Raw genomic sequence first — 121,442 nt, 5'->3', positions numbered from 1 at the left:
TACTGGCCTGTGTTTGTATAACTATCAAACATATTTCTCATAAATTGCACCAATCACAATAAAACACATCAAAGGAAGACATTTATATAGAAAATACGAATAACGTGACTAAACTAAACCTGGTTTTAGTTCTTGTCGATAACATCAAACCAGTGTGGTGCCCATCCGGACCGGCTTCACAACATCCTCTTTCTCTGCCACCATGACATCATCTGTACCCTCCAAGACGCCCCGAATACTGACCGACCCAGGAAATGAGGCTACGATCCTGGAATGTGAGAGGGAAGAGGGCGGATGAATGTCCCCCTCTTCCTCCCACCGCCCCTTTACCCTTTTGTCCATCACCCTTGAAGTCTTTCCTCTGAGTAGAACAAGGAGCTCCTTTCTCCTGTTCCTCCCCGGCTTTCCTCCATGACTGACGGATCTCTTAAGGACCCAGTCGTCCAGTGAAGTCACTGTGGGTACTGTTACGGCCCCTGGCCTCTTGAGGCTGTGCAGGCTCCCTTTTGTTATGCAGGTTCAGCTGTGAGAGCACATCTTCCTGATTGGCTGCCTGGTGGCTGTAGGAAAGCAGCTACACCATTGGACCAGCAGAGGATTGTCAAGTCAATCAGACGTTGATGAGGCTCACCTGCACCATATAAAAGGCTCCTAAATTCATTCCTCTAGGGGGGCAGCTATTTTGAAGAGGTTCTGTGAAGCTGCCTCCTCTCTTTTTTTTTGGTGGTTGCAACTACTTTAAGCTAGCTTGGTCTTTGTTTGTTCTTGTTTGTTCAGTTTAGTTACTTTGACTTTGCTCCAGTTAAATATGAGTTAGAAGCCGGTGTTTGGGAGGCTGCGTGCTTCCCGCAGCCTCTCCTTTGCATGTGGTTTCTTTTCTTTGTGTTGTTTCCTTTTGTGGTTTGTTTTGAGTTTACTTTAAACTGACTTGTTTGGATTTTTTTTAACTTTAATTTGCTCCTGACATTATTGAGTTTGTTAATCCCTCTCTTTTTTTTGCATTAATTGGGTTAAATTGTATTGTTTTGTGAAACTTTATTTTGTAATAAATCATTTTTACTTTACACTGTCGCTCCAGACTCATTTTATGTTACTGCCCCTGGACCCCTAGACCTTGGGGGCGTAACATAATTGGGGGCTTGTCCAGGATCCCTCGTTAAGGAGGATCCCTATGTCTGGAGTGTTTGGAATTAAAAGAGGAACATTTTGGGTTGTCTGTATCCACTAATTATGTCAGTACCATTTAATCTGGAGCACTTTTTAGCTAACCCCTCCTTTGAGCTTATACATAGCTGCCGCAAGTGTGAATTGCTGCAAATTGTGGAGCACTTTAAGCTGCAGGTCCCAAAACAGGTCCTTAAACGTGACCTAAAGGCTCTGGTAGTGGGCAGGTTGATGGAGACTGGTGTGATCAAAGAGCCTGATCTGCCTGAGGCTGCTGCAGTGCCAAGCCATAAGGCCTTGTCTGTGGAGGACCTCAAGGATGGTTCTAGTGTGGAGGTAGGAGTGAGTGAACGGGGAAAGACACCTCGTACACTCCCTCGCTATGACCCACTGTCTTCTGTGAGCTCAGAAGGACGAGATGGAGCTCGTTTGAAGGTACGGTTGGCACGTCTGCAGATGGAGGCTGAGGAAAAGGCCCAGGATAGAAAAGCTCAGCTGGAGCTTGAGATCAGGAGGCTGGAAATAGAGGCAGAGAAAGCTATACAGCTGCGCAAACTTGAGCTGGAGGCCCAGACTCAAGCGCCTTCTGCCTCTGTCACACCAAGTTCCACCTCCATGTCTGCTACGCCATTCGACATCAGTAAGTGCATTTCTTTAGTACCTGCTTTCAGAGAATCTGAGGTTGATTCATACTTTGCAGCATTTGAACGCATCGCTGGCGCTTTGCAATGGCCTAGGGAAACCTGGCCTCTTTTGTTACAATGTAAGTTTTCTGGTAAAGCTCAAGAGGTGTTGGCAGCGCTTCCGTTAAAGGATAGCTTGGATTATGATCTGGTTAAGGCTGCTGTCTTACAAGCTTATGAATTGGTCCCAGAAGCTTATAGACAGAAGTTTCGACAGCAAAAGAAAACTGCAGGACAAACACATGTTGAGTTTGCCAGAGAGAAGGGCATTCTCTTTGATAAGTGGTGTGCCACATCGAAGGCTAACAATTATGATGCCTTACGTGAGCTAATATTGTTGGAAGATTTTAAAAAGTGCATTCCTGATCGGGTGGTGTTGTATTTAAATGAACAGAAGGTGACCACTCTTGCATCTGCTGCTGTTCTTGCCGATGAGTATGTGCTTACCCATAAGTCATCATTCATTGTTAATGAAAAGTCACATGTTAGCTCTGTGCCACAGTTTCCATTGGTTAAACCCACAGTTCCAAAGGAAAGCCGTGAGTGTTTCTATTGTCACAAACCTGGACATGTCATTGCTGATTGTTTAGCTTTAAAACACAAATCGCAGCCAAATTCTGAACAAACTAAAGGTGTTGGTTTTGTGAAAAAAGAACCCCGTAATAAGAGCACTGGTTGTGGTGGCAAATTACCTGATCCTTGTTTTGAACCATTCATTTTTGATGGCTTGATCTCACTTGCATCTGATCCCTCTGATTTAAAACCAGTTCACATCTTGAGAGACACTGGATGTTCCCAATCAATCATTCTCTCAAATGTTTTGCCTTTCTCGTCTGAAAGTGCGTGTGGATACAATTCTGTTCTGAGGGGGATAGAGATGGGCTATGCTCCACGACCAGTCCACAGAGTTTATCTAAAATCAAAACTTGTCACCGGGTGTTTCCCTATTGCTGTATGCCCAGAGTTACCCATAGATGGGGTGGCTATGCTAATGGGGAACGACATTGCTGGAGGTTTAGTACTTCCAAGTCTGGAGGTTTTAGATAATCCTTTAAACCAGACAACCCCAGACTCACTAGACTCTGGGCTGTATCCAGCCTGTGTGGTCACCCGTGCACAGGCACGCAAAGACTCGGATATTTCAATTTCTGATTCTGTTTTGATGTCTCCATTTTCTAGCGAGGGTGATGCACAACCCAAAAGTAACAGCATTTCGTTACTTCCAGATTTGGGGGAGCTGGAGGAGCCTGGTCCACTCTGGGAGGAAGCATCCCTCCCCCTGACCAGACAACATTTGTCATCTGCTCAACAAGCTGATGAGACATTACAAAGATGTTTCAAGCAGGTGGTAAGTGCTGAACAAGCCAATAAAGAGAAGCAAGCTTTCACTGTGGAACAGGGTGTGTTAATGCGTCAATGGTCTTCATCAGATGCCGGCAGCTTAGACTGGGGTAAGGTTAAACAGATTGTTATACCAGCCGCATATAGACAGAAGGTCCTGTCTCTGGCTCATGAAAGCCAGTGGTCCGGTCACTTGGGTGTTACCAAGACATACCAACTTCTGTTAAAGCACTTCTTCTGGCCTGGTATGAAACAAGATGTTTCCAGGTTTTGTCGCAGTTGTCATGTGTGTCAAATTGCTGGTAAACCTAACCAGGTAATACCCCCTGCTCCACTGTGCCCTATTCCGGTGATGGACCAACCATTTGACCATGTAATAGTAGACTGTGTTGGACCTTTGCCCAGGACAACAGGTGGAAATCAATATTTACTCACAATTATGTGTACTGCCACACGATTCCCTGAAGCCATCCCGTTGAATAAAATTACAGCGAAGTCTGTGGTTAAAGCTTTGACAAAGTTCTTTTCTGTGTTTGGTTTACCAAAAACACTACAAACAGATCAAGGAACAAATTTTCAGTCAAAGTTGTTCAAGCAGGTAGCTCAAACCTTAAACATTAGGCACGTTGTTTCATCGGCTTACCACCCAGAATCTCAAGGTGCTTTGGAACGATGGCATCAGACTTTAAAGTCAATGCTGCGTAAGTACTGTCTGGAAACTGGGAAAAGCTGGGATGAGGGGGTTCCATTTGTATTGTTTGCTGCTAGGGAGGCAGGTCAAGAATCCCTTGGTTTCAGTCCAGCTGAATTAGTATTTGGTCACACCCCCCGTGGCCCTTTAAGAGCGTTAAAAGAATCTTTCTTGGTTCCTGCGGAAGGTTCTAAAAAAAGTGTGACCAAGTATGTGCAAGCCTTTCGTGAGCGCCTAAGCCAAGCTAATGTGCTAGCAAAAAAACATCTAGCTGACTCCCAGAGAAGGATGAAGCATCGTTATGATAAAACATCCGTCAAAAGAGTTTTTCAAGTAGGAAATCAGGTTGTTGCACTTCTACCTATTACTGGTTCGGCCTTATCCGCCAGGTTCGATGGGCCTTATGAAGTTCTGGAGAGAATAGGGGAGCATGATTATGTCATTGGTACCCCAAATCGGCGGCGCAAGACTCGCGTCTGCCATGTGAACATGCTTAAGTTGTACCACTCCCGATCTGCTCCAGAACCTAATGGGGTGTGCGCCCCAATTGTAGTTGCAACTTCACTAGAAGTAGATGAGTCAGACAATGTTGATGGTTTAAGGGTGAATTATCCCATCTGTTCAAGTCCTCGCCTCCCAAACTCAGAAATGCTAAAATCTCTGGCGAGCCAGCTTGACCACTTATCCCCTGAACAGCAAAAAGAGATAATGGACCTAATCAGTGAGTACACATGTTTGTTCAATGATGTACCAACACGTACAACAGTGCTAGAACATGACATAGATGTTCAAAGTGCAAAGCCAATCAAACAGCATCCTTACCGTGCTAATCCCACAAAACGTTCGCTAATGAGACAGGAAATTGAGTACCTGCTTGAGCATGGTCTAGCCAAACCTAGTCAAAGTCCCTGGAGCTCACCCTGTTTGTTAGAGACCAAGTCAGATGGTTCACCACGCTTTATCACAGACTTTCGCAAGGTAAACTCTGTCACTGTACCTGATGCCTATCCTCTCCCTAGGATTGAGGACTGTGTAGATAATATTGGAGCTGCAAAATATGTTACAAAATTGGATCTTCTCAAGGGTTATTGGCAAGTCCCCTTGACTGAAAGGGCTTCCAACATTTCAGCTTTTGTGACCCCAGATAACTTTTTGCAGTACACGGTTATGGCATTTGGTATGTGTAATGCCCCTGCTACTTTTCAGAGGCTGATAAACATAGTACTGCGTGGCATCTCCAACTGCAGTGCTTATTTAGACGATCTGGTGGTATATACTGAAACCTGGTGGGAACATTTGCAAACACTATATCGAGTATTTCATAGTTTGGCCCAAGCTTCCTTGACCCTTAATCTGGCAAAGTGTGAATTTGGCAAGGCCACTGTAACATATTTAGGCAGAGAGGTAGGCCGAGGGCAAGTCCGTCCCCTCAATGCTAAAGTTGTGGCAATTAATGGGTATCCCACACCCAAAACACGACGTGAGCTGCGTAGATTTCTGGGCATGGTTGGCTATTATCGGAACTTTTGCAGAAACTTCTCTTCAGTAGTTCAACCGTTAACCAATCTACTTAGCCCAAAGACTGACTTTGTTTGGTCAGATGAATGCCAAGATGCTTTTGAGAGGGCCAAATCTCTTCTTTGCCACACACCAGTACTTGCTGCACCTGATCTGACCCGACCTTTCAAACTGGAGGTGGATGCCAGCGCTGTCGGGGCTGGTGCGGTGCTAATACAGGAAGATTTGGAGGGTTTAGATCATCCTGTTTGCTACTTCTCCCGAAAGTTTAACAAGCATCAACTAAATTATTCCACCATTGAAAAAGAAACCCTGGCTCTGTTGTTGGCTCTTCAGCACTTCCATGTTTACCTTGGGTCCAGTAGTTTGCCGATTGATGTATTTACTGATCATAATCCATTAGTATTTCTGTCACGCATGTACAACCACAATCAGCGCCTTATGCGGTGGGCATTATTGCTACAAGAATACAAACTCAACATTCGACACAAGAAAGGAACAGAAAATGTTCTTGCAGATGGCCTTTCCAGGTTGTGAGTATGCTTCTTTTGTTGTTGTTTTTTTTCTTGCACTAAGTATTTACAAAACATGGTTTTGTAATTTAAGGGGGGGAGTGTTACGGCCCCTGGCCTCTTGAGGCTGTGCAGGCTCCCTTTTGTTATGCAGGTTCAGCTGTGAGAGCACATCTTCCTGATTGGCTGCCTGGTGGCTGTAGGAAAGCAGCTACACCATTGGACCAGCAGAGGATTGTCAAGTCAATCAGACGTTGATGAGGCTCACCTGCACCATATAAAAGGCTCCTAAATTCATTCCTCTAGGGGGGCAGCTATTTTGAAGAGGTTCTGTGAAGCTGCCTCCTCTCTTTTTTTTTGGTGGTTGCAACTACTTTAAGCTAGCTTGGTCTTTGTTTGTTCTTGTTTGTTCAGTTTAGTTACTTTGACTTTGCTCCAGTTAAATATGAGTTAGAAGCCGGTGTTTGGGAGGCTGCGTGCTTCCCGCAGCCTCTCCTTTGCATGTGGTTTCTTTTCTTTGTGTTGTTTCCTTTTGTGGTTTGTTTTGAGTTTACTTTAAACTGACTTGTTTGGATTTTTTTTAACTTTAATTTGCTCCTGACATTATTGAGTTTGTTAATCCCTCTCTTTTTTTTGCATTAATTGGGTTAAATTGTATTGTTTTGTGAAACTTTATTTTGTAATCATTTTTACTTTACACTGTCGCTCCAGACTCATTTTATGTTACTGCCCCTGGACCCCTAGACCTTGGGGGCGTAACAGTACTTAGCAAGAAAAGTGTAGCGAGGGACCAAATAAAGACTTCCCCATTCCACCCCCTTAGATATCCTACTATTAGGAATTAAGAATAAAAAAAGTTCACAAATATATTAATCTGTTAACGGTGTAACCACTTACCTGCAAAAGGACGTTGGAAGACAAACATTTGGCTTTAGTGCAACTTGTCATAGCTTAATCCCTCATTCTCAAGGGTGACCAATACAGAGCCTTCCAAAGCTATTCACACACTTTGAACTTTTCCGCTTTGCATCACTGTACAAGTTTTTACTTGAATATATTTAAGTGGCAAAGATGAGATCAAAGTAGTGCCCAAGTATGAAGTAGAAGGAAGACGAAAAATGTCCACAAAAAAAAAAAAATCTGAGAAGTTTAACTAACCACTGCAGCTCAGTGACATTGGATTGTGAACATTCAGGTGGAGCAATTGTCAAGTCTACCTCACAATTCTCAGCTCTAAACTTTGACTGGGCCATTCTAACATGAATATGCGTTGGTATCGACCGTCCCAATGTAGCTGCCACACCGTCTGGCCTTTTGCCACCTCTGACGAGAATTCGCTCTCTTTATCTTAATCCATCTTCCCTTTAAGTCTGATGAGCTTCCGTCAGACTTAAAGGGACTTAACACGATGTGGGGAAGATTTTATATTAGGAATGATGCGTTCTGGCTGATGTGCAGTTTAAAAAGTGAAAGTTTGTTCTCTACTAGCCATAATGCCTTCTTTCTTTCATATTAGTTGTGCTGTCAACGTGGCTTGTGGCAAATTGAACATGAGGCTCCTCATGGCTTCTTTTTGTCACTCTTCCGTTCTGAAAAAGTTCAAGGTGTATGAGTGCTTTAGCAAGGCACTGTGTTTGGTTTTAGATTCTTTTAACGATATACAAGAGACTACAATACAGGAATGTTTTGAAGTAGTTACAGTACCTTTCACAGTAAAACACCAGAGTGTCATTAAGTTCTTGTGTAAAGGTAACACGATGCAGAACAAGGACACAGTGCATGTCTGTGTGGCTTACAGGGATCACACCAGTACAAAAACATCAGAAATTCAAGTTTGGATGGTTGTGTGATGAAACTACACACTGAAATCAGAGTTAGATTAAACTAAAAAATATTTTCCCCAATGATGATGTATTGTGATAAATAGTAAAGTGATACTTTTGGTTGTATTTTTTTGTGAAGTTAGAAAACAAACAGAGTTGATGAGGTGCGTCAGTGCTGGGTCTCCACCTCCACCACGGTCCAGTCTCCGGCTGGGGAGCTGCCCCGGCTGTCTGGGGAGTAACTGCTGACGGAGGTCACTGTAGCCGTAGGAGGGCTGAACTGTGGAGGAAGGTTGGGCCACATGCTGCTTTTCAGCGGGCTTAGGGTTCCCCCAGTCCCTACGGGTAGGAGCAGGAGCGGGGGGCACCCTCCATCGCTGGACAGCATCAGGGACTGGTTGATGAGCTGCTGGACTATGTCCACCTTCTTGTTCCATTCCAGGTCGTGTGGAGCCACCTGACGCGGGGGCCTCTGGAAGCCCTGAGATACGGCTTGGGAAGGCAGCAGCCTCCTCCGTCCCACCAGAACGTTCCTGTTCGGCTCCCCCCTGACCTCGTCCTCCTCGTCACTGGTTTCCATGGCTTCGTAGATGGTGCAGAGGCCAGACGACGGGGACAGCATCACGCCGGTCGGGCTCCTCCTCAGCTGCTGCTGCTGCTGGATCTGCTTCTGCTGCATGCGGTACTGGTGCTCCAGCTCCAGCTGCCACTGCAGAACCTGCCTGCGGTGACGGTGCTCCTGCTGCTGTTGCTGCAGCTGAAGCTGGAGCAGCTCTCGGCGCTGCTTCTCCAGCTGCTTCTGCTGCTCCAGCCTGAGCCGCTCCTCCTCCAGCCACTGCCTCTTCTGTCTCTCCTGCTCCTGACGGTGCTGCTCCATCCTCCTCAGCTGCTCTTCAATTATGTAGCTGCTCTCAGTGCTGGATTTGGGCGCTAAAGGAGGGGGTGCGATTCTGGAGAAATGCTCCGCTAGTGCTGGATCGATGGGTCTCCTGTTACCCGGCACCAATGCCAAGTAGTGGCCGTTGGCTATTGGAATACCAGGAAAGTGGTTCTGGTTGCGGTTGTCTTCCTGAGTGCATGTTTGCCACTTGTAGTCTTCATCCACTTCAGAGGGCTTTGCGTCTCCTGTGAGACAGTGAGGGTCACTTGAAGCATCTAGCAGAGATGCATGCATCAAACAGAACAGGTGGTGGTGGAACAAGGGGGCCGAGGAGAAGTTGGACATGAGGGAAGAGGTATAAATGTGAACAGAAAGAGGGGTTTATAAAATGTAACTTCCTTAAAGATACCATAAACCATATTGTTTAAAAATTAATCAATGTTTTAGCATGGGCAGTTGGCATGACTTGTTGCTCTCTGAAGACGGTTTGTCAAATAATTTGATGGACGACAATACCAGCAATACAAAGAACCACCGAGGAATAAAACAGATGTGTGAAAAACAACACAGGGGATAAAACAGATCAATGGGTTTAAGATTTCAAAATATGACAAAACCCAAACCTCCCAGTTCAATGTGTCAACTATATACCTAATTTACCGTCTGAAGTCAAATCTATATTTGATGCTTTGAAGCGGGCAAGAGCCAAATGTCATTAGAAGGTTGTAAGGTGACAAGCCAAAAAAGCAGAAGGGTGTGAATACATCTGCAAGGCACTCCCATCACTAGTGCATTAAGTTCAGCTCAAGGGGATGTTTGGACGAGAGTTGGAACAAGGTTCACGGTCTTAATGAGCTAGAGTGGGCAGGTCAGAGGAAATGTTTGTGCTTTAACACTTGAATGTGTTCCACAGGCCTAAACACAGAGGATGTGGTCCTACTTACCAGTTTGCTGGATAGGAATAACACTCAAACTGGTAGCAACTTGTTAGGAGGAGTTGCTACCATATTAAACACAAAGCTTTTAACGAGAGCGGTGTCGTTCTTCAATTTTTGAGAGCTGATGGCCCTAAATGGATCAATATTTACTTCTGGAGTTGTACTCTTGATTGAACGTTAACAGTAGACTGAACATATTTACAACATAAACTAGTGGTGTTGAAGTAGAACTAAATGTGACACTACAAGAAGAAGACATTATTCCCTGTAAGGATGATAGATAAGCCACTGTGATTCCTCTTTATTACCTCTTGGATTTGGCCAAAATTCCATTTCAGATACACCATTGTATCATGTTGCATTGCTTCCTGTTTATCCGTTATTCCCAGATGAAAAACAGAGGATACCAGGGGGAGGGAATCTCGTTGCACAAACACCACTTTACAAACACACACGGCCACTGGAACACAAGGACACAAAGTTCAGGCATGCTGGGCCCATTGGGAAAGTAAGAAACAGGAACAAAATGCCTTGCAATGATGTTTTAATGGAATTTTGAAAGATAACCTAGTGTCGAACCTTTCAGTTCTGAACATGTCTACTGTTGAACTGTTTCAAACTTCAGGTATTACAGAGTGTTTTTTGTTAGTTAAACATGCAATATACTGTTGAAATAGTAAACCAAAAGCTTGCTATGAAAATGCTCAAGTATAAAGCTAAACTGTGGTAGCCATGTAAGGTAATGCAGGGTTTTATTAAATAATGCGCTACTCGTTATCCTCTTAAGACACAAAATGATGAGCCAACAAAAGGCCTGAAGAAAACCTGAAGCAGATACTGGAAGTGACTGCACCTTAACAACCTATGCAAATACAATAAGCATAGAACCTCTTGAAGCACACGTATACGACGCCACCGACTGCAATCTAACTAGGGCTGTCCCAAATACAGTTTTTGAGGCTTCAAACCTTTATTGAAAATGATCTGGAGTCAGTGGTGGTTCTTGATATGGAGCGATGTGGCTCTTCACCCAGGGCAGCATTTACCAATCAGAAAAACATGTTCCAAGAGAGAGTTTTCTATTGCTTTGTGCAACATCCAGGTAGTGGGTTATTACAGAAATGGGTATCTGATTAATACCAATCTGGAACTAAATTAAGGATAATTTCACGATTCTTAAAAGAACGTATAATTCCTTTAATTAGCTCTAGGTAAAAATGATCAAACCTGAACTCAATTATTCTGTTGATATAGTACAGATTAGATCAAAATTTCAGAACCTTTGATGCAGAGAATCTTCTCTCTCACCGGAGCGCATTAGTTGTGGTGGTGGAACTGATTACGATGCAGAGGAAAGGGGCTCGCCCAGGGTACCATTCATCCAAGAACCGCCACTGTCTGGATGCACTTATGAAAGCTTGAATTAGCAACTCACATCAACACTTGCAAGCATAAATAGCGTGATCTCAGCTTTAGTGGTATAGTACATGAAGGAAAACATAGAATCCACGTATTCAAGTCCAAATTTGGACATCAGTAATGGCGGCAAAACAACAAAGTATTTGGGTCAGCCCTAACTCTAATCCTCCCACACCTACCTCATTACAACTGTAAAGGCAAAACCAGCAGTGTTAATACCTAACCTTTATTATTAATATAGCTAAAAGTCTTGGAACAAGAACAGAAAGTTTTCAAAAGGAATATGTGACTATCGCTATAGTGCAGAACACGAAGTGTGCACACAGGGTAGGGAGGACCAGGTTCAACAAAAACAAACAAAAAAAATAACAAGGAAACAAAACAAGTAAATACAAAAAAAAAAGAAATCATTGACATTTGTTTGGTAAAAACAGTAGGATAAATACACAAAGAGTCCATATCTTTTCATCTGTTTTTTTTTTTTTTGCTCCTCTTTCTCAGTTTACAGGCCCAGTCACAATGGACCAATCAGTCAATACCCCGCAAGGGGCAACAGAATATGCAGTGTTACTTAAAAAGAACATTAGACTAGAAAAGGTAGTAGCTATGGTACATTACAGAGTTTTAGCCATACGCTCAAAACATGGACCGGAACGATAAGAAAGAGGGAGGCTTCATTTAAAAATCGCTAGTCATTTTTTTCCGTCTCCTTCGATCATTTCTCAAAAATTGTTTTCTACAATCTTGGTCTCCTTTTTTTCTGCTAAGACGTCTAACCAGAGAAGAACAAATAACGTAGGGGGAAAACGGGTAGGGTTGCAGGAAAAAGGTGCATTCCAGGGATGATAGGGGGTCTTATACGTTACCTTCCAGAAAACTATCAGTCTTATCACATATGGTGGAGAAGTACGGTGTCAGGTTGTCGGAGTCTCCACATTCCTGGTCCACCAGGTCGTCGCTGCCCTCCAGTGGATTCGCTTTCTCCCGATGATCTGCTGCGTTTCCTCCGAGCAGGAAGTGGTGGTGCTCATCCAGACTGGGAAAGTCGTCTCCCTGGTGACCCAAAGGGATCAGGTCCACGGGGTTGCCGAGCAGATCCTCGGCCAGGGCCGCAGCAGCAGATGAAGGCAGGGTCAGCTCCTTGATGAGGGAGGGGTCCTTGGCCTCCTCCGGAAGCTGCTCCTCATTCTCAAGGGAGAAGATGCCAGGGCTCTTTCCGCAGCTTTCTGCCACTGAGTGGGCATTGGAGTTGGACGTTGTGCAGTCAAAGCCATAAGATGCCACAGAATTGGCTGACTGAGGAGTAGCTCCACCTCCATCCTCTTCACCTTCTCCAATAGCTGGATCTCCTGCCTCCTCATCCTCCTCCAAAGCTGGCAAGCTACCGGTGGGAGGAGGGCTTTCCATTGCAGCCCTTTCATCCATCGTCATCGGAGCTTCTGGGTCGTTAATCTGTATCTCCCCCTCCGTGTCACTGGCCTCATCGCCGGAGGTAGACGGGGATGAAGGGACTGACGCAGGAGCTGTTGGGGGTCCGGTTCCAAGCACCTCATCAGCAGGAAGAGTCTCAGCCTCTTCCTCCTCTCCATCACCTTTCTCCAAGTGAATGCCTAGATCCTGGTCCACGTCGGGCTGAAGTGATGCCGGTACCGGGGTCTGCTGTTTATCAGAGTGGGACTCTACTCCAGAGCTGCTGTCGTAGTCACGGAGGTCCTCAGGAGTGCTCGTCTCGCTGCCGCTGTGAGCGGGCGGGGCGGTCCCAGTCGGAGTGTCGGCATGGGACATGCCTACAGCCGGAGCAGTGAAAAGGTCATGATGATGCTGGGGTATCTGCTCTGTCTGGAGGGGGAATGATGGGGCGCTACTGTCAACATACGCTTGAGCGGGAGACTGGGTTGGCGTCTCAGATTCGGCTGCATCGTGGTCTGACACGGGGCTGGGGGAGGACACAGCGAGGTGGGACACTGGTTGAGTCCAAGTATCTGAGAAGGGGTTTGTCTGGCCCCAGGAGGATGCAGGGGCAGCACTAGACAACAAACCAGAGTGGGTCAAGTTATCCAAGTGCTCTTCCTCGTTAAAGTCATCATCGACATTCCCACCACTCTCCGTCACGCCTTCGCTGTGCATTTCCACGTCTTCGTCCTCCTCTTCGTCTTGTATGTGCTCCTGGAACACTCTGTGATGCTCCTCAGCTTGCTCAGAGCTCAAGTCCATATCGTCCACCCGCTCGTCGTCCTCATCCTCCTCTTCTTCATTGGCAAGAGTTTCCACATTGGGAGAACCCATGAGATTACCGTCTCCTTCAGAGCCCCTGAGGCTGGAGTCGATCAAGGCGTCTGAGCTCTGGGTGCCCTCTAAGATGGCGGTGTGCTGAGTGCTGCTGAGGTCGGACACCCCCTGCTGCCGGCTGCTGGTGCAGCTGCTCATGTCCTCGGAGTCCATCCCAGACAGCAGGTCATCACCATGCCAACCTCCGAATGCTGACGACCGCGCCTGGAACTCATCCGAATGTTGAGAGGTACTCATGTCAGTGACCAAGGATGAAAGCTGGTGGCCTGGTCTCCTCTCTTCCTCATATTCCTCCTCCTCATCGTCATCCTCATTGATCTCCTCATCAGCCTTTTCCACCGCCTCTTCCTTTTCATGAGAAGATACAAGGTCCTTGTGAATAAAATCACCCGAAGGCAAAGCACCAAAATTGTGAGGTTGTCCAACAGCTGAAAGAGACCCTGGAGCTGTTGAGGTAGAGAGAAACAGGGCTTCCTCATCTACTGCCTCCTCCTCATCATCTTTCTCATCATCTTGTACCCCTTGAATTTCGTATCCTTGTACATTGTCCTCCTCTGCTTGGAATGTCATCACATTAAGCAACGTGTGGGGTGCCAGACCAGTAGGAGACTGGTTCCTGTTCCAGGAATCAGATGGAACATCAAAGTCCAAAAGTGAGGAGGCATTCTGGGATTCTCTAACAGGCGAGGCAGGGACTGGCGGGGAGCAAGGGGGAGACATGACAGTTGTTCCTAAGGAGGGAACCGAACTGTTGTCTTCAAATTTATAAGCGGTCATCTGAGGTGACATCCGGACACCGGTGGCTGCTTCACTTCCTTGCTCAGGAGTTTGTTCTTGAAGTTCAGGTATTGGTTCCCGCACAGGTTCAGGCGTTGGTTCTCGCAGAGGCTCGGGTGATGGATCCCGCACCTGAGCAGGCTCTGGCGTTGGTTCCCGCACAGGCTCTGGTGTTGGTTGTCGCATCTGAACGGGCTCGGGTGTTGGTTCCAGTTGCTGAACGGGCTCGGGTGTTGGTTCCCGTTGCTGAACGGGCTCGGGTGTTGGTTCCCGTTGCTGAACGGGCTCGGGTGTTGGTTCCCGTTGCTGAACGGGCTCGGGTGTTGGTTCCCGTTGCTGAACGGGCTCGGGTGTTGGTTCCCGTTGCTGAACCGGTTCGGGTGTTGGTTCCCGTTGCTGAACCGGTTCTGGTGTTGGTTCCCGTTGCTGAACCGGTTCTGGTGTTGGTTCCCGTTGCTGAACCGGTTCTGGTGTTGGTTTCCGTTGCTGAACCGGTTCTGGTGTTGGTTCCCGTTGCTGAACCGGTTCTGGTGTTGGTTTCCGTTGCTGAACCGGTTCTGGTGTTGGTTCCCGTTGCTGAACCGGTTCTGGTGTTGGTTTCCGTTGCTGAACCGGTTCTGGTGTTGGTTTCCGTTGCTGAACCGGTTCTGGTGTTGGTTTCCGCACAGGCTCTGGAGATGGTTCCCGTACAGGCTCTGGTCTTTTCTCGTCCTCTGCTTTAACAGTGGGCTCAGATGACTCCAAATCATCTTCTGGAGGAGGCTCAGACTCCTCTGGGTTTGCAAAGACAGAGGCTGCAGTAGCGATGGTTGCAGCAGCAGCAACTACTGCAGCAATTTCTTTTCCTCGCTCAATCATTGTTGCAACTTTAGGACCACGTTTGACAGGAGTAGGAGTGGTGCTTCCCACAGTCTTCTTGGGACTGGGGGCCTTATTTGTAGCCGTTTTGGTGCTTGGGGTCTTGGAGACATCCTTGGAAGGTGTGGATTTACCCTCTTGTGGCTTGGAGCGGTTTGTCATCTTTGTTTCAACAGCTTTATTTGTGGGAGGCTTTTTGGAGGCAACATCTGATTTTGTCTTGGGGGCCTCGGGTTTAGCAGGCTTCTTTGCAGGAGGGCGAGCGAGAGGGGACTCTGCAGATTTCTTGGCTGCTGGAGGGGATGGTTTGGTCACATCTGGAAAAGACAACATGAGTAGGAATTACACAATGAGTAGGGTGAAAGGGTGAATATTCTGATCAGAACCACAGGATATTATACTTTTTTCTATTTTGATACAACACTATACGGTTAAAGTCTGCACTCTGGAATTTAATTATTACATATTATGTATTATGCCTTTTATGTTAGAGCAAAAATAATTAATACATTTAATGTTTACGAATGTGTCAAATAACCAAAAATAATAGATTTGTGACCTTTTTTCATAGGGGTTGCATTTCTTGACTGTGATGCAGGAGGTTTGCCACCAGAGGGCGTAGTGGTGGTTGATTTGGGAGTAGCAGGCTTGGCGGAGGGGGCAGTTTTAGGAGTGGCAGGTTTGGATGTAGCTGTGGAGTTCTTGGGTGTGCTGACTAACTGAGAGGATCCGGTAGCTGGTCGAGATGAAGCTGCTGTGGGCCTGAGGAAACACAAAGAAGACCATTTGACATCTCTGCATGAAAATCATAGTTATTTCCACTTAGTTTCACTGATTAGATTTCCTTTTAGATCTTAACCTGTTGAACAACCCAGTCCTTCCTGTAAATATCTAAAGTTCTGTGAACGGTTTGGTTCTACCTCCCATATCTTTGACCTCGTTTCAACTATCTTGGTAATTCACCAGTACAATTTTTTATACTTAAGTCAATCCATGCTTGCAATAAAATAAAAATTATTTAAACTAAAATAATTTTATCATGCTTTTTACTTCCATTAGTCATCTTCTATGCAAACGGTTCTTCACTAAATAGAAGAAAGGCTACTAAAGTTTGATAAATCATTTGAAGAAAAATGAAACTGCACATCAGGAGGGCCTCCATCTAAAGATAATCTGCCATTAAAGCACTGACTTAGAGCCCAGTAAGACCCAGCTGACTGTTCTTGAGCCCCATTACACACTCTCATGAGAGACAGAGAAAAGCTATATGGAAGATGAATCACAACAGACCCTAGAGACGCATCCTAACCCCACAGCAATTCTGTTCTTCTGCTCAGTTGGCACTCCTCCCTCCCTCCCCACAAGGGGGAATGACTCTTGGGGCGCCATGCATCAGCCACCCTGCTCCAGCCGTCCTGGCCTAGAAGCTGGCTTGAACGTCACTTCTGAGCAAAGTAACCTACATCTAGCAGTCCTGACAAGGCTGTGGTGTGCCATCTCCTGGGTCCGCACTGCACTTACTGCCTGTTTCTAAATAAAGAAGCGAGTTCGCGCTGGCAGAAAGAGAACAGGCGACAGGAGGAAGGTAGGGAGAAGATGGCTGGGACTACATTAATTTTTAATACTAAAAGGAGAACAAAAATAACCTTTTCAAGTCCTCCCAGTTAGACACGAACACTACTCTAAAAGCAAAGCTATTGGGTTCTCCTCACATCCAGGCAAAAGCAATGGAATGCATCTAAAACCAAACAAACAGGTGGCAGGAGGCAGCTAATGCCGAAGTTCATGCAAGATTTTTACTAATGATCCATATAAGTAAGTATTAGTAGATTAGAGGCAGCATTTTTCGAGAGTTTTAGTCCTGAAAACATTATCGGTGTGTGCAGAATACCAAATTAAAAGGACTACTTTTTCTAGCATGCAGTTTGGCCCAAAGATCAATTTTCACTTACAAAAGCACTCACTGCAGTTTTCTGGCCAATAACCAATTGTTAAAAAGCCTGACCTGCCAATTCCAATTTTAGTCAATATGGATTATATTTTTGTCTGAAACATCTCTGAACACAGTCAGTCCTCCGTCATGGCAGGGCAAAAGGAGACAGTGATTTTTATACAAGATCAGTGGATAAAATCTGTTTCAATTGATCTGAACTCCCAGAATTAAGGAAATTGGTTTCGATTTATCAGTACACCCAATTTCACTTCACTGCCCCATAATGTCATTTCTTACTGACCAAGATCAGAAAGCTCAGTGAGAGAGTGAAGGGGACACTAATGACTTAAAAAATAAGAATCAGAGTAAAATGTGGGTTAATCCCAATATTGCAAATGGTCATGTTTTCCTCAAGGGCTCGATTTATTCACAATATTTATTCACTGTACATCACAACTCAGGACGTGAACCTGTAAGTGGTTGCAGAAGACTTGACACTGTGGGATAGAAGTGGCCCTTAAACATGCAACCAGAGCTAAATGGTTTTCATCAAAATGTATTTCTGCAAGTAGTAATATGAAGGCCTCTTTGTTCTATGAACAGCCCAATCAAAGTCCAGACAGAGGATCTTTATTCAGCGTCAGTTATTTTGTGCCACTAGAATTACAAAGTTAAAAATCCTAAGTTACAAGGTTAGAAGAATGAGGACAATAAGAAGATAAAAACCGGCCTCATGAGAGATGAAGGATGCTAATTGGATATTCAGGAAGAGCGATCATAATAATCTGTGCAATGAAGGGAATACAGATTATCCAGACAGGCAGGGTGACTATAACAAGCTCTGGAATTAACATGGTCACTGAGAGAAAACGGCAAGAGAAAGACACTCTTTCCTTTGGATCGTGCAAAAAAAGTTTACATGTAGCTGTGTCTTTAACCATTACCAGTGTTTGTACAACTGAAATAACCAACTAGAAAGCAAGACAAAAAAGCTGAGCAGATTACAGTGAAAAGAGTCCAGTTTAAAACACTGGGATTGTGTATTCTGAACCTTGTACCAGGTTATCTGATGAGGAGGTGAGCGATCACACAAACACCCAGCTAATGGTTCAATGTCACGGACACGGCCTCATCTTCACAGGGATATCTTCAGGTCAGATTACACCATCTGTTGTTTATACCACAAGTCCTCCACCTTTTGCTCTTGCTGCTCTTTCTGGCTAACTGGCTGTGTGGTGTGAATGCCTGATAGACTGGAGCTAGAGACCGTTATGTGCTCCTACAGCCACACCTTGAGAAAAGGTTATGTTCATTTCCCTGAATATGTTATTTTCCAATAAATATTGTTTGGAAAACTTCTTCCCAGTGTCAGTGAAGAAATTATGGAAATGTTCATTTGTTTTTTTGTGTTTGTTTTTTTTTTTGGGCGAGGGGGGGGAGGTCTTTTTCTAAGCCCTATTTGGACTTTTAAAGCTCATTTAGCACTTTCTGGTCTCATGAACAGAAAGTGCTAAATGAGGCTAATTATTAGGAACGGATGTGTAAACTTTGCTTTCAGTTGACAATTAAATGCAGGTGCAGAAGAAGAACGAAGATGTAACACAGTAACGCTCTGCTAACGGAAGCAATTAAGGACGCCGTCATCTGTGGATAAATGTTTAAAGTTTATTCAGCAATGGGAACCATCAGGACGCTAATAAAAAGAAAGCACAACTCATAGCAACGGTCTTTTGTGGAAGTCAGTTTGCTTGTGTAGTCAGAGCTAAGAGTGCTAGTAGAGAACCCTAAATCGTACAAAGATATTCATGTTATGATGACGCTTCTGCAACCATATGCAGCTCCAGGAAACCTATAATCTCATTACATTACTTTCAATCAGTTATTTCCTAATGACTCCTGAATTGGCCACAGATCATTGCAGACTGACATCTTGTGTAATCTGAGATTAGAAGAAGTTCCCCGCAACTGCTCCACAGAGCCCAAATGCAGTGATGCTTCGCTCTATAATTAAGTTCACCGTCAGCTGAGTGACTGACAAGCACCCAAGACAACGTTGTTTAAATTATGGACCTGGTTTTACCTCAGAGGGAAATCTGTCTTCATTGTTTCCATCTTACCGCAGACCTTCCATAGAGACGCACCATAAATTGAGGTTAAAGCTAATTTTGAACACAACACCCAGAAAGGCACTGGAGCTGAAAAATCATGTATTACTCAGTCAGCTAGTTGCTCCCGGCCCACTGATGCACACAGCAGAACGCTGAAAGTTCGCCTTGTTCGCCTCAGGATCCCCGACGACATTTTAGCTTAATGCAGATCTGCATGCGCGCTTTCAAAGAGCTGCATACGTACCGCTGACTTTGAACCCGGCTGCCTGCTGGGGATCCTATGTTGCCACAAAATGAGACCGAGGCAAATGAGTATGTAAAAGAAAACTAAGACTTGAGGCAGCTCCTTGCAGCAGAGACGACTATAACAACGGCAATATATTAATTCAACTGTCTAAATAATGTTTAGTACCATAAAAGTGGCTTCGTCTTTATTTAAATTGGATCGTAGAATGAAATTTTACCTGAAGTTAAATATAAGTTTAATATCAGTAGAATTAGACTTTATATTAAACTAATCATGTTTATCAGTTTAATTTATCTATAACAATGCTTTTTTAAGTAATTTTACAAAGAATATAATAGAAATTATTAGAATGCCTTATAGAAGTTTTCGTACCGCTTGAACTTATTCATATTTGTGATATTATGGAATCAAACTTTAATGTATTTCCCTTGAATTTTATGAGAAATAAACAAAAAGGGATGCACAACTATAAAGTGGAAGATTATGGACAGAATCACTTTTTTTTTTTTTTTTACACCCTCCTCTTTAGGGTTTTTTACCTCTTTAGGTAAACATGGCTTTACTGTTTGCTAGTACTGACCTATTAGGAAAATGCTAAAATTTTCTCTCTGGTTAGATATTTCTAGCAATTTGTGCACTTTCTACTAATTTGAAATCACAGATTGTAGACCGTGTTTATGTTCCCATACAGAACATTTAAAATGAGTCAGTGAATATCAATGCTATTTTGCCCAGCTTGCAATCAAATACATAGCCAATTAAAGCAAAAACTTTAAATAAAAAGAAGCATGGACAAAATGGAGACCATGACTCTTTCAATACAGCCTTTTGAAAAGTAATAATATATCTTAGCTTATTTTTAAACCATCCACTGACTTTAACTCTGAATAGAGCAGACATGTATGCTGTATGTTTCTATTCTTCTGAGAGACACTTCCACTTCAGTTATTAAAAATCTGTGGATTACTACAAACCGAATTAAAATTGGTTTTAATTCAGTTGGCAACTATGAAATGAGCAGAAATTAAATCTGAAACCAAATGTTAATCCCAAATAGAGCCCTTCCTCACTCACTCTGGATCATTTAAAATCAGTGTACTCACAGTTCAGAGTGGCTGTCCATCGCTTTTAAACCATAATGGAAAACAAACAGAGATCAACACCGTTTTTGGTCAGATTTCACTGTTTTTCTGGACTCGGCTGTTGCGGCGCGCGGAGATCTGCGTCCCTAGGTTGCAGCGGCACTCCTGCAGGTGAGAACCTGCTTAGTGTCACCTTAAATTGGTATTCTTCCAGGATTACACAGTATTTAGCTCCATCCATCTTCAGATCAACTCTGATTGGCTTCTCTAAATGGTGCATTCACAATTAGGTGCATGTTAGTTTTTCTCGACGGGGTATTTTGGGTGTAGATCAGAGAGCACCTTTTGTCGCAGGTTAGCATTGCTGCCTACATGGCAAACTGCGGAGGGGACTTCTTCTAACTTTCTTTCGACAGGGACGTTCTTCTTGCCACCCTTCCAAGGGAGCCAGGTTTATGGAGGACATGACTCAGCTCCTCTAGAGTCACCACGGGCCTCTTGGCTGCTTCATGTATTAGTTCTCTCCTTGCCCACGCAGTCAGTTTAGGTGGATGCCCATAGGCTGGTAGGTTTTCAGCTGTACCACGCTCTTTTACCATGTGACTGGTAAGAAAATCGGTTATAATAGATTGTAATTACTGGTGTGAAAGTAAAAGGGGGCTGAATTGCTTCGTTGACTTTAAATTGACAAATAAATTAGGAAAACTGTACATTAAAGTACATAATTTGTACATGTTAAGCTTATATTTTAAACAGAAATATAAAAGCATATTTTATCTAGCGGTTCCTGTCCTAAATATCTCCATTATGTCTGCGGTTCGAGTGAAACGCCCACATTGTTTTTGTCACAGCCAGAAGTGTGCCAATTCATTCCGACCTAATCCATTTAGTAATTGGCTCTGCGGCCGCATCCTGAAATAATCGCCCCGGAGCGAGACTGCGTCGCAGAGCTACTGGCCGCGCCCACAGTGGGACTGGAGATTTACTGCCTGTGCAACAAGGCATCTGCTTGACACTGGGCTGGTGAACAAGAACCCCTTCCTGCTGCTGCTTACCGGGCACTCACTGATGTCGGAGCATTACATCAACTTAATTTGTTGAATCATGAGGGCGGCATTCAATCCACTCCAATAAAAATTTATCATCCCTCAGGGACCATCAGTGGAGAAAAAGAGCATGACTAATGTAGGAACATGGGCGGCAATGTTTGCGCATTAAAGTCTGAATGCCCTGGTATCCTCTCCTCTGCAGCCGCTTTATCCTCACCTTCTTCTCTAAACTGCTTTGCATCGCTAATTTTCCTTATTCTTTCTCCCTTTTACAGCTCTCGTCCTTTCATGCAACCATTTTGATTTCAACTTGCTTCCATGTATCCAAAGGTAGACTTAAATGCCTATGTGCCGTGTGTCCAGAGAGCCAGCATGCCCGTTTGCCTCCCTCCCCCACCTTTGCCTTCCCATCATGCAGAGTATTACACCGGCAGATGAACTCATGCCCTGCATAGTAATTGGCTTCTATTCCTCTAATGCAGGTGCACCACACATCCTGCCTACAGCGCCAAAGAGCGGGAGAGTCCTTTTGTAGCCTCTGTATTGTATGAGAACCCTGCCGTCTCTGTAAGCCAGGCAGGATTTACCCCTTGAGCTCAACATAAATACCAAAAAACAGACAGAAGGCATTGAAGAAATAATCGACACAAAAGGCTTCATGTACAAAAACTGAGCTCTTATTCAAACGCAAGCCAGTAAAATCTATTTAAGGCGTAAACTCGATTAAATTAAACAAAAACCTAAAACATTAGCGAGTTGTTTTGAATCAGATTGGTACCACTTATTGAACCTGTTTGAGCCAAGCACTTTTATCTGTTAGATAACAAGAACCTGCTCTGGGTTAAATTAAATCAGCTGCACTTGCAGAGGAAGACCAAGCAAACAGAAGCTCAGAGTCCATCTTCAGTTGTCTGATAATGGCCCTGAATTAACAGCCGAGCGAGTTAGGAAAAAAAGGGCAAAATCTAATTAAAGCTGAAATTTATGGCCCTGTCAAAGTCCATGACAGGACACAAAAGCTGACGCACGTCATGCCAAGAGTGCCTTCAAGGGAGTACAGGGCTGTTTGAGGAGCCCATCAGTAGTAGTTATGTCGCTCTCTTTGGGATGTAGGTCAGCAGCAAGAAAATCCTCCTCTAGGTCTAAATATACAGCGCATCCGAAAAGTATCCACAGCACTTCGCTTTTTCCACATTCTGTTACAACCTTATTCCAAACTGTATTAACTCTTTCCAGAAAATTCTTCACAACTACCCCATTATGACAATGTGGGGGAAAAATACATTTTTAAGGTTTTGTAAAGTTATAAAAAAAACACAAAAAACCAAGAAATCACATTTACATAAGTATTCACAGCCTTTTCATACTTTGTGTTAAGCAAAGGCCGAGTAATTAACTAAATAAATCACTTGAATCACCATTATACTGTACAAAAACAGTGTGAGTGTGTGAGAGTGTGAGTGTGTGAGAGTGTGTGAGAGTGTGTGTGTGTGTGTGTGTGTGTGTGTGTGTGTGTGTGTGTGTGTGTGTCACCAGGTTGTTTTTCCTTTAAGGTGCAGGCTGACCTATACTATGTTTGCTTTGCATTTTTAGACAGTCTGTGCTTATTTTCAAGTCAGCAGTAACTGAATACTCCCCTTGGGTTGGGAGAATTCAGAAGGGTCAGTGTTGTTCCTCTGGAGCAGCTGATGCTGTTGATTAAATGGAGCCGTTTCTCTGTGTTACCGTTACGTTTGTTTATTTTAATGAGGCAATCAGCAGAGTAGCAAATAGCATCATTTTTCTGTATTTACTTATTTGATTTCTCTTCGGGGGGGAAGTACATTAACAAGTCCGCTCCATTTTCAGCCATTCAAGGCAGATTTGGTCTTAGTCTCAAACTTACTAGTCAGCATTTAAGCTACCCTAGTTTTCAAATGAGCAGACGATAATGGGACAAATACTGGAGGACCACAATAACCTTTTCAGCCGTGCGGAGTGAAATCATCGGGACAGTTTGTATGTGCTGCTCAGCTACGGTTCTGCGCTACACAACCGATTACCAACGTGACCTTGTATAATTCTGTTTAATGAGATGTTTGCACATCAACCATTGTATAAAGCAGTAATCTGAGTGTAATCTCCACAATCCAGCTGCTACACAGGGCACAAGGAGACGAGAGAGGAGGGGAGGGGGGAAGGGATTTCAAACACCCGACTCACGGTGACAGGCTGCTTAGTGCGAGTTAGAGGAGGTGCCTGCAACAATAACAAATAAAAAAAATACTTCCACATTTTCACTATAGGGTACTTCATTGTTTCATGCCAATAACTTTTATTCTGCATTTGAAAAATCATGCTGAATGATTTCTCTGTTATGACTGCAGATTTACTTCTATCTGTTCTACTACATTCAACACCTCTGATGATCTATCTAAAGTGTTTTATGGAGTTTTTGGGTAATGGCTATGAAAAGCAGCTGAAGAGTTAAAGTGGGGTGGCTATTACAGTACTTCTGAAATCTTTTTAAACTCACTGAGGACATTGAGACCTCAGCGTCCTGGTGTGAATGTAATTAAAGTGGACAACATGTTATTTGCTCACAGTTTTTGTCCGTTTTTGTAGAAATGCACAATGGCTTCTGAAATGTAACTTTCCGAAGCCGGATTGGTCTCGACCGATTACTTCCTGGGCACAAAGTTGGAAAACTCCAACTCTCTTTCTGAGCAGTTAACACATCATCATACTAAGGTGCAATTTAAATGATTACAATACGTATTTATTGTGCCATGAGGTTCTATGAGTCTTTCATTGAAACAAGTTGACGGCATATTCTAATAGAATTTTTTTTTTTTAATTTCAAACCGTGAGTGATTTGTGGGGAATTCTTAAACTTTCTCTGTTTTCTTTTTTCTTAATCGGTATCTAGTTCAACAACGTGCCAACAAACACACACAGAACAACAAAATAACATACCAGAGAGGAAAAAAAGAAGTCACTAGTTTCCCAAACAAACCAGACTCCCAAAGGCTCTATCTGATCATAACTCAGATGTGGACAAAGACTTCATTCAGACTCATGTCCTCACCTACCATCGAGCCTCCTCAGGATCTAACATCATGCACACAGTGTGACTCAGGTGAGAAACACATGTTGGTCTGATCGCCACACGAAAACAACACGCCGCCGCACAAGAGCTCACAACAAGTGTTGGGTTTAAAGAAGCAGCTCCGCTGAGAGGATTCTGTTGTTCCCCATCTCGTTTTAAGCTCCTCCCTCCAAAAACTTGTTTTATTAATAAAGCTGAATAATGCTCGCTCTGATGAAACTCTGCAAGGCATTCCTCTCAGGCTTGTTCCAACACTGACTGCCTGCTGGCCTACTTATGCCTGGCTTCTATGTGGGGGATCATTGTCCTTCGTTCCTCCAGGGAGTTCTTTCTTTAACAGAATCCTCTTTGAACCAGCAGCCAAATTCAAGCTTTTTCAACCGACTGCTGTTTACTGCAATGATTGTCAGTCTCTCAGCCAATGAAATTGGATGATTTCTATCAGAGGGGTGGATTTGTTGATTTGTAGAAGGAAAAAGTAAATTTTCCTGAATAGTGTTTGAATCATCTTTACTCTACCTGGTTGCTTTGGAAACCGGGGGTTTGTCCGTCTTGGATGAGGCAACAGAGCTAGTCTTGGTTAGAGCTGCAGAGGCGGGTTTGGAAGCTGGAGGAGACAGGGATGAGAAATTAATGTTGGGAGGACATTATTCAACAATGCAGACTTACATAGTTGCTTAAATCACAGATTTAGGTCAGGCAGATGTTTCTTTTATAGGCTGTGTTAAAGCGATCTGGGCAAAGCCTTTATTGTTCAGCAACAGTCAATTTGACATGTGTAATGTGCATAAAAATCCATGCAGTGCGTAGGTATTGTACTATTGCATATCACTAAACAATGCTTGCTTAGATAGTGCAGAAAAATGTGTGATTATACTTACAGAGCCTTGCAAAAGAAATCACACCCTTTAAAATTTTCACATCAACTCATGTTGCAAAGTAGCACAGAGCTGTGAAGTGGATGGAGTATTTATAATTTTTAGATATAGATACAAATACAGCCTATATTGTTCACTTACACTAACCATAATCGGAGTTTAAGGTAAATTTAAATTTCATAAAATGTTAAAATTGATTTCATTTTGAAAACCAACCCAGTCAGCACCTGGCTGTCTGTGAAGTTGGCTACTGAGAGCTGCCCTGGTCTCAGGAGTGAAATAAAATTAGACAGTCTAAAGTAGAGGGAGAGGAAGGATGAAAGAAATGTACCCAAGGAAGGTTGAGTTGAACACAGTTTTAGCTTAAGTCTGTGAAAACGACTCCAATGTTAATGTATGATGCAGCTGAACGATTGTAAGGTGGTTAATTGATATAGTTTAGCCCTTAAATTATGTCATTTCATGTTTCAGATATGTTTGGAGGGATTTTTTTTTTTTTAAAGTCTTACAGGAAATTCATCCACTACGCAAATATGTGCATCTTTACACAAAATCCTAATAAAAACATTCAAGTGTTTGGTTGTAATGTAACTTTTCAAGGCACTGCAACTTAAAAACAAACGACAACAAAACATCCTACAAGTTGGAATCAGCATAAAAACACAACCAACCTGGTGGCTTCTTTGCAGCAGCAGTGGATTTTACCCCATTAGCAGTACTGGATGTTGTCTTTTTGGCTGCTGCTGCTCCAGATGTTGACTTTGCGCTGTTGGTAGCAGGGAGGGTCCCTGGAGCCCTTTTCTCCCCAACTTTAGTTGCGGTCTTGGGAGTTGTTGTTGCTGCTGCCCCGATTGGTTTTTTGGTGGCGGTAGAGGTCGGGGTGCTCTTTTTATCTGCAGCAGGTGTCGTCTTCTTAACGACGCCGTTCGTCTGAGGCTTTGATGTGCCGTTCGACAGACGGGACGCGTTGGAACGTGGGCCGGACGGAGTCTTGGGTGAGCTTGTGGCGCTCAGTTTCGTCTTGGGAGTGGCCTTGTTGGTAGCCTTGGCTTTAGCGTCGCCGGAGGCCTTGGCGACCATCTTGGCAGTGGAGGTCTCCTTACCCTGATCTGCCGGCGGCTTCGCTTCACGCACATCTCCAGCTGGATGCTGCAGCATCTCCCCAGCTGGGACATCTACGAGGTTGGGCTCCGGCTCTGCGGCCGGCGCCGGCTCATTCGCTGGATCAGAATCCAATGTTTCCATTGGCTCCAGTGCTGCCGTGGCAACCCCATCCGGTTTCATCTCCCCTTCGAATGATGGTGTTCTGTCTCCGCAGGGCAAGACCGGTTGACTTGAATCTCAGAGGACAACGGCAGCTCAGGAGACTTTCTGAAGAGTGCGGGGACTAATCTGGAAAAAGAATAGAAAATATTTAGAGCAGAGTTAGACAACAACAAGACCAGGCATGAAACACGTCTGGCTTCACTATCAGGATTTGAAGGAATGTTTGTAGCTTCAGGAATCAGATAAGGCAGGTGGTGCCATTTTAACCACCACACACATAAATGTATCACATTGTACATGTGTGTGTGTGTGTGTGTATATATATATATATATATATATATATATATATATATATATATATATCAACTGGGTGTGTGTAATGTTATATAAATTACAAGCCCAATTAGTCATCTAACATTTTAAACAAAAAAAAAAACAAGTCAGTATGTTAAAATACTTTTTTTTGTAAGATTTTAACTGTATATATGATGAATCTGCAAGAGAAAGAAGACTTTTTCTCTTGCAGTGAAACTTGTAAGGCTACATTTAAGAGGTGTAAACCTGTCAGATCGATAGGTTTATGGGGCAAAAGGGGAACAACAAGACGGGCAACAAGTCTGCTACAGAACAGAACGAGCCTATTCTACAAATTGTCTGCATTGATCTCGATGCCAACTGGACTGCGGTGCTGAACAACCCCCCAGTGTGCTGCTTAAAAAGCTCAGCGACACAGTTGGCAAAAGTAGCGGTCACTGGTTGTGTTCTTGGTTTTCTGTACTAAGTGGAAGAGGAGTCACTAGTATCAAATAGTTTTCTAGGATTACAGTGCCTGGCAAGACTATTCGCGCCTTGTTAACATGTTTACATGTAAACTGTAACGTGTTTTATGTGGGAAACACATAAAGTAGAAGGAGAATCGTTTAGATTTCTAATTTTTTCTAAATAAAATTTTAAAAGTGCTTAGTGAAAGAGCACGGGAGTACAAGAAGTAAAGTACTGACTAAATTCAAGAGTGCACCACAATTTTCTGATTTTTTTGATCTGCAAAACCTTTTGCAAACCACATACCTCCTTGTTTTGACAACACAATAATATGGTACAGATGTTGATTGATTTTGTAAAATTGTGAGAAAAGCACAATAAAGTGTTTAATTGTAGTGCAACAAAGAGGAACAAAGAAGGCCATCAATACTTTTATAAAGGGAGTACATGTGTATTTACCACCAACTCAAATTTAAGACTTAAAGACCATGATGAATGGAATTTAACACCTCTGTCTCCACAGAAATGTACAAACCTCATCCAGACAACTGGTGATTTACTTCTTCAGATGAAAAAATGCTAGCTAGGTAGCAAGGGTATATTAGCAGTGAGTTGATAGTAGCCTTAATCGTCTTGAGTCACAGAAAAATGAAGATGCCTGAGTGTGACTCAAACTTTTGCCTGACAGAAAGATCCAGGAGGAAAAACAATTCACAGAGTATATGAAATTAAATAGTTCTGTCAAGACAAAATTTAAGACTTGTAATTAACGTATTCAAGGCAAACTTTTATAAAATGAATTTAAGACATTTTAAGACCTTAATTTTAGGTACATGAATATACATTGAAGACTTTATAGGATGCGCTAAACCTTGATATAGGAAGGAAAAGTTTGCAGGAAAAGAAGAATTAAAAAGAACATACAGCACATGAGAGCAAATTTAAAAAAAAAAATCAAACACTGTACGCTCTGACACATCAGAAATGGCCCAGCTGCTTCAAGTACAGCACATAGCCAGGGGAGCGTGAGGGGTAACAGGAAGCTGGCCTGTCGAAGTTTACAAACAGCTTTAGCAGCCGGCTGTGCAGGAAGTTAAGCAGCGAGACAAACACTCAGGCAATCCTGAGGCCAGCGAAGAGGAAGACGCTTGGCCTGTGGAGCCTGGGAACAGAACCGGGAAGGTGGGAATGGACGGAGGAGTGACGAGACGAGGAAAAAACAAGGCATAAAATGAGCTCACTGCTGGCTGCCTGGTCCCACTTTAAAATCCAGACATCGCGATTCCTCCTAGTTTCCACTGTCCTAAACTTGCGCACAGACTCACACTTCTATTTGGAGACGAGGACAGACATCATCTTTATTCCACCGGCTTCTTGGAAACACTCCCCCGGCACACACTTCATCGTGTTTTTGTCCCTCTTTAGTCATTCTCTGCTCATCCTCCAGACCAAATCGTATACATTTAAAGACCCTCCTTCATCCTTAACTGATCCTCCCTTTCTCCTAACTGTGTCCCCCCACCACCTCCTCTGTTTCCTTCAACCCCCCACCCACTGCCTCAGCTTTGCTTCGATCTCTCTGTTCTCTGTTTGCCACGGCGCAGATGGCTGGAGCAGCTGAGCAGGGCCAGAGGGGGAAAGAACGAAAATGAGGAGGGGAAGAAAAACAAAAAAAGGGTCCGTGTATCCCAAAAACCCACAAAGCTAGTGAAACAGGCTGCAACCAAAACACTGACTGGTAGCTACTAAGAGTGACTAATGCTAACAAACTTCCAACTTTGGAGTTAGAAGTTGAGTGCTGACTTTTCCTCTTGTTTCAAAGAGGAGAAGAAAAAAAAGGGTCCATGTATCCCAAAAACCCACACAGCTAGTGCAACAGGCTGCAACCAAAACACTGACTGGTAGCTGCTAGTGACTAATGCTAACAAATTTCCAACTTTGGAGTTAGAAGACGCTGCATGCTGACTTTTCCTCTTGTTTCAAAGAGTTCTAAAATGTACAAAGAAAATAGTGTTGGGATTTGATTAAAAGATGTATTCTTCAGATTAACTAAATGTAAAATAGCACGTTTTCAAAAAGTGTTCTAGAAAATGTTTTACTGTCTCAAACTAAACATCTCAAGTTTTTTTTCCATATTCGGGAAGGCTTAAAAGAAGTCATTTTGTTTCAAACATAATTTAGAAATGTTAACTGTAAACTGGTTGTGCTTCAGTGAGAGGATAATTCATGGTTGTAATGAGTAGGCTACATACTACCTCGGTTTTATCCAAATGACCATCACTGGCTTTTTTTCAGGTGGGGGGCGGGGAGGGGGGGGTTCGTTTTTTTTAAAGAATGTTTTTGACACTAGTGTGGCCTTTAATTGACAAAGAGGGGAAAAACATGTAGTAAAGGTACCAAGAACAGAATTCAAACTAGAGGTTTGCGATAATCCGACAAGTAAATACAGGAGAAATATCGCGGATACTGATTTCGATACTGATATCGATACTTTTCTATTGTTTGTTATATCAAGTGTCTGAATGTTAGGAGTTTTTATGTTTTTTTTTCCTCTGAAATATTTTTGCTATACTCCAGAAGAGAATTATGACAAAGTTGATGAAAAAGATAACATAATGAACAGAGAAAGTAGAACAAAAATATGTGTATTTTTTCCTAAAGAAACAATATATATATATATAAATTGAGAGCAAATCAAAATCATTTTTAGAGTGTTGAGAAACTGCAACACAAAAACGAAATAAATTTCAAGAGGGAATATGAAACTAAACAAACTGATTCGAAACTGATACCGACTTGATAGCGATATTATCTATATTTGTTGCATTTCTGACCGCAGTACAAGATCGTGTAACATACTTTTTCTGCTTTGAACTAAGCAACCTCCGCAGCTGAGAGAAAATAGGTATGCGATTATCTGCATTATGTGATATTAACCTTAGACTTTTCTGATTAATCACATGTTAATGTTTTAACATCAACAATCCTAGTATAAAAACTACATAAGCTTTAGTTAGTACAATGATGCCTTCCGTTAATATTAGCACTTCATTGTTTTACTAGGACTGCATTATAGCCATCAACGCAATGACCTAACTCAACCAGGAAATAAAACCAAGTCCGAGCCCAATTCCCTGCTCTCTCTTTAAAACTGCTCAGCTCCCGATCTTCCCACAGCAGGAGAAAGCATGTGGCCTCACTATTCATTGCTCTACTCCTCTGCAAAGTTCCAAACACTCACTGTATGTGTATGTGTGTGTAATAAATTCTGAGTGCATATATGCATGGCCAGAAGAACATTTCTGGTTCCCTTGCAAGTCTCCAGACAGCTGTGAGATTGCACTTCTCCTTGGCTCCACGTCATCAGGATAATCAGTCAGAGATGGGCAGTAAAACCAGGCAAGAATGCACATTTCTAGATGCTAAGAGTGACTCATGCTAACAAACTTCCAACTTTGGAGTTACAAGTTGTGTGCCGACTTTTCCTCTCGTTTATATTTTTTCCATTAAAAAATGAAGGCAGAACATTCAATATTAATACACTTCAGAGAGTCGATGAGATGGAAGAACTACTGTTTAGGCTCCTGCCAAAGTAAATTTCCCAAAGTTCAGTTTTGGGATTATGTCTACTGAGCTGATGTGCTACGATTCTCAAATTCCATTAAGTTGTGGTTTGATACCTTTCAGCTCTAACACTAGATTCTAGGTTTAACCATTGCTCTATTTATGGTATTTTCCTAATTCAAGCAGAAGTCCAAACTGAAATAATTTCAGCATTTCATCCTTAACTAGATCCATTAGCAGTAGGAGTGCACCAATTGAAGTTTTCTGGCCAATTACAGATTATTGATCTTGAAAAAGCCTAACCCATCACTTCATATTTTGGCCAATACCTTTTTTTTTTTTGTCTGAAATGTTTAACTATAGCAAGAAAGGAGGAGTGGGCTGACTATTAACTGCGAACGTGCAGACATGACTTAATGTTTTCAAGCAATTTCATCCAAAACTTCACCTTATGTTTGCCACCAGCAATACTAAACATTTCAGTAAAAATGTCCAAACTGTAATTCCTTTCTATTCATCTGTTGTGGGGATGAATTTGGAGGGAACCCCCATCTTTCTGACCTGTTTTTCACACCAATAGAGGAACCAAAGTGTGGGGCACGGGTTTTGTTTGCTCTCAGCAGCCTCACTGAATCAACCGTGAATTAAATGTTTTCTGGTTCACCGAAACTTGAACTGTCAGTGCTGCAGTTGGTTCTAAAGGAAGACAATGGGATTGAAGCATTTCATTTTATTATTGTGCAAATATTTGTTCAAACATTTAACAGTTTGGTATTATAGAAAAAAATATTGAAAAGGCTGACTTGGTGTGGAAAAACCCTTTATACTAGCCCAGGAGATAAAACACAAGCTGGCACTGTCAAACCATCAGGGACAGAGTGCAGTCAACGACCCAAGACATAATGTGTTATGATTCGAAACAGATGGTTTTTTCAGCCACATTAAGTTTCATTTAATAATGTTTACATTTAGTAATGTTGCTCTGCGTTTAAGACATTAATAGTCTTGATGATGAAAACATAAGCAGTACGAGTTACTACCAAGACCAGTGGGTTTAAAAGAAATGATTTCAGGTCAGCTAACAAGTAAACAGTTGCTCACAAAAATCTTTTTTTTTTTTTTTTGGCATCGCTGAAGCTTTTAGGAACAGTTACAGTGATGGACTGGAAAGTAAGTCAGCCCAGACTCAGAATGAAGTGGTTCTGCAGAGAGTAGTACAGGCAGCCAGCTCTGTTAATGCTCAGTGACAGCAAGTCAGAGTCCATCAGTCAGGGTCTGGAAAAGATTGTAGATGAGAAAGCAAAGTATGCTCAGCACTGTACAGAGAGTGACTAGCAAGAATGGATTGATTTGCATGCGTTATCAGAGTACTGCAACCAGCTAACCATTAGCATCCTTTAATGCTTTCTGTAGGCACTTAACTAAAAGGCTGGTTCACAATTTTTAATTTATCGTTTGTTTTTTCGATCACCTCTACTTCAAAATCTAAAACATTTGAACTGATCAAAGTTGAAATGGACAGTCATGACACTAAACAAATAATTCTTTTAGGAAAATTTAAGGTTAATGAAAAGTTTTTTCAATTTGAGGAAAAAAAAAATAAAATAAACATAGTGCAGCGTTTCTGCAGGTTTTACCGGCTCAAACTTAAGACTTTTTATGATCATTGTGAATGAAATTTAAGATTTGTATCACAACAGACATTTACAGGAGAAACATAGCATATTTTGCAATATGCTGTCTACAACCGTAACTCCCACGATGCCATGCTTTTTGCACAGGTTGCCAAACAATTTTGCACGTTATACATGGAACATTGTGCGTTATGTGCAGGTAACAAATGTGAGCATGTGGTTAAATTGAACATCGTCCAGTTAGCTGGCGATAAAGTTGTACTTACAACTAACGCAAAATAGCTAGTTAGGAAGGTTATATTAGTGGCTAGTTAGCCTCTAGTAGTCAAAGAACACAATGAAGATGTCTGCATGCATATAGCAAATGTCTGCTTCGCAGAAAAGCCCCATGAGAAAAAACTATATATAAAAGATACGAGATTGAGTAGACCTGCCACAAGGTATTTAAGGCTAAATTTCTTTAAAATGAATTTAAGACATTTTAAAGCCTTAATTTTAGGTACATTCATGTTTTTTAAGGGTGTGCGGACACCCTTAATAATTATGTAGCGTTCACTTCTGTATCCTGGTTTTTGTTAAGTTAGCCAAACATAATGCAACTTGGTGTCCTTTTATTTAAGTCATGTGCTCCCAGAATCCAAGCAGCATCCTACACCAAATTTCCAGCAAGCCTCAATGGTGAGCTAACTAGTAACCGAGAGCAAACAAAACTCACGCAAATACTGAGCTATGTAAACAATAAAGCTGTTGTTAGGGCACAGAATCAGGAAAGATGCAAAAGATCAAGGACTCCATCTTTTCTTTTTTTTTTTCAGCAAATGGCCGTGTGCAAATCTTCTCATCCCTGGGCCAGTGATTGTCTACATGTTCTCAATCATCACTGCTACATCGCAACTGTTGTGTTATGCTTTCACTGCCTCAGGCGCTACACGCTAATGATTGGCACGCCAACTCGGCAAGGTGAGATCATCCTCCGAGGCATCATCCCCTCCTAATACCCCCACTGGGATATAAACAAAGTGTACTTATGCTCCCACTTAGGTGAGTATCTCTGCCGCAATACATCGTTAAGGCCAGTACTGTCAGTAACTGGGAGGCATCCAGGTCTTCTGAGAGACCTCAGCCTTTCTGAGTCTATACACACAAAAGATGCAGTTCCTGAATAATCAGATCATCAGCATATTTAAATAGCAAACTAGCACTTTGACCCACTTTCTGTATTGTATAAAATGTACTGTGTGCTTATGTTAAATACCGCAGGTGGTTAGCATGAGTGAAGTGCTGAAAGGCCAATGTGAATGTGGATTTTCTACTGGTCTGATGCAAATTAGTAGAGATAAAACTTAATTTAGTATCAAATCTGTTTAAAGGCTTCACATCTAACTAGATGAGTCATTGGGTGGAAATAAAAAAAAAACCCTCTGCTTCGTCCCAGGAGAGAGTCTTCATCAAAGTCAACCAACTGACCATGAGGATGTATGAACCGCTGTTGGGGGGGGGGGGGGGAAGAGAATTCTGCTTTCAAACACAACTGTGTGCACACAGACACAGATGCATTCACTGAGCCTTCTTCTATCCCCGGGGTCTACTCTATATAAGGGAGTGATTGTGGGGGAAGGAAGCGGTGCTGATGGTGTTGGGGGTGGGGCCATTAGAGACTCCAGAAAAGACGCAAAAGAAAGAGAAAGTGAGCTTGTAAGCATGATGCAAATCCACAGGAGACAGAATTATTAAAAACTGAAGAAGTTTATTGAAAACCAGAAACATGGCTTGATGTTTGTAGGTAGAAGTTGTTTGTTACCAAGGTGTCTTTAACAAGCATGGAGTGACCTTTGACCTTGTAATTGACAAGCTTTTTGTCTCCACGAGGAGCAAACAGAAGGCACTCAGCTGACCTTTTTGTTTTTGGACACTCCTTGCTCTCCATACTCAAGATGGTGCAATGCATCATTTGTGGGATAAAGTCTATTGAAAAACTGATCAAATGAGGAAAAATGTATATAGTTTTTAAAAGTATAAACAAAGAGGAGCGTGGCAAAATATATATATATATATATATATATATATATATATATATATATATATATATATATATATATATTGCTGTCTTTCGAAACATTTTGTAACTAGCCTAGCATCAGCTGGGGTTAATAGAAGAGCCATGTTGTGATGACATCCTAAAGGAGGAGTGTAGGAAAAAAGAGCAGGTCTTTCTTAAAGAGACAGAGGCCCAATTTCAAGGCGTTAAATCACAAAGTTAAATTTTATATTTGATACTTACAGCATTTTTCTAACAACTGAAGGTAACAGTTACTTAATTGTGCTATAAAATAGCACTATACGTCTGGGAAATACATATCACTGCCCCTTTAATGTCTGTTAGACGTCATCTGATGACGTCTCAGTGGACACAAATTTGTCTGTTCAACCAATGCAACTCTCCCGTTCTGCTTTAATTATTTACTGCAGTCTAGCTTACAGAACCATCTGACATCAGTAAGTGGGCTAAAAACAAAGTGCTTTGGAGCTGATGCCATTTTTCCTGCTTACTGCGACCAGAAATGACCAAAGAAGGTGGAATGTACCCAAGCATCACTCCTCCTCGCTGCATTCGACAAAGAGGAGAATGTCACATTTAAGATGTCATTTGCTGGAATAGAGCCTCAGATTGTCTATTCAGCCTACTCCATATTACAACAGTTGTCTCAGTCACTTCTGCAGCCCATTCAGGGCTAGTTGGACTCATTTCTTCCATTTATTCAGACGTTTTGAAATGGATATTTTCGCTGAAACAATGCAAACAGTCATCGCTTTCACCGAATCTTCTGCGTTTTAATCAGAAACAAGAAAAACTCTAAAATACAAGCAGATTATTTGACTTTCCCATAAGCCTCACATTTGTTTCACCATTCCTTAGCACAAGTGAAATGATATCATTTGCAATTAAGGGTGCATTCACACCAGCCCTGTTTAATCAAACTTTATTTTGTTTTTCCTGAATATCTGGTTCGTTTGGGGAGGTGTGAATAGGCAATCAAACTCTGTTGCGAAACAAAATAGCAAACCCAGGTCTTGGTTCAGTTGAAGTGAACTCTGGTGCGGTCCGAATGGATGTGGATGCAAGTGGACCGGAGATCGCTCCAAAAGCAGGAAGTGGACTATAAAACAAATGTGCTAGTCTAGTGCTAGCAGGAGAAATGACTTGTTTCTTTTGCCAAAGACAAACAAGAAATCCTTCAACCATTAGTATCTGACAATTTTTGAAGAAGGAAGTTGTGCACGTCTTCTGAGTTTTTTGTGTCATTTCCTTGAGTAGTTCTTGCAGGACCACCACAAGCAAGAAGGTGAACAGGTTTTTTAATAATTTGGTTTAGTTTGACACAGTGCAGAGTGAAATGGAACTGCAGCAGCTGAAAATGTAACAGATGCTGCAACTTTGGTTGCCAATCGAACCAAGTCTACTGGACTATCAGGTGTGAAAACACCCTTAAGAACTTAATGTGAGTCATCATGCTGTGTGGGGTTTGTAAAAAGTTTAAGTCGTAATCTTTTCTGCATCCCTACGCAAAGTGTTTTAATAGAAAATGAACATGTTTACATTGGACATTATAAACAAGGCCACATTTAAGTTGAATTTAGAAATGCAACAAGATACAACTTAGTAAATGAAGACGGAATATAAGGCAGTATTTAGAATCAGATACTTTGCTCATATTTCTAATGGAACAGAGTTAGAAAGATAGAAATGACAGTCAGCAATGCCCCACAGCTGAATATTTCATTTAGACTAAGCCCAAAGTTGGCAAAACACCAGCAACAGACCCACAGCTGCAACAGTCACCGCTCTATTAACAAAATATGGAAAGAAAAAAAAAAGTGGTCCTCAGATGTTTGAACAGTTCAACTCATAAGTAAGCTTTCTTGTAATGAGTCACTGTTTGGAATTATTTAACAAACTTGGTGCTGCAAAACCTTTTAAAATGAATGCAACTTTGAACTGTTATCCCCCTGCACATGTGTTCCTGTTTTAGTGTAAATCACTGCCTCTGCTTTCGTTTTAACAACCAACGGCACAACTTGCCGTTGATGGCAGCTGAACGCTGAGCTCAATCCAGCTGGAGGTTGGGAGCTGCAGATGTCATTAACTCGACGGTAATCACAGTTCACACACTTCCAAAACATTCCCAGAGCTGAGGTCAGGATCCTGGCTCAGACTTCCTCCACAAAAAACCGGCAAACAAACTCTGCTGTTCCCAGTGGCGCTCGCTCACTGCACCGAGGTGGAGGCGTGACTGAGAAAGAAAGCATGAAAGAGGAAGCACTAAAGTGACAGAAAAATTAAAAATCTTCATTGTCAATTCAAACTTTTACTTCCAAAACTAACTGCCATTTTCTGTACTTTTTATTTCAACACACCAACTGTCTTTGCAGTGGTGTGCCTTTAGCATTCCCTACAAAGAAACTCACTCCTTTTAAGGCTTGAGAGGAGTTCTGTTGAAACTGGGACAACAAGAGAAGAATCTTCAGTCACCCCTTTACCTTCAAAGAATTGCACAGGGAATCCCAAAATCAGGAGTTTTTGTCAAACAAATCCATGATGCGTGTCATTTTGAATTGATAAGTACAGATTGTTTAGATAAATCAACTTCCGTTTAGGGATGAGCTGGTTACCACTACCAGGGTACAAAAATGGAGTGACAATTTTTTTTTAGAAGTTTTAAACTGCAACATGAAAAACCATTACAGACAGACCAATTACAACAGGGAGGGCCAAAGTAAGCAACACTGGATGTCACCTGCATTCCTGATTGCTTGTGGTTCCATCAACCAAAGGTGTATGGAGTGAGAGAGTAAGGCAGAACAAAGAAACTCATCGTCCTCATCATCAGTTTGCTGATAGCATATTGTGCTTCATTTCCATTTAGCACATGTTTGTGCAAATTCCAATTCCGAAAATAAATTTGCTTAATGGAAACATGCCAATCTCAAAAAGACAAACGTTTTTGTTGAATGTTTTTTTGTTGTTGTTGTTGTTAGGATCAGGTGGTTTCTCGGCCATATGGAAATGGGTTTATTTCACAAAACTGCAACGGAAACACTGTTTTGCTTCATACAAGTCATATGGTTAACGACTGCCAGAAAATACAAAGAACACACGCTTTATTTTTAAATAACTTCCTGCATGAACAAAGTTATTCATGTGTGACTTTAATTGTATTTCTTACTTATCTGAAGAATCGCAACTGCGAAATTGTGTTTTTTCGACACTAGTGGAATACTGACAAAGTTTTGTGCACGTTTGTAATGGAAACACAGCTGTCAAAATAAATGACTGCAACATGTGGTCAGAGAAGCTGGCATTAACCCTCCAGAGCCAAACATGAAAACATTACAACATCCTCAAGTGGTAATTTCAGAGATAATAGTTTCATGAAACTGAATTGTTCACAATAATTGAAAATAAATATTAGTCTACCACCAAAGTCCAAACATTGCAGGAGTCATTCGTCTCACCAACGTTACCTATCCCTCTCATTCTTATGAATGTCAAAACCAACGCACATGAACACTTAAACGTTGCGCTCCCATATTGTGGCCAGAACCTCCTCCTACCTCATGGGGATGTGCAGATTAACACACGACAGACATCGTTAACCCTGGACAAAGAGAGATGCTAATCTTGTACAGTCGGCCTCGGCTGTCCTCTAACTGTGCGGTGACACACAGAGAGGGAGAGAGTGAGGAAGGGGAAGAAGAGAGAACAAGGGAGGTGTATGTAGCCGTAACAGAGGACTCAGTATGCCCCAGAAAGGAGACAATACCACGGGGAGGCCTCGCTCCATCATCCATCCTATAACAATGGAGGATAGAGACAGAAAACGACTACAAAAAGCAGGCCCGACGCAAGTGCTACAGTCTGGCTGAACTCCACCGCCTGCAGCGACGAGCAGCAGGGCAGCGCAAAGCTCAACTCTGTGGATATTGATCGCAGTGGAGAAAGTAGGCGGCCAGTCAGGCAGACCCACAGATGGCCAGGACACGGACAGACACAGACAGAGGAAGTGCATTAGTAAGGCAGGTTCCTCTGATGCTGTTAGCTCTGTCCCTTGGGAGATAAAGGAGACAGTAATGACAAGGTTTTAGGTGGGGACAAAAGAAGGTTGAGTGGATAAAAACAGACAAGAAGGGATGGTATGGAAAAAAACTCAGCAAGATAAGAAGGTAGACTTAGGATCCAGCAGAGTGACCAAGGCTAATTTGTAACTTGAAGAGCTGCTGGATCATCTCCATAATGGGCTGTCTGCCCACAAACAAGCTCCTCTCTGGGGGTAAATGAGATCAGGCCGGGCCAGGACCAGCTGGTGGCTTGGATCAATGACACCAGACAGAGCGGATTCAGAGATGGAAGAGGTGGGCAGCAGTGGAGCATCTGGACAGGATGGCGGAAACCCGTCCGGGTGGCTCCAATGTTCCTACCAGATTGCACAGGGCGGTATGGACACCCACGTGCGGGGTACAAGAAGAAGAACAACTGAGTCCATAAGAGGATTATGTGCTTCTGTCTGAAGTGGAACAAGACACGTTCCAGATGGGATCTGATCTTTCACAGGATGTGAAACAGGTTGGGCGGTTGATCTGATCCATGCTTTGTGAGCACAGCTGGTCAGAATGCAAAACTACCTTGCCATGTCCAAACACTACTAGGATAGGCTAACAGCATCCTTAAGTGTGGAGGCTGGTACTGAAGGAAGATGACTTCAAGTTAGCCATTTTCAGCATTGGTTAAGTGTGTAAAAATTAAATCAGGAAGCAAAATTGACAAGAATAGAACTGAGTGATCAAACATGCAATCAATATCAACATCAACAATATCAATGTTGATAGTGTCACTTAAGTTCAATACAGAAAGGCATGGTATAGGAAAAGGAAAAGCTTTAATTGCTCTACCTCTCACAGCCCAACTTAGCAAGGTTGCTGACATCAACTACTCACTCACTCTGGTAAGAACCTGTTGGTTAACATGCGCAGCAGCATTTTCAAGTTGCACCCAACAATCACGGCCATACTTCACTGCTTGGAGGTCCACACTCGATTCAAAGCAGAAGTTCACCAGACGCGTCCGCACAAAGGTCAGTTTTTACAACCGCGTACTTGGCTCAAAGACTCGCACAGGAAACTGTGTGGCATGAAACAGTGTTCACATCAAACTGTTTTGATGCGACTGAGTTTATAATCCTGAGAGTCAACACAACCGGTCGGTCGCAAGAATGGGTAGTGTGACTGTGCAGAACTAACAGGTGGAAGGTGGCTACTATGGTGTAGAAGAAACAGAGCTAGGCACCCAGTTAGCTCGTCAAACTCACAGACTGTGTGAAACGAAGTGAAAATAGAACATGAGTGCAACAGATTAAGAGGAAATTGTGGTTAAAGATCACATTGCCAGTTTGGGAGTATTTTGGATATGTAGAACAAAAACAATAATCAAAAGTTATCGATATTGACATATGAAATGCTAATATCGTCTTACATTTTTCAGTCATATCGAACAGTCTTACCTACATAAAAGGAAAATGTACTTTGTAGAGAGGCGTGTTTGCTGTTCATTCAGACTGTTACGACAGAAAGCTAGACTTTGGCAGGTTCCTTTTCCATTTCAAGAACTTGAAGTTTTGGTCGTTAGTAGAGGTGTGCCGATCGATCGGTCACCGATCATAATCGGGCCGATTTTCGTGAAAAAGTGCATGATCGGTGATCGGCGATTGTCTCTTTTACCGATACCGATCACCTACTTCTCATTTCCCAACCTGCCTGTGCAGCTGGTCTCCTCTTTCCTTCACTCTGCGCAAACGCGCAACAACAAATCTTAAGCGATGTGGAACTATAACGCACTGAGTGAATGGGGAAGTTTGCTGGTGTTGCTGCGGAAAATTGAAGCACGTCAAAATGCATCAACACAACGAAGCTAATACGACATAAAAACAAAGCCATACTTGACGGAGTTTGGCTACATCGAGGCTCACTGCAGTAAAAAAGACATACGGAGGATCAGATAGCAGGTAAAGCAGCGCACAGCAACAAACACTCACCCGGATTAGCATGACGGTCAGAAAGCTAAACAAATAACCCGCAAAATTATTTGTCTTCGTGCTGCGATGTAAGACGCTGGTTCTGCTCTCCTGTTGAACCGCTGCTACGCTACAGGTAGTAATATTTCACAGACGGAGCTTCGCTTCTGCTCCACCTGGTAGTGACTCTCACACCGGACCTCTGCTTAAAGCTGCAGCATCCAACTTAAAAAAATACATTTTACATACGTATTAAAACTTCTGCTGTCCTAACATGAGACAAATAATCTCTGAAAAAATAATCGATCTCCTCCCTGTCCTGCATAATTACTCCGCTCAGTCAGAAACTGCCAATCAGAACTAGCAGTAATCAGCTAGCCGCCATGCTAACAGGAAGTTTTCATTCAGTAACTCTGGATTGTTTATTGTAATGGATCCTGTATTTGCTTTTGAATGTTAAGTTTTATACTTGAACTTTTTGGCAATGTTGAGAGGTTTTATGCCTTCATATGTTTTCAGTCTGTTAAAGATAGCACTACCAATAGCAGTACAATTTGCACAAAGCCTGTTTTGTTTAGTTTTCTTCTTGGAAAAAGTTATTAAAAACAAGTGTTTGTCTAAATTAAGGTGAATTCATGGTTCCTTTTTCCACATAATGTAACCGGTAGGGTTTATGAAAAAAAATAAATAAATAATAATTATGTGATCGGTATCGTGATCGGTATCGGTGTATCGGCCATCATGGGTGATCGGTATCGGTATCGGTATCGGCAGGAAAAAACCTGATCGGCACATCTCTAGTCGTTAGTACCAAACTGTTTTGTGGATACAAAAAAGCAGTATTCTGTCTCAGGACGGCAATTTCTACACACAGAGGGACGACAGCTGCAAAATCTATTGAATCAAAATCAATATCACAACGTTACTTTGTTACTACTCTATAACATTAATGATGTGTTTATATACACATTTCAAGTCCCAAGTAATTCAGACTCTGAGTGCTATTTTGGGTGGAAATTTTCCGCTACTGGTGTCTATACTTGGAGGATAGATAAGGAAGATAAGAAACTACATTATTCAGAAAACACGAAGAGAAACTTTGATTTGCTGCTAGCAAAATCAAGGAACATGGTCTCTGTTGTAAAATAATTATCCTCAATTTTACAGTTAAAAATACAGTGTGTCATCTCTATTACAATAGTGTGAAGGGTTGACATTGGCAGTAACAAAGTAAGGATGAGCTCTATTTTATCTGGGAGCCAAAAGTGATTCAATGGACTCAATAATCACAACCTCCAAGACTGCCCAGCAACAAAAGACTAAGCTCCACAAACGCATTATGAAGAAAAAGGAAAAAAAAAAAGAAAAAGAAATCCAGTCCAGAAGCCTAGCAACTGATCTGTGAACTGTGTTCATTATCTATGCTCCCACCAGGGGAATTTAGATTGTCCAAACACAGCAAATTACTGCAGCTGTTGCCAAACCCAATCTCCAAACTGCACCACCAGTTGCCAACTGCGTGCGTGGACAACTGTGATACCACCGACCGTGGCTACTATCAGAACCAGGAGCACAGACAACACTGGGGCTTATCTCTGCTTTATCGTCATTTTGCAAATGTAGTGTGGCGCCCAGAGCGGGTTTCCTTGAGGCGCCTATCGCCCGGACAACAGGGGAAAATTCTGCAAAAAAAAAAAAAACAGACTGTTTCTGTTGGTGTTTAGATAATCTCAAAACAAAAAACTATTGTGTGGTTTTAATGGATTAGAAGAGAGCTACAGCAATTTGTAACGATGCCAAGGAGAGCAAGAGCCCTGGGTTAAGACTGAAAAAAGCTTGATGACCAGAGGCACAAACTCGCCCCTGTCAGCGGAGTTCAGAGCTGGGGGTGGGGGATTTTATTGTGAGTCACACTCCCACCAACACCAGCCCTTAGGCTAGAGGACCGACGACACATGTGTCTATTAATGCAGCCATCATCTCTCCTCTCAGAGCCGACGCTAGGGGTCAAGAGGGCAGCTTGAGGCTAAATTAGCTATTAGCATTTAAAACGGCTCAAACATCAGAGCACATAAATCCATTTTATAAGCGGACCACTTTACAGAACACTGAAAAGCAAGTTAAATACACAAGAGAGTAAAAATTTGCATTCTCAGATGACTGATGAGTCTAATCCAAATAGTCAGACATTAATCACTTGACATAAAGAGCAACTGCTTCCAATCATGTTGAATTCCTTATGCACTGACAACGTTACAAGTCAGATCATAAAGCTCAAGCTCATGTCCAAGCATGATCAGTTTATTACTCTGGATTTTCTTTGACGAGCTAAGAGCTTTTAACCTTTTCCACTGATATTAAGTAAGAAAAGCAGAGACAGAACAGAACAGCATGCGTCTAAAACGCTAGTCAGGAAAAATTAGAGTGTTGAAAGCAAAGCACTTAGTTTATAAAGGAGGAGACTGAATGTCCCTGGACAGGAACCTCAAGAAAACATGTTTCAGGTCAAATCAACAAGTCATATCAAAATGGAGAGGAAGAAAAATGAGTCTGCAAACGCCTCAGAAAATGTGAGATGTGCATTTACTAAAAGTCCAGTAGCAATGTGTGCTTAGTCCTATACCCAGAAAGCTATGAGTGAAGTGTTGTTAGAACATAACGTCTAAGGGCGGGAGTTCTTTTCAATTCAATTTGGACATTTTATTGTTTTGAATATTACAATCACAATGAAATTCGGTATCTAACCAGAGCCGAGCAACCGCTTCATCCCCTCCCCCCCCCATGTAGAATCAATTTCACTGGTAACTTCTAAAACCCCTTTTTAAACCTCACCATGAAGCAGAAAAATTATATCCCAATATTTATATCTTTCCCACAGATTCCTTGGTCACCTTAATGTGTTTTAGTTTGATTTCCAATAAATCCTCTCTACAAACTGAACGCCTCTGGCTTTAATCCACATGCTCTAAGTAATAATTTTCCAAATAACTTCATTTCAAAACTGTGCGCCTTTTAATGGCGGCTAAACTTAATTTCAAATGATTGCATCAAGCTCGGTTCAGCCTCATCCCAGAAGCAGAGTGAGTCAGCCATTCGTTCATCCATCCTGTGGCGTGGGGATGTGGTTGGTGGTGTGAGGAGGGTGAAGGGAAGGGGGGTGCAGTCTGGCTCACCCCTGACTTAAGAGTGCTGGAGAGCCTCCAAGCCCCAGCATGGGCAGCTCTTTAAAAAAAAAAAAAAAAAAAAAAGAGCGAGAGAAAAAAAAAGCTCATCTTCGTTGCCCTGGGATGCCATTTATTCAGGATGACATCAACATCATGGTGGATCACCACATATTACCGGCCAACCCAATCTGGCTTCGCCCAGACTATTTATGCTGTTGTCTGAACTGCCGCAAGGGAACAGAACACGGCTGTGGGCCGAAGACATGAGGATCGACTCTTTTCTTCTTGTAGTTGTTCTACCATAGAAAAAGTCAAATTTTCTTCATACTCAATCACCTGGGTTTGCTTAGATTGATTCACTTTTTTTTTTACTTCTATCAAAGTACCTGAAAAACATTTTTTTAATTATATTATCAGTTCAGACCTCAAAGAAAACCCTGAAATCCTGGCACTAAACCCTGATTAGTGCACTTCTATAAGGGGTTTTTGGCTAGTACTGATTTTTTTTTTGTTTGAAATGTTGCTATATATGATGAAAAAAGTCACAAAGTTGGCAACAGTGGGGTGACTATTGTTAACTGCGAACCTATCAGTCAAACCTCTTTAAGATCGGTAGATAAGATCGGCTTCACTTGTAAATATCAGCTGATCACGGGGCTCCCAAAATTAAGGTGCATCCTTAATCTATATTTTAGAATCAGGATTTAATTAGGCTGTAAGTAGCTACTCAAGGTAATTTGAGTTGGTCTTTATGATTGGATTTTATTGATTTATATTTAATAATTAAGCTAATCTCATCAAATTTTTCCATATAAATCAGAGATGCACCACTCAGGCTTTTCTTGGCCAATGGCTAATTTCTGGCATGATTTGAGCTCTAACTTGGCTTTTTTGTCTGGTGTAGAAAGTTTTATTCTCTGGATTTTATCACAGAGAAAAAACATTTTTTTTTAGAAATATGTAATCAAATAAATATCATCCATATAGATTAAATTGTAGAGAACCTTATACAATCAAAACTATAACTCAAAAAAGAAGAGATGCGCCAATCAAGCCTTTATGACCGACACAGAGTTTCCATTTTCGATGAGTCCTGAAAGCCATTTCTGAATCCATTCCAAGGTCTATAAGCACAAAAGAAAAATGTGGTGCAAACTCTTTGATGAACATTTTTTAAATCCAAGAAAAAATTAAAGAATTACAAAATTCTTACTAAATTTTATCTGATTTTAAGTTGTCAGTTGGAACACTTATAGACAGAAAATGATTAACAAATTTACACACACAAAGATTAGAATAAAAGAAAGAAATAAAGAAACCGGATCTTAGGCATTTATTTTTGCTGATCACCAATCAAGACTAAATGTTTTCAGTCTGATTTATAACCGACTTTTTCGTCCCTATGATTTGTGTATGAATTGCACTGGTTTGTCTTTTCAAGTCCCCTGGGATGACATTTGCTGTGTTCTTTTGGAATACAACAAATCCTTGCTCACTTGCCACAAAAAAAGGTCAGGAAGGGGGAACTCCCCTAAAGCCTTAAACCACAATGGCCGATCACTTTTAGAGGGGTTGACATTAATCACCTCTGATTATTTCACAGCTGTGCGCTATTCTATTTAGAGATATTTCAGCTCCACTCTTCGGCTTTTGAAGAGGTCGTTGCCTTAACATGCTGATGGGAAAATGTTCTATGAAGAAAAAAATTAGAATTAAGACGCTGTCTGTTTATTCATTTTCACACACTGAAAAAGGAGAAAATTTGAAATCTCCCCCCTCCCCCAGAGGGGGCTGAAACATCTCTCGCTTCTCACACTACTTTTGCCCATCACAGAACAATGGGAATTCGCGATGAAGGATGGAGGAGGGGAGACAAGAAGAGGGAAAAGAGGGGGCAAAAAAAAAAAAGTTTAGGGTGAAAAGGCGGACAAAATGCTCACAAAAGGAGGGAAAATGTTTTCTACGCAAGGACAAGAAACACGTTAAAGCGATTAAATTTGTTGTACCGGTTTGTATCTAACAGGTCTGCTGGGCAGTTTAGCGAACACGCAGCCTGGCTGCCACCGCCCCACTCGAGTCACAGACACGGAGCACCTCGCCACACAAAGGCGGCATGACATCCAAAATAAAGCTTATACACATTTTATTTTACGCGTCTAACATAAATATCCATTCAAAAAAAGCAGCAACTGTAATTCAAATACTTTATACGGAGCTCAAATGTAACAGAAACGGTAATGGCGCAGACGTCTTCAACGGTCACCAGACAGGGCGTTAATTTTAAGCCACCGTTGTTTTTATTTACGGTACTCACTGTCACCGACTTTAGCACGCTAGCTAAAGCTAAAACAATCTGGGACTTACCGGATAGCGTAACTGCAAGCTAGCAAAAATCCTCTCCAGCTACGCCCAGTCAGTGTTCGCCAGTCCGCCGCCTCTCGAGTCAGAAAGTGGGGATGAAATTGTAAGATAAAGCTGGAGTGAGAGTAGGAGGGTACCGGGGGACGGCGAAGTCAAGTCGAACCGAGCCAACGGACAATGAACTTGTGAGTCGCGAGCGCCGTTTTCCCACAAGTGATGCGCGCACCCTTGAAGGAAGAAAGGAGGAGAGTGACGGTTCGCTTCACTCCACTGCACACTCACTCACGATACTGGAGCCGGTGAACGGAGGGATGGAACAGGCGGAGGAGAGGCTGGTGCATTCGCGTGCTGCTCGGAAATGTTGGCCATGTTGTATCCGGTGATACAGTTTCTTTTTTGTCAAATACCAAATTCTGTGACTCTGCAGGTTCTATATAAATAAATTCTAAGTGGGATTCTCGTTTTACTGGAACTTCATGAATGTTGTACACAGCGGAAACGTGTGTAGGGGGAAAAACAACTTAGTAGCATTTTAGGAATTTATTAGCATAATATTTTCACACTGAAAATATTATTATGATCCCATCTTTTGATTGATTTATTCAAAGAGACATCTATATTAAAAGATTTGGGGGGTTTATCGTATCTAGTGGCCAGACAGGAAAGCTGGTTGGGAGAAGGAAGACAACACGCTGTTGTTGGCAACATAAACAAACCAATAATTTAACTGGGTTCAGTGAATATTAAATAGAAAATAAATATGTGACATGTACATCTTCCCAACAGTGATGACAACATTGCCACAGTGGTGACAGAGTCATGCTGTGGGGTGACTGTGTTGAGGTATCGCATAATAAAACCTCAATAAAACGCGTTGAAGATTGCGGTTGCAATAAGACAAGACTTGCAGGAATGCACTGACTCAGCAGGGTTGACTATAAATGCATGCCACACTTCTCAGATTTTCATTTGTAAGCAGAAGAGAAAACACTTAACAACCGTGCCTGTTTGTGCCTCCAAATCTTAATGTGAACTGAAACTGGAGAAAGTGAAAAGCTCAACAGGTGTGAATACTTTTTGCAAGCCACCATATATACAGTTGTCTCTAAAATGGATAGGACATATAAACAGCAGACCATTTTCTTTTTTGCCCTGTGAAAAGAAAAAAAAAGTGTCTTTACTACGAGTCCGTGAATGGAGCATTCACCAGACAGAAGCGGCATGGCAAAATTGAAAGAGAGTGAATAGCAAATAGACGAGAAACTCTCTCTCTTTTTTCTTCTCCACTGAAAGCAACCAATCCCCTCCAGTCTGGAGGGGGTTGGGGGGATTATTCAAATCAAGGATGATGTCACCTCTTTACGAGTCACTCTACTCTCTCGTCCGAGCTTTTCCCAGTTGTCTGGTGCCCCCCGCATCCCCTCCCCCTCCCCCTCCAGGCCCCTAGAGCCCTTTATCTCGACTGTTCAAACTCTTTTCTTCCATTCTCCATGCCCCACTGCACACACACACACACACGGTGAAGCAGGGTTGCGCCGCATGCATCAAGTTGGCTGTATTGTCCGCTTTCAGTGCTACTGTCGCAGCAGAACACCCTGAATGCATCTCAAACCTGTTGATTTTTGTTGTTGTTGAAATATCATAATAATGTCTTAAAACAGGATGTGTATCTGTTTGCAAATGTTCACCATGTGCAGCTTAAAATCAAAACAAAAAAAGTGAGCTTTCAGACACAAAGACAGCAATGTGCAGAGTGTGCAGATTGTTTTTTTATTTTTTTTTGTCCTCTCCCCATCAGAGTGCAGTAGCACATGGTGTTGAATCATCTCTGCTGAATCTTTTTGTTTCTGCAGAACGCAGCTTTTCATCAGAGACTGTCTGGGTGGGCACACTGCCTGTCTGCCTGTCTGCCTGCCTGTCTGCTGCGCTGCATGCTCAGCCCCCAGCAGCCGCCTGCCGTCCCCTGTCTACATGAGCCAGGCTTTTGTGTGCTGCTCTGCTCTGGATGGGATTTTTTTTTTCTTCATGTCATGCCTGTCATCCACTCTTCATTTTCTGTCTGAATATGTAAAACGCAGCCAGAGGATGCTTTGTCTGAAGCGGGCTGATCTCAGACGTCTTTGCTCACACTCTGGAGGAATTCGCCTCCAGAAAACCTGACAATGCTGAGCATTATTTATCGATTTACCGACGACTTGTGTTCTCTGGTCTTTATTCAGGTTCTAGCCGACCACCGATTACCAATCTTTAAGAAACCATCATTTCAAATGTAAACATATATTCTAATTTTCAAAAAATAAATGTAAAGATTTCAGATTTCAGAAATTTTAAAGGAGTATTTTAAATTGGTATTATTGACTCTTTCTTGAGCTTTACATCGTTTTATGACGTTATTCCGTCAACAAAAACACACCCGAAGTGTTGCTTTCATTTTTCCATGCATGTTTGAGAAATCCTTTAATCTCCTGTGGCAACCATTCAGCTGTGCAAAACGCCTGGGTGGACGTAGCCCCGCCTTCGAGGATCAAACTCCTCCTCTGAGCTGCAGCTTCCACGCTCCTGCCTCACAGAGCAGCTCTCCCCCACTCAGTTCCTGCGGACTAGCCAGCAGCAGCTAGCAAACACCTGGAGGAACTGTGAGTCTGCTGAGCTCATTATAGGAGCTACTTCTCAGTGAAATGCTGGTAGTGATGTTGTGATGACTTCCTGAAGGCGGAGTTTCAGAAAAAGAAGGAGTTTCTTAAAGAGACAGAGGCACAATTTCAAGGAGATAAATTACGAAGTGAAATTTCTCTTAGGTCATATTTTATATATATAACATTTTTATAACAACTTAAGGTAACATAATAACTTGATTGTGCTCTAATGGCACTATGTGCCTGGAAAACACAATACCGGCCCTTTAAGCATTAATGTATGGCGCCTGTTAGTTTAGGATTCCTGTAAGCAGTGACTCAGTTTGCTTGACGATTTGCAAAATGTAAATTTTTATGTATATTTCAACAAGGCACTAAATATAGCTAGCTGAACTGTTGTAGAGGTCAAAGGGAAGTCCTCTTTGTGCGTGCGTGCAGGTGTGTGTGCAAGTAATGGAAGCTGAGAGGGAAGAAGGTGTGAACTGGGCCGTTCAGTGCCTGCTCACTAGAGACTGATGGACATATTGGCACAGGCAACCGGGAGCAACAAAGAGAGGAAGGTGGTGTTTTTCTCTCTCTCTCTCTCTTTTTTTTTTTTTTCGCCACACAGGCGGTGGTTATGGCGGCAGTGGAGACAGGAAGGGGCAGGGCACTGTACCCGGCGCGCAGTTCCCGTGTTATTTATCTCATTGGTTTTTTTTTCTACATTGCTCGGAGTCCAGCTGGGGTGGCCACAACACACACACACACACACACACAGAAATAAAAAAAAACAAAAAAAAAAACTGGGGCCTGGCGCTCAGTTAACCCTGAAAACCTGGCCTCCAGTTTTGCTCCACACATTAGTTATTTAACCAGCAGCAGATACAGATACAGATACAGGCACGCTCTCCTTGGGTTTCATTTATTCCGGCATGAAGAGTCACATTGCACACAGGCCTGAATCTCCCGGAGACACACCCATCTCATCAGACACCCTGGATCATTACCACAAGTGGCCTCCGAGAGCACGAGGAGGCATCTGCACACGCAGCCGTTCACACTCCAAGTCGAGCATTATATTAGAAATCCGGTGCGTGTGTGTGTGTGTACGAATAGCGAGCTGGCTGGCGCAGGTTAGCACACGCCGGTGCAGCTGCCGCTGCTCTCTGCACGCAGCATGGATTCCCTGAAGAACCCCACGCGCCAAACACCGCATATCATTAGCATGCAGGATGTTTCCACACTCCCTGACAAGCAACGTGTGAACAAAAGAAGGCAACAAACGTCTAATTAATGGACTTTAATCATGCCCTCTGGCTCTCCCTACTGCAGCATGTGGGTCAAACGATGCTCACTGACAACAATGGAGACTTTAACGTAAATATGTTTTACCCAAAGGGTGTCGTTTGTAAAGTTTATTCAGCCTGTAGTAGAGAAAAAAAAAAAAAAAAAAAAAAAATGTGGGTGTTCATTTTTCAGTCACATTTTCACCATGTTATTCATACATGAATCACTATTAGAGTCCCAAACTAAATATTTAATTCACAAGCAAAAAGATTTAGCTTATAAACGATACATTTAGCTCTCAAATTAAATATTTTGTTCGAAAATTAAATGTTTAGGTGGAAAAATCATTTTTTAAACTAAATATTTAGTTAGCTAAATATTTTGTTTGAAAATTAAATGTTTAGGTGGAAAAATAATTATCTTTAACTAAAATCTTAGTTAGAAAAATACATATTTCATTTGGGGCTAAATATTTAGCTTGAAACTAAATATTTAGTTTGTGAATTAAGTATTTAGTCTGGAACTCTAGCATTTATAAATGTATGAATAACATGGAGAAAATATGACTGAAAAATGATTGCTTTTCTCTATAGCAGGCTAAATAAATGTTTTACAGTGTAACTTTACAAACGCCACCCTACATATAACATTCCTGAATCTGTTATTTTCTGCAAGATTTTATTTTATTTATTTCAAAGATGGCGTTAACCAGCTTTGAAAGCTGACGTCATCAGTCCAGCCCGTTACCTGTCGCTGTAAATGCCGCTTCATCAGCTCCGGTACCTTCCTCTGCTGAATAATGCATCAACATTCTGCGCTTACTGGTCAGCGATACCACTCCGGCACATTAGGGAGTGACTGCCTTGATGTCTGTTCCATCTGAACAATACCTAGGTGCGTTGTATTTCTTCTTTTTCTGCTGAAGCAGCTGACCTGTACTTCCATTTACACAGTAGATTTGAAGGTCAAGCACTTTTCTGATACATTATTTATTTTTTAATGTGGCTAATCTTTTACCAGGCCTCCTTTGGAAAGTGCCTTTGGGTTTTTTTTCACCCCGCTGCTTCCTGTCATTTCTTTATTGCCTCTCATTTTGATTTCCTGGGTTTGGTTTGCTTGTAGGAGAAAGAGCACGCTTCCCCCCTCTAGTGGTGACTAACTATTCTAACAAAGTACAAGGAACATGAGAATACAAAACTAAGAACTGGACTACAGTTAACCCTCTTAAGACCATAATTGTAACTGGGGCGCCTGGTATTTTTCTGATTTTATGGCTGTAAAATTCTCAAAAAATGTGCAATGAGTCTGAATTTTTGCTCTTTTTTCCAGAACAACCTCAGCTTTCAGTATTCGATAGTTATTTAACATTTCTGTCTATTAAAAATTGAGAATAAACAGTTTAAAATGATGGACGGAGCCTGAGGTATAAGTGAATATTGTTGTTGCTAGGAGATCTAGCAACAACAATATTGGGTCCCCCAAAACCTTGTGGGTTTAGACAGAGCAGACTTTTCAAATGTAGGGCTTTTTGAATCAGGTGGACCCACTAAAACAGGAAGCGCTTCCAAATATGGATGATGGCATGTTGTTAGTTAGGTTTTAACTATAAGTCTAGTAATGTTCTTTTTTTTAACCTTGAACTTGTTTTCCAGGAGCTTTCATTCAGACTGAAACAGGGGTGTTGATGCAGAGCAGCAACTCTTTCAACCAACGGCAAAAACGTCGCGGTTTTTAATTTCGGGCTAATCCCGAAATTAAAGCCGCTGTTGTCAGTAATACAAAAAGATGCCCTGTCACAATGAGCTCAAAACTAAAGCAGAAATGGTGTAATGCTGACGGAATTTAATGTTTTGAATTACATTTACAGTTTTGTCGAAAGTAGTCATTAGCCACTGATGTGAGTTACAGGCAGACTGGGGAAACAGACTGGGTTTACTTCGTCTCCTAGCTACTGCTCTCAGAGAACATTTCTCCAGACGTCCTCCTCCTCACTTGCTGTTTAAAATCTTTGCCTCATAAATTCATATTAAAGGTGGATACTTGACTATTCCTACTTCTGTCTTAGGTGCCCAATGTGTTGTGCATTAAAGCCTAAAGCAGCAAAACATCCTTTTTCAACTGTCAGCTCTTATTTCCGCTTTGTGTTTCATTTTTTTCAGACATATGATCTGAAAAAAAAAAGCTCAGAAAAAAGCATGAGTTCTGTGCGTTGAACATAAAACATTTACCGATTGCAAAAATAAATAAAAGCCTCTTTAATTCTTCTGAATTCTAAGTGGTAAATGTAATGTTTCCACATAATCCAATATGGCTGCCATGAGTTTAAAGTGATCAAAACGGGAATAAGATTTTGTTGCACTTCTGCCAGACTGTTACTTAATCTTTTTACCACAAAAAAATAGATGTGCATTGTTTGGATTGATAAAATACAGTGTTTTTAGCTTGTAAGCTACTTAGCAGTTATTCACAGAGGGAGGTGCCAAAACAATAACATGAAAATTATTTATATAGTCAAAATGTTCTGTACATGACAGAGGTTTGTGCATGTGTTAACAATGTGATCTGTAGCAGTGACACGCCTATATCTGCATGTACCTCAGAAAGTACAAAGTTGCGTCCCTGATGCTAATAGTTGTTAGCATAAACACTACAGCTAATTTGTGTCGTATTTAGCCTTTTAAGAAGCTGATGCCTAAACTTATGATGGTGCCACCAATGAGAACAACCTCTACATCTTTTAAGCTCTGAAACTCGCCTAGCGTTGAGGTTAAAGCTCTATAATAACTCTTTCAAAAATATGTGGAATTGTCATTGAAATGGTAAATAAAAGGCAAATAACAGCAATCCACAGCCTTTTTTCGGTTTATTTAACTGAAATGTGTGCTCATCATTAAGACAGCATCAGCACAGAAAACTGAGTTGGACCCTGTAAAATGCTCCATACTAAGTGCTTCCCTTTTTGCAATTGTCTCTTCTAAAATTGAGGTAATAATGAAAAATGCAGAAGTACATGCTAACAAACACAGTGAGGAATGGCTGCCAACATTAAACCACAGCAGAATCAGGACGCCTTCCTATAACTAAACACAGACTGGCTGACGCATTACATTTACAATGCTTTGCTCTGTTGTTCATAACCATGTGCCAAATTAAGTGGCACATAGTTAATTTGCACATAGTAATATTACTTTACAATACTATATCTGTGCAAATAAATTAACTGCAATCATTACTTTTGTAATTGTACAAATGTTTATGTATTTAAATTAAAGTGCAAAACAAAAAGCAATAAAAACCACAAATGACAGAAAAGAAGTAAAAAAAATCCTGGAATGATTAGTACACTTTCAAAAGTTTCCATAAACAATGTTTTTAAAGGCATACAAAGGAGTGCATTTCATTTACAGATGAAATAACCAGCTATCACACTTTGTCAAGTTAACTATAAAACAACGAACAGAATAATCAAAACTGCCTATGTTAAATTTGATTTGGACACAAACTGAGTTGAGAGGAAACATTTTTTTTCCTAAAAGTGCAACAAAATGAGCAAAAAGAGAATAAGACTAAGAATGCAAAAATTTCACAGAGTAAACACATTTTGAAATGCTAGCTAATGTTAGCAAAGGTTAACGCCATGAGATCGCAAACTAGCTTAAATTAATTTTTTTATATGTTACAGAGTAATAAAGATCAATTTTAAAAGTGCTGCAATAGAATTTCCCTTTTGTAGGTTTAATCTACAGCTTTTAAAATTTATTTATTTTTTTAAAATAGGGTCGAAATCAAGTACAAGTCGGTTCAGGTCTTCTTACTCAGAAACATAAAACAATCTATAAAACTTCCACAAACATTCACCCAAAACAAAGATCTGTCCAAAACTGACTTAAACACAGTAACATGTTCTCTGTCCCTTTAAAGTAATAAATGAACAAAGAAAAAAGAGAATAAAATAGTCATTGAATCATTCAAGTTACTAACATGCTAACTGCTAGCTAATGTTTACCAAGGTTGATGCTGAGAGCAAATTAGCTTAAAATAAAAGCTTCTATGTTATTGAATGCTAGAATTACTTACTTTTGATATTCAATGTCTCACTGATTGAGGTTGTTCACAGTGGATATGTTGTAAAATGGTATATTTTTAATTAAAAAACAAATAAATACAACCATTTGCCTGACTCAAAATCTAGCCTGGTTGGCTAACTAATAGCAACCAAGTGTAACAGACAAGAATGCCTCAGGGTGCGTCACTGTGTATGGTGTTTCTTTTTGCTCTTTTCTCACCAGTCAGCAAACCGGATTTTATTAATGAACCAAGCAAAAAGTTGCCCTGATTCCACTTGATAAACCCCATTTCCAGTCTTAAGCAATTAATTTTTGTTTCCCGGCGCTACGGGTCTGGCAATCTAAAGGCTAAAAGACTCAGTGAAAGGCAGCAGATTGTTCATACAGTACAAAAACTGAGGCAGGTTAATTGGACCGTGCCGAACGAATTTAAATGCAAAACTGGAACGCTGGCACCAAAGGACAAAAGCGGCCCAAGGTCAGCCAGTTCGCTCCACCAGCCTCCAGCATCCCTGCTGAGCGTCTGGAGAAAGGAGTGCAGCTGTCAGCGCAGAGGCAATGTGGGTCTTTGAAGATTAAAAAAAAATGTAATAGTGTTTTGCTTTTTGACGCAGATGTCACTTACTCCTCTTTTTTTTGTGCATGTGCATGTATCCATTTTGTCGTCCTCCTCACTATTCGCAGCAGCAGAGGAAGGAGCACGACGACCCGTCCGGCCCGCGGAACTTGCCGGAACTGGGCGTGTCTGTGCACTGAGCGATGAACGCGTGCAGCTCCGTCTCCGGAACCTGCTCCCTCGTTTGGGCCTGCGGGGAAGAGAAGGAGGCTGAAGGTGGAAAGAAAACCCCAACATTTCCGTTCGCAGCCGTGGGTGTGGCTCAAACCAAAGCTGTAGGTACCATGATGGTGTCGTAGGCTCCGGTGATGAGCGCAATGAAGAGCGACAGCACCATGTAGATGAACAGGGAGATGAAGGTGTAGAGGTAGACTTGGCTGAAGACCCACACCAGCGTGCCGCTCTGCTCCATCTCGGCAAACGTCACAAACATGTCGTCGCCGTTGATGAGGGAGAACAGACACTCTGACACCATGGACAGGGAGCGAAACTGCACACACACAATCCACCGACAGTCCACCGTAAACAGCAACTTTCAGTAGGTTTTACAACCTGGAAGCATGAAACAGAAACTCTAAAGCGGAACGGCACGACTACACGAGGGCGATACGGACTTAGTTATATCACTATATTTTGTAGAACTATTGTGATAACGATAAAAATTGCGACAATAAAATCGAAAATCTTATCATGACCAGAATTTCATTTTTTACGATAAACAATTAACGATACAACAAATACCGTACACTAGGGATGAAATATTAGGAACGACGAGTTTCTGCCTGCTGGCCTGCTTCAAAAGAAAAAAAAAAAAACCTCATCAAACCACACACCGAGCGAATCACTACGCAATAACGAATTGATACTCATCATCAAAATACTGTTAGAATAAACTAGTGACTGCAGAGTGTGAGCTGTGTACCTTGACATGGTAGGGGCCCAGAACAATCCATCCACAGAAGCAGTATCCCAAATAAATCACAGCCACACAGCAGCAGAAGCGGATGACGCTGGGAAAAGCAGCTCTAAGAGTCACAATCAGGATCTGTGTGAAGAGATACAGCAACTTAATAAACATCCAACACACAGAAAAGACACGGTGTGCTGTTCTTGTAGAAGAAAACGTGCGATTACGTTGTATTTCTGGAAGAAACTGAAGTAGCGGATGACTCCCACCCACACCAGCAGAGTGGACGTTCCCAGCAGGATCCCACACACGTCGTACGACGACAGAGTCTGAAACGTGACACGTCGCAGTTAGTCAGGAAATAAGTACAACTGTCATTCGGTGTGGACGAATTTCTACTGTAGCAAGACGTGATTTTTCTTTTTTTTTTTTTACACATCATGCGCAGGGGGGAAAGTGATCCGTTCAGGATTCCTTCACAATTTCCAGACTCAAAATTCAGGATTTCTCAGTTTTGTAGCCGTTTTATGAGAGAGAAACGTAGAAATATTTTTAAAAAGAAGGATTTTAAAAAGAAGGATTCAGAAAGATCTAATAAAAAAATATTTACAAAGATTTAGAAAGAGATTTAGAAAGAAAGGTTCAGAAACAGGAAAAAAAAATATTTAGAAAGATTCAGAAAGAAAGATTAAAAAAGAAAGGTTTTACAAAGAAAGATATTTAAAAAAGAATTAGAAGGGAAATTTTAAAAAGAGAATGAGAGATAAAGAAAGAAAGGAAAAAAGAAGAAACAGTAAGAAACAATGAAGGCAGGAGAGGAAGAAAGATCATATTTTTCCAAACTCCACGTTCCCAGACCATGCAGGAACCTGGAGCGTTGCTGACGGCACGCTGAACCCACCTTGGACTCTATCCCGATCTTGATGAAGCTGCCGACGATGGTGAACAAGTCGCTGATGATGAGCAGGATGTACCAGCCGTTGATGAACTCCATCCTGTCCCCCCAGCTGACCGTGCGCTCCAGTTTGTGATTGAAAAACTGAACATATTCCTGTTTCGGGAGAGGGAACACAATCAGATACTGATGACACGGTTGAGCAGAAGCTGTCTGCGCTTGTTTTAAGCGACAGCAACAGCAGCAGCTTTCCATTTACATTCCATTTACATGTTTTTCAAATGATCTAAAGCTTCATCTATCTGCTGCACACAGTGCCATTTTACAGTAGAATCAAGTCTCTGTGTTACCTTCAGTTGTTATGAAAATGCTACATATATCAGGTTTGGCTTTAACGAAGTTTAACTTTGTAATTTGATCCCTTGAAATTGGGCCTCTGTCTCTTTAAGAAGCTCCTGCTCTTTCTGAAACTCCGCCTTCAGGAAGTCATCACAACGTGGCTTAACAACGTCTCTACCGGCGTTTCACTGAGAAGTAGCTCCTATAATGAGCTCAGAAGATGCCCAGTTCCACCTTGTGTTTGCTAATTGCTGCTGGCTAGTCTGAAGGAGCTGAGTGAGAGGATAAAGGAAAGTAGAGAAGAGTTGTTTCTGTTTCCTACGCGCTGAAGGAGGATTCCTCTGAGGATGGAGCGGCCGCAGAGCAGCAGCGACAGCAGGCAGACGAACGCCACCACCACGTCGAAGAACTCTCTGGCGTAGCTCTCCGCTGACCGGGGGAGGAGAGAAATCAGTCGAATTAAAGCCCTTTTATTGAGACTTTGGAAAACGTTTCAACCGTGACTCACCGTGTCCGGACACGTTTGTGTCTTTACACTCCTTTATGGAGGCCTGGTTCTGGAGGAGGATCTTGATTTTGCCGCTGTGAGCTTTGTTGTCGAAGACGATCTGAGAGCACAGTGAGAACCGGGTGAGTCTAACAGGAAACGCTTCGCTCATTAGCGGGTCGCAGCTCTTCCTGGCTGGACCAAATGTTCCCGTCACATTTCTCTTTGTTCAGCTGAGACTTTTGGGAACTTCAGCTTCAGCTTAAACGTCTTTATCAGGGGAACACTGGTAAACACACACTGCAAAAAACACTAAATGTTGCCATTGCTGTTCTAGTTTCTAGTCTAAATATCTTAGCACACTTGAAATAAGACAAAATTAACTTACAAGTAACTTTTTCACTTATAACATTTTACTTGTAACATTGGAAAAAATGTGGAACTAGAAATTTTTAATCAATATTAAGGAATTATTGCCTTAAATAATTAGTCAGTATCTTACTGAAAAGTTACTTGCAAGTTAGTTTTGTTTTATTTTAAGTGTCCATCTGCATTAAAGTCTGAAATCTGATATTAAAGTCTTATTCTGGACTTTTTTTTCCTCAGATTTTTGAGAAGAAACTAAGCTTAGTGGCACTAATCCTCTTCCGTACATGTCAAGCATCAGCACCGGTGTGGTTTAGTTCATCAGCCAGCAGGCGTTTAGCAACATGGGAGCTGCTAAGAAGCTTTACAAACTCTAAGCTTTTTCTCTCTCCAGCTGCTTTTCTGAAGATTTTTCTGTAAGATTTCCTTCTGCGTAAGACCGAAGTAAAAAAAAAAAAAAAAGAATAAAGCAAGACAAAACAAGAAAACGTTTCATAATTAATCATTTCAGGGTTAAAGTAGCTGAAAAGAAACAACTGGAAAACGAAGCTCACCGTGATGGCGAAGGTGTAGCAGTCGGGGATTTCGTTATTGATTATTGTCTGAATGTTGATGGCCTTCAGCTGGAAATCAACCGTGACGTTGATCAGCCTGAAGGGGAAACGAGCAGAGAAGCACGTCTCTTCTGTTTTATCACATTTATCACCAGACAAAATCAACTTCGGTAAATTAAAAAGGCAGTTTTTAAATGGTTATGTTATGTGCTGAGAGACAAATGTGATCCGAACCAACCTGAACTCTAACGTCAAAGTTATCAGAAAAGAAAAAGGAAAGAAAATGGAGTGACTGTGTCAAAAATCTGGATTAATATGTTTTGGGTTTTTTTCAAAATAAATAAAAACATCCTTTGGAAACAGCCTTTTGTATTTACTCAGATTATCTTTGATGTAAAATGTCTGTCTGATGATCTGAAACATCAAAGTGTGACAAAAAAAAAAGTAAATAAATTCATAAGGACAGAAATACTGATATTTTCTAAGAGGTGCACAATTAGAGCTCCGGGAGGGAAATTATAATGTTAAGCAGGGAGAGAAAAAAAACAAAACAAAAAATACATCATCTAACTTGTAAAACTGGAGGGTGAAATTCATGTGGTCGGCGTTTCTCGTCACAGGACTGTCGGGGACCGGATCGAGGCCGATGCAATCTGGAAAACGACATCAGAAAATAGCCGTGAAAGAACCGAAAAAACTGAATGAGGAAGTCCCATTTGAAAGCAATACAGGCGTCAGGCTTTTTTCCACATCACATGAAGCCAACATGAAATTTCTGCACTTCCCTAAAGCTTTTGAGCGCACAGTCGCCCACTTGGAGCCGGACTTTTATTTCCATTCGCCTTGCTATTTTAATAACCAAACCTTGGTCTGGCAATGGCTGCAGAATCAGCAGATGTGTGCAAATAGCACCATTCCCAAGAAGACACCTGGCTTGTTGCAAATATGTGGAAAACAACCATGCTCATGCGTTTATGCCAAGAGCACACAAGTCTTGTAAAAGTAGGGCAGAGCTGCAGAGCGTCATGTGACAGAGAAAAGATTTCCACAAGCGCCATGGAAATATTGACTTGGTGTAAACTACAGGAATGGAGGATGAGGTTTTGTTGCATCCACACAGCTTGTCCTGCTATATGTGCTGTAATTTCTGTAAAATGAATGAGAAACGTTGCACTTTGCATGTACTCTAATAGGTTATCAGGCAACTGGCTGGGGATCTAAATTGCCTGGCCTTGAACCGGTCTTTGAAATCTTTTTGAGCTTGGACCTAGCCTTTTTATCTTTTATTATTTTCAATAGTGCTGCCTACAAAAAGAGAAAACTGCTCCCACCTGTAACGACATGGGGGTCGATGTCAAACGTGTCGTTGACGGGGTCGATGGTGCCCGTCTTGAAGTACCTCTGGCAAAGGGAGAGAGCGCTCCCATTCGCGCCCACGCCCTTCACATATGCGTACCGGCCCAGTGCGATCTGAGGTAGAGCCATGTACTGTCAGTGGAGAAGAAAAGCGGAAAAGCGCAGCAGAATTTAACACCAGGAATCTGACGCCGAATCTGCATTCAGTTTTTAAAAGTATTCACACCCCAACGGCCCTCAGAAGTTTGTCAGGTTGGACATTCTGACCTCTAGATCTAAACACTGTAGATCACAACTGCAAAATGTAACATTTAGATAAGTGGCAGAAAGCACAGCTTTGTGTTGGTTTATCTGATAAAAACCTCAGTAAAAATCTTTGACGTTTGAGGTGTCAACACTTTTGAAAGGCACTGTAAATTTCCGTCCTGGGAGCGTCTGGGCCACCTGCTCTATGACGAAGCCGATGCGGCTGTACAGCTCCAACTGTGTGTGGACGGCCTGAGGACGGTTGTCCTGGTAACCCTTCAGGAACAGGTGCTTGAACGCCGCTGTGTTTTCCTCCTTGAATGTCACGACCATCTGATTGCTCAGACCGAACAGCACCAACTGGGAGGCGGAGGCAAAGGGAAGACACCGTTAGCTACGACAGACTGGAGAGAGATTACACAGCGACGCCACCGAACGGGCCACCTGAGGACGAGGGGGTGCACCGACTGCATTTTTCTGGCTGATGTGTAAAAACCCTGATGTGCACATTTTGACCAAAACCAATTTTTTTTTTGTCTGAAAAATCACTAAATATAGCATCAAATTGGCGAAAGTGGGGTGACTATTGATTTGTGGAGGTAGATGGGATCGGTTTCACATGGTCAATCTCCCAAAATTAGGGAAGTCGGGGCCGATTCATCGGTCCACCTCTTCTGCTCACCACTGCATCTACCTGCACGGTCACGATGATGATCTTTAGCAGCTGCAGCCCCAGTTTGAAAGGCTTGCGCCCCTTGGCGTGGTACTTGTCACAAGGGCTCATGAAGAAGTACTTGAGTTTCCTCCTCAGAGCCTCTTCCTCCTCGTCTTCATCCCGTGGCTGACCGCGGAACTGGGAGTCCGCCAGACTGGCACATCCGAGCACATCCTGGGATCCGTAGCCGGACTTGGAAGACAGCAGTTTCTGTTTTTCTAAGGAAAACGAAAGAAGAATTGAAGAATTTTAAGGTATTACGTTGAGTCAGCAAAACAGACCCTTAGAATACTGCTGCCACCACCGTGCCTCAAAGTTCTTACAGTGTGCATTAGCTTTGAACTCCTCTAAACATCTGGCAAAATAACTCAGTCTTTGTCTTATTAGACCATAATGTGTTTCTTGATAAGACGTGCTTTCAGAAGAATGGCAGAAAATACTCTGAAAAAGGTGGAGAGTCTGTAGAGACATACCATGTAGACTGAAGGTTGCGACATGGGCAGTTCTAGACAAGGGCCAACAGGGACCAGGGCCTCTGTAGAACTGGAACCTGCGTCTCTGGAGCTCCAAGATGCTCTTTGGCTCACTTAATATATTAAACTATTTTTTATTTATTGTTTTGCTTTGTTTTTTTCCTTTTAGCCTCCATTAAAAAAACATGGCCCACATATTTTCATATCTCTATGAATATAAAATATCCTGTTGCTTTCTTCAGAATACATACAACCGCATAAAATTTAGAAAAAGTGAAAGGGTGTGAACACTCTCAGACGCCACGGATACATGTGTAATATGCACACACACATAAGCGGAATATTAGAGTAAAAAAAAAAACCCTGTATAACCACTGAAATACACCTGATCACAGCGACAGACTATGACGTAGATCCATGCTCCACACTTCTCTAAGGCGTTAAATCTACAGAATGTCCCTTTAAGATGTTATCCACCTGTACAGGCTGTTCTCAAGTATAGATCAAGCTAAACACAAACAAAGCACTCTGCCGAACAAAAGATGGAATAAAAACCCGAAGGATTTATTTATTTTTTATTTTTTGGCTGCAGCCAATAAGCAGAGAAACGATCATGAATAAAGGCTGAGAGGGAAGCGGGACCGACCTGCGGGGCTGACAGGGACGCAGGTGTAGCCCGAAGACGCCATGGCGCTGACGGAGGCGGCAGGACAGCTCAGTACCAGCGGAGAGGCGGCGAACAGGACGGACCCATCTCCTCAGATCGGGTTTGATTTCACTGCAAACTGAGGATGCTCGCTGGCGCAGTGCTAAGGTAAACACCGCCGCAGCTTCCTGATAGCCACGTGACCACAGCTACGTCACAGAGGAAAATAAGAGGTGGACGAAGGATCAGACACAGGTATAATAAATATGGAGATCATGCCTATTTATTGTTTACGTTTTGATACATGTGTTTATTCAGCCGAACAATATATTATTATTATTATTATTATTATTATTATTATTATTAGTAGTAGTAGTAGTAGTAGTATTTTTATGATGCAGATATAATGAACAGACACTGTTGTTCTATCTGCAACATAAGAGTGCAACAGCATATTAGATTTTTTCAGAAATTTTCTGGCAAAAAAAAGAAGGATATTTCTGAGCTTCAAAAGTGAAATATTTTAAGAAAAAAAATCTGAAATTTTGAGAGTAAGCTCAAAAATTACTAGAAAATTTTTTAAAAATCTTGAAAATGTCCGAGTTTCGTAAGTTGAAAAGTTTTGAGTTTTGGAAATTTTCTAAGTTTCAAAAAGTCGAAAATATTTCTGGACTCAGGTCAATTTACAAAAGTGAACAGGAAGAAACTAAAACAAGCATATTTCCACTTATTTCTCATGTCAAATTATAACATGACCAGAAAAGCGGATAGATTCTGATTTTATTTTTTACACCAAAAGACTGCAGCACATAAAGTTAAATTTGTTGCAGTTCCTCTAAAGCCCTTCCTGGTGCATAAGATACGATCATTTTAACCTGTCCAGCAGGGTTGCGCTGACTGTGTGTGTGCGCTTTTTAGTCTTTTTTTATGCGAGTGGTTCTGGGAACTGACAGTCTGATGGGACAAATGACTTATCTCCATGTTTGTCCTTGTCCATATATGTCCCTTAACTCACATGTAATACTTTTACTTCATGCACTTTTTGAGTAAAAAGTATTAATGCCGTTTTAAACTAAAAATATTAGGAGTTCTTAATTTTTTAAAAGTATTTACTGATTTGCAAAGAAAAAAATATCACTGATGCTGGTCAATCAAGGGACAACTGGTTCCAAATACTGATTGAGATTAAATATAAATATAAATTAAGATATCTGCAATGCATGATGTGGGGAGCAGAAAAAACAGAAAAAAGTATTTACAACACATTATTAAAATTTGATGTCTGACTTAAAAAAATCAAAGTATTCATTGTAATATTTATTTTGTGTTTAATAAGACTCAGAATACAAGCAAACAATCACACATGGCAATAAGTACAACACACTAAAGATGATCCACAAAACCAACAAAACGCTTCTTTTCGTCTCTTCACATCACATCAGTTAGTCAGCTTTGGACCTCTGTACACCAGGATCAGGGTATTTCCTGGATCAGAACCGTTGCAGGTCTGTTTCATAAGTCTTCATCTGCCATCCAGAGCCTTGTCCCTGGCTATGACCGACTCGTTAAACTTTATCATCAGCGTGGTGCCCTTGTGCCAGTGAGCGGTGACCTTGGCGGGGAAGCCGCTGTGTGTGAGGATGGCCTCCACCACGCCGGCCGTGAAGGCCGCACAGTTCAAGCTGCTGTTCTCTTTGGGCACAGAGATGTATGCGTTGATGAGCGGGTCTTTCTCTATGATGTAATAGGTCTTGTCGTCGTCATTGGCCTGCTCCAGCTTGTCGGCCTCCTTACCAAATAAGGACTTCCACACGTTAACCTGAAGGGGACAGAGAAATCCGATTCATTCTTATAGAGACCAACAAACTAGGGTGGGGTGATGTGGCTTATAAAAAAAAGAAAAGAAAAGAAAAACTTGGGTCTCACACCAGACCCAGTTTTTAATCGATAACTACAAATGGCAGAAAATATTTTCAAAAAGTAGCTTTTATTTTTGTCGAGGATCTTTAAGTTTAATTTGGACAATATAGTCATAAAATTAGCAAAAGGAGACATTTACAAGAAAAAAACATTTTTTAAAAATTACAAGAAAAAAGTCGTTACGATGAGAAAAAGCTTAGTTATCAGGATTTATTCCTTCAAAATGGACTCAGTTGTTTGTATGATTGTTTGATCCTGTGACTGATAATTTGATGCCAATGTGTTAAAAGATTAAGTAGTACCTGTATAACTTATGCTAAAGTATAACTTCACCAGATGCTCAGCATTCGCCATTTTAATCTTTGGTTAATTTTCTCATAAATACTCTCATATTAATACTTTATACTCCAACAATTACAACTGAATAAAAATTAAAGAAGAAAATTGTAGCCTGACCCTGATATTTTGTGGAAATATAGTTGGCATGAATACAAAGTCCAAATAAACAGAAGTTTTAAAACATGGTTGTCAAACAAGATGGCAGCTCCGGGCGTAATGACATCACTGAGAACTATGGAAACACAAGGAGCGCATTGATGGAAATTACAAAAATAAAAAAAAGATTTTCCAAAAATGAAATCGTCAAAAACCATTGAAATCAAATTTATCACCCAGGCCTGCGACTAATTCAATCCAAACTGACATTTAAAAAAGCAGCTGACCTTGATGAAGAGCAGCATGTTGAGCACTTTGGTCTCCCTCTTCCCGTTCTTCTCCCTCAGCACCAGCACGTCCAGCATGCTGGCCCCCACGCGCTGACCCATCTCGGCGAGGCGCGTCTGCAGCTCCGTCACCGAGTACACGCGGCTCTGACAGTACTGGACCATCTCCGAGAACAGCAAGGCGAAGGCGCTCAGGCTCACTTCTGTCTTGGGCCGGCTAAGCGGTCGCTCCAGAATGGTGGACTTCCCCCGAGTGAACCGCGTGTCCATTTCCTGCTGGAGAACGGCGGCATCCAAACATTTAGGTCTCTTTTAGCCGCAGAGCAACGACAGCGACCAACTGAGGTTCATCAAAGGTCAAAACTTATCTGACATGTTTTTGCTAGGCTGCTGAACATTATAGTCAAACGTTTCAAAACTTATCTGACATGTTTTTGCTAGGCTGCTGAACATTATAGTCAAACGTTTCTATTTTGGTCTTCCAGTGTCATCTACAGAAATTCTCACTAACTCGGCTCTTCAGTCAAAGGCTTTTTTCAGATTCACTGTAATACAGACTGTTACAGGAGATCATTTCTGCCCACTACCATGAGAATCTACAGCAGCTCTCTGAAGAATCTTGATTAATACGAGTTAATACAACACTTAGTTTCTCTTTTAGAGCAATAACTACTTTTGAATTGAATAAAATATTGAAGCTCTTTACTGAGCAGCGCGAGCTAAGTTGCCTGCTATTGAACGCAGCAGACAACTTTTAAATTTTAGCTTTGTTTCATATCAACAATAATGACCGAGTAGAATCTAGAGCTAGAAAAAGCAGGTTAATTGTATTTTGTCCTGCTACGTAAACCCCAAGAATTCAAACAGGATGTTCGTTCATTTGTACCCTGGTTGTAGGAACAGGTAACAGCATTTTCACAGTGGAAAAAGAAAAAAAAACACCACAAATATGGCAACTTTAGGGTTTCAGTTGCAAATTAGACGCAAAATAACTTAAAATGTTAAAAAGCGACTCGACTTAAATCTATGGTTTAACCTAAATCTAACCGCTGGTCGGTGCTAGGTATTAGCAGCTTAGCTACTAGCAGTAGCCCAGTAACACCTCTAACTATAAATATATCCGAGAGTTAAAACCATACACTCCTCGAAAAACGTATAATACATCATTAGCTTTCCAAACTGCTAAGTGTAAATAATGTTTTAAGGACATGAACGCACCTTACAGAAGCTAAAACAGCTACGTTGAGGGGTTTCTTCCCGTTTTCTTCTTCTTTCTGTTGTTATGACGTATTAGAGTTTAACTGTATTCCGCCACCTAGTGTGCGGGAGCCAAACGATTTGATGCGCTTTATTTTTATTGATCAGAGGTGAATACCTTAGCCAAAACCTGTTCTCCAAAAGATGTAGCGCATTACCTCAATGTCCTTTCACATTGAAAGTAAAAAGTAGTCATCCAAGAAACTACTGAAGTAAGAGTATAAATGTAAGATCATGTGCTAATTAACTGACCATAACATCTAATTTAAAATTACATTAATCAGACATCCAATCATTTACAGCTATATGCATATTTTGTTGTTTTAAATCCGAGCTAAAATAATAAAAATATACAAATAACATAATAAAATAACAAATTCAGGCATGAGAAACATTTCTAAATATATATTTTTCCAACATAAAACTGATAAAACTGATCAAACCAGTGCTTAAAATAGGTATTTTATAAATGTTACAACTGGGTTAAGTATTTTCTTCTGCGTTTTCATTCGAATGAAAAAAAAAAAAAAAAAAAATATATATATATATATATATATATATATATATAACGATTTTTTGTTTTTATATATTACTCAAGTAAAACAGTATTTTTTTTTTATTAAAACAAACCCCCAAAAATCTGAAAGGTGTGGCATGTATGTCCATTCAACCCCATTTTTCCATGTGTGGCCTCTCTGCCAGCTTTGCACATTTGATTTATGTCTGGACTTTGACTGAGCCCTTTTATCATCTCAGTTGTATCGCAGCCATCCTATTGTAGCTGTATTTAGCTAGCATTATGTTTAGGATTGTTGTCCTGCTGGAAGGTGAACTCTTTCCCAAGCATGACGCTGCCACCACCATGCTTTACATGTAGGCCAAATTTTGTCTCAGCTAATCAGAGCATCTTCTTTTAAAATGTGCAGTATATGGTCAGTAGCAGACTAACTTCTTATAGCTTAGCAAGGGGATTTCTTTTAATTGTATATTTTTTAAATCCAGTTTACAATAATTTGTGTTGGTTTATCACGTAAAATACCAATAAAACTTCCCTACATGTTTATGTTTTGAGCTCATTCTCATAAAAGTCACTTTGTTCATGTCGTGATGTTCACGTTGTTACGGTAAACGGACATCTGTCTATCTGTCTGTCTGCAGCGGACTTTACATATCAACCAGGCGACGTCGCACTTCCCTTTCTCCTCCTCAAGTCGGTGCGTTAACAATCTACTCGGAACTTCTGGGTTTTCTGCACCCAGTGCTGCGGAGTGAACATCTGATTAGTGCGCACATTAAAAATCAGCCATAACACAGGAACACGTGATTTATGATTTTGGAACTTCCTCAGTTTTGCAGGCAACCTTTGCATTTCCCCAGACCCCAACGATTATTAACCAGAGCGAACATTATTGCCTCAGAGAGGAGCGGCCCTAATTTATACAGTGGCGTGGCCACGTTAATGACACAGACTGAGATTTATTACAGAAATGGCACATTTCTCAATGTCCGTGTCCGTTGTGACAGACGCTGGACGTTGCGAGGACACAACTGTGTGTTTTCCTCACCGCTCAGTTGAGAACAATGCCCGTGGCTCATTTCACAGGTGACCGTTTCCCGTATTGCTTATGATATAGTTGGGCACGGGTTGATTAAAAGCAAACACAGTCTATGGCAGTGTACGCACGCGGCTGTTGCATAACCACACTCCGCGTGCGGAATATCTATAAAAGAGAGGGAAACAACAAAGGTGTGCACATTTGGAGCCTGGACCTCACAGTGTGTACAGCTCAAGATGGATAAAGGCTGGTGCAAATTAACCCTAGCTCTTCTGGTTCTGCTGGTCAGCACGAATGCAGAAGGTAAACATTATCTGTTTCTTCTCACTTTTTATTTTATTTTATTTTTTCATTTTTACACACACTGTTTTGTGATAAAAAATCATTCTCTGGCTCATTCGTTATTATTTCTTGATCCATAATGAAGGAAAACTTCATTTGGTTGTGTTGAGGTAGTGGAAATTATTTTTTGCAAAACTTAAGGTCAGTTTTGCTTAAAAATAACATGATTTGGGAACATTATAATGCTCTAACGTTGTGTTAGGCGTCTAAGGGACTAGATATTATTCATCCAGATTTTGATTCGGAAGCTGAAAGTTTACTACTATTTAATCTAATGCTGGGAATAACCAATATTGTTTTCCAGCCTTCACCTGAACAAAGTCAGAATTATAATTTTTCTGAGTCTATTGTTAATTGCTTGGACACATATTTGTATTTTTTTAGCTTTACTTTTATAAGTAGTATTATAAAATGTTCAACAACATTTTGTTGAAGACTTGGGGTTCTCATCTGACCAGATTCCAACTCTATTTTTTTCATGTGAAGTTTTAGACAATGATTTACATTTATATTTTTGTTAATGGTCTTATTTCCCTCAGAGGAAGTACATTTTGCTGACCCCCAGAAAAATGATTTCTGTCAGATTTCGTTTCATTATGGACAGCCCAAAAGTGGAACTTTAAAGAAACTTACTGTAAATTAGTTCTTTAGTTTCATTGACCAGAAATGGCTTTAGGCAGAAACAGTCAATGTTAAGATTTCAGTTTTTTTTGAAGAGTAACAGCCACTATTTCAATTTAAAGCTATTGAAAACATTTATTTATTTCAAAAATAACAAATCACCTTTAGTTTTTAGAGCCAGAATAGCCATAGTTGACCAGAAAATTACACTTTTATCCAAAGAATAATGTGTTCTGCCCAAATAAAGTACTTTGTCCAAAAAAACTAATTGTTCTGTGGACACTTTATTCTTTGGACCCTTGGGCACTTTGTTGAACGGACAAAAATGACACCTTTTGTTTTAGCCCAAATCTCGCATTCAGTGTTCAAACTTAAAACACGTTTAGAGCATCTATTTTTACCGGAAATTATACTTTATCTTAGTTTTTGTCAAGAACACCACTTTCAGTCTTAAAACTCAGAATAGATATTTAACTTATTCATTTTTAGTTTTATCAGTATCCAGTGTTAAAACTTAAAAGATATGTTAAAAAATGTGTTTTTCAGTCAAAATAATTCGTCCCAGTAGTAGAATATTTGCCTTCCCCTAGAAAAGACTATATCGGAAAGTTTGACCAATTGTATTGCATATGCTGTAGTAATAATATGATTAGAAAACTGTTTCTGGAACAAGAGATAAAAGACTTTAACAACAAGCTAACATTAGCTAAGTAGCCATTTCACACACCGGTGTTAAGCTACTCCGGGACATTGCTAGCTAAATGTATCCGTCTTTAGAGAACTTCAGTTTCAGCTTTACCATTACCTCAATATTGGTCATCAAAAGATGCTTATTTCAATATGTGAAAGAAATGTTTCTGTCTCCAGCCTCCTTTTCATACCACATGGAAGACTTCATCAGGGCTGTAAAGCAGATAGAAGATGAGGATCCTGGCTCAGATCCAGCTACTGTGTTGATGAGATTGCGCAGAGCAGCTGGCCTAAATGATGCCTTCATCCGACACTTCCTTCCAGACGCTCAAGCTGCTTCTGAAATGCCTGCTAACCTCTCAGAATACTTTCGCAAGGCTGTGCATCACAGGGTGCTGGAAGACTTCAAAGAAGAAGGCGTGGTTCTGACCCCAGACGGTACCACGGTAACCGTCGCACCGCTCCTCTTGGGCATCGAAGCGGGTATCCTCAAGACTAAACGTCAAGCTCACTTCCACCTCACTCTCGCCAAAGATCTTGATGTTTCTTTCAGACGTCATTCTTCAGGCACACATTACCTCGGGCCTGATGGGTGCTGGAACAACGTAACGTCTCCTCAAGTCTTCACACTCTCCAGCAAACCAAATCTGTTCACCATAGCTCAGATCAACGGAAGAATGGACGGCGTGATATTGGGGACGGAGATTTCAGCCAATTCCAGTTGTCTTCTCAAGCTCAGCAGTCTGTTGAAGCAGTACTATAGCCACCGACTGGACAGGGAGGGAATGGACAGTGCCCCACGTCTCATTAGTCAACGTCGCAGGGAGAACTTCAAACTTTTGGTCTTCCCTTCTCCCCTGATGAGAAAGACAATGACGACCGTGGAACTGCAACAAAGACTAACAGGACAACCAAAGATGAAAATGGAGACTAAGAGGAAGCTGAGGGCTGTGGTGAAAATGGCAATAAAAGAGTTTGTTCACATGTACATGGGTAAGCTTGAGATCAGACCAACGAACTGAAAGATTTGAAAGAATTCAAGGACAGAAAAGAATGTTGCAAATAAACATTTAATGCCTTCTATGTCTTCATAGATTGCCCGCCCATCATTTCTCGATGTATGTGGGGCGCTGAGCCGTACAGAGGAACACCCACCAGCCTCTCTTTGCCTCTGCCCTTCTTGTTCATTCATCACACCCACACACCAAGCGAGCCTTGCTTGACCTTTGAGAAATGCTCTGCGGACATGCGAGCCATGCAGCGCTTCCACCAAGAAGACAGAGGCTGGGATGACATTGGATATAGGTAAATTCCACAGCATTATAAGATTACTTCTGCATGCCAAAGGTACAAACTAATCTTACAATAAAATCCTTCTAAAGCTTTGTTGCTGGCTCTGACGGGTACATCTACGAGGGCCGGGGCTGGGACATCCAGGGAGCCCACACCTACGGACAGAACTCTAAAGGCTACGGCGTGTCCTTTATTGGGGACTACCAAACCAATCTGCCGTCTCAGCATGCCATGAGTCTGGTGAGAGATCAGCTGGCATCCTGTGCAGTAAACAGAGGTGGGCTAGTGTCTTCCTACACCCTGCAAGGGCACAGAGATGTGGTGAGCACAACCTGTCCAGGAGATGCCTTCTACAAAGAAATCAGTACCTGGGAACACTTTGGGGTACGTAGGAATCCTCCATTATACTAATGTCTCTAGAAACGGTAAGACGGAGAAAATTCTGAGCTCTCAGAAATGAAGCTGAAAACATAATGGCTGTGGCGTTTTTTTAGCGAAATTAGAAATGAGTCTTGAAAGTGGTTAGTTGTCAGTAACCGAAGCCACATAAGATAGAGCTGATCAATTAGCAGTTATAGTGTTATAAAAATCTGAATAATGTGGCATAGGGCTGGATGATAAACATGTAATGATATATGAGTTTCATATCAGTTGATATCAATGATTATTGGTTAGTTTTTCTTTTAAATTTATGAAATACTACAAAGTCTGGTGATCTTTCCTGCTTCATCATCAGTTTTCACACTGTTGATTTTTTTTATTTTTCCGCAGTTAGGAGGCATGGTGGCAAAACTTTAAATCGCAAGTTACTCAAGTTGTTGCTAGGTAACCAATGAATGAGTTGGCTCTTGCCACAGACCTAGCTTAGCTGGCCTTGAGAGGTTGACTGGCTAAACTCTTTCCTCTGCCTACATCTCCCAGAATGCTGTGCAGTTCAGGATTGGCGATCAGTGAAATTATTGAATATCATACAAGATATATTACCTATTGCTATTGATGACATGTCTATTGCGATATTTATCATTATTGGTTTATTGTCTGAATGTACTGTTCTTCTGTATGTAAAACCAACTCTATACTCTATTCCTTCACACTTAAAGTTAGTAAATGATATCGATTCTTCTGGGATGGTTTTTACTTTATTTGTGCATCAGAATTTTATTAAAACTATCACTTCAAAGGCTTGAAGCCCTAAAATATTAGTTGCAGAAGTCTTGGATATCTCTTCACCAGAGTGGGCCGACTCAAAAGTTCAAGGTTGTCTCAAGAAAATAATTTCCCGGGACACAATGTTTCGTTTCTGTTTCATGCCACAGCTCTTAAACATCTCAGTAGAAACTGAAGTTTCCAAAATCTCACCATGCTGAGAGACATTGAAAATATTTGTTCAAGAGGACTTGGATTTTTTTCCAGTTTGCTTAGTTTTGAAGTTGCACCACTGTCTGAGACAGTTGGGTCTTGCATATTAGCTTTACATTTGCACAATTCGTGTCATAAAGTCTTCGCAAATGCAATGTTCATTAAAGTGTTTTTTACAGTGTTGCTTAAAAGTAAAAGATTTGGTCTGTTTACATTTATTTTTCTTACATATTTATTTCTTCTTTACAGAAAGTCAAGACACAAAAACCATGAGCCTGGAAAGCTGAAGAATGAAGAAAAAAAATACAATAAAGATTTTTTCTGCTCCTATTAATCATGTAATCCTTTGTATTGGTCTAACATGTAAAATGAATCAAAATATGAAATATTCAATTGGTGCGAGCACTTTGGCAAGGCCTACTCTATGAAAGAGCTCAATGTTTTTCAATCTGTCTCATAACATACTGTCACAACATTATGACAGCCTTAACAAATATGTAAAAAAATATTTTGTTTTTATAAAAGTTACATATTACAGCTTCAAATTAAGTTGGTTGGCATTTTATTGGTTAAGACTCTAAAGACCTCTTATTATCGTCCAATCATGTTTGGTTGTTGTCTTTTGATAGCTTTGATCATTTCCGGTACGAAAACTAAATTCAAATGATGTTAATAATCTAATTCATGTTAAATCAAGATAAATGAGTCTTTTCATTAGTATTGCTTATTGAGTAAATAGTACTTTATTCTATCATGTAAATAAAATAAACATGAGTCTTCATTAGCTTATTTTATTTATGCAAATTCAAAGTCCTTCCAAATCCCATTTTTTCAGAGCATATGAAGCGATGGAATCAAAACCTGCAGATTGTGCATTTCCTGAGGCAGTAAAGCTAATATACTCATTTCCAAACGTCACTTAACAAGTACTTTGACTTGCACCAACACGTCTCCTGCTATAACAGATGAATTACTGCCTCCTCTAAGCGGATCACTTTCTCTCAAAGCCCCCCTGGTCGTTGACGATGTTTTCATCAGAAAAACCTTCTGCTCCTTTTTTCAGCAGAGAAGAAACAGTCTGTTTCCAAGGCAAACCTTTGGCACTGGAAACATTTGTACGGCCTTCCACTGATTGCACTATCATGCCAACAGTTGCAAACGTTCCCAGCAGACTCCGGGTTGAAATCTTGTATTTCATACAGATTTCTTTTTCCGTCAGCGCTTCTGCTGCTCATGTCGTTGACTTTTTGGCTCAGACTGCACCAATCTGCACAGCCAAAGATGCTCGAGTGCAGAAATTTAAAGTTAAATGGACAACAATCTCACCACAGTGTGTCAGCTTTATGTCCTCTGTGGGAATGCCAACATCTATACACATTGGCTTGAACTCTGCATATTTAAATATGACCAAGTGAAATTAGGTAAGGATATGAATCTTATTATAGCACTGAAATTAGGTTTTTGGATATAATGATGTCAAACTTGTATGATTAAAAGCATTTTGAATTGTAAACATATAACATATATTGATCCATGTATTATTCCATTATATTCTTCAAATAAAATATTTTAGTTTTTTTATTAATTGCAGAAAGGTGAAGTGTGTGTGTGTGTGTGTGTGTGTGTGTGGTGTTTGGTGTGTGTGTGTGTGTGTGTGAAAGAGGCCTTCGCCCTGAACGCTATTCCTGCAAGGACCGCCAATGTTTACGAACTCCCAAAAACATGACTTTTACTTGTAGTTACATGTATTAAAGGAAAGCTGCCTCTTTGACGGCCAGTAGGGGGAGCCAACGCACCGACTAATAATCAGACTTTGATTGATTTCCAGCCTGTATTTATTTTAAACAAATTTATCGACAAAAACAGACGTAGCAGACGCTTTTCTCGCCAAACGAGGGACACATATGTGTCCAACAATGTGTATATGTGAGTACTTACATTACAATATATGAGATAAATGTTATAAGTTCAACATAATGTGGAAGAACAGAATTTTAACAATTTACGTCACCTAAAAAAATCCACATTAATAAGAAACATCACTTTAGACGCTCGGTTTGCTAACTTTATAGCTTTTCGCCAGTAAGAAAATATTTGTCGTGACATTTAAAAAAAAGACGCACGCAACATAACTAAGCACATAATATGTGTAAAGACCTACAGTTGTAAAAGTTTGACTAATTAAAGTCGCCTCTGGTGGGTTTCCTCTCCCAACTCTTTCCGTCGCCCTCCCCGCTGACGTTACGCACGCTGCCGTGGCGTGCCTGCGAGCTGAATAACATGGAGTCCTCCGCCTGGCACCTCCGAGGAGGGATCCTATCGAAAAACCCGAGCGGCAACTAGAGACCAGGGGGCGAGCTGGTCCGTGCGGAGCACTTCGAAGCCTCCCGCGAGCATCGGCGCGGCTCGTGAAGCTCCGGATCCCGGCCCAGAAACTATGACGGACGGTGCTTAAGACGGTGTCAGCCTCGCTGTGCGACCCGCAAACCAGGCCGATTTCAGTGAGTAGTCGCTCTTAAGAAAACAGCTGCAGTTTCTTTTTCTCTTCTTTTTCTTTTTTATAAAGTCTGCACGGATGTGTTGTTGTCCCAATCACCTGACCGCCTGGATCGATACGAGCCACGTCTTCGGAGGCGACAGGGGCGAAACTCAGGGGACATCTCGATCCGTTTCCCTGCTTTTCTAGAGGGGGCAGCAGGCAAGGGGAGGACATGGGCCTGAATATAAAGGCCACTTATTTATGTAACCATCTGGGCGCCCCATTTGATTCTTAAATACCAGACATATTGTTAAAAATAGGTCAGACGGCACGAAAAAACTGGAGCTGGGGGAATAGGACCAGGCAGATTCTGCAGATTTCATTGTTCCTATGCTTATTTGCAGCTCTGTTTATCAATGCATGCACATTCCTGCAGCATAAAAGTTTCTTGCAGTGAAAAACAAACAAACAAAAAGTTAAGTTTGAGTTTGTGCTTCCAGACTCAGAAGAGGTTGCACAATGTAGGGAGGCTGTTTGCCGGTGGGACTCCATACTGTCCTCTGGGGGACCATGGAGCCAGATGGGCAGCCCCTAACCCCAGGGACCAGCAATGGGCCCCTATCCTACGGTTCAGCACAAAATCCTACCGCCGCTAACTTCCTCAGCTGCAGCTTAGAGGTAAGACCTGCACCACTGCGTTGTTGATGTCGTTTCCAACATCAGACGGCCGTCACTGATCCATGTTTCTGCAAACTAGTCCTCATGTTCTCCAAATCTGAGCGACGGCTTGATGACGGCCGACTGCGCGTGGGAGCTAGATGGAGAGGACGACCCAGAGCGGGCGGCCGCAGACCCACAGATGGACGCACAGAGGAGATTCAAGTCCTCAGCCTTTCCTTCCTCTCTGAACTGGGACTCGGACTCAGAGAAGGAAGCTCTAGATGGTAACACATTTGTAACAATTATAAGATGTGTCAGAAGCTACAAAATAGCACCAAACTGCAACACAGCTAGAAACATTTTAAACATCAGGGTGATTGTCATTAGCAATGCACCAATCAATCTGCAGGAAACTGACATTGGGAAATGTATTTGTCACGTTTAAACCTCAAACCTTAATGCATTTCATATGTATATATATATTTATATATAGTTTGTTGAAACATCATATCTATGAACAAACCGTTTCTTTTATGTTTCATATTTCTTCTGGATATTTGGTTAATTAGAATAAAATGTCCAAAAATCTGCTTGTAAAAGTCTTAAAAATATCTGGATTGGCTGGTAAAAGCCTGATTGGTGCATCTCTACTCATTGTTTTTGTCTTTTTACTGTCATAGATGTTATTTCTAGTCAGAAATAACATCTATTTCTGACTAGAAATAGATGTTATTTGCAGCCTATACTCAGGTTGCATTTCAAGTTGCAACCTGAGTATAATCAGTAGTTTTAAAAGTTTTTTTTTTTTTTTAAGCCGTGAAGTGATGTTTCTGTGGTTGTGTGCTCTCTGCTGTGATGTTGTCAGAGGAGGAGCTCCAGAACTTTTCCAACCCTCACGGTCTGGCCACCCACAGCCCAGGATCTCCTTCTGCCGGACTCAGGTGAGGAGGGGGCTGGGGGTTCACGTAGCTATCAGAGGTAAAACAAGGTTACTAATGTTACGTAAGATCTAGCAATCTTTAACCAAAGGGGAAGTCACGGTTTTCTCTTTACTTCAGATTTCTGTAATGATTATTTAAACTGAAATTGTCTGAAGTGTTATAAAGTCCAAAGTCTAAATTCATGGAATGTGTGAACTGGAATGTATTGTCTGTGGCCTCGACTTTTAGTCTGTGACAGATGATAAACAAGATATAAATCACCAGAACTGAAAATAAACAGTTTATGAACAAAGTGACTTCTGAGTTCAAATGAAATGCAACAGATTTGGAAAATATGCAGCAAATGTCCAAACGACCAGAGCTGGTCTTTTCTGCTGGTGATTTATCTTAGCCTGAGGGGCGCGACTGTAACAGAACTATCATCCACACCGCTGTGGGTTGTGTTTCCTGTTTGTGTGACTGTCCGTTACCAGTGGAAGCCCGTCGAGATGATTGTACGCAAATTCATTAGTTGTCAATATTTTCTGTTGTTTAGATGTGTTAGAAATAAGCAAAATTATGAATACATGGTGAAATAATTACATTAAGAGGGGATCCAGCTACATATCTAGAATGTTCTGCAGCACACAGTAAATGCTTAAATTCTAAAATAACATTTTAGAATCTTATTATAAAATTATTACTGGTTGTATTAACTAGGCCTGCACCGATTGGAAAATGTGTGCCAGTATCAATATCCAATATTAATATTGCTGTTATGGCCAATAACCAATATTTATTGATATCATATACATTTGATATATTTCACTATCCTTTCAACACCTTAAAAAAAATTAACGATACTACTGACTTCCCTCCCACCTCCAGAAACAATCAGCAATAAGAAGGAAATAAAATATCGATTGTTAATATCGACTCAGATTTAAAGGATCAGTATCGATATATAAACATTTTTATGTGTAATAAAGTGCAATGGCATTTAGAAAAGTTCTGTTTTTTTGGTAATGGTAACTTCAGTGCAACTGCTGTGTGAATGTGGTAATGTTTTCAATTTACTGATTATTCCCATAAATCTAAATTTGGATTCACATCCAGTGTTTCAAGCGGTTTTATTAGTTTCTTTGGCACATTGCCTTTTTAAAGAATCCAAAGAAATACATTTTTGTCTCATCTGACTGGTGTATAATCCTTCAAATGCAAACTTTCAATGGACTTAGACTTGTGTTTTAATTACTTATTTTATACATTAAAATAACTATAAATGCTTATTCTGTTCTTTACTGAAAATCTTTGTGAGTAGTCTTTACCCTCTGGACAATTCTTCTGATTAGCTTTTTGACTCCTCATTTGGAAATATTAGGAAAAGCAAATCTTGGATGGTTTATAGTGAAATTAGTTTTTTATGCCCTCAACAATGCTCACTGGAACATTCAGAGGTTTAGAAACAGGCTTGCAACCAATGCCATCAGTACGTGTTGCAACAGTTGGGTTGCAAAGGTTTTGAGTGTAGTCTTTGCTTTTCCCCTTCTTGTGCAATACCTTGGTAATAAGAAACATTTGCTGTAGGCCATGAATTGGGACTAAAGCAGCAGACAGGATTGCATTTTTAATACTGACGGATTTTAGATGATTTTTAGTCCTATGATGATTTTTAGTCTACGCTTTTTTGCAACTCATTGTCTTTGTTTTCGATACTTATGCCTCTTGTCATTTCAACGTCCAATACTGAAATTATTGAAGCATAATCAGCATTGATTTATTTGCATGAATTATTTACTTGGGCACATTCACAGTTTTCTCGTGAAAATAAATTTTTTTCTGAGAGAAATGCTGATACATTCAGCGTGGTTTACACTTTTTTTTTTCTAAATAATGGGTTTATGATTAAAATCTGAAACAGAATCTCATTAAGATTTCATACAAGTAAAGATGATCTCTCTATATAAATGCAAGCTTTTTTATTTCCCCCCCAGGCTGTTTTTATGGAGGTTGGCAGGAAATTGTGTCTCAGTTCATCTGTTTTATTGACTATTCAAACCTCATTTTATTTTGGCAGTGCTGTCGAGTTTAAACAGACACTCGACCTACAATCTGGACCAAGCTGTTCTGAAGACGACAACTATCCCGAGAAATGCTAAGTTGCCTTACTTAGCATTAGTCTCTGTGCTGCTAACGCTACTTGTGTCCGTTTCTTCTGTAACCAAAGAATCTTCAAAAACGTTGAGGATGAAAGATTTCACTTTACTTTCACTGCCATCTGCTTGTATCTGAGATCAGAGATGCTGAGTTTGATTGACAATCAAAAACCTCTGAATTTTCATTAGCATAGTCACAGAGTGTGACTTTATTAACTATTAACTACACTATGAATGGTCATACTGCAGTTCACACAAACCGACTATCTGACTATTCAGACACATTTAAATACTTTCACCAAAGCCTTTAAAAACACCTTGCGATATTCTGGGATTTCAACTTGACTCTTGATCTGGTTAAAATGACTCCATTTTCCTTGCAGGCTGCATCATAGAATCTTCAAGATATGTATGTTTTAATTACCTTTAATTATGTTTTAATAACTTTCAATAAAGAATAGTATTAAATGTGTACTGCTTTAGGCAGTGAGATATTTTGTAGACGAGTATAATTTAATAATAGATTCTAATTTTCTGATTGGCTGTGTAGTGTGATGTCGCCACACGTTTCCATAATTTCTTCTCTGATTGGCTGATCAGTCCTTGTGACATCTCCTCTTCAGAAAGCTACGGCTGCCTGAGAATAGCTTAGGTCTGACTGAGGCTCAGGCACAAAAGATCAGAACCGTAAGAAGATTTATTCAACGAGTTGGAACCAGGACTGATCACTGGGTCAAGAATCTGTTGGGAAAAATGTTTTTGGTTGTGACATTGGTATTTGTTTACATTGGCATGAGACTAAAAAAAGCCACTGGCTGAGCAGAATGTGCAACATTTCTCCCATGTCCTATATTGTTGCATGCAGATCGTGTTGTGGTCGCCCTCCTATGACGTCTCCACCCACTGGAGCTGTTACTCAATTCTAAAGTAAAAGCACTTGAAGTGTGTAGAGTCTAGTAGAGCTGAAAAGGGTCATGAGACATTCAAACAACCTGGGCCCTGGGACAGAACCACTGTTGAAACAGAAAACCAAAATCCCTCAAGTCACTAGAGATTCAGAGGGGACAGAGAGTATGAATGCATGTCAGCTCGCTGAAAATGAGCAAAATCCTCTGACCCAAAGTAAAGCATCTTTCATTGTTCTATCTCAGGTGTTGGACTCGGATGTGCCCACGTTCCTTCTTCATTCCTCTCCTTTATTCCTACAAATTTTTCAACCCCTAGAAAGCAGCGGGTATTACAACTGAAAATTAAGCCGTAAAATTACTTTCAACTCCAGAGAAGGAGACCTCATAAATTTTAGACTTCTACTCAACTTTATATTTGATCTTTTTCCTCCAAATAAAGGAAAAGGTGCTTTATTTGATTTAGATGTTGGATTTTATTTCAACGTTCACACATAACACGTGCGATTCATCTGAACATTTTAGCATGTTACTATTACATAATGCAGATTAATCCAACTACTTATTTTGACCTAAAAGCCTCTGTGTCTCAGAGTGGATCGACCACAACCGAGAGCATATTTATACTTCAAGCCTACAAAAAAGGAATTAATCACAATGAGTGTTATTAAAAAAAAAATTAATCGATTGACAGCACTAATTTTAATACACTATGTCATTACATCAAACTGTTGAAGTTAGGGTGGGCAGCATTAAATTCATGACTATAGTATTCCCGTTGGTAGCTGTGGCCCTTAGGAAGAAATGAAAGAGAGAGCCTAGTCACAGTTTCCGTCTTCTCAAAAGCCATGTCATTTTTTTCCTTTCCAATAGGCTTGATGGTGAGGATGACCAGGAATTTGAGAAACTGCATTCCTTCAGTAGTATGACTGACACATCCACCCCTGCAGAGGGGGGTAGTGACAACAATGAGAGCACAAACAAAGAGGAGCCAAATACAAGTCGACTTGGCCAAACAGAATGTGAGTACCATAAGGTAGAAAGCGAATCTGATACTTCTCTATTCATCAATCTGAATTACCGTGCTTTCTTCCCAGCAGCAGATAACAGAGTCTGGAGCATATCTGAGGTTCCTGAGCCATTTCTGTCCAAAAGAAAACCAAAGCAAGCCTCCCCGAAGGAGGAGGAGGCTGACAGCGGCGAGGGAGAGACAAAGCCCAGGGGAAATGAAGCCAGAGAGCTTGAGAGAGATGTTTACACCTTCCCTGGAGATTCCGACCCAGAGAGTCCACCTCCTGCTCCATGGGCTCACTGCACTTTCATTCAGCGGTGCAGAAGAAAGAGGGCGCTGCTCAGACCCTTCTCTGGGATTGGATCACCCGAAACCCACAAGTCGGAAAGACTGAGCCCTCAAACATCTAAAACTGATGAGACTGTGGCGCTCAGTCGAGCGGCAGAGGTCTACGAATTTGAGGAAGTCAGTTTTGACGACGGCGAGACAAAGTTCAGAGACAACGACGGGAAAGAAGTAAAGGCGGAGGAAAGCGGATTGGACGTGGGTAACAAAATTTTCACCTGTGTGGAGTGTAGCATTTACTTCAAAAAGCAGGTGCACCTGCAGGAGCACATGACCGAGCACTGCCAGATCTCCCCCGGCGGAGGCAGGCGTTCAGGCAAGGGCAGCCGCTTGCGATGCGCTGAGTGCGGATGGAACTTGCCAAACCGCCCGGCGCTGGCCGACCACCAAAGAAGGCACCAGGAGTCCCGTCTCAAGATCCTGGAGGAGATTGAGAAACTGAACGAAAACGAAAAGGCAAAGGAATCTGACGCATTGGAGAGCATTGCAGTGAGGCACGGGTCCGCTGACCCAACTGTTGCACAATATACAGGCGAAATGTCAGACGGCGATATGGTGAAATCTCCTCCTGTGTCCACGGCTTCATTTTCAGTTCAGGACTCAGACCCTGCCGTCATCGACGTGGACTCTGTGGCCCCGAGTTTGAGTTCAGTCCGAAGCCCAGCAGCGGCCCACCGCCGTCGCTTTGTCTGCACCGAGTGCAACTTTAGCACAAGAACGTCCCAGGCTCTGGCTAATCACTCCAAGATTCACAAGAGAAAGAAGCAGATCCTCCACCCGCACCCCAGTCAGAAAGTACTGAGAGAACGTGGGAAGATGTCAACCAAGCAGGACAATGAGGCCAGCCAGTCCTTAACGTCTAATGCACAAATATTAAACCTAGCCTCAGATCGCTGCTACCTCTCTGAGTGCGGATCTCCGCCCAACACTGCTCCCGTTACAAACCAGGGGGACATCACTGCCTCCGAGGACAGTACGACATCGGACCGCGTTGCCGACAGGAGATTCAGGACAGCAGGGAAGCCTTGCATTGATCGGTCCAAGTTTGATCCTGAGGCAGATGATGTCACACTGCCTGGGAGTGAAGGGGAAGAGCAGAAATGTGATCTCAGCGACGAGCCTAAGCCATCCCTGCGAGAGGCAAGCTCACCTGTGGGAAGGAAGCTGCACAACACTGGTGAGGCTGTAGCTTAGAACAGTTACTTTAGTCTGGATGCTAGACTTTCCAGCAGTTACATTCACCAACATTATACAGGGAAGTTCAGAAATATTCATACCCCTAGCAGATTTAGGCTATAGGCAATCTTCCAGTTTTACCAACATGTTACTTCTGAGTGAAAGTAAAATAAACATTTTGAAGTGGCCTAGTCAGAGTCCAGACTGGAATCTGATTAATCTGTGAATGAAACTAGATATTAGGGTGATATTAGGCCTTCCAACCTCAAACAGCTCATTGCCATAGATAAATCCTTGGCATTCCAGTGGAAACATCCAAAAACCTCAGCAATTATAGGAAGGTGCTGCTAAACTGCCAATAAATATTTTTCCATTTAATATTTAGAAAGGTCAAAATAATATTTAATGTCATTTTTTAAATTAAATGGAAACAAAAGTTGTTAAATTATTTTCTTTTCAAAGTTGACTTTGAAAGTTGACAGGCAGACAGTAAGTTGAGTGCCTTGATAAACGCCTGCATCCTTTCAGAAAGGGACTCCTTGGTTGACAAAACCTTATTTGGCCCATAGTTATTCATATTTAAGAGGTATGAATAATTCTGGCCCATTTGATGGCAGTCCAATCCAAACTCTGTACTTTGTTTTAGCACTATAATTATATATATCTCAAAAAGAGAAAATAAGGAAAAAAGACTTCGAATTCTATATGTTTCAAAAATGCTGAACTTCAGGCCAATTACTCCTCAACTCTGCCAACAGGACAAGCTACCAGTTTTACATTTAACTTCTCCAAAGCTCAAACTCCTCCTCTCCACTGTCTTGCTAATGACAAACTGCTGTCAATCAACTGGCAACACAATGTAGCATTTAGCTGCTAAAGGTCAGATCTTTTTCCTTGGCTGCTGGTGACAAAGCAAAGCAGAGCTACAGAAATCTGAAAACTTTTTATTCTTCCACTTCTTTTGCATTCATTCACCAATATGTAGTAAGAGCTTCTTAAAGAACGTCTGCTGGAGCTCTTAGTCAAAGCCCATCTATTAGCAACACTAAGTCATTTCTTACATTGTTGAATTTGACGCCTCTTAATCTCATGCTATCGTGCTTTTTCTTCTTGACAGAGGAGTCATCACCGCAACACGAGGCAACCTTATCAACACCTGCCAAGAAGAGTGCAAAGGACCAAGACAAACAGGAGGTGCCGAAAGACAGAAAGGTTTTCTTTTTGAGGAGAAGCAGCAGGGTCACAGTAACCCAGGCTCAAACTGACAGCGATGATGACGACGATGACACTGACGAGGAGCACATGCGGTGTTTCCTGTCAGAGGGCGTTTTCGAGAAAGATGCAGACGAGATTGACGAGGACTCTGAGGCGCTGAGGAGCGTGGAGAGGAAGTGCCCCTACTGCCCCGATCGATTCCATAACGGAATCGGTCTTGCTAATCACGTGAGAGGCCACCTGAAGCGAGTGGGCGTCAGCTACAATGTGCGACACTTCATCTCCCCCGAGGAAGTCAACGCCATTGAGAAGAAGTTCTCGTATCAGAAGAAGAAGAAGAAAGGTCAGTGGTTCATTGTATGTCGTTCTGACATGTGTTCATCGTCTTTTAGGGGTTTTCCCACAAAGAATTTCTGTATAAGAACCAGAAGTCTGGACCATGTCATTACATCATATATAAGCATGATGTAAAACATCACTGAATTTTAAAAACAAGAGTTGAAACTAATTCCTCGTTTCCACTGAGGCTCAGTTTGCTATTTTGTCCATTTCCATTGTAAAAATGACCATTACAACTGATCCATGCCACACCATTCCTGGACCCGCTTAAGTTGTAGGTTCATAGGTCATTGGTGCAGTACAGTTAAGACAGCACTACTGATGTCACACAACATAGTTCATTGATTAGGGGACAGAAAAACATCACAGCTTTTGACAAGGATGACACAGAGTAGCGTGTCATGTTTTTTGTCGCACTACTATGTTAGTCATTTGTTAGATATTTGGGCTTAGCCTGCCAATCCAAGGTCCAAAAGGCAGTGGAAAGCTCCGACCTGTCCTGCTTAGTGGAAACAAGGCATTGTCCCCTCATCCTTAGTGGCAACAAATGCTATCCAGCGTTTGCAATAAAGGCTGCATCTTGTTTTTTACTGTAACTGTGATGGAGTTAAGCCTACTTTTTGCAGATTTGGGTTTATTCTGCCAATTTTGGGGGGTTTTCAGTTTGAACAGCTTGCTTAAAGACTTTACCCGTTCAGAGTAGGACTTGCTGGCATGCTTTGGACCCTTGTTCTGCTGCACAACCCAAATGCACTTGAGTTTGAGGTGACTGATGGCAGACATTCTCCTGCAGGATTTTCCATTAAAGAGCAAAACTAATGTGTCTATCGGTTATGGCAAGTCGTCCTGAAGGGATTACATTTTCGTTTGCTCTTAATAAATTAAATCATGTTACCTCTAAGGTAATTTTTTTATGACCAGAAATGCTAAGTGTCAAAACAAATTAAAGACAAAAGAAATCTGTAAGGGTGCTAATAAGTTTTCACAGCATGCATGCTTAATTTGCACCAGATATGAGTTTAAAAAATCCACATAAATGTGTGCACTGAATTCTTGTTTTTGAAAGAATTTGTTTACTGTATGATCGTTTGAACCTGGAAAAAATTATACAGTAGCTGCATTACAATTCCCATTTGTAGGATTTTTTTTGCCTCAAATGTAATGAAGCAGTTAAATACAAAATTATGTCATAAATGTCATTACCAGATTACAGGCTCTTGCATGAAGTATATAATTGTGGTAACACAATAGCAGCTCTGAGAACTAATCAGGGCCACATGTGTCCTCATTCTTTTAGCTGATGCATCTCGCGTGACATTTACATGACATTCTTTTTGCTGACATACCTCTTAAAAGGAGCAACACATTTGGCCAACTCATCGTTTTAGGTTGGGCACTACGTTGTTTGCCATGGTAGTTTGTTTGTAGTGACAGGCAAGGTTACAGGAATTATCATTGTGTGTTGATGTGAATTTGAGTCTGAGCTGCAAGTAAGACTGTCAGTTTGTCTTGCAGTCTAATTGACTGTTTGCATGCAAGTAGAGATGCTGTAAATGTGAATATACCCGCTTTTAATTAAATCTGAAACTTTGCACCCAAATGCAGTCACATCACTCTGACTGCATTCCTTTTGCAAGCTGGAATACCAGAATCATCTGACTGGAGCAGAATATCATTGCAACCTGATAAAAATGGATTACAGATGCATCTCAGTAGCTTAGAACATCATTGAAAAGTTAATTACTTAAGTATTTTAAACAGGCAAGTGAAACCCATGCATTACATATAATTGTGATGTATCTTAAGCATTTATGTCTGTTAATTTTCATTATTAAGTCTTGCAACTAATTAAACCCTTGAGATAGTATTTTTAGAAGGGGTGTAACAGTACATAAAAAATATGGTTCAGTTCATGTCTTGATTGTAAAGTCATGGATCAAGAAACTTTCAGTATGTTTTTTTTTTTTGAGAAAAACAAAAACAATGAGTAGTTTTTCCCCAACAGTGAACAATGAGTGTTATTTTTTTAAAATAATTATTAAGTTTCAGCAGGATGTTCTTGCACTTGAGTTTTGTCAGTAAATGAAGAAAGCATGGGTAAAAGCAAGGGATGGGTTGGATGGATTATAGAACAGTGTTCCTCTAAGTCTGTGGTTTATAATTCTCAAACAGAAAAACCCTCTGGACTGGGGGTCAATCTTTGCCTCAAACAGATCAGTTCAAGTGCCTTTGCGTCTTAGGAATCTTTAGAATTAGCTTTCTCCATAGGGTGGCTGGGCTCACCCTTCGAGATAGGGTGCAGAGCTGTGTTACCCGGAGGTGGCTTGGAGTAGAGCAGCCGCTCCACAGAATTGATAAGATCCAGCTGAGGTAGTTGAGGCATCTGATCTGGAAGATGCCTGGGTGCCTCCCTCTGGAGGTTTTTGAGGCATGCCTTATTGGGATGAGAAAGCAGGGAAGACCCAGATTACGCCGGAGGTACCATGGGATGAACAAGGTCAGTGTTCTTGTTTTATGGACCTTTGAATAAGGTCGTAAAAAGATGGTTGAATTTACTTTGGACTTGTTTTGCTAGTGTACCAGATGTGCTTGAATCATACATGCATCTTGTTTGCAAAAACCTCTCTTGTCTGAGGAACTCCTCTTGACAGTACCGGCATACATCTTCATAAAGGTATTTGGAGCCGATTGGACAACAGGCAGCTGGGTTTGGACATTGGCCTATTTTTCTTCATACCCGTGATGTTTACATTTGGGTTGATGTCATTTCAGGTGAGTAATTAGATTTAGCGTAGAGCTAGCTACGTATCTTAGGGATTTTGAAAAGACTTGTGATAAAGTTTTGGTTTGGTCCGCCTTCCTTTCTCCACTGTCAATGTAGCTAAACAAGGAACCAAAACGTTCCTAAATAACAGACTTTAGAGATCTGGGAGTCCTTCTTGCTTTGTTTTGGGGCTGGACTTTACAGTTACATTGGGAAACTTAGGATTCCTCTCTTTGGTTCCGCGCTCTGTCTGTGTATAAGTTTAAAACATGCGCTGTTATGATTGTGCGTGACCCAAAAAGGCTGTACTACTAAGTAATTTTGATGTGAACACATGTACTGTTACACCCCTCAGTTCTGTGGTATTGAAAGCTCCTTAAATAAAAGAATACACCCCACCAATACAGAGTCCTCTGTTAGTGATATTAGGCTGAATCCCTTTTGACGCATTTCCAGTTGAATCAGGTCAATAGTATTTCTTATTGAATATAACAAATTCATGACAGGACTAAAGAGATGGAGCTACAAACTGACTTGGGAAGGACATTTTCTGTTTCTTTTGAGGTGGTGTAGAGGCGTTTTTTATTCTACAGCTGAAATTTTCCCTATCGTACATACGTATTTTAACGTCTTTCTGCATCTATACACTAAGATTTAGGGAACAAGTGGTAAAAGTTGCCTGAGTCCCTAAACCTCCACTTGCATTCCCTCCTCCTCTGTCCTCAGTTGCCAACTTTGACCCAGACACATTCAGCTTGATGCACTGCGAGTTCTGCAGCGCTGGCTTCGACACACGGGCTGGCCTGTCCAGTCATGCCCGGGCTCATCTCCGTGACTTTGGGATTACTAACTGGGACATTACCATCTCACCTATCCACATTCTGAGGGAGTTGTTCTCCAGCAGGCCAGATCTGGTGATTCCTACGGATCCCCCACGCAGTCTTGGGAGCTCCTCAGAGGAAGATGAGGAAGAGGATTGCGATGAGGGAGACTCAAAAGATGGAGGAATTATTAAGGTAAAGCTTGAAGGGGAGACGTGTGAAAAGACCCTCCATCCCTCCGACTCTGTTGCCCTGTCTCCAGGATATCGTCCACGCAGGAAGAAGGGGGAAGGAGTGAAGGACTGTGAAGGTGAGTTTTTATTGTTAAATACACTCTGGTATAATTCTGACTGGGCGCTGGGCGTCTCTTCTTGCAAAATTGGTGGATCTTATTTAGATTGGCTGGTTACCTTGGACATGGGTTTTCAAACGGGTTGAGATCCGGTATTAGGGAAAACCTTTCTAGAAGCCTGTTTTGTCCTTTCCTAATCTGGTTTTGGTGTATGTTTGGAATCATTGTTCTTTTAGAGCAAATAATATTATCCAAGTTTCAACCAACTATCTCACCTAGATAGGACATTGGTTTAGCTATTCAAAGTGTCCTATGAACTGTGTCCCTGTCCACAGTAGTTGCATTTGCACTGACCATATAATTGCGCAATTTGACATTTCAAAGATAAATTTGCCTAATGGAAACATGCCCATTTAAAAAAAAAACTCTTGTTTTTCTGTAAAAAGTTTTTGATGTTAGAATGAGGTGGTTTTTTTGGCCCTATGAAAATTGGTTTATTTCCCAAAACTGCATTGGGAATACTTTTTTGCCACATCACATGAGTCACATAATCAACAACCAGATGTTGCGACTGGCGAAAACCATGAAGAAGAACACGACAGAAAGCAGTTGGAGGATGATAGCGTGGGATGTTTATCAGTCACTTATGTGAACAAACTTATTCACGTGTGATTTTAACTGTGTTTCTTATATAATGGAAATACTGCAATGGCGAAATTGTATTTTTCTGACATAAGCTGAATATTGACAGTTTTGTAGTAGAAACACATGTAGAGACGCATGTTTTTGCATTGCTGTGGACTAACTGGGTTCAGACCAAGAAGAAAGGAAGCACCTGCTTAAAAATGGATACACATAAACTTGATTGAATTTTTCAGATACACACCTTGATATACCAAATACTTTCTAGACACAATGTGTTTAATTTTAAGCCAAAGGAAATATTGAGCCTTTTGTCATGAAGCCAAAAAGAAGTTTTGGTTCTAGGAGTTAGAATGAGCATTTCAAATCTAAGAAAATTGTACTGGCCATCAAGCATGGTGGGGTGAGAAACATGCTGTGAAACTGTTGCTTTCCACAATGCAGAAGGTCGATAGAATATACTTCCAAATTCATCATCATACACTTAATCCAACAGCTAAATGGTTAAAACGTGAACACAATTGGGTGTTTCAACAGGATAAATACATCAGAACTGGTCTTGGGATGGACAAATCATTAAGTTTCTGGAATTGACACAACTGCAGGCTGCAGAATATGTGCAGATTGTGTTTAAAAGCCAGAAACCACTGTTTAAATGAAGTGCATCAAATCTCCCAAAAGGGGTGGATTTCTGAAAGCAGAACTGTGTTAAACATTCCATTGGTTGTTTATTTTGTGGTCATTTTGTGTGCTTCTGATGGATTTCACTGTTGTTATCTGGAGGCAGATAGTGACTGGAGTTTGAACTTGTTACCCTGTAATAATGCCATGAAGATACAAGCTCATAAGGCACCGGAACATTGTCTTCCTTTTTGCTGCTAATACTAAGAAAAACAGTGCAAGATGAGTGACAGTAGTGCAGTGTCTGAAGTGTCTGAATCAGCATGGTGAGAAAATATCCTTGGTAAGATACTGTGTGTGTGTGTGTATGTGTGTGTGTGTGTAAGGGAGAGTGTCCCCTGATGCCCATAGTTGATGTGGCACTCGCTGCATTTATCCCCACCTCCGCCTCCTCTCGATTGGTCACGCCTTAGCTTCGCGGTGCATATGGGGGCAAAATGGCTGCTTCCACCTCCCCGCAGACCCAAACAATAGCGGAAAAGCTGTCTGCTCTCTGCCGCCGGGAGTCCGATGCACTGCGGACCGGTGAGTACCGCGCGCCCTGATTCCTGCGCAGCGCGTGCCCTTTGGATCACACAACGGTGGCGGCGTCGCGCGGCACGTCTCGCGCCGCATCTCCAGTCACATTGTATTCAGACAACAGCCATTAAAAAGATTATTAAAAAACCCCGTTTTTCTTCTAAAAGACCATGGAAAAGAGAGCTCATGTCGCGCAGAGAATCGCAGGTAGCCCATGACATGCATGTCAGGAGCTCATAAAGCGGGTCATTGTTATTGTTTCGGGGACGGGGGGAGAGTTGGTCCTGTTTTCCGACACAAATTGGGACACATTTTTCAGTTGTGAATTTGTTGGCATAGTTTGTGTGTACTTAATGACTGAGGTATTTATTTTTACACGGCTCGAATGACGTCCATTGTATTTTTTTAACACTGCGGGATATGTAAAATTACCTACAGTTGCCCAATCCTCGCCATTTTACTGTGCTTTGATTTTTGATAGGGGGACACGCTGTGCTTTCAAGTATGGCTTTATTTTAAAACAAACTGTATGAGACATTTTCTAGGCAACACTGTAACTTTAACGGACTAAAAGTGAGAGCTAACAGATAATCTTACCACAACTTATCCGGATAACTGTAATGAAAGTGTCACTTTTTTACCTGCAAGTGTCGGACTCGCCCACTGTTTCTCTACCTTAACGGAGACAAAGTCTAGTTAGCATTTACTCCAAACACACACACACACACACACAATTTTTTTTTTTAAGAAATAGTATTTCGCATGGTGTTTATGTAAAAATAATGGCATAACGCAGCGCTCAGAGGTGTCACATCGCCGCTCTTTTACAGTCAGGCGATAAACTGACAGGCGCAGAGCCGCCCACCAGACAAAAAGCATTGTCTGTCTCCGCGTCTCTTTTGATTTACCGATTTGTCGCAGAAAATGGCACTTTTGTCCCAGGAATGCCTGACTGCGGAGAAACGAGTCTGCCATATTTGCTTCATGCTCTAGTGCAATTATGACCTTTTTGACAGGGATTCATCTCTCCAATCATTTCTGTTTTCGTGCATTCCAGCAGAAAAGGTTATAATGTTTTACTGTAAGGACTGAAGTATTGCAGACAGGGAGCTCACTTTGAGTTAACATTTTTTATACAGTGGTGTCTTAAGAAATTAAAATATTGAAAAGCAAATTTTATTTATTGTTTTCATTTATAAAGTGGAATTCCTTTATAATAAACAGTCATTACACACAGATATATTTTTGTTGATTTTCATGATCAAAATCGAGTTTAACAGAAAATTATAAAGTTGTAGCAGTTGTCCAGCAGACTGCTAGTGAGTGTTAAGTCACACTAGATAATTGCCAAATAACAGGACTTGGTTGATTTTTATCATCAGTATTATATTGGGGGAAAGTTCAGTGGAAGGAAAAAGTGTGGTTAAAAAAAGTGTTTATGAGTAAAAGGGGTCACCGTAAGAAAGCCTGTCTACCTATCCATCTGTGTATCTATCAATCCTCATTTATTGCGAATCAGCTGTATTTTCCTAAGTTGGATGTTAATTTATTCAAAACAAGCTCCTTACATGTTAATTGTAATCTATAACATGTCACTGATGTGTTGGAATCTGTCATGTGTTTAATTAGGGGAAGTTTTAGTGAAAAATCCCACTATAGTCACTGAGCAAAAGCACAACTCTGTTTGTAAATGATATCATGATCATAAACTCAATGTCTCATGACTGCAGTGAAGGGTTGAATTGACATCACTTTGGGTGGGTTGTTAGAAGAAACGTTCCAGTTCATTCACAGTGAATGTCACATGTATGTGTTCTTATTAGTTTACATAATAAAAATACACTTTGATGCAATATATTTTCATTAACAATATTAATTACTGAGCAGCCATATTAACGTCAACATTTATATGAACTTCCTGTTTTGTGTAGGCGATGACAAGGAAGCAGCCGATGAAGAGGATGAGGAGGGTCTGCGACTTTCCTCACTGGATGCTCTTTGCTCCAGTACTGGAAAAAAGGACAGCCTCTCCCTCAGGGAGGATGTAGACGGCAAGGGTGAGAGCATAGAAATCAGAAATTTACTTCACAGAAGTATTAATACCACTAGAACGTTCTGTGTTCTGCCATCCACAAACTTCTACGCGTTTTAAAAACTTAAAATTCAGTTTATCACAAATTTTTGTTACAATAGTTGTCCAACATACTGTTATTGACACCCTCTTTAAGTAGATTACGCCACACTAGATAATTGCCAAAGAAACTGACTGGGTTTATTTTTATTATACTAGGGGAAAGAGAAGTAAAAGGAAAAAGTCTGGTGAAAAAAAAAAAGTTTGTAAAAACTTTTTACCTGTCAACCACAACTTTGACAGGATAGTTAAGGAAAGCCCATTTTGCATACAGGTGAAAACGTTTTGAATACCTTTGGCAATTTGAACCACACATGTAACACAATTTCTCGTCTTTTACAGTCAAGAAGTGGAAATGTGAGGTCTGTGACTCTCAGTTCGAGAGCAGACGTGGACTCTCCATCCACTCTCGCGCTCACTTGCGCCAGCTGGGCTTCACCGTCTCAGAGAGCGGCGGGTCGGCCATCGAGCTGCTTCACCGGGTAGCCATGGAGCGCAGCATCGACGGCAAAATCAGCTCATCCCTGCTCTCGCCCAAGAAGCCCTCCCTGTCCGTTTCCCTCAAAGCCGAAGAGATGGAGGACATGGAGTTGGACGAGAAGCCCATTCCTCTCTCCATACTGGCCAAAGCGGCGAAGGCAGTGCCCTCCGGCTCCGCTACGCCCACACCGTCTCCAGGTGCCTCTCCAGCTCCAGCTCATTCCAGCTCACCTTCCTCAGTAGTGAAGAAAGCCCCCATTTCATCTCTACTGCCCGTGTCTTCCCCATTGCGCTCACAAGAGCACAAAGTTGGGGGGCTGAAATGCCTGACCTCTAATCTATCCTCTGCCTCCGGAACCACAACATCCAAACCGCTTTGGGCTCCACAGGAGAACGATGCTCCTCTCAACCTCAGTAAGCATCATCACTCTGGCCCAAGACTGAGTTCTAGTAATTGTTCAGTCTTATCGGTGCTAATTCACTGGTGGACCAAGTGCTCAGTTTCATCATTTAAATCAAAGTACTGATCCTACTCATCAAAGTAAAAGTAGCTCTGTCAACTTATTACTTAAGTCAAAGTATTAGAGTTTGTGTTTTCAAAAATACTTAAGTATTGAAAATACCTCAAATTTTGAAGTTGTTTTTTCAGCGTAGTCAATAATATTTGGAAAAATTATTTGCTAATTTGTACAGTTCTTCAACCATAAATCATCAGTAATGCATTAGTCTGACTTTTTCTAGCTTTTCTTGATGATCAAAGACATTTTAAAATTTCATGCGTTGTTCATTCAGGGATACATTGTGTAATTTTATTGTGCGTCAGTGGAACAAAATAGGCACAAACTACACAAACACAGCCAATGGAAATAACAAGTAACGAAAGCCTTTGGAGAAATGTAGTGGAGTAAAAAGTACAATTTATTGTTATATTATAGTGCAGTGGAGGTCTTAAGTTTTCCCAAAAGAAATGCTACTCAAGTAAAGTACAATTTTTCAACAACTGTACTTCAATACAATTTTGACTTTGGCTTCCTCTGGTAGCCAAAGTCAAAACTTTGACTTTGGCTACCAGTGCTACCAGTGTCCGTGCTTCACCAGAAAAGCACGGACAGGAAATTCAATGATTTCCTGTTTGTTTACAGCACTGGATATGGACTCCGACAAGGACATCGTTTGTCAGCTGTGTGGTGCTTGGTTTGAGACTCGTAAAGGCCTATCCAGCCACGCGCGAGCCCACCTGCGACACTTTGGCGTTGAGTACTCAGAGTCCAAAGGCTCTCCTATTGAACTCCTGAGCCAGCTCATGGACACAGATGACTTTAAGCACAAGGCAAGTGCGCTGGAGCTGGACAGTCCCACGGAAACTCAGGATGTGTCCCCAGCACTTCCCCCAGCAAAGCAGTCGCTGCTAACGCTCTCTTCTTCTTCCTCCGCGTCACTCCTCTACAAGGTGACCACAGTTGGGGGTGGGTCCAAAGCTACCTCTTCCTCTTCCTCTGCCTCGTCTCTACCAGGTCCGCCTGCCAAGCGTCTCAAGACCTCTTCCATGCAGGTCTTCCGCCTCAGCAGCGGGGAGCTGATGGCCCTTCCACACAGTAAGTGACGCATGATGCAGTACCTTGCAAAAAAATGTTTCTGCCTCTTGAAGTTCTACATGTTACAACCACCTTTTGTTAGGATTTTATTTTACTGATAAACTAATGTGTATTTGTGAAATGGAAATAAAAGTTTAAAAGTAAGAATTCTCTTGTCTGCCAGATGAACCTCCGAAGGAAATAGGATGTGAGTACTGTGGGGAGTATTTTGAGAATCGCAAAGGCCTCTCCAGCCACGCCCGCTCCCACCTGCGCCAAATGGGGATTACTGAGTGGTCAGTGAACGGTTCTCCAATTGACACGTTGCGGGAGATCATCACCAGGCGAGGCCTGCCCTGCGCCCTTCCTCTCAAGCCTCTCAAATCCCCCCCACCGTCCTCTCCGGGACCTCCTCGCTCTCCTCTGTCGCCTTCCTCGTCTCCACTCCTCAGCCGCCTGCCTTTCGCCTTTGCACGCCCGTCCAGTCCTCCTCAGTCAGTGATGTCCAAATCCAGCTCGGCTCCACCGATGTCTCCAAGCAGCCTCGCTATCAAGCCAAAGCCGGAGCCAGTGCAGGTGGAGGTCACTGCGCCCGGGTCTGTGGGAAGAGCCGGAAGTTTTCCGGTTGAGCCGCCAAGCTCAAACTGGGGAAAATCCGACAAAGTTTATCCCCTTAACCTAGGTAAATTGAAAGAATTTCAGGTGTAATTGTTGTACATTAATTTCCTAATGAAAATTGTAATATATTGTTTTACCTCCCGGTTTCCTCTCAGCCATGGCCCATGAAGTGGAGCCTACGAGGGACATTCGATGCGAGTTCTGTGGGGAATACTTTGAGAACCGCAAAGGTCTATCCAGCCACGCGCGCTCCCATCTGCGGCAAATGGGCATCACGGAGTGGTCTGTCAATGGCTCGCCCATCGACACTCTGAGGGAAGTCATGCACAAGCGACGGTCCAGTAGCTCATATCGCTTGGACCAAGGAGTGAAGAAAGAGTCCAGGCAAGGAACCAACAGTCCGCTGTGGGAAAACGCGGCAGGAGCCCGTGGCTCAGACGGTTTGGGTGTTTCAGGCTACCAGTCCTCCAAGTTTCGTAAGTCTCCTCTCAGTTTGGTGCAGTCCGGGTCGAGGATGCTCAAGCAGGGCCTCGGCCCCATGGGTCCATCTGCCTCCCAACCTGCAGGGAAGTTGTTCCGATTGTCCCCTCTGGCCAAAAGGCCCATGTCAGAAAAGACGCAGTCAGCAGAGGCCATTGCTTCACATGCACATCGACTTAAGACTTTCCCATCGCTTCCACACGATTTCTCCTACAAAAGGAAACCTTCACCAGAAAAGCACGGACACCAGGGTAAGCTGCAGCCAACACGCTCATGCAGAGTCCCTTCTAATTCCAATCATTCATCCCTAAACAAGAACTCTAATCCTTTTCTGTGTTCTTCAGACCCCAGTTGTGAGCTGTGCGGCTTTTACTTTGAGAATCGTAAGGCTCTAGCCAGCCATGCGCGAGCCCACCTGAGGCAGTTTGGCGTGACTGAGTGGTCTGTGAACGGGTCGCCTATCGAGACGCTAAGCGCTTGGATACGCAGCAGACCACAAAAGGTCCTGGAGATGCACCGCAACTACATGCAGGGTAACCGCTCCTCCCTGAAGAAGGTAAGGACCACTCGGTCTTTGTAGGAAATGCACCTCTGAGGTAGAATTTAGTGCCTGGCAAAGGTATTCATGCCTGTTTTAACTTTAGCTCATTTTGCTAAATAGTCACCTTCTGAAGTCATTTTTTACCAAGTGATTTTGGCAGAAAATAAAAAATAATATAAAAAATCACTTTTAGGAAGGAGACAATAGGACAACCACAAACTCTGGTTTAAAATTTGAACTGTGCTTTTTGCATTTGTATTCATCTTACTTTCTTCTGATACCGTTAAATCAAATCTAGTGGAAATGTTTGCCTTAATAGTGACTGGAGTGGAGTTTTGTGTAAACTTATATCAGTCATTCAACTCAAGATCAGAATATTTTTTAAAAATTCATGTATTTTTGTGTCAGTTCAATAAGTGAAACATTCTATACATTAATTACAAATACTGATGTTTTCAAGACTTTATTTCTGGTAATTAATATTTTTTGCTTACATCTGATGATGTAGAGGTTTACCTCCCAGCAGAACAAGAACCTTACAAATACAGCCAGAGCTACTATTTTTATATTATTTTCATTAGAGAATATTAATGTGTCAGAGAGGCCCACCCAAATTGATTTGAGAATCTGTGGCAAAACTTACAAATGTCTGTTTACAGGTAGTCTTCATCAAGTCTCACAAAGGTTATGATTTTGCAGAAAGATTGGACAAAAAAACCTCCTTTGTTTAGAGCCGCAGCTGTATTTGGAAAACTAATGTACGCAGGTTTTGGATATCGTTTTCCTTTCAATACACATTTATCTGCGATGCTGTGTTGTTCTATCACATAAAATCCCAGTAAAATAAACGTCACATCCAATATTTTCCAAATGGCTCTCTCGATGTTCTTATTAAATGCAGATGTGTCGTTTGATTTTTGATTAACTGGCTTGTTAAAAAAAAAAAACTATCAGCGTTAAAAAAATCCTTGTTTTCTTAGCAAGTAGCCAGGTAAATACATAGTAAAAGCCGGTAGTCTGCTGTGCCGTTTCTTCAGTTTCCTCCTTCCAGGGTCTTTAAACAGCCTTCCTGCTTTCAGATCAGTCAGGCCTCTGCTGGCTACACGACAGACATTTTGTGTCCTGGAAAGCTGCAGACGTGTTGTCTCGCAGCTCAGAGCTTTACTGTTGATCCTGTGTCTTTACTCCCTGTAAAAAAATCACTGTGGGGACAGATGCCAGAACGACTCTGCTATTCACTTGATAGTTACCATAGTAACCAGGGTGCCTGGCAGCTTATGTTTCATCTTCAGATAAATTATAGCAAGCTGTTGATGGAAGAAAATGTGTCGAGTCTTTTTTTTTTTCCCCTCCTCTGTTCTGAAATTAGTTTCTGGTGCATTTGCGTCACTCTCTCTCACACCTTTTCTCCAAGCCCTGATTTGAAACACATATGGAGCAGAAACTACTCTTTAAATATCTTTGGGATTATATTGCAAAGGTTTGTTATTTTTCAATCCAACTAATATGCAGGTATCAAAACTGCAGCAATGTTAAACACATAACATAATTAGAAATCTATTTTTTATTGTTGTTATTGAGGCAACAATAAAATGTAAGACTTTAAAAAGGAATGAACCACAGAGGTAGAGATGGGTTTTAGAAGTTATGTTTTTACAGAGCAGGTAGCACACAGCCTTGGTGGAGTTTGTGTTCAAGCTGATTAGATGTTTCAGGGTGAAGTTGGGTGGGGTTGTGATGTGAGGAGTGTGATGCCGACTGTCTAATAATAGGGATGATGTGTCCTAGAGAAGCCTCTTCCATTAGTGAGATTGTACTAAAACTTGTTTGAGTGCCCTGCAAAAATATCCACACCCCTTTCTCTACATTTTTTGTCACATTACAATGTCAAGTTTACTTTAAAAAAAAAATAAATAGGACAAGATGTATTAATAAACATTTACATGGAAATATATAGGATTATAGCCAAGTGACTAATTTCCATCGTTTGCCTCATTGGCAAGTTGATGTTAATACACATAATAAAAAAAACAAAGATTAAAACAAATTAACACTACTAATTAAAAAAAAGTGGACATAAAATCCACACATATGTTCAATGTTGACATTTTTGGCTTTCCAAGATCCAGTACTGCGGTAATCTGTCCTCTATTTCATTGGTATTTTATTTGTTAGACCAAAATTATACGCAATTTTCACACTTTTTCCTCACAAAAAAATCTGAAAATTGAGGCTTGTATTTGTATTCGCCCTACCTGAGTCAACACTTTGTCGAACCACCTTTCCACCAGCTTTTGAGCATCTTGAAACTGAAATGTTCTTTGCAAAACAGTCGAGCTCAGTCAGATTTAACAGAGAGCATCTGTGAACATCAAATTAAAGTTTCACCACAGATTATCTGATCTGACCTGTTCCATTGTAGCTCTGGCTGCATGCTTAGACTCATCTAGCAGCTTTTCTTCTAGGCTTGCCCTGTAATTTATCTCAATTTACTTCAAATTAACTCTAAACCAGCTTCTCTGTCCTGAACGTATAAAAGAACCACCACCATTTTTCATTCTGGGGATGTATTGGTAGGTGTGCAGTTACTAGCATAAGTTTCGATCACCTTTATTTACACTGAGATTAATTTACACACTGGTAACTTCCGAAGGCTATTGAATGCACTAGACTTTATTTAGGGGTATCAGAGTAAAGAGGGATTTTAGTGTACTTCTTTTTGAACCAAAGTCATTTTTGTAACTTTCAATTTTCACTTCATAGATATTAACCCTCTATGGCATACCGTTGCCCTCAGGCAACAAACCACAAATCTGTCCCTCACGTTGCTCCTTTGTGTTATTTTTGGGGTTTGATGATTTAAAATACCTCCAGACACATTTCTGTCCAAATAAAATAGGTATTGAGGTCCATGTGACCTTTTACTTAGAAGAGGAGCAGTCCTTTTCATGAAGCGAAGGTGCATGCTACACCTTGCCTCCTACCTGTAAGTTATACATCACTTTTCTTCATGTTTAAATTTGGGACACTCTAACTAAAAATATTTTCATATCTGTGAGTATGTAAAGAAGCATTATAGATCATTTCAAGACAATTTTTTAAATTATTTATATGCAAAAACTGTGTTTTTTTGTTTGTTGCCTCAGGGCAACATTGTGCAGTTAGGGCCCTTCTGTACAGACAATATAATTCTAATGTGATGATATTCAATTGATTACAAAATAATTATCAGAGCCAATTTATGTACTTTATTATTGACTAACAGCAACAGGAGATGGATGCAAGATCATTTCATGGACAAAATGTGCATGGTTCATAAGCTGGGGTCATTCCCAATGAAAACATGAGGATCCATTGTACAACCATTGTTTCATTGTTTGTTTATCCTCAAAACTGACTTCAGTCCCAAAGGGTGAAGAGCTGGTCATCAATGAACAAATGGCCCCATTCCAAGGCAGGCAAAGACTGAAGCAATACCCGCCAAAACCAAAAATATGGGTTTGCAGGGAACTTCATATGGCTGGTGCAGATGGTGTTCCTTACAACCTATACAGAGCGAGTTGTGCAACCACCAAATCTACCAGATATGGGAGCTGATGAAAATATTATCCTGTGCTTGGCTCAAATTCTAACAAAGAATCAGAACTACAAACTCTTATAAAAATAACCTCCAGCCCTAACTATAGTGACTGATGTGAATCTGGTCACTACAACCCATAGATAATCAGATAAACAGGTGGTGATTCCCAGGTACGCCAATAATAAAGTGTCAAAAATGTGATATACACTTTTTTCACATCAGCAAGCAATTCCTTCCTGATGTTTAACATATAATGGGGAAAAAGACTGATTTCAACATCCTTAGTGATTCTAACTCTGCCAAACATACACATGTACAAACACACAAATGCGCGTTTTAGTAATTTGCTCAAATGTACCATTCATTAATGAAAGTTAGTCGTTTATTTTATATTTGGTGAGTTGGAACCATGTCTGATTTATTTTTGTCAAAAAAAGTGTTTTTATGAATATAGTTTTTGTTTGATTTGTATTTCATTTCTCATAATCACTGTAGAAAACTTGGCATTTTAGACCCCTTGTAGCACAATGTTGCCCTGAGGCAACAAACCCAAATCCGGTTCCGGGAGGCATCAGGGTCCAATTTTATGATTGATATGTAATTAAGGGCCAATAAGCTCCCAAAAAATGCAGGAAAATATTTTTTCCCCAAAAAAACAAAAAGTCATGCCATAGAGGGTTAATAATGCTTATGATACCGATCAGATAACATGCTAACTCTGTAGTTAAATCTGCTTAACATGATTTAGAAACTTTTAAAATCTTATAAATAAAAAACAGATTTAGTAATAAGGTAATAAAGTTATCTTTGTATTGTGTTAAATCTTCCTGTACTTGAATGCATTTTGTTTCCTGCACATTAATTCCTTACGGTTGTGCATATCAGATGATTTTTTTTTTTTACATTCAGGTCAGAGAGTTGAGTGTTTCTCCATCTTGGAGGATTTTGAGGTCCACCTTGGCTCGCTTGTAATTTTGTTCAAGCCTTGCTATTTTTCTGTGCTTGTGGCTTGAGTAACTATTTGGCATCCATAGCCAGAAATTTGCTGCTATTTAATAGAATGTGCAGCGTTTGCACTACTTTTCTGTCTGGCAGGAGTTCACTTTCAGTTTTATCTAACGTGTACGTCTGCCAAATCTTCTTTTTTTCTTTTTTATTATTTCCACAGTTCCCCATAGCATGTCACAGACGCCGAGGGTACACTTAGGATTAAACTTTCAGCTAAAGCTGTATTTCTTTAAACCTTTGTCTGAAAGGAAAAAATGCAACACGTCTACAGGCTCCAAACTTCTATGATATAGTTAACTCAGCTTCTTCTGCGACTGGCATGTGCCAGAAGCTGACACACAAACTCACTCTCTAAAACTAAACCAGCAGGTTCCTTTTAACGTGCTACACAGATGGTACCTGCATTTTCACTTATGGTTATAAATTACGTAATTTGGGAAGTGGTGCAACATTTGCTGAAAACTGTAGTTTGTATTCTACAGTAAGAGAAACAATGGCTTGTTTGTTTTTTATTTCCAGAGTTCAAATTTATCCTCATTAGCAAGTAAAATACCTACTTTGTATTATGTTTAGCTATATTAAATGATGTCAGTATCGAGGGAAATAAAGTGGGGGAAACAAATTTTGAACAGACTAACTTATTTTTATTAAACGTGTTTCTCATGGGGCTGTTGACATGAAATTCACATTAGAAATCAGTAGCAGGCCAAGTAATACTCACACACAGAGATATGAATGTGGAAAAGTTCATGAATTAAACTCTCTGTAATAGAGTGAAATATTTAAAGTTGAGTATTGGACACACTCACTGAGCTTTATGTAATCCCAGTGCCTCTTAAGTGTTTTCCAAATGTTTTTCTTCAGCAGTGGAGTCTTGCGCTGTGAATGTTCACAAAGGCAACTACAGTTGAGCGCACTATTTATGTTCCTGTGTATGTAGCTGTTCCTGATCTCATTGATTTTCAAATTGTGTTGATTTGAGTATGAAAACCCCTCCTTGAGTTCGTAACTACATGCAAGAGATCCACAGCTGCAGACTCTTTAAATGGACGTGATCTAGCTGTATTTAATAATCTCTGGAAACAGTTAGCAATTAATCCCACACACTGTCCAGATTCATACACCAACATTGTTTTAAATCCCGTGGTCATATTCATCACTTAACTCTGCCTCACCTGGCTACATTTATTTTTAAATTTTCTATCAAATAAGTAGACAAGCATAGATATATTTAGGTGCATGAAATATGACACGGCCAAAAACATTTTTTTTGCACAAGTGTAGGACTAATAATTCTGGGACACAGCTTGATTTTCTCCACAAGGCCACACTGACCTTATCCTATACTCCTTTCTAAATTAAATCTCCAAATCGACAGATTTTCTACAGGTTTGATACGTCAGGCCCCCTTGAGTTGTAATTGGCTCTAGAAACACTCCTGATGATTTCTTTGACTCCTCTGTCACCTGGACTTGATGGGGGTTATGATGAAATTATGTTCTTACCACTTCCTTATTGTGGCCCCAACGGCGCTCACTGGAACATTCAGAAGTTTAGAAATAATGTCTGTACTCAATCCCATCAGTACATTGTGCAACAGTGAAGTTGCAAAGGTACGGAGAAAGCTCATTGCTTCTACTTGTGTGTCTTGCATGAGAAACAACCTGTTACTAAACCAGTCTGTTAATTAGCACAGATAGCAGGCAGGACTGCTTTCTAAATACTCATATTTCAGGTTCTTTCTATATGGTTTTAATGTCTTTTATGACAGTTTATTACACATAACTTAATGCTTGGTGTAATGTAAGTGACACTGCTGAAATAGATGGGAATTTCATGTCAATATATATTTACTGAGAAAAATATATGCATATAATCTTTATTTTCTCTGCTTTATCCTATTACTTTCACTTGAACAAATCTAACCCAACATAAGGCATCCAGACCCACCATAACCTTCCATAAATAAATGTAAAAATAATAAGAAACAACATGTCTTAACCTAAAAGTCACTTGCTGCTGCTGATCATGAATATATATATATATATATATATATATATATATATATATATATATATATATATATATATATATATATATATATATATATATATATTTTTTTTTTTTTTTTTTTTTAAACGTTTGAACATATTTTGGAGACATTAAAGGGATCTTAAATAACAGCACGACCATCTGGTCTCGTTTTGTTAAGACTAGATATTCAGATCACATTCTTGGCTGCTCATTTTTTTTCTGGCAATAATAAACTCAATTGTTGCTTCCTAGTTTTATGTTGATCATATTCAGAGTTCATGTATGTTATAAAATATATTGAGAACATCGTCTTTAGGCAGTGACAGTATAGTTTTCCTTAAAGCGCTGCTGATAGATCACTTATTTTTCCGTGTTCCAGAAGACGAGCTCACCTCTCACCTCGTCTGTGGATTCTGATCATGTCCTCCCAATCTCATCGCAGAAGGCCCACTCCTCCTCGTCCTCCTCTTCCTCTCAGTGGTCTTCTTCCCTGGCTTCTAGCCTGGCTCGGCCACGGAGCCAAGAACTCCGACAGGGCTCCTCTGAGGCCGCCGACAAGGAATCGGGGGCCGCCTTGCGGGCGGCTCCGGCCAGGGCTGGCGGAAGCAGCCCCACCTTCTCACGCCTCGGCAGCAGCCTTCAAGCACAGGTGGCCCGTAGCGAGCTGAATGTCCGTCTGCCAAGAGGTACGCATGGAAACACAACACTTGCACAAACCTGAAATATTCACCTGCATGTAGGTCTACATGATGAAGTAACTTTAACAAGTTTCAAAATTGGGTCTGTCACGATAACAAATTTTGCTGGATGATAAATTATCCCAGAAGTTAATGTGACAAATGGTAACATTGTTCTTTTTAGACCATTTTCAAGTAATATAATGGCAAAGGCATAATAATGCAAGAACATATTATCAACTATCAATGAACTTTAAATTCTAATGAACATTTAACACTGAAACATTTGAAATGTCTTAATTAAACCAACAAAACAAGAGAAACAACAAATCAAATTCTGAAGTCTCTGTAAACACATTTGTCCTTAATAAAAATGGCTGGTTGCACCAGATTGAAGACTTTTGTGATCCAGTTTTGGTAGAAAGAGAGAAAAGAGAAAAACAATAAATTATGCAAATGGAAATCATTGAGCTTGTTTTGATCGATCATTTCATTAATTGATGTATTGATTGTAGGCCTACAGTTGTAGCTTTTCAAGATAATAGTTGTGTGCTTAAGTCATTTTTTAGATCAAAGCAGTTTTTTCTGTGTGCTGCCAAAGTATATGAAGTTGAAAAAATGTTGGTTATTTCATTTAGAGAAATTTCCAAATGCAAAAACCGCTATTCGTTCATATTTGACCAGTTTTATGAACTTCACACCACACATGAACCATTTTGGCCGACTGCAAAGACGCAACGGCGATAGTTTGTAGACTGTTACTTCTGGTCCGTCATGATAGTTGTTTTGTCTTCTGTGTATTTTGGATTCACCAACCGTGTTTCTATCACGTCACTTTCTGATTGGCTGAATGTCACATTAAACAGGCTGGGTTGATTGCCTCACATGCTGCGATATTGAGCCAAGACGATCCAACATGTTGAATGTCCCCGATGTTAGATTGACGTGGTCTTGTCGTCCTTCCAAGTGGACCAGATCCCTCTTAACACACACAGCACACAGCATATCTCTTAAAATTATCTTAAGAGCCATACAGATAATCAGAGCATCGTTTGTGTTGCAGTGTTGCATTTTACTGTTTTCTCCAGTTTTTTCAAGGACAGTATCAATTAAAATCAATAAATGTAAATAAATATGATTAAATTACATTACTGTTTGTAGTTTAATGGTACAAATCACACTTCTTTGTGTGACAGGTGCCCTAAAGAAGCATTCTACCAAGGGGAATGTTTTTCTAGATAAGTATTTGTATTTGGGGAGCTATAAATGTTGCCCAAACCTAATCTGTACTGAAAATAAATGCATAAATAATGGAAATCTTACTGGCAGAACATGCAAACCAAAAATGTGTTATACATTGTCCTGCTACCTCTTAGTAACTTCAACAAGTTTCAAAACTGGAGTCCTCCTCCGTCTTAAAAAGTGATTAAGATGATTTTGCTGCGTTTTCTTGCTCTAAGGTTTCGAGCGTCGGCCTTTGAAGCACCCATCCTGCCCAGACGGAGCCGACAGGGACAGTGGCTCTCCAAAGCCCCCACGCACAGGAACCGTCCCCTCCCTGGTACCCAAGCCACCTTCCTACCCACTGGTCAAACTGGTGGGCAAGTTCTACACCCTGAAGTGCCGGTAAGGAAAACATATGAGCTCAGTTGTATCCACTGAAAGAAAGAGACACTCAGGGCACTGAGGGTGTTTTCACACCTGATAGTCTGGTACTTCGTTCGACTGGTAACCAGAATTGCAACATTTGTTGCATTTTCAACTGGTGTGTTTCTCTGGCAAAAGACTAGTGCTAGCGTTTTGCTATTTTCTCGCTTTGCTTTTAGTTGTAATTACCCAGAATGCCCAGCGCTTTAGTACACTTACTGCTTTTGAAGTCGTCTTTGGTCCACTTGGTTTTCACATTTGCATTCTAACTGCACTGGAGTTCACTTTGTTTGGTCCTCTTCATGGTTTGATTTATCACATTCCCTCCTCCCCAATCGAACTGGATTTTGTAGGCCAACAAACTACAATTAGATTAAAGCGGAGTAAAAAGCGTTTGATGTGAAATCATCCTTAATGTTGGTAATGTTGAGACTATCAGATAAAGAACTGTGTGGCTGAGTTTTAAATGGCGCCTTTAATCCTCAAACTGCAGTTCCTTCCTCCTCTGCCTCTAAAGCTTTCCTCTACTTTAGCTGCTGATGCAGTGTGAAGTATTTTGTAAACCTTTTGGGATTCTCAGGCAACACAAAAAGTGCTTAGGTTCTGATGTAACTGCAGTCAAAAGAAAAAAAAACCTTAAAGTATTTAACTTCTCCTAAGGGAGAAAGTGGCCTGACAACATCAACTGCTTGCTGCAATGTTCTTATTTCTTTTACTCCAACAACTGCTTCTATTATATCGTGGTTATATTCAGCAGTTTTTTCTGTTTTTTTGTGTTATTCAGGTTCTGCGAGGTGGAGTTCCACGGCCCGCTGTCGGTGCAGGAGGACTGGATCAGACACCTCCAGCAGCACATCTTCAAGATGAACTACAACAAGCCTGCCGCCCTAAAAGCAGCCACCGCCGACGGCCACAACCCAGCCGACAACTCGACCCTGGTCCACGCCTCTGACCCCAGTTCAAGAACTGCCTCCACCCCGACCCGCTCCACGGCCCCCAACAGCCGCTCCCCCACGCCCGTGGCGGAGTTTGCTCCCACCGTAACTGCCAAAGAGATCACACAGGTCTCAGAGGAGCAGCCCTCCATAATCCCGACTCCCATTCCTCTCCCCACACAGATGGTGTGAGCCCAAGCTCCTCACGCGTCGCTGCTGCAGCTCCACCGCTTGTTTTGTTCGTCCACCACTTTTTCCTTCCTGCCACCTCCAGAAACTGTAGTAAGAGAGAGGAGCTTTCTCCATCTTAAGAGCCCTTTTGAAGCCCCCTAAGCACATTTGAAGCATCTCTAGACTGTTCCTAAGTCCTGTTGCCATGGGAACGAAGCTCTCCCGGCTCCGCTGTGGGTTAGGGGATGGGTGATAATGGGAACTGTCAGAGGTCATGAGGAGAGATCAAATACTACTTTGTGTTTGCCTTGTTTATACTGAATGTTCAGATATTACTGTACCTTTCCCAATCATTGGGACACTGAGAGGCTAACATGAACCCTTTATCACACTTTTACTGCCCTGTCTACTACAGCTCAACCCCCCATCCTCACGTGAGCAAGACTTGTGAGATGATGGCAAGCCTTTTTGTTTTTTCTTAAAAGTTTCTGACTGAATTTCTAATCATGCTCGTCTCACCGCTGAGACTTTTAGCTGTGTGGTAAAACACTTGGTGTTAAAAAGGCACTTTTAAATTTGACATTGTTATCCTGCACTTAATGAAACAATATACATGTGTTAAAATGAAATTTTGGAACATGTAGAAGCACATAACTAAGGAACAATCACTCAGATTAACCTTTTCGTTGTATTACTGTTCCCAAAAGTCTACATATATTTAGCTTGAATGTAGCGACTTCATATACACATTAATACACAGACATACAGTCATTTCCAAAAGTATGCACACCTTTAGAACGTTTTGATTTTTGTCATAAACTTTAATGCATTTTATTGGGATTTTATGTGATAGACCTACACAAGATAGTGCATGAATGTGAAGTGAAAAGAAAATTAACCTTAATTTTCTACAAATAACACCAATGCTAACAACTCTCATTTCAATTCAGGTCAATTTCACTTTTCAGCAATTTCTCCTATTGAGCATGCATGTGGTGAAAGTAGAAAGGAAAAAAAACCTTTAACAGGATTAAGCTGCATTAGAACCAGGCTCAGTGTGTCCAACTTTGAAAAGACAAGACACGCTCACAAACAAAAAACAGAAACACGGATCCAGGAGTACTTTCTATGCCAGCTAGGACAAATGACATACCGTAATTTGTGGACTATTAAGTGTGACTAAATATAAGACACACTCACTAACTTTGAAAAGAAAAACAAAAGTGTACATATGTAGGGAGCACTTATCTAGAAATTATAGGAGACCATCACTGTCTATAATAACTCTTTGCAGAATCTGAATTAAAGAGTTACATTTAATATCCCTTTGAGATCCATGAAGTATTTTTGAAACTGAATTGTAACATGAGATATTTAAACAATTTAAAAAAAAAAAGTTTTAATCAAATACATACTGGTAGCATACACAAATGTGTACAGTGAACGCTTTTTCTGAACAGTGCCTGTAAAATGGCTGCTTAAAAAGACACACACACACACACACACACACACACACACATATATATATATATATATATATATATATATATATATATATATATATATATATATATATATATATATATATATATATATATATATATATTTATATACATGGTAGCCTACCAGTAAAAACCATTGATCGCCATCTTCATCCTTCTCATGTGCACTATAACACTTAACTCTTATCAATTTCACATTCATCTTGAGGCAGATTTGCTGAGCTTGACCAATCTTTCAAAATCCGTTGGTAAAAGGTTTGCTTGTTAGCTGCATCGTAACGTTCCAAACTTCTGAAAAAAGTAGAGGCTTATAGTCTAAAAATTACTGTAGACCAAGGAATGTTCCAAACTTAGATCAAAGTCCAGTTGAAAATCTGCATCAAGATGAAAGAATCTTTTTAAAAGATGTTTTCCATCTAATGTAAAACATTAAAGATTTACTGAAAATGTTCTGGTAGCAACAAAAGACTTGCGGCATAAAGGTGCGTCTAAAACCTACAAATTTTGAGGGACTGAATGCAAATGTGCAGCATTTTTTTCTCTTGATATTCTTTCTTTAAAAGGATTAAAACACATATCACTTTTCTGCAACTTCACAATCAAGCAGTACTTTGTGTTAACATAGAATCTAAACAAACTACATTGACGTGGTTATGGAAAAATATAAAAGCAAAATAAGTTCAAGGGGTATGAATACTTTTGGAAGGCCCCATGAAACACATGAATCCCCAAACCTTTGCTCCCTTTTATGATTCTACTGATGTTTGTGCCTGTCTTCATGTTACAGCTCCATAGCAGAGCCGCCTGCTGTCCCGACTGATGTTTTTCCAGCCTTGACCTTTGACGACTTAGGTCAGCGCCCTCGGCTACTCATTTCAGTTCGTCCATTCAGTGTTGCCATGTGCTTCCTGCCTTTTTTTTTTTACATAACCCAAATTATTTATTTTTTATTTAGCATCTGAATGTGGGAAGTTTCATTCTGTTTAAAGCCGAAAGTATCATTTCATAAAAAAAAAAGTAGGTCACCAGTGTGCGCCTGTGTTCGTTTGTACATTTTTGTACATTCACTACAAATGTGTCCTTTTTTTTTTTAAGAAAGAAAAAAATTCAAGTCTAGCTGCTTGAATAAAAGACGCCTCCTTAGATAAAACGGACTCGTGTGTGAGCCTGTCTTGTCGTAGAGTCCAGTCAGGACTTGAAATGCATCCATGGTTGTGAAGGATGTGCCAAAGAGCCTGTTTACTTCCATGTCTTGCCTCTGTAAAAGCTGTTTACATTGGACCCGACGGTGGAGAGCTAGCACACGCGCAACAGACAACGACGGACTGGAGCGGCATTCGGAATAATCCTGCTTCCTTAAAAGACTTCATGGGACTTAAACCGTTGTTACTGTAGAGCTCTATTTATTCCAGTTGCAAACCAAACAGGAGTTGAAAAGGGGGCGGGGCTCCAGTCCACATCTAGAAACCTCTGGATCCCGAGGCCATAATCTGAGATCCAGTCTCATCTTTGTTCGTTTTAGGTCACCGTGTTTCAGAAGTGAAGAGACATACTACGTAGGTTGTTGACATTTTATGGTCTGTTCCAGTGTCCCACCCCCCTCCCCATGCTTAAAACAATGACTGTTCGATCCAAATGATTCCTCAACCCTTTTATGGACTATATACATACCTATATAACTACATATACTTAAAGAAACTGCTGGTGCTAATAGAGCTGTCAGCATTTCTGTTAGCAAAGTAGTTAAACAATAAGTGATCTTAAATTCATTTCTTGTGATTTGATTTCAACATTTGATGCTTTGTATTTTTATTGATCTGTGTGTTTCTGTACTTGCAGTCCTGCGGAGGTGACTCTTGGGGTATTTTTTTTATTATTATTATTATTTTTAATATGTTATGTTAGTTTCTCCAAGCTGAAACTTGGTGCTGGTGGGAATGGTGGCCACTGATGCTCATTCGATGGTCACAGAACACTTAAACAGGGGGACCGCTTTGCCAATTGATGTAGGATCCTCCTTCCTCCGAGTATGAGAAGGCCCAGTGTGTACCTGGTGGAGCCTCGGCGGGTGCGACTTGCTGTTCTGTGTGCGAGTGTGTGTATGTTTAATGTCTGAGTGTTACAATAGCAGCTGAGGAACAAACAGTACTGTACACAAAGGGTAATGTTTTAGGTGAATCAACTCCAGAAAAAAAAACAATAAATGTGATTTCAATTTCAGACCTCGCCATTTCCTTTTTGGGGGGAATGGAGCCTTACACATTTTACTGGGATATGTTATGGCAAATGTTAATGAGCAAACCTGTCCGTGTCTGTGCTCCACTTTGCAGGGTCAGGGTGACATTGATTGACAGGTCACCAGTCCATCGAGGGGTTAATGTAAACCCTTTGGACAGAACAAATTTTCTCCACTAGGGGGAGATGCATAACAATCATTGATATCCACGAATGGATTACTGCCATCCTAATAAATGAGAAAATCATTGAAGTTCTTTTATCATTAACAAACTTGCATAGATTTATCACAGACAAAGCTGCATATTTAAAACATTTATCTGGATGATTGTAGCTTACAGACACTGAAAATCTAAAAGGTGGTTTTTCTGAAAGCGTGAAAGTTACGAACAGAAATGTTACATCATGGTCCACACCAATCAGGATGGTTGACATGACAGGTAAGTCACAAAAGCTGCTACAAAAGTTTGATTTTCATGTAAAGTTGAGTGGAAAGAAAAATAGAAAATAAACGAAAGATTTATATTTGGGCTGATTGTCAAGTAAAAAGTCAGTTCAAGAGTTTGAACTGTATTACCAGTGTATTGAGGGTCATTGAAGATACAAAAAAAGAGTTCATTTCCACCAAAAAATTCAAAATCTTTTAGAGCAATCTCAAAATTTTGGAGCTTAGAAATGTTCTTGTATTCTGTAGAAAATTCCTGAGTTTGAGGCAGAAATGTACCTTTTTGTTCCATCTACAACGACCCTAACACACCGTCATATGTACAGGTGCTGGTCATAAAATTAGAATATTGTGATAAAGTTCATTATTTTCCATAATGTCATGATAAAAATTAAATTGTCATATATTTTAGATTCATTGCACACCAACTGAAATATTTCAGGTCTTTTATTGTTTTAATTTTGATGATTTTGGCAAACAGCTCATGAAAACCCAAAATCCCTGTCTCAAAAAATTAGAATATTATGAAAAGGTTCTCTGAACGAGCAATAAAAATAATCATCTGAATCAACAAAGTAACTCTAAACACCTGAAAAAGATTCCTGAGGCCTTTAAAAACTCCCAGCCTGGTTCATTACTCAAAACCGCAATCATGGGTCAGACTGCTGACCTGACTGCTGTCCAGAAGGCCATCACTGACATCCTCAAGCAAGAGGGTGAGAAACAGAAAGAAATTTCTGAACGAATCGGCTGTTTGCAGAGTGTTATATCAAGGCACCTCAGTGGGAAGTCAGTAGGAAGGAAAAAGTGTGGCAGAAAACGCTGCACAACGAGAAGAGGTGACCGGACCCTGAGGAAGATTGTGATCGTTCAGAAATGTCTTTCTGTTTCTCACCCTCTTGCTTGAGGATGTCAGTGATGGCCTTCTGGACAGCAGTCAGGTCAGCAGTCTGACCCATGATTGCGGTTTTGAGTAATGAACCAGGCTGGGAGTTTTTAAAGGCCTCAGGAATCTTTTTCAGGTGTTTAGAGTTACTTTGTTGATTCAGATGATTATTTTTATTGCTCGTTCAGAGAACCTTTTCATAATATTCTAATTTTTTGAGACAGGGATTTTGGGTTTTCATGAGCTGTTTGCCAAAATCATCAAAATTAAAACAATAAAAGACCTGAAATATTTCAGTTGGTCTGCAATGAATCTAAAATATATGACAATTTAATTTTTATCATGACATTATGGAAAATAATGAACTTTATCACAATATTCTAATTTTATGACCAGCACCTGTATCTGCAAATCCTTCAAATAATAAATGACTTTGTCCAGTAGGTGGAGACACAATACAAACATTCATTGTGGCGATTACCTTTGCAGATCCCTGGGAAAGAACCTCATTAAGAAGCTGCTACGAAATACATCAGATTCTCAGTCGAACTTTGACTGGACCATGCTAACACAGAGACATTCTTTAATCTAAAAGGTGAACTTTCATCCCAGGCTCAAATCTTTTGTATCCTTCAATAGTTACTTCCAGGATTTTCTCCGTATTTTGTGTGTGATGCTGCCACTACTATTGTGTGTATTAGTCTTGATTTAGGGAATTCAGAGTAATGGGGGATGAATATAAATGCATGTAGAATGTTTTAGATTTTTCTTTACATTTTTTAAGTTTTCCTTCGACTTTAATTATTTGCTACTTTGTGGTCTTACTATTGAACAAAACGTGGAAAATCACATCTGGCCAGAAGAGAACCGCATGTTTGACATCCCCTGCAGCAGATGCTTTCACATTCTTTTAATTATTAAACTGCGACCTCAAAGACGGCCTGATATTTTCTGTCAAAACATGTTATACGTGGGTTGAAAATCTAATCGAAAAAAAAAATCCACCATAGCTCTATAAGCGTCCGGGGAGCTGAATGTTCTTTCTTATGGTGTTTATTTGGACAGCGTTGAACAAAAAGATGTCTTTTTGAACCCGGGAACATCTGTTCAGTTCACACTGTTTTCATTCATGGAGGTAAAACTCACCATGACACCAAGGGGAGGGACTCAGAGAACCAAGATGGACTAAATTTAAGTCACTGATTCATCACATCCAAGATTTGCACCATCCATCAATCAATACATTGATGATAATCCATGATCTAGTGAAATAATTGCAACTTTTATGTGGATACTGAGTAATTTTTTCACTCTAAGCACCAGGATCAGCAGCTCAGTCCCTGAGGAGAGCAGCTTCTCCTTCCTGCAGTCCAACCCATTGCAGCCCTGATTCAGCAGGGTCGACGGTTCACAGCTGGTCAACACAATTTATAAACAGTTTAAGTAAAAAAAAAAAAAAAAAAATCTCGGTCACGATTTCAGATAAAAGTCAAAACATATTCTCGAAGTTCATTGGAAGACGAGTTCCAGCTTTGATGTTCATCAAAGTGTGGCAGAATAAGCTACATCCTCACATCGCTTATCAGCATGCTTCGCAGGAGACAAAGATTTTCCATCTCATTCTCAGAAAGACTTTAAACTGACTGAAGTCGAGTTCGTCCTCACAACAGCAAAGAGCTAAAAATGGACAGAAGCTGTGGAGGAGGGTGACCGTTTTAGCTCCCGCTTGTCCGGCCTCTTCCTGAAGAGAGCTGCACTGAATACACACATCTGTTGTTTCCGATTGAAATCTTCCTAATTGGCTAAAAGCAAATCCCCAAAGTCAAACCGACGGTAAAAGATCTTTGCATACTGATGCCACAGAACTTTGGATAAACTGCAATTCAGTTCAGCTTATTTACACAGATCCAGTTCACAACAGAAGTCATCTCTGAGCACTTGAGATGACTCAAGGGGATTAAGGAAGTGCTGCTCAGTTCAGTTCAATTCATCACTCCAGTTATGACTCACTGCAACACAGGAAGAATCGTATTAAAATCCAACTATAGCAGAATACGTTCAGATTTAGCCTTCTGCAAAATGCCACTTAGGAGAAAAGTTTCCTAAATGAGAATCTATAGATTCTCATTTCATTTATCGTATTTTGTCAAAACTTTCATATCGTCACCTTCCTAAAATAAAGGCACCAAGTCATTTTGTGCCAAAAGTGATTTTTTTTTTTTGACCAAATCATTTTTGTCATTTCTTGTAACCAATATAACATATCCAAAATCCTTTTAAATGCTAGCATGACTATTTCCTTCCTTCCAGCAGGTTTCAGAACCATCATTGCTCCCGACAAACTAATTAAGTGCTCACAGTTTTTGTTTGCACAGTTTGATTCTATTCTAAATCCAGCAGTGAGATCTGTTATCTGACTGCATGAGAATATCACTGGGAACTTCCACCAGACTGTTTTTATGCAATGATGAACTCTAAAACTCGACAGAAACTTCTCACAGCTGTGGGGTCGAAGTGCAAAAACGGAAGAAAGAAAAGAAAAAGAAAGCGAAGCGCTTGACGACGATGATCTTCGAAGACATTGTGTCTGAAAACTTGCAAAGCATCATAAATTCCCACCATGAAAAATCCTAAATGGATCCCCTCTTCAAATGAGAAAAATGGAAAACACCACAAGAGAGAAGACAAGTCCAATTTTCCATTTATGATTTTCACTGTGGTCACAGTAAAATAGTTCATTCAAATTGTTGGTAATCATCTTATTTCCAAACACTATACAAATATGGAAAAAATGTAATGTTAAATGGGACAAAAAGGACTTTAAACTCAAACTATCGACTTCTGTAATGGGATAACAGAATGTAGTCCTTGGAAATATTAAAATAAATCCATCTAATCCATCTGAGGGACGGGAAGATTGCCGTCACATTCTTTGGTTGTTTGGGTTTTGATTGTGTCTGATTACTTTCTTATGGGATATTTAGGTCTTGCCATATTCTCTGTGCTTATCGTTTCTTTTTAGTTCATTACTGTGGTCTGTTCCTCGTACATTTGAATTGATTTCCCTATTTTCCGTTTTTCTTTTTCCTATTTTGTTTTCCTGATCGTTGAGTCTTAGTTTAGCAGCTACATTTCCACTACAAATGTGCATAAAACTTTGTCAACATTCCGCAAATGTCGAAAAAACTCAATTTCACATTGCCATGATGCTGTCAACTACTTCCTGTCGTCTTCTTCTTCTTGGGTTGTGCCAGTGGCAACATCTGGTTGTTTGTCAGGTGACTCGTGATGTGAATAAAGTCCATTTCATTGCAATTTTTGTGAAATAAACTAATCTTGAAATGGCCAAACAAACTCCACTTCTTCTAGCACCAAAACAAAAGTTTTTTTTCAAAGTTGCCGTGTTTCCATAAAGCAAATTTATTTTCAAAATGTCAGATTGCACAATTATATGGTCAATGGAAACACAGCTTGTGTTAATTAGTCTCCCTCCCTCGGTTCTCCTGGTTTCTCCTGGCCACAACTGAGCCACATTCCCTGATTAGCTCATCTGATTCTCCTGTCACATTTTACTACCCTGCGTCAGTATTTAAGCTCCTGATTGTGATCCTTCCGTTTTGTTTTTTTTTTGCTGTTCTTGTGCCAATGTTCCATGTTATCATCATTTCAAGTCCTCTAAACCATCTGCTCTAATCACTCAATCTTCTGACATGCACCATTTGAGCAGCTGTCTGCGCCTTGGGGCGCACGCGCTGACAATTACCTAACAAACCGTTTTCGGATCCTATCGCATGTCATGCGTCCTAATGCTTTCGCATTTCCTCCACAATGTTCTTTTCGTATCTTCAGACAGGCTAAGTGGGAGCAAAAAAACAGGAAACATCCGTCTCTTTGGAGAGAGATTCACATCTTTTGACCCCACATGGTGCCACATGAATGTCCAAACCAAATCTATTGTTAGCCTAGAGTTACACTAAAACTAAACAACGCGGGATGAAGGCACAGCGAGTACGAAAACATAAGGAAACACCAGGAGTTTTCTTAAAGATCTAAACGGAAACCTTAAATGTCAACTTCTTGGGAAAAGCAGTGAACAACAATGAAAAGGACAGCAACATAGGTAGGGCAGAGAAAACAGTGTTTACTGGACATTCCTGCAGCAAGGGAACAGAAGAATCAATGCTTTTTTTTTTTTTGCAATATGTATTAAAGTTTGACTTTAATGTGTCCCCAGATGAAGCCGGTGGCAGACATGATGTCTTGGAGCTGCTCGGCTCACTCTGAACCTGTTCCAGGCCAGGGCCTGTTGGAACACACAATGAAATCTGACATGGATCTAGTTTCATAGTTTACTGTATCCTTGAAGTCTTGTCTGGCTGAGAATTGGGGCTTTTTGGGATTTCGTTTGCTCACAAATCCATTGATAAGGTTTACAAGATCTAGTTCCATGTGTGGATGCTGGCCACGATCAGACAGCTGGAAAACAGGGGGGTTTTCCCGTCAGACCGTCAGTTCCCGAAACTACACACACACAAAAAACTCATAAAAACACACTCTTAAGACCATGTATTACACACACGCAGATTCTCAGCTAGATATAGAAGCTTGTTTTGAGCATATAATTCCTTAATACTGATTTTAAAAAGTACAAGTTCCACTGATCATCACTGACTCTGATAAGATATTTCCCCATGCTATAAGTGAAAAAAATCTGCCAATGGAACTAGTACTTTTTAATTCATACTAAGGAATTGTTCACTTTAAACAAGCACTTATATCTTGCTGAAATGTTACTCATTAGTTAATTTTGTCTCATTTCAAGTGTTCTAAGATATTTGCATTAGAAACCAGACCAGATATACTTGAGTTTTTGCAGTGAATCTGCTAAAACCCAAATGTCCTCTATAGTACGACTTGACACTTTCGTGAGCAGATTTGAGATAACAGACTTTTGGATAACTTTTTTTAGCCGAACAAAGTTGTGTTGCTGCATTAGATCAGATGTTCTTAAGCTGTTGGTTGTATTCCTCCATCTGATAAGCTGTGATTCACTCTGCTGGAATCTCTTCAAAACCACAGACAGATCCACCCCCACCGTTTACATGAGTGGGATGTCCCAAACACACAGCTGCTTCGCTGTTGGCTTGTTGGAAAATATGTTAATTCAATGTTGAATTATCATCACAAAGGTTGCATGTTTGGTTGAGGTCGACAACTGATGGTGGATCAACTATAAAACAACCATTCAATTCTAGCCAATTAACTAATGTTGAAACTGTGTCATTGAATCAATGTTGTTTTGTGGTTGACATCACATAAATGAAATGCCAACGTCGAATCCAGTGTGTTTCACCACCGGTCCTCCAGGCCCTACAAGTTTTAGGCATTTCCCTAATTCAACACACATGATATTAATTGACGTCTGATTAACGGGGTTTTGCTGAACTGAAAAAACGCAGGTCAGTTTGATTGACGTCAAGGTTTGGGGAAGAACTACCCAGATAGCACACTATGTTAATTCAATGTTGAATAATGATCACAAAGGCTGCATGTATGGTTCAGGTCAACGACAGAAGCTGGATCAACCATCAAACAACCATTCAATTCTAGCCAATTAACATTCATTGATTGAAATGCCACATCGAATCCAGTGTTTTTCAGCACCGGCACCAGGCACACTGCCCTGCAAGTTTTAGCCATTTCCCTAATTCAGCACACATGATTTTAATTAACATTTGATTAACAAGGTTTTGCTGAAGCATGCAGGTCAGTTTGCCTTGAGGATAAGGTTTGGGGAAAAACTAGTAATCAAAGTGTTCAGGTGTTTTTTGCACCCCTCACCACCGCCTGCCATTCAAACGCCCAACCCCCTTCCCTCCACCCGCCAAAAACACACACACACCCCTTTCCCCCCACCTGGGCCCATTGACCCCTCAATCGGGTGAAACAACTTTAATTTTAAGTGAGGGTTTTTCATTTTTCACATTTTATTTTTTAAAAGATTGTTTTGGCTAGTGGCCTTTATTTGATGGTTAATTGACAGGAAAGTGGGTAATGAGAGAAGGTGGGTAATGCAGCAAAGGTTGCCAAGGTCAGGAATTGAACCTGTGACAGCTGTGTTGAGGACTGAGGCCTTGGTTGTGGTTTGTGCTTAACCCCTGCGCCACCACAGCACAACCCCTTTTAGGTGAGGGTTAATCACGTTTTAACTTAAGCACTATGTGTTGACAACACTGAGTTGTGATTCCGTTCTGTACCCAGATTCACTAGCGGAACAAGTCAGCGTTGGGCCGGGGGGCGGGGCTAATTACCGGACCCCTAACGAATCACCAGGCCCCTGACGTTTGTCACCTGTGCTACCAGAAACTGTTGAGCGAGGGGCGGGGAGGTTGGTCTGCGTTTTTTGGTTGATCTTTACCCAGGACACACATCGGCTAAACCGTGAGTGAAACGGTCACTGGGACTGACTAGTATATATTCCATTGAGGGAAAGTAACTTTAACATTAAATAGACCTTTCTCAACAGGCGGTAGACTTTCTCAGTCTATAATCAGATATTTAAGCCCCCCCCCTATAGCTCTGCGCCTGCCCAGATTGCACATGATGGCAATTCAACATTGAATTAACATCTTTTGCCAACAAACCAACAGCGAAGTGGCTGTGTGTTTGGGACATCCCACTCATGTAAATGGTGGGGGTGGACTGCTCCACTCCTTGTAGTAAGTTGTAGATGTTTTTGTGTCAATATATCACACACAAATGGTCAGTAGGACTTTTTTATGAAAAAGAAAGAAAATTTACAGAAATGAATCTTCACCCACTATCCTTTACAGAGGTTAATTTAGAATGTAATACCCCCCACTCACTAATAAAATGCTCTGACCCAGAGCTCTGATGAGGAGGAGAGGAGGGGAAGGGGTGTGGCAAAAGAGCTGACATTGATTCAACATTGATTCAACATTGATCAGTCGTTGATCAGACATTAGCATTTCATTCATGAGATTTCAACCACAAAACAACATTGACTCAATGACACAGTTTCAACATTGGTTACTTGGCTGGAGGTGGATGGTTGTTTGATGGTTGATCAACCGTCAGTTGTTGACCTCAACCAAAAATCAACCATTCTAACTATAATTCAACGTTTATTTACCGTTGTGTGCAATCTGGGCAGTTTGTTGCAGCCCTCATCACCTCCTCATCTCCCCCTACTCCCTCCCAAACCTCCCCCACCCAGCCGCTCCTCCCAACCTTCTCCTCTTTACCCCCTCTCATCCCTTCTTCCCTCCCCCTCCTTGAGCTCTGGGTCAGAACATTTTATTACTAGGTGGGGGTTAATCATGTTTCAAACTACATGTTGAGAACAGTGGGTTGTGATTCCTTTCTGTACATTTTCTTACTTGTCTGTAAATATTATTACTGACTGTGCATAATGTGTTGACACAAAAACATCTACAAGTCTGTACTAGGAGTTGTACAGTCCACCTCCCCAATTTTACACTTGTGGTTTGTCCCAACCAAAAAGCCACTTTGCTGCTGGCTTGTTTGCTACCGGCTTCTGAATTGAATTCTCCGCTGAGCACTTTTATGGTAAGTTTTTCAATATTACTTTGATCTTAAATGTGTTTATTGAAAAATAAGGGCATTGTTTTGTGCCCATAGTAATCCTGGTTATTTTGGGGCAAAACGGATATTTTTAATAATTGAGGTCATGTCTCCTTTTGTATTATTTTCATCCTACCCACCACTCCAGGCCTAAGTATGAAATCCTGCGAGATTTTGTGGGATTTGAGTTTTTAAAATAGGGTGGGGCCTATTGTTTGGTCTGGGAGAACATGTGGTGGACAAGGAAGTGTAAGGCTGGCTGGTCCAGGTGGGCTTTAAATTGTTGTGATAGTAATCACTTGTTTTTAACTTTTTATTATGATATGCTTAGGGTCGTGCTTAAATGAGCCTCTGTACCAGAACAGCTGAGTTGGATGATTACATGACCGTCTGCAGCCATCAAGAAGTGCAGAAGGTTGTTAATCATCCACAGATTCAATCCAGGTGAGGCAGAAGGGAAACACTTAACATGTAAGGCAGGTGAAACACTGAACTAAACCTGCTAATGACTGATTCAGTCTGTTGATCCTTGGATTGGTAACTGGTTAAATTGAACTGGACTATTGTTACTTGTGTGGGATCTTTATTAGTATATAGACACTTTTTAAGGAATTTAATCAACTTATTTGGAAATATTTGTAGTTGATGGAAGATTGAACCAGCTATTTGATGGAAGTTTATTCTGTATGAATTATAATTTTTCCAACTACACTATAAATCACCTTTTGTTCGATTTATTTGTCTCTGGTGTGTTAAATAAACCTGATCCTCCCTGAGTTTTATTGTTAGGTTTTCTGATAAACAGCCCTTTATTTTAAATATTGATTTAATATCAATATCATAAATCCTACACTATACTGCAGCTTGATGGGTAAATGCAGTTGTATATGTAAACATTAAGATAAATATTAATGAAAGATTAAGATATTAATTTAACAGTGAGTGTACATGGGGAACTATATGGTTTGTATTTGTTCTCAGACCTGTAACCAGTACAGTGTTTAATCTTTCATTGTGTTTCAGAACTTTTCAAATGTTTATCATATTTCTAACTGGCACCTTCCTCACTTTTATTTTTTTCAGCTGTTGCTCTGCAGTTTGACCGAAAGCTGACTCTTGAGGACTGCAGCAAAACTGTGAAGAAGTGGCTTCATTATGCGCCAGAATGAGAGGAAGACATCACAAGGAATCAAAGTGACGCCAACCAGAGTCAAACTGGGGTTACCACAACTTGTACTGTTTCCCTACTTCATACAGTACAAAGCTTAACCTCATGGACTCTGTTCTTCTGTGGACAACATACTGTTGTTTTGACAGTCAAAAAGGAATCAAATATGTTTAAAGATCTGTCCCTCTTTTCTTAAATAAAATGTTAAATCAAACCCATGTTGTCATTTTTAAACTTGTACACAGTTTACGCATCATCTGCCAATAATACACCAGTTAACACCAGTGAAGAAACTTTTAGTGGCATGTTATGATGTAGACCTATCAGACGTAAAATGTACATAAATCCTTAGCTTTCATTCAATATAAAAACAACCCAAATCTGCATGTACATCCACAGTCAAATGAGTGTTGAATCAACATTGATTCAATGTAGAATCAACACAAATATGCATGCAGATCCACGTTCAGATGATGGTTGAATCACCATTGATTCCTAACTTATTCAATGTAGAATCAACACAAATATGCATGCAGATCCACGTTCAGATGATGGTTGAATCACCATTGATTCCTAACTTATTCAATGTAGAATCAACACAAATCTGCATGCAGATCCACAGTCAAATGAGTGTTGAATCAACATTGATTCAATGTAGAATCAACCGAAATCCGGATGTAGATCCACGTTCAGATGATGGTTGACTCAACATTGATATAATGTAGAATCAACATTGATTCATAACTGATTCAATGTACTATCAACACAAATATGCATACAAGTTGACATACAGATGATGGTTGAATCAACATTGATATAATGTCAGTTATGGTTGAAACCCTAACGTTGATTCAACATACAAGTCACCGACCACTTTCAATGTTGTTTCAATGTCAGCGTTCAACGTTGATTCAATGTTTCTGGCTGACATTGATTCAATGTTGTTTCAATCATTCTGTGCTATCTGGGAAGCCACAATCACTATACAGAGCCAAAGTTAAATCCAGGGGAAACCACAGCAACAACAATCTGGCGAAGTGTGAATGTCCAGGCTGGTCCTCACTACAGCATCAGGAGGAACAGGATGATCTGTGCACTCAGATCAATCCATGGCACCTTCCCATTTAAAAGCTACATATCATCACCTTCCTAAAATAAAGGCCTAAGCCTTTTTTTTTTTTTTTTTTTTTTTTTGCCAAAAGATGATTTGGGGGACAAAAACAAACAAACTTGGCAATAAAAATAACCCAGGCCATTATTTTAGGAAGGTGACGATGTGTAGGCCACAAATATGTTTGAACACATTAAAAATTATATATCAACGATTTCCAAAAGCACACCAGGTTCCTGCAGCATGTCAACACTTCTCCGACAGCTTCGCCTCGCAGTGACTCAGGTCTGACGGAGACAAAACATTTCTTCGGAATGAAGGAGGACAACTATTCTTGGTCTTCATGTTTCGTCCTGTCAGCTTTTAAAATGTCCCAGCCTCACACTCAGAGTCCCCTGGAAGAGCCAGAAACTGTCTGGCAGAGCGGAGATGTTCCTGGATATAATTCATCACCGGGGGGATATTTGAGTGGGCCGCCGAGCGGCACGTCAACAAGGAAGCCGCAGCTCTCTGCCGGGCCTCAGCGGCCGCAGACTGATGGCTCCCAGAGGGGAAACGTCGGCCTTCTCTCCGCCAGACTGCCCGGAAACTCACGCTCCCATTAGGATCACCACTTCCCTGTTTCAGATGATAACAGCAACATCCACGATTCGGGCCGACTCCGGCGTTCGGATCGCCACTCTTAAACGTAATGGAGATGAGTTTAAGTGAAGCCCGTTCAGTCCTAAACTGAGGGTACTGCCTCCCTTCTCCAACATTCTCACGCCAGCAGAGCAGAAAGCATCTGAATCGTCATCAAGAGATGCTGCAGGTGTCCCGTTACGTCCCGACTCCCACGGGATTCATTGCGCAAATTACGCTATTTGGAAAATCTTGAACTGCATTTGATAATCCGCTCCAGTGTAAACTTCCGATGATTTCTCCCCGTCCCCTAAAGATTAACACTGTAAACATTTATTCCTGCTGAAAGAAAATATCCTTAATGATTATAATGAGAAGCCATGAATCAATGTCCGGCCTACATTTGCCGTTTTGTGAAGTTTGAAAGTGGTTTTAGGAATTTGAACTGAAGCCGATGCCGGGATTGATAATGGACTCTGGTTTATTTGCGTATGCCCAAATATAGACAAGCCGGAAAGTGCATAAGCTCCTTTACTCAGGTTTCCCTGTCAGAACACTTGAACTACCTCAATCATCCTGTCACCAGACGTTTGCAAAGCCAGAGCACCATTTGAACGGTAAATGGCTGATGTTACGTATAGAGCGCTTTTCCAGTCATTTTGACCGCCCAAAGCTCACATGTTGGATTACACACATGCAGATTGGTTACTTGGTGTAGGCAACTTGGGAGTCAAACCTACAACCTTCCAGTTGTAAGACAACAACTCCACCCACAGAGCCACTCCAGCCATTTATGTTCCTTGCCGCTGATTGGTTGCACACCTAAAATCGTATGAAGAAAATTAGAGCATGCGGTCGTGCTAAGACAGTTTTCATTATTGTATTAACACGCAATGTAATAGTAAATATTATATTTGATGTTTGAGCTGTTAAAATAGTTATCAGCGTTTTTAGAGGAGGCTTTTGGGTATTTGCAGATTCGAGCTATTTACAGGCTGCTGTGGTCCACTGTCCACCTGCTCAGTTAACACAAAGAGCAAATCAGCCAATCAAAAGGCAGAAGCTCATTCACACGTCTAGGCTTTCAGAGAAACAGGTTTGATGTTTGTTGGTGCCAGAGAGGCTCCTCTGAGGATTTCAGCAGCTAACGGACAACAGTTTCTCAAGTTTACAGAGAAAGCGTTGAAGAAGAGGAAATGTCCAGTGAGCAGCAGGTGTTTGGAGGAAAAGAACATGTTGATGTCAGATGAGAACGGGCAGATCAGTTTGAGATGGGAAATATTCAAGTTGAATAAAAATTACATATAATTTTCCAATTGCAGTGTTTCCATTATAAAAAAGAAACAATTAAAATCACACGTGAATAGATTTGTTCATGGAATAAGTAATCAAAAAACATGCCTCCCCAGCATCCTCCTACCACTTCCTTTGTCTTTTCTACCAATAATAACATCCGGTTGTTGATCATGTGACTCGTGATGTAAAAAAGTCTTTCCATTGCAGTTTTGCAAAACTGCAATGGAAAGTAATTGCGATACAGCTGGAAAACTACCTCATCCTGGCGTAAAAACCCCTTTATCGAAAAACATGAGGTTTTTTCTTTCAAAGTTCATGTGTTTCCATTAAGGAAATTTATTTTC

The 121,442-nt window shown here is 41.0% G+C and overlaps 6 protein-coding genes and 1 long non-coding RNA gene across 13 annotated transcripts; 4 read left to right on the top strand and 3 right to left on the bottom strand.

The window, feature by feature from the left end:
• Positions 1-347: 347 nt before the first annotated feature.
• Positions 348-6,395, top strand: LOC148157937 (uncharacterized). Its single transcript, XM_088008113.1, has one exon. It carries the CDS (start codon positions 1,231-1,233, stop codon positions 5,932-5,934), a length of 4,704 nt encoding a protein of 1,567 aa, XP_087864239.1. The 5' UTR covers positions 348-1,230; the 3' UTR covers positions 5,935-6,395.
• Positions 6,396-6,474: 79 nt separating this feature from the next.
• Positions 6,475-46,457, bottom strand: prr36b (proline rich 36b). The gene is made up of 6 exons (XM_088008114.1): positions 46,099-46,457; positions 25,950-26,670; positions 24,920-25,007; positions 15,453-15,655; positions 11,836-15,210; positions 6,475-8,857 (listed from the first exon to the last, which is right to left on the bottom strand). Exons 2-6 carry the CDS (start codon positions 26,560-26,562, stop codon positions 7,902-7,904), a joined length of 5,235 nt encoding a protein of 1,744 aa, XP_087864240.1. The 5' UTR covers positions 26,563-26,670; positions 46,099-46,457; the 3' UTR covers positions 6,475-7,901.
• Positions 46,458-52,846: 6,389 nt separating this feature from the next.
• LOC106930626 (mucolipin-1) lies at positions 52,847-61,919 on the bottom strand. 2 transcript variants are annotated; one of them, XM_015008277.2, is made up of 14 exons: positions 61,668-61,918; positions 60,528-60,766; positions 60,032-60,193; positions 59,563-59,719; positions 58,803-58,884; positions 58,232-58,328; positions 57,333-57,432; positions 57,147-57,253; positions 56,492-56,641; positions 55,818-55,919; positions 55,606-55,728; positions 54,967-55,173; positions 54,693-54,873; positions 52,847-54,590 (listed from the first exon to the last, which is right to left on the bottom strand). In XM_015008277.2, the coding sequence occupies exons 1-13, from the start codon at positions 61,708-61,710 to the stop codon at positions 54,742-54,744; spliced, it is 1,701 nt and encodes a 566-aa protein (XP_014863763.2). In that variant the 5' UTR covers positions 61,711-61,918; the 3' UTR covers positions 52,847-54,590; positions 54,693-54,741. The 2 variants fall into 2 exon arrangements, with proteins under 2 accessions (XP_014863763.2, XP_014863762.2); XM_015008276.2 differs by having other exon boundaries at positions 52,847-54,873; positions 61,668-61,919.
• Positions 61,920-62,975: 1,056 nt separating this feature from the next.
• Positions 62,976-65,636, bottom strand: trappc5 (trafficking protein particle complex subunit 5). 3 transcript variants are annotated; one of them, XM_015008281.2, is made up of 3 exons: positions 65,528-65,636; positions 64,310-64,585; positions 62,976-63,486 (listed from the first exon to the last, which is right to left on the bottom strand). In XM_015008281.2, exons 2-3 carry the CDS (start codon positions 64,577-64,579, stop codon positions 63,190-63,192), a joined length of 567 nt encoding a protein of 188 aa, XP_014863767.1. In that variant the 5' UTR covers positions 64,580-64,585; positions 65,528-65,636; the 3' UTR covers positions 62,976-63,189. The 3 variants fall into 3 exon arrangements, with proteins under 3 accessions (XP_014863767.1, XP_014863768.1, XP_087864237.1); XM_015008282.2 differs by having other exon boundaries at positions 64,310-64,582; positions 65,528-65,631; XM_088008111.1 differs by having other exon boundaries at positions 65,533-65,606.
• Positions 65,637-67,284: 1,648 nt separating this feature from the next.
• Positions 67,285-71,761, top strand: pglyrp6 (peptidoglycan recognition protein 6). The gene is made up of 5 exons (XM_015008280.2): positions 67,285-67,425; positions 68,953-69,768; positions 69,870-70,080; positions 70,158-70,452; positions 71,677-71,761. Exons 1-5 carry the CDS (start codon positions 67,359-67,361, stop codon positions 71,698-71,700), a joined length of 1,413 nt encoding a protein of 470 aa, XP_014863766.2. The 5' UTR covers positions 67,285-67,358; the 3' UTR covers positions 71,701-71,761.
• Positions 71,762-73,264: 1,503 nt separating this feature from the next.
• wizb (WIZ zinc finger b) lies at positions 73,265-107,951 on the top strand. 4 transcript variants are annotated; one of them, XM_088008109.1, is made up of 17 exons: positions 73,265-73,928; positions 74,407-74,584; positions 74,664-74,850; positions 75,432-75,507; positions 79,421-79,569; positions 79,648-81,081; positions 82,198-82,638; positions 86,125-86,529; positions 90,285-90,410; positions 90,827-91,378; positions 92,107-92,559; positions 92,723-93,220; positions 93,312-93,887; positions 93,981-94,192; positions 101,242-101,485; positions 102,937-103,102; positions 103,908-107,951. In XM_088008109.1, the coding sequence occupies exons 2-17, from the start codon at positions 74,477-74,479 to the stop codon at positions 104,248-104,250; spliced, it is 5,970 nt and encodes a 1,989-aa protein (XP_087864235.1). In that variant the 5' UTR covers positions 73,265-73,928; positions 74,407-74,476; the 3' UTR covers positions 104,251-107,951. The 4 variants fall into 4 exon arrangements, with proteins under 4 accessions (XP_087864235.1, XP_014863772.2, XP_014863770.2 ...); XM_015008286.2 differs by having other exon boundaries at positions 79,645-81,081; XM_015008284.2 differs by having other exon boundaries at positions 79,645-81,081; positions 101,179-101,485.
• An 8,943-nt stretch (positions 107,952-116,894) lies between these two features.
• LOC148157936 (uncharacterized) lies at positions 116,895-118,284 on the top strand. The gene is made up of 2 exons (XR_015764073.1): positions 116,895-117,346; positions 117,986-118,284. It is a non-coding gene; the product is annotated as an uncharacterized LOC148157936 (long non-coding RNA).
• Positions 118,285-121,442: the final 3,158 nt, after the last annotated feature.

Source organism: Poecilia mexicana, unplaced genomic scaffold (assembly GCF_051168715.1).
Source record: "Poecilia mexicana isolate PSO_F unplaced genomic scaffold, ASM5116871v1 scaffold_8, whole genome shotgun sequence".
Classification (NCBI taxonomy): Eukaryota; Metazoa; Chordata; class Actinopteri; order Cyprinodontiformes; family Poeciliidae; genus Poecilia; species Poecilia mexicana.
This window is presented reverse-complemented; position numbering and strand designations above follow the sequence as displayed.

Excerpts from the sequence above, each read along its gene's own strand:
- trappc5 (XM_015008281.2), bottom strand. The coding sequence starts at position 64,579 with ATGGACACGCGGTTCACTCGGGGGAAGTCCACCATTCTGGAGCGACCG. Across the intron at positions 63,487-64,309 it reads ACATGCTGCTCTTCATCAAG|GTTAACGTGTGGAAGTCCTT; the intron begins GTCAGCTGCTTT and ends TGTCCCCTTCAG.
- pglyrp6 (XM_015008280.2), top strand. The coding sequence starts at position 67,359 with ATGGATAAAGGCTGGTGCAAATTAACCCTAGCTCTTCTGGTTCTGCTG. Across the intron at positions 69,769-69,869 it reads GTTTGTTCACATGTACATGG|ATTGCCCGCCCATCATTTCT; the intron begins GTAAGCTTGAGA and ends ATGTCTTCATAG. Across the intron at positions 70,081-70,157 it reads TGGGATGACATTGGATATAG|CTTTGTTGCTGGCTCTGACG; the intron begins GTAAATTCCACA and ends ATCCTTCTAAAG.
- prr36b (XM_088008114.1), bottom strand. The coding sequence starts at position 26,562 with ATGAAACCGGATGGGGTTGCCACGGCAGCACTGGAGCCAATGGAAACA. Across the intron at positions 25,008-25,949 it reads TGCTGCAAAGAAGCCACCAG|CTTCCAAACCCGCCTCTGCA; the intron begins GTTGGTTGTGTT and ends TGTCTCCTCCAG. Across the intron at positions 15,656-24,919 it reads CCGGTTTCCAAAGCAACCAG|GCCCACAGCAGCTTCATCTC; the intron begins GTAGAGTAAAGA and ends GTGTTTCCTCAG.
- LOC106930626 (XM_015008276.2), bottom strand. The coding sequence starts at position 61,710 with ATGGCGTCTTCGGGCTACACCTGCGTCCCTGTCAGCCCCGCAG. Across the intron at positions 57,433-58,231 it reads GCTACACCTTCGCCATCACG|ATCGTCTTCGACAACAAAGC; the intron begins GTGAGCTTCGTT and ends CTGTGCTCTCAG. Across the intron at positions 56,642-57,146 it reads GAGGAATCCTCCTTCAGCGC|GAATATGTTCAGTTTTTCAA; the intron begins GTAGGAAACAGA and ends CTCCCGAAACAG.
- LOC148157937 (XM_088008113.1), top strand. The coding sequence starts at position 1,231 with ATGTCAGTACCATTTAATCTGGAGCACTTTTTAGCTAACCCCTCCTTT.
- wizb (XM_015008284.2), top strand. The coding sequence starts at position 74,477 with ATGGAGCCAGATGGGCAGCCCCTAACCCCAGGGACCAGCAATGGGCCC. Across the intron at positions 81,082-82,197 it reads AAGGAAGCTGCACAACACTG|AGGAGTCATCACCGCAACAC; the intron begins GTGAGGCTGTAG and ends TCTTCTTGACAG. Across the intron at positions 82,639-86,124 it reads TCAGAAGAAGAAGAAGAAAG|TTGCCAACTTTGACCCAGAC; the intron begins GTCAGTGGTTCA and ends CTCTGTCCTCAG.